Below are 104,217 nucleotides of genomic sequence, written 5' to 3'. Positions count from 1 at the left end.
CCCCCCCCCCACCCCCGGGAAGCCCAGGGCCTCAGTGAGTAATTAGCTTCCTAATTAGAACGTACAGAGGAACTAGACCCGGTTTGCCTCTTTTCTTCCCTAAAAACACTGAACTGGGCCACCTCCGGTGCCCACCTGGCCTGTTCCTGCCGCCCCACGCACACCCTGGAAATTGAGACACCAGCCTCCCCCCGCATCTGACCCAGCGGCTGTAAACCAGGCCGACCTCTGGCCGCGGGCTCCCACCCGAGATCCCCGCGTGCGTGCTGAGAGCAGAGGCCGACGCCCTGAGGAGCACGAAGGGGCGGAGGCGAGCGACTCCCGCCTTTCCCCAGGCCCGAGCACACGTGACGTCAGAGACCCCCCGGTCCAGCGGCGGGCGCTTCCGACCTTGGTTTTCGACCTCCCAGCCTTGCTGCAGAATCGCGAGCCTCCTGCTGCCACGGGTCGGCCCGGCGTGTGGCCGTTCACCCGTCCGAAGCCGCCCGTCCCACCCCGGGCCGGGGGCGTCTGGACGGGCTGGGCGCGGCGAGCAGTGCCCCGCCCGCAGCCCCGGCCCCGCGCTGACCGATCGCGCGATGCTGCAGAAGGCCGCCAGGCGGCGACACCTGTCATTCCCGCAGCGGGCGGGGTGTCCTGGTTAACGAGGAGACTGGAGTTAACGAGGAGACTGGAAGCCCAGCGTGCGGGCGCGTCCGGGCAGCGCACGCAGCCGGACCCCGGGAGCCGGCGCGGCGAGCCCTCCCATCTCTGCAGCCCCCGGCTCGTTAAAATCCCTGCGCTTTCTCACAGGAGCCTCGCGGTGCGGCGGCAAAGCCCCGCAGGGCGCCTTCTCTTTATGGATCACACTGCACAAAGTCCGCGCCGTTTTATTTTTGGCGCGCGGATGAAAAGCCCAGTGGTTCTCCGGCCATTTGAAGGCGCTGAGAGTTGCAGACACGTCCTCGGGCTGCGTGGGGCCCTCTCCCAGGAAGCTGGCCCCGGAAGGCCTTTGAGGGCCAGTCTGCAAGCCGGTCAGCTGTCGGGGGCCTTTGAGATCTGATCTCATGGCTGTAAGTGGACGGGCAAGGGAGGAGGGAGGCCGGCCTGGGTGCAGCCTGTCCCGAACAGCCGGATGAGATTGAGGGGTCCTTGTCCCCACCCAGGGCCTCCGGGTGCCTTGGCTGGCTCCTCTGACCTGCCCTGGCTCTCGGAGGCCAGCGGGGGAAAGGGACAGGTCCGCCAGGGAACCACGAGCTACACCTGCGGCACTACGGGGAGGAGGCTTGTGGACACAACACCCTGTCAGCCTGACCAGTGGCGGACGGGGGCTCCAGGTGGCCTGGGGGCCTCAGACTTGACCCTCCCTCTCTGCACCATTGCTGCTGGCTGCCCTTCACCTCCTCACCTCCGACAGCCCCAGGGCTCAGGGACAGGGACAGGGAGCTGGACCCCAGGTTTGCCCGGAGGTGCGGCCCTGGGGGCTGGTCAGCCAGCTGCATCCTCACGTCCCCACAGGTGGGCAGGGGAGCCGGCCCCGGGCACCGTGCCCACCCAGTCTCACTCTGATCCCAGCACGTCCTTGGAGGGACCCTCCCGCCAGGCCGGCCTCTGTCTGAGGAGCTTGCAAAGCCCCCGATGCCAAGTGCACCTGCGGTCACTGAGGTTGGGGTCGTGGGGGCTCTGGGGTCATATGTCAGGGGTGGAGCCAGCACCTCATGGGAGGGGAACGGCTACCTGATGGTCCCGTCACAGTCCCTTCAACTGACTCTTCTTGGTTTGATTTCCAGTAACATTGCGTACATTTGTTAAAATACCATGTGTATGCTATGCCAATTCTCAGAAATGACTTCTCCCTTTCTAGCTGGAGCTATGTGCGAAGGGGTATGAGTGCTGAGCGGTCGGAGTTTGGAAAAGACTTCTGCTCTCTTGGTGGTTGTCTGTATAGCGGGAATCTTTCTGGACAAGAGGCATGCATCGCATCTCACAAAATCAGTGAAGCCTTTTCTGTTGAAAGAAAAACACCACGGAGCAAGCCGGCCAAGTGATAGCCGAGGGAATGGTCCGCAGTGAATCCCGGGCTGCAGGTGACGCCGGGGTGGGGAGGTGAGGCCTTGGAGAGCGCGCCCCTTCCTCCCGCCGCCTCAAGGCCACTGGGGGCCCCTGGGAGCCCCTGTCCTCAGCCTGCCCTGCCCAGGGGTTTTTTCCCACTCAAATGGGAGGGCGTGCGTAGACCCGCAGACCAGCCGTTCTTGTGGCTGTGCAGCGGCCGCTCCACAGGAGGGAAACTGATACGTTCCTCCAACAAGCCCTGAGGTGGAAGGAGGTGTTTAGAGTTCGTTAGGACATACATTTTTAAGAGACTAAACATTTTTGTTTTGTAGAGAAAACTTATTATTTGAAGAAACACATTAATGTTTAAAACATATGTACAAGAGGAGGGAGAATCTTTCACCCGAGCTAAGAGAGAGAGAAAATATGAGTTTCAAGTAAAAGCTAATAAATTTTTAATCAACTTAGTCTCAAGTAAATGCAGTTTCAGAGTATTTTAGGAAAATCTTTTTAAAAAAAAAAGATTTTATTTATCTATTTTTGGAGAGAGGAGGAGGGAGGGAGAAAGAGAGAGAGAAACATCAATGTGTGGTTGCCTCTCACACACACCCCACTGGGGACCCAGCCCGCAAGCCAGGCACGTGCCCCAGCTGGGAATCGAACCAACGACTCCCTGGTTCACAGGCCGGCACTCAATCCACAGAGCCACACCAGCCAGGGCAGGAAAATCTTTTATAATAAACTTACCCTTTAGAGTTATATTTAGTTTAGAAAGATGTCACATTGCAGGATTTAATCTGTACAGCCAAACCCAAAATTGGGAAAGTTGGTAGGAAAATCCTGAAGTTGAACTAAGAAGTAGCATTATCTTTACCCAAGAAAAATCGGAACTCCTCATGTTCAAATTAAATTCCAAATGAATCGTGAAGACATGACCGAGTGGATTATGCCGGAAACATTGAACCCAGACATTGTGGGGGCAGAACAGGGGCCCTGGGGGTTCCCGCCTGTCAGTGATGAGGAGCGTGGGTCCCCTGGTTCCCACAGACAGATCCCACTGTAGGACAGGGCTCTGTGGTGTCGGTGATATTGGGGGGCCTGGGCCTGGAGCGCCGGGTGGAGCCCCTCTCAGCCAAGGCCACTGTCACCCCAGTTTCCACATCGACCCTTAGACCAAGGGTCCCTGAGGAAGTTCTGGTCCACGAGAACCGTCTTGGGGGCAGGAGGGAGGAGCCCGTGATGGGGGGGGCGTCCCAAGTCCCAGGGGCTGGGCACTGTGGAGTCCTGGGGACGCTCTACACGGCCTGGGCAGGCAGGGCAGAGCGTCCCTCCCGGCAGCCCTCCCGGTTCCTGCAGTGACAGGGGCCCTGAGGCAGGGGCACCGGAGGGCGAGGACGGAGTCGAGCCCCTCAGGGCCACCCTGAGGGTGAGCTCTTCAGCTGGAGCTCAGCGGCTCCCTCCCTGCACGGTGGACCATGCCTCACAGAGGAGGACATGCCTCCTCTGAGGTGCACACACACCCGGGAGCATGGTGAGGCTGCCGTGTCCCCGGAGCAGGGATCTCAGTTGAATTGTCAGCGTTCGTCACGACGACAGCGTGACGTCAAACTTAAGAGAAAACGAGCGGCAGGGCATCAGAGGCTGAGGATACGCAGGGCGAGTGTCCCCCGGCCTGACTTCAGGGAGCCCTGGTGAGGAAGGAGACCCTGCTGTGTTGCTGCTGGGGAGCCCAGGCTGGCGGGGTCTGCAGTGAGCCGGTCACGGCTGTGGTCTGCGCCCACAGACCGGGCGGCGCGGCCCCGCTCCCCTGAGACCCAGAAGGCTGACCCAGGACACACAGTCCCCACGAAGATCCAGTGACCTCATGTGTCAAAAGCACAGATGTGGTTTCTCCTTTGAATGTCAATTTGGGGGACCTGACCAGAGCCCCTGGCAGAGATAGGCACCCCTGGGAGCTCCCCTCCAAGCGTCTCTCTCCAGGGGTCCCTCGTCCAGAAGCTCTGTTCTCACCTGTACCCCATTTCACGTTTGCTCCTCCCGTGGGTTCCCCTGGCTGGCGGCCACCAGCATCTCGGGGTCTCCGCTCAGTGGTGCCTTCCTGCCTTCCATGGGCCCCAGCCAGGCGCTGTCTGGTCAGCCTCTGCCGGCCACCGCGGGTCACACGGCACTTCCTTCACAGGCAGAGCCAGCCTGGTGGACTCTGCTCTGGGGCCACCCCCACTGTCTGCTGTGGGTGGTGGGCACACCCCTGGCCCACCCAGAGCTCCAGGCTGGACTCCCTGGAGCCCCACACAGAGGAGAGCAGGGGCCCACAGTGGCACTTTCACTTAATTTCATGCTTATGCACCACTGACAAATTGCCTCTAAGTGTCCCTCACCACTCCCTTCACATGCAAACCGACTGTCCCTTCCCGCCAGCTGCCCGTGACCTCGCGGGACTGTCCCTGCACCGTCCTTGGTCACACGTCACATTGCTCCATTGTCGGTGGGTGCTCTCCTCTGCTGCCTGTTCCCTGATGCTGGGGCCGTGCTGGCAACATTTGCCGACAGAGCCGTTTGGCATCCGAGGTGTGTTCCCAGGTCACCTGTGGTTGGCGCCTGTCCTGCGGCGGAAGAATGGGCTGCAGGTCAGAGCCTGGGATTCCCGCCCCTGAACTCTGTGACCCCTGCAGGACAGTGGCTCAGCCTCCTGAGAGACCGGCCGGTGGGGGCAGCAGGAAGGGGAGCCGGGCGATGCCTGAGGGGTGACGTGGGCAGGGGGCCGGCAAGTGCAGGCCTTCAAGGCGGGTCTGTCATCCGTGTGGGTGGTTCCAACTCTTGGCCCTGGACGCTCAGCACCCGTCGGCCCCACTGGACTGACTCAGCACCGTTTTGATGGGCCAGCTAGGGCTCCATACCAGCCCGCGGCTGTGAGTCATGGATGGACGCAGACGAGGGTGCTCTGTCTAGATTTGGCCTTCGTCCCTGAAGGACAGAACTGGTGAACTGAATATGTGGGGACAGTCCCCTGTGGGGTGGAGCTGCAGTGCTGGGTGGGGGTGGGGGGGACTGCTCGGGTTCCTTGAGGACCTGCAGCCCTGGGGAGGGGGCAGTGAGGCCCCACAGACTCCCCTGGACTGCCCCCGGCGTGGGTCCCGTGGCTCCGTGGCCATGGTGGGGAGCAAGCTCACCCTTTCTGGGTGCACAGGACACCACGTCCTCTGGCACCTCCCTGGGAAGGACATGCCCTGGGTCCGGCGCCGCCAGCCATACCCTCGGGCCTCTGACCACAGTGCGGAGGGCAAACTGAGTCACATCTTCCCGGAGATGCGATGGGAACCGAATCATTTTCCTCCTGAGGTGCTACCAGTGTAGGAGCCGTGCTGTGTCGCAGCGAGGCTGCTCCCAGTCGTCTGAAATCACTGTCTCCACCACCGTTTGTGTCCATCGGTCCCGGGGGAGATGCCCAGGCAGCTGTCCTTGCAGCCCCTCTGTGCACCCGCTGGCCCTGAGCCTGGGGCCATTTCCTGTTTTCAGAGGCTCCGGGTTTCCAGGCGATTTATCCTTTTAATTAACTCATGTGACCATAACCTTCCTGGCACTGCTCTGCAGCCGGGCGGGGCTCCGTGGCCCCCCCAGCGGAGCCGCCTCACACTCGGCTGCGGCCAGCACGGCTGGTTTTTAATTATCACAGAGCCCTCGGTGCCTCTCATCTGTTTCAAACCAAAACCAATAAACATGTTGGCTCGTGCGGGAATGACGCCAGTGCCCACGCTGAGAAGGCAAGGCCGCCCGAGCTCCTGCCCGGGACCCGCTCCAGCTCCTGCCCCTGCGCCTGGTCCATCCCTTGGCCCTGGGACCCGAAGCCGGAAGCGGGGCCGTGAGGCCGGCCAGAGGGCAGCCCGGGAGGTCTGAATGGGGACTAGCCCACTGCCTGCCACATGTGCCCTCAACAGTTTGCTGGACCAGGAATAGAGAGAAATGTATTTGGTTAAAGTGCGTTTGCCAGAGGACGTGGAAACCACCCGGGGCAGTGAGCCCTGGTCACTTGCAGGATCCCGATTAAAGGGCCAGCAGCTGTGGGCGTCCTGAAGCACAGACAGGAAGCTCACGCCCTAGACACCCTGCCGCCTCCACCCCCACCCCCAGCCCCTGCCCTCACTAGCCGAGGAGCCTGGGCCCCTCACTCACCAGGGAACAGGGAGGGGCCGACGGACCCCACAGGGCACACCCCTCAGAAAGGGCCAACAGTCAGCACCCCAGCGTTGTGGGACTCAAAGCCTGGATGGTATCTGCGGCCAGTCGGGGTGCGTCTGGGCTGGGCTCAGCCACCGTTGGGGCTCCCGGAGGCCAGGGCTGCGGGTGGGTGGACATCCAGCCACCTAGGCTCCCCCTGGGCCCCACAACTCACCATGACCACCCAGCAACCCCGCAGCCTCCATCCCTCCCAGCCGCTCCTCTGCCCTAGCCTGGGGGTGGCTCCCGTGGCACCTGAGGATGTTCCCACCACTGACCTTTGAGGGGTCCAGCGAGCTGGCCTGAGTCCCGCTGCAGACACACCAGCCCTGCCCACCCAAGCCCATCCTCCACAGTCTCTCCTCCTTGTCCTTCAAGGCACAGCTCAAAGGCAGCCTCCCCCAGGAAGCCCTGCTGGCCTGCGCCCTCCCCACTTTGCAAGTCCCAGAAGGTGCGGGATGAGCCTCAGCTCCCCTCACACACAAGGACGGCGCTGGCCCTCTGAGCAGTTTTGGAGAATGGCACCTCCGTCCGCACGGTGCGCTCGAGGCCCAAGCAGAGACCTCCCCGCCACCCAGTCTGTCAGGGAGGCTCAGCCCTCTGACGAGGGGGAGCTGCCTGCTGGGGGGGCTGGGGGGGGGGGGGTGAGTCTGTCACCATGGAAACCACTGACAGTGAAACCCAGATGTGTGTTTGGGTGGCATCCATCGCCGCTAAGCAGACAAATCACAGTGAGATCCTGTCACCAAGAACATGGGACCTGACAGCCGCAAGGACGGCTGGGGTCGGCAGGGACGGGCGGGTGGACCGCACCTGCTGGGGGCCACTCAGCCAAGGGCAGCGAGGTCAGCTCCCCCAGATCCCAGCCCAAGGGCCCCTCTCTCTTTCCTTCCCTCCTCCTGTCCTGCTGCTCCCTGTGAGGGTGCCCTGGCCTGGCCCAGGCGCAACATTGGGAGTCACAGGGCAGGAATGCTGTCTGAGCCACAGCATGAATGGAGGAGGGCGGCCCAGGGGCTGACCCCGAGGCCCCATGGCATTTGAGGGGTCTGAGAAGTGGGGGGCCTGTGGGTCGGTGGAAACCGGGTTGGTGTGAGAATCCAAACCAGCCCCATGGCGGGGTGTGCCCCAGAGCTCGGCACTCCGCTGAGGCCCCGTGAGAGAGGGTGGCCCGAGGGGCTGGTCAGGGCAGTGGGAGTGGGCCCAGGGGAGAGCCCACCGGGCAACTGTCCTGAGAAGTGGTGTGCTCCCAGGGGCTGGGGTCCTCCCCAGTTTCCCAGCTGGATGAGTTCCTGCCTCAGAGACACCTGGGCCAGTTTCCTCTGAGAGGACACCTGCCGGAGGTGAGGTTGTCCAGGTGAGGTGGGGCAGGCCTCAGGTGGGACGTCTGGGGGAGGCGGGTCAGGACTCAGGAGGGACAAGTTTGAGACCTGCTGATGAGGCCTTTCTGAGGGAGGCTGGGGACAAATTCTAGGTGAGTAACGGAGAGAGGGGTCACAGAATGTCCCTTGCTGATGAGCATTGTCACATCCAATGACCTCGTGGCAGAGGACACACGTGAGTCTCCTGGCTGGAGGGAAGCTGGTCTCCGTGAGTCCATTTGGGGCTAGGGGCCCGCAGGGGCTGGGCGTCATCCGGGATGAACAGTGCCCCCGGAGCCGGCAGCCAGGCCCCGGGCTGCCCAGGGCGTGTGAACAGCGGCCAGGAGCCCACGTCGGTGATGCTGACGGCCAAGGACGTGGGGGGCGGGGGGCCCATCACAGGAGCCTCGTCGTGGTCTTCAGTGCCAAGGGTCTCATTCAGGAACGTTTGTTATACCTCGTTGAGAAGTTCAGAACCATAAGGGTCTCATTTACAGAATCCACACGTCTAGCGTTTCCAATTCATTTCCAGTTTAGCGTCGTCTGTCTAAAGCACATCTGTTCAAACACAGTCTTCAAAGGCAGTCAGCAGGTTCCGGGGACCCCCGGGGGGCCCATTCTGGTCTCGGGACGGGGGCTTGCTGGCCCACGGGCAGCGGTGCAGCTCGCCAGAAGCAGGCGCCTGTGCTCCTGACCTTTCCAGGCCGGTGCCTCTCCGGGGGCTGGTTCTTCGGACGATGTCATTGTCACCTGTGTGTGTCACATCCTCTGGCACATGGTCCAGCTGCGGACTGCTGGGCCAGGGGCTTTGCCCAGTGCATGTGAGGGGGCGGGGGTGGACAATCCCTAAGTCTCAGCAGGTGGCTTCAAGCCACACCCTCTATCTCTCGCACTCTGACCCCACAGCAGGTGGCCCAGCGAGGCCCAGCTGAGTGGGGACGGTGCTGCCAGGTGGCGGGGGGCTCTGCTGCACAAGGACCACGTGCCCCTCCCCCACGCCCCACATGTGCAGGGGGCTCTCTCTGGTGTGGACCACCCGCTTCCTGGGAGAAGGTAGGCCGAGTGGAGCGGGCAGCAGCCTGGTTGCCAGGGCAGCTCTGAGGAGGCTGGGTTGGGGGGGTGTGAGCCCCTTGGGACACCCCAGGGGCTTCTGGGGCTGGAGCAGGTTGAGGCCTCTTGTCAAGGGCAGGGAAACCCCAGTCAGCATGGGAGGGGGAAGGGGGAAGCAGAAGAGGAGGAGGCACAGACGGGATCTTCAGGCCTCGTCTGGGGAGTCAGAGGGCAGGAGGTCATTACTGGCTGGGTCTGACATCAGTGTCCCCAAGAGGGAAGTGTGAGCTCAGCACCCAAGGCAGCTCAGGAAGGCGTGAGCGTGTCTGGGGCCACAGGTGACAAGCTGGGCATCAGCTGAGGTGCTGAGGGCTCCTGGGGGGGGAAGGCAGGGTCCTCCAGCTGAAGACATGGGCGGGGCTCCGGGCTCCAGGGCAGGGGGATCTGTGTCCCAACCACTTGCACCCCAAGCACTGGTCAAATATTTGGAGTTTGCAAACCACGTGGTGCAATCGAAGAGGCCCTCGGCTCTCAGACACTTCGAAAGTAGATCAACACCCCTGGGGAGAAAAGGACCCGAAGTTCCCCGTGAAACCTACTGCCCTTCTTTCTCCCAGTCGTCACAGCCGTGGGGACACCTGGCACTCGGGTCTGGGTGTCTGTTCTGTGTCCTCGGAGAGGCCTCCTGGGACTGTGCCCGGCCCTGCCGCTGTCCCCACGGCACTGTCCCCGCAGGCTGTTCACCTGCTCATCACAGACGACTCTGAGGCCAGGCTTGTCATCACCTCGTCCCCAGCCGGGACACGCACCTCCCACGCTCGGGCCCCCGGCGCCGGCACCCCAGGGACGCCCACACACTGTCGTTGTGGGGCTGAGTCTGGGTAAAGTGGGGTTTGGAAAATGGTTACAAGTTATGATCCTTTCTCAGAATTCAAAACGTTTCCTCTTTTGGTTTCTGTTTTGCAAAATGTTTTGCTTTTTCCTTGTTCCTTGATTGTTTTTTGGTTTGTAATTAATATTGGTGATTTTTCCTGCCCTTAAATTCAACGTAGGCTAATAGTGCCACGAACCAAATAACCACCACCGATCAAAAACACCTAACGTCACAACGATAAAGCTTCCATGCTGTTTAAACTGATTTTGTTGGGGTTTGTCTTCACGGGAAGATATTACATGGCTGTGGAAGTGAGGTCTGAAATAGGGATACGAAAAGCAGGCGCCCAAAACCCACCCTCCTTCTGAGGCCCGGCACCAGCCCACCTCCCCATCCTCCCGGGGGTCTCAGGTGCCAGGTGTGCGCACACACAACCACACACGTGTGTGTGAGACATGTGTGTGAACCCACACGTGTGCATGCATGTGTTGTGTGCACACGTGTGTTCATATGTACTCATGTGCGATCACACGTGTGGGGTGCACACCTAGTTGTGAATGAACACAGCCACACACAACCACACATATATACACACGTGTGCACATGCTCCACTGCCCGCTGTCACACACTCTCACTCACACTCGTGTGCACTGGTGAAGGGCTTGCACGAGCATCTGCTGGCTCCTTGCTGTGAGTGTGGACCGGGTGCCAGTTGACGTGGGAGCCACACTGGCGTAGACCCCCTACCCCCCGCCCGGAGTCAGAAGTTCGCAGCGTCACAAACCTCAGCCTTGCAGCAGCTCAGAGCCTGGCTCACGGGGCCGTGACTGGAACTCCCACATAGAGGTGTTTCCGGACGAAGGACGTTTGGAAAGGGGAGGAAGCGCCTCGCCGGGTGCGCTGGGCTCTGCCAGAGTAGCGGAACCAGCGACTCGGGGACACGAATTCTCAAGCCAACCGCTATGTTAGCGGAGCTGCCAGGTGCGTCCCCTTGCTTCGGATCACCTCTTGCTCGGTCGCATGGCTTTGGCCCGAACTCCAGGAGCCTTGGCAGCAACCAGGCAGGAGGCTACTGACAGGCAGTGGCGAGGCCAGCCCAGGCAGGGCCACATGGGTCCCACGCGTCAGACGGGGTCAGACGGTGGAGCCGGAGGCCCCAGCTGGGTGGAGGGTATGTCCAGCAGTGGGGGCAGGCAGCACCAAGGACAGCTCCTGACAGCCAGCCTCCTGCAGTCCCTACTTGCCAGGGCTGCACACCACTCTGCAGCCACACCCTTGGGTGGTGGAATTGGGGCCCCAGCCCATCCTGCACCCCTCGGGGCCTTTCTCAGAGGACGCTCAGCAAGGAGGCAGGTGGCCCAAGATCCCTCCTCCACCCCACAGGCTGAGCCCCTCGCACACCCAGCACCAGTCACCGGCCCTGCTTGGTCACTCGCTGCCTCTCCTCAGCCCCTGACACTCCCTCAGCGCCTTCACTGTGGGACAGAGGGCTGAGGGCCTGGGGTCCGGCAAGTTCTGAGGACCAAGAAGGGGAAGAGATAATGTGGTTTGTGGGAGAAAGGGAATGAAAGTGGAGCAACCACGTGGGAAAGGCCAGAAAGAACAAAGTGGGGACATTCTCAGCATTCAGGGTATCTCGTGTGTCCCCTCTGGTCCCCTCCCTACAAGCGTCTTCTCACAGTGGCCCTTCTGATGGACCCTGAAGGTCACAGAGGGGCCAGGCCTCCGGCACCCGGGAGGGTGGAGGTCTGGGGCAAGCACTGGTCATTCAGAGACAGAGATGGGTCCCCGGGGACTACACTGGCCAAGCAGTCACTGCTCTGCCCATGCCCAGCCAGACCCTGTGGCCCTCACAGGCCCGACCCAGAGGACCCCCAGCCCTGAGCCTGGGCGTGCACACAGGCCCCGGGCAAAGCCTTCCAGACGAGACCCACCTGAGACCCTCCTTCTGCACGGGGCTCAAAAGCACCCTAACGCTGCCTATTTATTGCCAATGGTCAGCAAGAAGCTGCACGAAATACCCCCCTGACCTCCCCATGACCTTGGACAGCAGCCTGGCTTCTCCTGGGGTGGGGACAAAGGAGCACTTTACAAGCGGAAGGGCCTCGGTGGAACGTTGTAAGTTTGTTAATTTTATTATTTGGTTCCAAACTAGGCTTTCACCTCAGGGCTGAGTGGGTCCGTTGGCATAAATCTTTGTTGGAAACGGTCTGTGCAAATTCAAACTGACGCCTCAGGGCGGCAGGGAGGGAGGGAGAGAGAGGCACAGGCTGGTTGCCACGGCAACCAGAGACCCGGCTTCAGTTCCACTCCCTGAGCCTTGGAGCCGAGCAAATGCGGAGGCAGAGGCCAGCCCCGCATCCCCTGCCCTCAGGGCCAGGCTGCACACGCGAGGGAGGGCCACCTCCAGGTCACCGGGCTTCTCCTGATTCAGGTCCTCAGCTCCCCACTCAGGGGCTGGAAATGAGGCAACTCCAAAGCTCTCTGAAACATTCAGAGAAGAGGCCAGTCCAGCCTGAGATGTCCCCAGCCGAGCGGAGGTCATTCTCGTTCCAAAGACGGTGCATTTTCAGCAAACTCCATGCGGGCACCCGCTGGGGGCCACACGCACCCTGGGAGACAGGGCGGAAGGCACTCCAGCTTCCCCGAGCTGTGCTGTGACAGCGGACAGCTCCGCCACGGTGCTGAGCACCCCCAGACCGGGGTCTGACCTTTGGTTCCATCCACCGAGAGGCCGGCACCCTACCTCGGACGTCCCTGGTTCTCCCACAAACAGGCTGAGCCTCAGCAGGGCCCAGCCGCCCCGGGGCAGGGTGGCCTCCTGCAGAGAGACAAACCTTGGCCACTGGGCGGAGTTCCGGGCCCCGAGCTCCTGCAGGTCGCCACAGACCTGCGCCACAGTGTCGAGGCTTCGGTGGGGAGTCCTGGACGCAGGATGTGCCCCAAAGCTGGCCTTGCTGAGGGGGAGCGGAGACCCAGGGCCCCCGCAGAGACAAAGGGGCCGGAGGCGGCAGCAAGTACTGTTTTCCTGGGATGAAGCGAGTCTTTTCTTCGGGTCCCACTGTGGGCTTGTCACACACGGGCCATCGGCAGCCAGTGTCCCACACACCGTCTTCCCTTCGAAGAGGACTCTGCGTCAGAAGGGCGGGGAGGATGCCGGTGCCCCTGTGGCCGACTCCAAGCTCAAGAAAGCAGAGGCTTCTCTGACCAGCTAGAGGGAGCAGAGGCTCAGGGGCTGTGTGCCCGCAATTCCTACAGCGGTGCCGCAGCTGGGGCACCTGGCCAAGGGCATGTTCCCATCACAAAACACGGCACCCGTGACTCCCCAGACTTGTCACACCAAATGGGGTCCCTCTGAGTTCTCTGAGCCGGATGAAGATCTGAGGCTGACTGTCCTGGCAGCCCCGGCGCCCCAGACCTGCTGTCCCCAGACAGGACGCACCAACAGGACCAGGGGGCTTCACAGAGCAGCAGCAGAGGGCAAGATGGGCCCGTCCGATGGGGACACTCTAACCAGGCAGCCAGCAGGATGGCCGACTGCTCTGTGCCTCGGTTTCCCCACACCGCAGGGGTGCTGCCCACTATCGAGTACAGAGCCCCACCTGCCCCATGAGGTTGTGCAAGAAGATGAAGTGCCTGGGCCCCCGCCAGCCCCAGAGACCGGGGTTAGAGCAGACACCCCTCCGTGGCAGCTCCCAGGCCTGGGGACCCGGGAGCCGAGACCCAGAAGGGGTTGGGGGGACGGCTGCAAGTGACAGGGGCTGCGGGCCGGTACGCCAGCCCCTCCCAGAGTCGGAGGCCGCGGACACGGTTCCTCGGACAGAGGTTTCTCGACAGGCCACAGCACAGCCGGCTCTTCCCACGGGACACTCCCACTTTCACCCAGGTTGCCCCTGGAATTCAGGGTGCCGGCCTCCCCTTGGTCCAGCCCACATACTGCAAGGCCAGGATGTGAGCAGCCAGCCAGGCTTGTCTGCCTGTAGGGGCCCCCATCAGACCCCAGAAGGCTCCCCAAGCACCCAAGCCTCTGTGCCCCCCACCAGGGCCCAAGGGAATCCAGAACTCAGCCTTTGCATTCAAGCGCACCAGGCAAGACCCACACACCTCCCCTCCCCCAGCCCCTTCCGCTGTCCTGGGGATCGGGGCCCCTGGCGGGACTCTTCACCCCATCTTCCTGCATCTCTGGGCTGGGAGACCTGCAGGCAGCGAGGGGTTGACCCAACTCCACCTCGACCCCATGACCCCATGCCCCGACGGTCTGATGGAGGGGCTGCAGGGCGAAGGGCGTCAGGGCACAAGCACCATGGGGCCCACCCACCCCAGCTGGGGGGAGTCTGGGCAGAAACTCCTGGCTCATGGTGGGTCCCGCCTCCCTCCTGCCCCTCTTGTCCGCTGGCCCTGGGCCCTCAGAAGCCCACCGCAGCCCACAGGCCTGGCAAGCAAGTCCAGGAGGCAGGTGGGTCTCTGACCCCCACTCAGACTCCCACTGCCTGGCACCTGGAAGCCACTTCCCCCCAGGGTCCATGCCTCCTACCTGAGGCTCAGGACTCCAGGCAGAGCTTGCCAAGGAGCCCTGGAGGCCTTTCATCACTTTACCCTCAATGACACCCTTAAAATACGGCCCCTCCAAACCCGGGGCCGCAGTGACCTGGGGACTGCTGAGCAGCGTCACAGCCCAGGAGACTCAAGGGAAGAGGGACAGGCCCCCCAGACCAAGTTCCCAGGAGCCGAGCCCAGACCCCTGGGAGCGCAGGCGGGGTCCACTTCCCAGCAGCCGCCTGTCCAGCACCGCCCCCACCCTGGCTGGCTGGGGTCTGGGGTCTGGCTGGGGCTGGGGCCGCTGGCCTTTCCTGCCGGGTGCCTGCAGGGCCACCCTGCTGACTCACGCAGGGACGGGCTCCTGGCGGGTTCGCCTCTGTCTGCACATGTTTGGGTCCGTGATGCTTTAACACACGGGCTGTGAGAACCCCTCTCAGAGCAGCTTTCTGCCCACATTTCTGTTTGGGGGCCCGCACACACCACGCTGCACTTTGAAGACACACCCGCCCGTCCTCCTGCCTCCGCGCAGGGGGACGTTTTCACGTGAGCTGTCCGACCGCGGGGAGCGAGGCCGAGCCTGGCCGGTTGTCTCTTTAAATCGGCTCTGCAGCCTGTGATGGGCGCGGGAAGAACCATTCCCAGCCTGCGGCAGGGAGCCGGCCACAGCGCCGCCATCCACCTCCCCCATCCCCATGGTTACGGCTCCTGCTTCCCGCCAGTCCCGGTCCCTGGCTGTCGCCCTCGGAAGCAGGCGCGGCGGCGGCTGGCATCCCTGGCCTGCGTTCTGGAAGCTGCGTGCTGAGAATCTCACTCGCTGCAGGTCTGCCCGTCCTGGCTCTGACTCACGTCTCCCGGCCGCAGCCCTGCAATCTGTTGATCCCCCTCGAGCCTGGCACTCGGGCCCGGGAATGGAGACCTGCTCCCCAGCACGGCGCGCTCGCCCCGGCTCCCCTGCAACAGGCGCAAAGCCGCTGCCGCTCCAGCTGTTTTTGCCAAAATAGGTGAGAAGTCGGGCTTCCTGTCTCGGGGTCTGAGCGGCGGGTGGGCCAGGGCCCGGAAGCGGCGGGAGGTGGGGGGAGGCAAGGCAAGGTCCTTGCTCCGGCGTCAGTGCCAACCCAGTGAGGCGATTCCTGCTCTTGGAAATTCAGGTTCCGAGTAACTTTGGGTGAAGCTGAGGGCTCGGAACCACAGCCAGAATCTGGGTCTGTGGGGGTGGCGGGTCGCCAGCCCCTGCGCCTGGCCGTGTCCTCTGCCCAGGCCCGGCTGTTCTTTGGGAGATTAATTCAAGGTTTATGGATCCTCTTGACTGAGGCAGACAGGCACAGCGCTGTAGTTCAGTGTCCTGGGCTGGGCGGCGAGCAGAGGCTGATCTTTAAACGTGGCAAAGGAAGTGCTCCCCGGAGGGCAGTCTGGCTGCGGTGCACTCGGCCGAGGCTCCCGCGGCTCCCCTGCCCGGGTCGTCCCACAGCCTCTGCGTGACCCTCACAGGTGGAGTCCCGAGTCAGCGAGTCCACAGACAGGCTGGGCTGAGAGCAGCCGAGACAGGGCAACTCCAGGAGGTGCGGGGCCCTGCCGTGGGGTGGGGGCAGCAGGAAGACCCTCTCCTGCCCTGACCAAGCCCTGTCTTTGCAGGTGGGTCCACTCTCACCCCCCCACACCAAAGTTGCCCTGAGGCCCGTGGCCTGGGGCTCACCTTCGTGGCCGCTGCTTGGGACCTTGACCTTCTGGATGGCCATGGAGGCTGGCAGGGAGAAAGGCGCAACATAGTCGGCTGGTGGCGACACCCTCTGCCTCCACGGCGCCCGCCCTTCAGTAACTTCACGTGCCCATGGTGAGTCCACGCGCTCAGGGGCCAGGCCAGGGCCCCGCTGAGGGCGGCACCCTGCGCACGGAGGCCGGGTCAGGACCAGTGAGTGGTCAGGTGGTCAGCCAGCAGGCAGCTGGGCACAGGCCAGTCCTGTCCCCAGAGGTCCTGGGGGGTGGGGCAGCACTTGTCTCCCTCGCCCGCCTGGCTGCTCTGTGGGGGTCATGCTAACTAGTGGGTGGTGTGCTGCAATGTTGAATCGCGTCATCAGCAGAGGAGACGTCCGCCCCGCGCCCCCATCCCGTTCGGCCCGTGAGCACCTTCCTGGCCCCGGGCCCGGGCCCTTCCCACTGCAGCCTTGCCCACTCCTTCCCTGCAGAAAGTTGGCAGGACCCCAGGCGGACGTGGGTGGGCTTCAGCGGCACGTACAGCAAACACGGGGGTGTTTCTCTCACCAGCAAAGGGGGGCCGGCTGCCGTGAGTGGCGCGGGCCTGGGAGGGGCTTGTCCCGTGGACTCATGTGCGGCTGGCTGTGGGGCTGCCGGTTCGGACTCCGGAAGGTTGAGGGCCGAGTGAATAATGCATTGTGTGTGTGTGAGGGACAGCCAGCAGAGCGCGTGCAGGGAATGCTGATGGCCGGAGGACAGTGTGGCCGGCAGTGGCCACGGCCCCTGGCAGTGAGTCCCAGCCGGACCTGGTGGTCCGCTTCGTAAGGAGCGGTCGGTCTGAGTCACTTGCTCATCTTCTCTTGATTGGAAATGTCCAAACGAGAGCGATGCTTTCTGCCAGAACCCAGCGTCACTCACAGGCCGCCCCACGCTTCAGGGGCTGGAAGGACGCCAGGCCCTCGCCTTTCTGACGGCGGAGAGGCTGTGTGTTCTGGGCACAGGCCGCTCCTCACAGAGGCCGGCAGGCAGCCCGCCCGCCCACCCCCGGCTCCCTATCGCACACTTGTTGCCCGAGGGTGCCACGCCCGAAGTGGCTATGGCCTCCCTGCAGCAGAATTCCAAGCTCTCCCTCCTTGGTTGTGGGTCCCGTGGGCAAAATGGAGCTGTGGCTGGTGGAGGAGAGGTGACCTGGCAGGAGCTCCAGGGACCGCTGCCCGCGCCCGCCAGCCTGCCCCCACACTCGTCTCGGTTTCCGGGACAGGACTGCACGCGGCGTCCTGGCCCGAGCCGACCCCGAGCATTGCCCACGCAGCCGGACCCACAGGGACAGGATTGCAGCACTTCGCTGGGGGCTGCCCTAACAAACAACAGTTGCCCCAGAGGGAGCTCCTGAGCAAAATGGAGAATGCCCGGCACCCCGTGCGGGACTCGAGCCCTTCCCCATGTGCATCTGAGTCCTCAGGGCATCAGAGGGAAGCCCGAGGGCCCAGGTGGCAGGGGGGCCTACCCCTGCCTGCCCCAGGCCGCCGCCCTCCTGACCCCCGCGGTTGGCAAGCTGCCTCCTGGACCCCGCATCTCCACAGCCACCCACTGGAGCCCAGCTGCGCTGACCTCCAAGCATCCCCGGGCAGGCTCGCTGGGCCTGCGCTTCCTTTCAGGATGTGCTACCGTCTGTCTGGACCTCAGACAAGGTCTGGACACCCAGGTGCTGCCCGGAGGAGGCCTGTATCTGGCACCTGAAGCTCAGGCCACCACCACTCCATCTTTATCCCAGCCGTTAGGAAACGGAGCGGCCGTGGGCCAGCCTGTCCCTGCCTGCTACAGTTGGGGTTGAAATGCGGGCAGGCTCCAGGCGTGTGTTCCTCTGTGGCCCTCAGGGACCACCCACCCTCTGGCGAAAGACTGTCTGGACCCTTGCACTTTCTCTGCCTCCTTCCAGAGCCGAGTCGGTGGCCCAGCCCCCACACTGTGGGCCAGGAGGGGGCTGCATGGAGAGGCCTGGCACAGGTGGTGCAGCCACCTGCTCTCACCTCCAGTCACGGTTGCATCGGGTCACACTGAGGGCAAGCTCCCCGGCCCTGAGCTGCTGGCTCCAATGGCACAAAGGCCACTCGGCCCATCCGGGGTGGTCCTGGCTCAGGAGGCATCGCAGCAGCAGGGCTGGGCTCCCCTTCAACCCCAGCAGAGCCCCCGGGTGCTGCGACTTTGGGGCTGGGCTCAGGATCAGAACCCCAAAGCCAGGACAGGGCGGAGGCCAGCTCCTGCCCAGCCAGGCTTGGAGTGCAGACACACAGCAGGCTCCCAACGCCCCTTTCCCCCACAGAAGTGCCCCCCATTCAAAAAGAGACTTAAAACCCTCAAAGAGACCGGGGTCGAAGCCGGACAGGGCGCCCGTGAGGCCAGCTGAGGGAGCTGTGGGTCATCCGAGCCATTCAGGCCCTGGGCCTAGCACTGCCCAGGACACTCCAGCCCTGAGTCGGCCAGAGTCCATCCGTGTGTGCCTGCATGGCTCCCACCCCACACCCGTCCACTGGCCGGCACCTCCAGCCTCACCGGAAAGGCCGTCCTGCCTGCTGGGAATGCGCCAGCACCCCCTCGAGGGCTTCCCGGTGGCTGCTTCCAATTGCGTCCAGTTACTACCCTTTTAGATGCTCGTAAAACCACCCTTGTCCCAGCTGGGGAGGGTCACCCACGACACGTCCCCTTCACGTGACCAACTTTAAGCAAATGGCACCCAGCCCAGCAGGAAGGTCAGGTGACGCTGCTCAGGGACCCATCCCAGCTCTTAGCAGTCGACCAGCCCACCTGCCCCTCAAAAGGAAACCACAGCAAACTCTCAACGTCCAATTAGGGTAATTTGTGCTCCGAACGCATAAATTACTGATCTTTTTCCTCTGCTTTTCCCTGGGGAACACTTGATGAACGGTTGACAGGTCAATAAGACGCAATTATCATTAAAAAGGCGACCGGGGGCACCAGGCTCCAGTGAAATCAGACTAAGGAAGGACACCCGCGCACCCCCCGCCGCCACGACCAGCTCTTGGACCCTCGCTGTGCCGGACGGCGCACCCACAGCCCGCGTCCCCTGGCTGTTCTTAACGTCCTGATTTATTTGATTTGCAGAAAAATACCAAGAAATACGTGCGAGGAAAATAATACTATATAAAAGGAAGTTACACCCTGACGTGGGAAATGCAGACAAACCCACCTCCAGGCCCTCCGTGGGGCCAGAGGGTGGGGCCCCTCACCCCCGCCCCCGCCCCGGGGCTCTCAGCCCTTCAGCTGTGAGGTCGGGGCTCCACCCAGGCTTGCTGCTCCAAAGGGCCCAGCGCTGCCGACCACACACGACAATCGTCAGATTTGCTCGTGGGACGCTGGCAAAGTAGGTGCTTCCAAGACAAACTTGCACATGTGTGAACTTGGAAATACAAAGCACGTCCTGTTTTGCATTTTAAATGTCACCTCTAAAAATGTAGAAAGGCACTCCGAGTCGGAGAGAGAAGAGAGCCGGGGCCAAAGGGAGCTGACTGTGTCTTGTCGAATGCCCACTGTGGAAGCAGCTGCTCCGGTCAGGGGCCGCGTGCTGCCCAGACCGGGGCCCGAGGAGGAAGAGGAGGTGTCTGCCGTGGGGGGACTGCCTGGCCTGCGACCTGGCCTGGGTGCATCCTCCCGAAACGCCCCTGTGTCTGGAACTGAGGCTCTGAGTGTTTGCCCATCACGGGAAGCCTCCTCCTGGTTTCTTATTTGGCTTAGGGGGGAATGGGGGGATGGGGACTTGCGTGTGAATCCTGGGCGCGACCACTGCACCTGGGCCTCGCTGAGCACGCCGCTGCCTCACCGTGAGCTGGCCTGCTCTGTGCAGCTGTCCTCCCCACCGCCACCCGGCGCCCAGTCCCCGGGTCTGACATCAGCACGAAGCCACAGGCCTTTAGGGGAGCCGTGTGGATCCCCAGGCATCACCACCCAGTGGCAGCGCCCTGAGAAAGCCCACGACGGGGAGCGAGCCACAGAGGGGTGGACGCTGGCCATTCAGCTCGAGGATGCGAGTGCTCTGGGCCGGGGGGAGCCAATGGGCCACAGGCCTGCCCTCCTGGCCGGCTGGCAGTGGTCACGGGAGGTAGGACCGTGGACTCCCACAAGGAGGATGAAGGCACAGGAGTTGCTTGGAGACATCACCACGCCCGGCCAGACCTGATTCCTAAGCCTGCCAGGAAGAAGCCGCGAGGGAAAGGCGAGGTAGCTCCATGGCAGGGTTCGAGCTACCGCTCAAAGAGTGAGCGGCCGCTGCAATGCTTTGCCCCCTGCGGGAAGCTGCCCGCTACTGAACCGTGACAAACACAGGGCGGCCTTAGAACTCCTGGGCCACCTGGCTCCCGCCCTCGAGGGGTGACAGGCGCATGGAAGTCCAGGTGCTGAGCCCGGGTGGGTGGGTCCGGCAGGCGCTGGGACCCTGCTGCGCAGCAACGCCCCACGCAGCTCCCTCAGGCCTATGAAGCTGCTCCTCTTCACCAGCAGGCAGTCCTGCCCCCATCACAGAAGCCGAACTCACGCTGGCGAAGGGTCCCCAGGGTGGGATGGCAGGCCCCGCAGGTGTGAGGCCATGTGGCCAGGGCCAGGCCTGTGGGCACGTGATCATGGACCTGTCTTTGGGCCCAGCATGGACGGCCCTACCAGTCAGCTGCTGCCGCAGTGACCATCCCCTTGGGGCCGTCTCTCCCCCAAGCTCACAATTCGGTGGGGCCCTGGGCTGGCGCTCAGCGTGCATGGCTCGAGCCCCACGCCGCCCTGACGGGGGCCCGCGCTGCTCTGTGCGCGCACACCAGCCCTTCCCATGTCCTCCTCCGCGACAGTCTGGATGGAGCACGGTGACAGCGTGGCGTCTGGCCTGTGCTCCACAAAGTGTCCCAGCACCCTCCCATGGCCACGTCGGGTCATTGCTGAGTCTGGGCCAGGACGCTCTTTCTGGCCTCAGTGGTGGACCAGGTCCCTCGGTCGTCCGACCCTGCGGAAGCCCCTTGGCATCCAGGGGCACTTACATGAGGCCTCTCTGCTGTCATGGGGGCGGTCAATGACACTCAGTCACCAGGGGAATCCCCTGAGGGCTGTGGGAGCCCCATGAAGACGGCCACAGAGACGACCCAGAGGGCGACGCCCCATGCAGGCCCAAGAGGCTGTGGCCCCTGCCCCCTCACATGAGTGCTCCCCTGAGCAGGGTCTTGCAGGCCCTGGCAGGGTGGCCGCCTCTGCTGAGACCCAGCCAAGGTCCCCTGATTCAGAAAATGCCTCGGGTGACTTGCAGGGCAGGGTAGGGTGAGGCCTCAGGGAGAACCCTGTGGCTGGGCCATGCATGCAGCTTCCTGGCCACGCCGCTCACGTGGGCCTGCTCTGCGTTCCTTCCAGGATCTGAAGACGGTGCTCTCCCTGCCCCAGCACCCAGGGGAGTTCCTGCACCCCGTGGTGTACGCCTGCACAGCCGTCATGCTGCTCTGCCTCCTCGCCTCTGCCATCACCTACCTCGTGCACCGCAGGTGAGGCCCCCCATCGCCCCCAGAGGCAGACCCCAAATGAGACCTCCCACCCTCACGCAGCCGGCCATCCCTGTAAAGCACGTCACAGGTCGCCGGCCAGCCTGAGCCTGCCAGGCCCTGGGGGCCCTTCAGACGGCAAGGGTGGCTGAGCATCAGGGACAGCCACGCCCGTCCATTCCGGGCGTCCACGTGCCCATCGCAGTGGGGGAAGTGAGTTCTTCCTCCTGCGGCACAGCCTCCGCTCAGGCGCGTGGGAGCCATGTCCGTGGGAAGTTGGAGCGGCCAGCAGACCCTAGGGCACTTCGGCATTGTGCCTGTTATTCTGGAACAGGGAGACCAGTCAGGTCTCTGCTGGGCGGGTGTCCTGGCCACCTCTGCCTCGGAGCAGGGAGATGACCCGCGTGTCCCCCTCACTCCACAGCGCCCTGGGAAGTGCAAGGAGGGGCTCCTGCTGTGTCAGGGTCTAGCCCACAACATGAGTCATGGGCAAAGCCTGGGCCGTGGCACAACCACACAGGCACGGCCACGGGAAGAGGCTGTGGCCACAGGGACGGCTGTGAGCACGGGCCTGGCGATCTCAGGCACGGCCACAGCCAGGGCAGTGCCGGAGCCCAGGCACAGGTGTGCCATAGGGGTCAGCGTGCAGTCAGCACCCGTCACGGCCTCCTCTCGAGGGACCAGACATCTGCTCAGAGGGGGAACAGGAGACCAGGGGTGCCTGTGGCACCCCACCCCCACCGCCATCTTCGTGATGGGACAGGTGTCCTCACCTGTCAATGGCCGATGGTGAGAGATTTCCCCAAAACCCGCCCAGTCCTCGTGTTCTGGGGGGATTTAACATCAAACCCCAGCAGCCACACATGAGGGGTAGATTCCGCACGGCCCGCCCGTCCTTCCCTCGATCCCGTCCTTGGGGTGTGCCTCTCTGCCCGGTTCCCACGGGAACAGACTGAGCGGGGGAAGGGCTGGGGCACCCCGCCAAGGGGCGGGGTCCTGACCCCACGCCCGCGTCTCCGCAGCGCCATCCGGATCAGCCGCAAGGGCCGGCACACGCTCCTGAACTTCTGCCTGCACGCGGCCCTGACCTTCACCGTGTTCGCCGGTGGCATCAACCGCACCGCCTACCCCGTCCTGTGCCAGGCGGTGAGTGCTGCCCACACCTTGCTTCCACTGCAGGTTGGAGAGGCCTCCTCGCCCCTCCTGCCGGAGGGGAGACGTGCGATAATGGTCTCATTCGTGAGGTCGTGTTGGGGCTCCTGCACAGGCGTTTCTTGGGCAGGGACGGTTAGGTGGCCAGTGTGCCCCTGGTACAGAGCCAGGTGAGTCTGGTGACTTTGCTCAGCATTTGATCACGTAAATAGTTTATTTCTCGCTTGGACCAGCCTGCGCCGGGCCTAGGGTGACAGGCTGACCAGACGGGGCTGCCCCACAAACGGTGCTCGTCCGGGAGTTGGGACGCACCCTGCAGGGCCTTGGGGGGGCCACCTGCTCCCCCATCCAGGTAAGACTCCAGGAGGCCGACGCCGAGACTCGTCACCAGGCAGCAGACACTGCCACCAGCAGCTGCCACGGAGTCCAGGTCATGGCGACGTGTATGGAGGCCACAGAGGGGTCTGCCCGGCCCGTCACGGGTGACAGGGAGACACTTAAACTGCCCTTCAGCTCCTGGCCGGCTCAGAAGAGGCCCCTCCACCATTTGGATGTCAGGGAGGAGGCCCGGCCTCCCAGCTCCTTGCCCAGCCCACCTGCTCACGTCACCCCCTCACTCCAGGTGGACAGTGACCCCAGGTGGACAGTCACGCCAGCGCCCAGGCAGGGCCCGGTGCGAGCTGCCCCACAGACCCTCTCCCCAAGGGCTCCCCTCCGGTTTTGGTCACATGTGGGCGCGTCCGCCTGGGCTGCGTGCAGGGAGCTCTTACACCCACGAGGATGTCCTGCCGCCTCCTTATAGCTTTGACCACCGTGGATTCGTTACTCGATGCGGCGGGGCGGCTGCAGCCTCCTCACCTGGGACCGTGTGTGTTGGCACTGACCCGGGCCGCCATCTGTCCACAGGAGGTGACTTGTCCACCTCACCCTGGGGACCGGTGGGCGAAATGCTGCTCCCGCAGGGGAGCCTCGGGGAAGAGACGGGATGTGAGCTCTGGCTCCCCGTACCCCCCCGTCCGCCCACAAGTACAGCCCCCGGCCGGTGGGATGGTGGCCTGTCCCAAGCGTGGGGCCCAGGAGGAGACGCCACTTCTCCGTGAATCCATGTCAGGACCAGCCGTCCAGCACAAACATGAGAACCAGGATGAGGGCGGCCGGCCTCCCCACACCTTTCCAGAGGGGGGCACCGCGGAGGCAGAAGCCCAGGGTCCGACCCACGCTGCACCAGCAATGCTGCTGCGGCGTGTCCGCATCTGTGACCTGATGCGCCGGGGGTGGGGGGTCCAGTGGGAGGAGCCACCTCCCCAAAGAGATCCCTTCCTCACGGCCCAGGGAGCCCATGCCCCCGAAAACCTGGGAGCTCTCTGTGTCCGCCACGTGTCCTTGTGGTCCCCAAGGCCTGGCTGGTTCAGCAGGGGGCATGGCCAGGTGTGCGGCAGGTTAGGGTGGCGTGGCCTGGAGGCGTCCAGAGAGGTGACAGCAGTAGAGGTCACGCTGGTGTGAGAAACGCTCGGTCCCCTCACAGTGACGTCCTCTGGACCCCGCGGAGCAGCCAGCCTTGACCGCCCCGTGATCTTCGCATCCGTCCACAGAAACGCACTGGGGGACCCTGGGTGCTAGGGGCACAGCCGAGAGCAAGCCCTCCAGCCCCGCCACGGTGGGGACGCGCAAGCAGCAGCCACCTACCAGCTTGTCACACACACAGAACCAGCCAGGCTCGGGCCCCTCACCACGGAGGGAGTCAGGGGGCACAGGACAGGGCGCTGGCTACTTCATGTGTGCCTTTGACGGGGTCATGGGGCACCCAGACATGTCAACCGTGACTCTGGGCGTGTCCATGGCGTGTTTGAGGTGAGTGGGCCACTGGCCCTCCCCGGTGTGGTGGCCCCGTCCCGTCTGCTGGGGCCTGAACAAAATGAAATTCTGAGTGAGAAGCGAATCTGTCCCCAGCCTCAGCATCTGTCTCCTGCCTTTGGACACAGACATGACGGACGAATCATGCCGCGCTCTCCGGAGTCGCCAGCACGCTGACTGCAGGCCGGCCCCGCCCCAACCGGGGGCACCGCACTGCCTGGGACCTGGCCCCCTCCCCGTCCAGTGCCGCCCGGGCCACAGTGAGTGATGCTCGAGAAGTGGTCCCAGCTCCGGATGGCAGAGAGAACAGATGGTTGTTATGGCAACGAAAATGACCATGCACCTCATTACAGCGCGAAGTGACATCATGCACACAGACAGGCAGCAGCTTCGTCCTCACAGGACACGTGTGCGTCCGCGCTGCCTGGGCCAGAAGCGTGGGGCGGTGTGGAGTGCTGCCTGACATCCAGGGCAGGGTCACTGCGGCCCTGCCGTGTGTCCAGCCTGAGTCCCGGTTCGGGAGGCGGGGCTCTGCTGCTCACCGGCCCTCGAGATCCCCACACGTGCGACCAGGACGCAGCTTGGCCCCACGCCCGCCTCGCCCGGTCCTCCCCATCGGCTCTGCATGCTCTCTACCCTCCTGGTCTCCTCCGCTGCATCTGACTGCTTGTACTTGCCACACTGCTGTCCCCTGAAAAGAAAGTCAGGCCATCCCTCACCTGAGAGCCAGGCAACAGGCCCCCCTCCCTGATGCTTCTCCTGGTGCCAAGCATGTCCCTGGATTCCAGCACCGCCCCCGCCAGCCAGGTGGGATGAGGCCGTGTGCGTGGGAAGAGCTCAAGGCCGAGGAAAAGGCTGGACTCCCCCATGGACAGGAGCCTATCCAAAACCCTAAATACAATTCAGGGATCCCCCCAGGTTCTCATCAATTATTGTGGGGTTTTCTCATAAGCAGACACCGAACTTTGCATCTGATAAATCACCATGCCGGGCAATGCTGGCTCTTTCAGGGAACCTGTGCTCCTTACACATTGATGTCCTTCCAGTTCTAGCCGCATTTCACTCGCCACCGGGCGATATCAGGTCACACTTCAGAGGTAACCTGGTTCTCTAGAGCCGCACGAGGCAGAGCCAGGAGTGTGTGACTAGCTAATGCAGTAAGTGCTGGCGATGGGATGCACCCAGCGCTGTTTCCATAGTAACGAGCACCTCTGGTTTGCAGGGAGCGACCTGCCCAATTATCCAGAGGACGCTGGTCCCACCAGCGGTGCCAAAACAAAATGCTGTCACCTGGGAGACCACCGCTGCACAGTACACTGGCTCCACGGGGAGCGGGGGGCAGCGGGCACCTGCTCCCTGGGGCTGTCAGGGCCACACCCACCACAGGGACACATGTGCATGGGCCCCACGTCCCTCAGGGTTCCCCACGTAGCCGGCCCACGTGGACCGCACCCGGGGCACCAGGCACACGGGCCTCTGCTGACAGGCTCCGCTGCTCTGACTTGAGGCTTCCCTGCAGCCTGGGCGTCCCCCCTGCACTCAGAGGCCCCTGGGAAGTGCGGTGTCTCCTGGTGCCCCCTGTCACCGCGCAGCTGCCCGCTGAGGAGGCGGGGGGACGGGAGGCTGGACGGCTCGGCCAGCTGCCGGAGGTCAGCGTGCTGGCGGGCAGCGGCTGACCAGTCCCCCCCACCAGGTGGGCATCGTGCTGCACTACTGCACGCTCTGTGCCATGCTGTGGATCGCCGTGACCGCCAGGAACATCTACAAGCAGGTGACCAAGGAGGCCCCGCCGTGCCCGGGCGCAGACCAGCCGCCCTACTCCCGGCAGCCCCTGCTCAGGTACCCCGGCGCGTGCGTGCCCCCAGGGCCCCGGGCTCCAGGAGCCCCAGCCCTGCCCCTGTGGTGCAGGTGTTGGCCGAGTGGCTCACAGGAAAACTGAGGCCCGAGGACCGGGTAGCCCAGGGGGGTGAGGGGTTCCAGAAGGTGGAGGGGCGGGCAGTGAGCTGGGGACGGGGGCCAGGCCCCCAGGTCTCGGGGCCAGTGTTTGTGTGCAGTGCTGCTGAGCCCCGAGCCCTGGGGAGTCTGTGACGCAGACGGCTCTGGGGAGTGGGATAGGGCGGGGAGGGTCTGTAAGTGGCCTCGGTTATGCACGGGTCCCTGAGTTAGGACACCTGCTCATTAGCTGGGGAAACCGAGGCAGCGAAGTGGCTGGAGTTGCTGTTTCAAGGAGACGGCCCCTGGGTCCTTCGTGTGGGGCTCACGGCAGCTTTGGAAAGGGGCTCAGCTCCAGCCAGGCGCCCAGTTACCTTCTCAGGTCAGGAGGCTCCGAGGTGCCCAGGTGGCCCCGCGAGGGCAAGCTGCTGCCACAGTGGGGGGGGGGGGCACCGCGCCCCCTGGGGCTGAGCTCCGTCTGGCTCTGAACTTGAAGGGCTCTATTCCCCCACCCCTGGGTGCCTGACAGACCCTGTTTGGGGGCAGATAACACAGGGCCCCATACTATCTGCAGCACCAAGGTGACCCCCACCAGAGGGACCCCCACCGTGCTTGGCTTTCAGACACGTTGCCTCCGGGGCCTGTCGTGCATGTGCGGGAGGCAGGGTTCCCTTACCTTGTTGCCCCTGGAGGCCCCAGTCCCCTGGATTTAAACACCATCTCAGCACCCATCCCGGTCTGCAGCCGGTGACCGAAGGGTCACCTGGCTTTTTGATGAATGAGATGGAGCACAGGGAGCATTGGGGTGCTTTCCTGTGTGATAGCTTCACCATGCCCCTAGCCAGCCACGTGTCGGGGCTGCTGGGCCTGGGGTCCTCTGTGTCTCACCGGCAGATAGTTCTGGGACTTAGAGCTGCTCCGGCGCTGCCTCTGTGTCCCGAAGGCCCTGACGTGGGCTGGGCGTGTGGCACGTGGCTGAGACCCCAGCAGCACATCCACTGTGCACCCCGACCACAGGCGCAGACCAGCGGGGCGTGGGGCAGGGATGCCAGCTCAGGGCTGCACTGCGGCCTCCCCTCCGTTGCTCTCTGCCCAGCCTGGGGCTGGAGGCCAATGTGCTGGGCCTGGGTTTTCCCCAAGGAGACCAGAGGCTGGCGGCAGGGCAGACAGGGGCCGGAGACTTTCCTCCCAGGCCCTCCCGGCCCAGTGGCTGCTCCTCCAGCTTGACCTAGAGGCATCCTTATTCGGGGTGGCTCTTCCCACCACCTGCTACAGCCCCCTAACTAGGCGCCCCCTCCACCCCGGACCTGCATCACACATACTATTAAAATGTCCGGGAATGGGTATCTTCTGCGCCAGACCTGGGCGGGGTGTGGGCGGAAAGTGTCAGGTTGAACTCTGTGTTCTGAGCAGATCTGGCCGCTGCTGTGGGGGGGTCGCAGGAGGATCCAACCTGGGTCCTGGGGCCGTGACGTGGAGGGAGGTGGGGCAAAGCCCTGAGGCCACAGAGGAGCCAAGATTGGGGGTTATTTTACTCACGGGGAGGGGGTCCCCGTGTGCCACGCAAGGCGCCTCCGGGGCATCGGCACGAGGGAACGTCGCTGGACTTTCGGAAGCTAACTAGGCAGCAGGAACAAGGGAGAGGCCAGAGGCTGGGCCTGCCTCGGGTCTCTGTGGGATGGGATGGCAAGGGTCCTTGGGTCCACGGGGGACCTTTCCCACGGGAGAGACCACACAGAGCCTGCCCTGCCCCCCAGTAGGAAAACCACACTGATATCTGACCAGGGGGCAGCAGGGTCGTGGGCAGGGGCTGGGACTGGCCACGGGGGCGTCCCTGCCAGCTTGGCCACCACGGCAGCTGGTGCTGCCCCTTCAGAACACTGCTTGGCCAGGACCCCGGGGCCATGCCTCCCACCCTTGCCCCAAAGGCAGAGCTATCCTTGGGGGCCCTGCTGGGTTCGAGGGACAGTGAGCAGTCTCCTGCTCCCCGCAGGCTCTACCTCATCAGTGGCGGAGTTCCTTTCGTCATCTGCGGAGTCACAGCTGCCACCAACATCAAGAATTATGGCCCGGAGGACGAGGATGCAGCGTAGTGAGTACTAGCCCTAGGGGGGGTGGGGGACCCCAGGAGCACCTCCCAGGTCCAGTCGCCTAGGCTGCGGAGTGCCCAGCAGTCATGGCCACTCGGGGACGACAGACTGAAACAGCCCAGAAATGAGGTGCAGCCTTGCTGAGGCCACGCAGGGTGGGGCCCGGGGCCGCCCTGTGTCTGTCCCCGGGAGCCCCTGTGCTCACAGCGCGAGGCCTGGGTGTCCACAGCTGTCCCCTCCCTGGCGGACTCTGTTCCCCCAGCCTCTTTCCCTGGGCACTGGGCACTGGTTTTGTGGGGGTGGGGGCCCGGGCACCAGCGACACCTGGCAGGGGGCCGAGGAGCTGTAAGACCCCACAGGACGCCCACCCCCAGCTGCAAGGCCGGACACTTCCCAGCACCCTCCCTCCCTCAGGCCCAAGGAGCACAGATGGCCCTGGTGGGCGGGGCCCCTTGCTCGTCACTTTACCCTGAGGCCACATGTTGGCCACACCCCACAGTGACTTCCAAGGGCACCTCGGGGTGCAGGCTGCACAGTCAGCACTGGGCGCCCTCCCCACAGCCGGCCTCCCGCCCCCGGGAAGGCCAGTCTCGCCCCCACGTATGCAGCAGCACCCTCCCCAGACCCTCGGGGCCCTCGAGCTGGGCCCCCACAGCCCCCCACCATCACTGGCTCCTTCCCCTCCCTCCCCCTCCCCCCAGGACACAGCTCACCCCTCCCAGGGCCCAGCAGGGGAGAGGCAAAGGGGCAGGAGAAAAGCAGCGGCACAGAGAGAGGCCAGCACAGGACAGGGCAGCGCCTGCCTGTGTGCTCCACACTCCACGCCCCTGTTTGCTCTGACCAGTAACTCGATGCCAGTGTCACTACTGCAGGGCCGTGCTGTTGATGTCCTTGTCACACCCGCACTCACTGTACAGTACGTCCTCGGCCCCCGAGCTCAGGGACAGGGGCCCTCGTCCACCGGGCGCCCTCCAGGGAGTGCCTGGAGCTGACCCACTCTCCTCCCGCAGCTGCTGGATGGCCTGGGAGCCCAGCCTGGGCGCGTTCTACGGGCCTGCAGCCTTCATCACCCTCGTCACCTGCGCGCACTTCCTGGGCGCCCACGTGCAGCTGCGGCGCCACCCGGAACGCAGGCAGGAGCGCAGGGAGCGGGCGGAGGCGCAGCACCGGCCGGCAGGGCCAGAGGCCGGCCACAGCCCCAGGGCGCCCCCAGGGAGGCTGCCCACCGATGCCGGCGCGGCCCTGGCCGCCTCACTGCTGCAGAACGAGCACTCCCTGGAGGCCCAGCTGCGGGCCGCGGCCTTCACGCTGTTCCTGTTCGCAGCCACGTGGGCCTTCGGGGCGCTGGCCGTGTCCCAGGGCCCCTTCCTGGACATGGTCTTCAGCTGCCTGTATGGCGCCTTCTGTGTGACGCTGGGGCTCTTCGTGCTCATCCACCACTGCGCCAAGCGGGACGACGTGTGGCACTGCTGGTGGTCCTGCTGCCCCTCCCGCCAGGGCGCCCACCCCGCCCTCGACGCCAACGGGGACGCCCTGGGGCGCGCCGCCTGCCTGCAGGACCTGCCCTGCCCCGGCAAGCTGCGGGGCTTTGGGCACCCACCGACCGGTCACTGCAAGATGACCAACCTGCAGGCGGCCCAGAGCCACGTCAGCTGCCTGTCACCGGCCACACCCTGCTGTGCCAAAATGCACTGTGAGCAGCTGCTGGAGGACGTGGTCCACGCACATGAGGAGGACGCCTGCGGGCACGACCCCCACCTGCACAGGTGTCTCCAGGGCAGGACGAAGCCGCACTACTTCAGCCGGCACCGGGCAGCCGCGGCTGAGCAGGAGTATGCCTACCACATCCCGTCCAGCCTGGACGGCAGCCCCCACAGCTCAGGCACAGACAGCCCCCCTAGCTCGCTCGAGGGCCCGGTGGGGACACACAGCCTGGCCTGCTGCGCCCAGGGCGACCCCTTCCCCTTGGTCAGCCAGCCCGAGGGTGGCCACGTCAGCCCCACACTCTACGGCTGCGCCCCACGGCCCGGCAGGGAGGGAGCCCGCGGCCCGACCCACTTCGAGATGCTCCGGAGGACACAGTCCCTGCCCTTCGGGGGCCCCGGCCCGAACGGGATGCTCAAGGGCAACCCATGCCAGGTGGGGCCCTACGGCGCCGACAGCACTGGCAACATCCGGACGGGGCCCTGGAAGAACGAGACAACTGTGTAGGGGCGCACCAGTCGCCGCGACAGGTGTCAGGGCAGATCGGGGACCCTCTGCCTCTTGGGGCCCAGGGTGGGGGAGTTGCCACATGACAGAGCCTCTCAGGAGCGGCTGCTGGCGCCCCCCGCTGACCCCTCGCTGTGAAGGACTCCAGTGGGAACACACTTTGGGGGGTGCTGCCTCCCCAACCCTGAGGCCGGACAAGCCGTCCATGCCCACAGCCACCGCTTTCTGACCACAGCCCCCGGCCCCGGGCCGCCTGGCCACACGGCCCTGGCACCACGGCTGTGTTCTAGTGTTCAACGTGTGTGTTAAATTGTGTTCCGGGGCGGGCAGCCTGCTGGTCAGTCTGGTGTGCTCGGGACCTGGGGACCCGTGTCCGAGCCTCTGCTGGCGCCACGCCCACCTGCAGCCCCTGTCCTGGGTGCAGCCCCAGCCCCGCCGGCCAGGGAGCCAGCGGTGTTCTGGGAGCAGGTCGCCATCAGAGGGGTCAGGGGTCCACGCTCTGTAAATGCCCCAAAGCTCCTTAACAAAAATGAACTTCCAAAGCCAGCCCTGGTCTGGACTGGGTCCCTCTCCAAGAGGGACACTTGGGAAAAATAAAGTCCCCTGCCCCAAACAGGAGGGGCTGGCCTTCCCGTGAACACCTGGGCACAAGGCCTGACTCAGAGGACGGAAGGGCCCGTCCCATGGCGGGGTCCACGGGTCGCACTGGGGCAGCAGGCTGGACGTCCGGACGGACGCAACTCTGCACAGCCACCCTCCCCCCTCCTCCCCCTGGAACTGACGCGTGCAGACACACACAACACGCCCGTACCCGCACCACGTGTGTGCATCACATGTCCACCCCTCCTGCGCACACGTCACCACCACACTCGCACACGGCACCTCGCGCACAGGCAGAGCAGCCGGGTGTTCCGGGCTCCGCACGGCCGCCATCGCTGCGACCTGCTAACGCGCTCTGCCTGCCGTCCAAGTGGCTGACGTCATGGGAGAAGCACCTCCCTTCGCACAGGCGGGGGTGGGGGGGTGGGCACAGAGCAAGCCTGTCAGGGGCCCCGGCTCCCACACTCAGCCTCTGAGCGCGAGGAGCCTCACTTCCCGGGATCCCGCAAACTGGACAGTGAAGTTGTGACCAAGCGCAGCGTCGGCGCCTGCTGAGGACCCCGCGTGTCCTCCCAGGTCAGCCCGACGGGCGGCCAGGCGACTGCTGGGCGGTTCCTGCCTCTCACCGTCCAGCCTGCTCACCCGCTTCCGTGGCTGACGCGCCCGAGACCTGAGCTGTGCCGTGTCCACGCTGTAGACGCAGAGCCGTCAGGCGAAATACAGTGTTTGCGTCGTTCGCCCGCGTGCGGCTGGTTAATGGCACCCGTGCGTGTCTGTGACCCTCGGGGCGGCCATGTCCGGGTGAGGCCTGCCCTGTGCCCTGGTGCTGGGGAGGGCTGCTCCCCACCAGCACCCTCCCACCCGCAGCGGTCCCGGCAGAATGGAGGGTGCACCTCGTTATTCCAACCAGAGCCGCTCAGCACCGAGAAAGCGACCTCGAAAGTGTCGGTCTGGGCTCAGCCTCCGGAGCCCGGGGGAGCGGCGCTGTGACACGCCCCACGGGTGGTGAGGCTTCCAGAGCTCAAAGATGCGCGGCGGCACCACGTGGGCGCTCCACGGGGAAGGCGCTTCCGGAAGGGAGGGGCAAAGGACAGAGCCCAGGCTCCCCGCCCTGCTCCCTGCGTGCATCTGCTCGTGCGCACGGGCATGGGTGGGGCGGCGTGTGAGCTGTGTGAGTGCGTGCGTGTGCGACCAGAGCGAGGACACAGAGAGGAGTGTGTGTGCTTGTGTGGGGCCGCACTGCTGTGCACGTTCCAGCCCCTGAACGCATGTGCACTAGGGTGTGAGTGGGGTGTGCGTGTGTGTGCACAGAAGTGTGGTGTGTGCACGTTCACCTGTGCAGCTGCACACATTTGCATAAACCGTGTGTGCATGTGTGTGTCATGGTTTGTGTGTGTTTGAATCTGCACATGAGTGTGTCTGTGTGTGCTCTTCAGAGGGTTGGACGGTCAAAGCTGAGAGCTCTGGCCATTCGGGGGCGGGCAGAGCAGGGAGGGGCGTGAGTGAGAGGCGCATCCCTCGGACACGCCGAGAGGCCACCGCGAGAACCTCACAGCGGCAGGCTGCAGGGACTGAGTGACGGGACGAGCCCCACCCCAAGCTCCACTGTGCTGGCTCCCGTGGGCCAGCAGGGAGGGGGTGCTGGATGGAGCTGGGATAGGCAGACATGTGTGACAGAGACAGGCCACCTGAGGGACAGTCCTCCAAGGGCGCCAGGCAGCAACCCCTCCAGGCTGTGGATCCAAAAGCCGTGGCCTGACATCACAGAGGTCACCACGTCAGTCTGAGGACCAGAAGGCCCCATGCCCGGGCAGGACGGCTGACCAGGAGGGTGCACTGAGGGGCCTCTCCAGAGCCCCTCTGGGTAACAGCACCCACCGTCCTCCTCCTCCCTGCTGCCCTCATGCCTGCCAGCTGGCATGTGTCAGCCCTGTGGGGGCCCTGGGCATGGCCAGCCATGCTATGTCTCCCACCCTGCCCAGGGTGGGTCATACCCAGAGTGACATCAGGAACTCACTCATCTCCAACTGCATCATGTCAAGACTTCCTCTCTCTCAGGTGGCAGATTCCTCCATACCCACAGCTCTGGCCACGCCCACAGCTCTGGCCACACCCACAGGTGCTTTTGAGGGACAGCCTGGCTGCCAGAGGAGCCCAGCTACTGTGGTCTACAGTCCTGGCATCAGAACCAGTGGTGGGGCGGTAGGGATGCAGCCTCCCGATCCACCCCGAGCTGGGCTCAGCAGTGCCCTCAGGTCAGGGCGATGGGGTCAGCAGTCCCCTCCCCCACTCTGCCCAGGCTGCTGCTCTCGGACAGATTCTCGTAGAGTGGGGGCCCCATCTTCCTCAAGCTCCCCAAGAGCAGAAGGTCAAATTTGGGGTCTTCAGTGTTCCTAGCTCAGGTGTATTACGGAGTGGGACAGCTGGCCCTGTAAAGAAGCACCGTGAGTCCCCAGGAGGGCAGTGGGGCCCATGCAAGGGGCTCGGGCCCACCATCGCAGAGCAGGTGGCATGGGGCAGTGTGGGATGAGACGCAAGCCCCTGGTCCCTGCGTGTCCCCTCCTGGGAGCTGTGGCTCGGCTGCACGTCCGTGTGATTGCAACAGCAAGGAGGTGGCAGGCCCACAGGACACTCTGAAATGAAAAGAACGGCTCGGTCTGGGCCAGCAGGAAAGCGGGAGCCACACAGAGAGTCCCGCAGAGTGGACGGCTGTGCCAGAGACCTGGGTGCTCAGGTGCCGCAGGCTCCCGGGAGGGTGAAGACGGACAGCGTGAGGCCCCTGGGGACCACAGGAGAGGCGTGGGGCTGTTAGAACTGGGGGCCCAGACCCCTGAGGGTGGGGGGCTGGCCCCATAGGTGCCGCATCCCTGATGGGGGAGGCGATGAGGCTGGTTCTGGGAAGGGCTTCTCCTCCCCACAGAGACAGCGGGCAGGACAGGGACAGCCAGGGTGCAGAAACGGGGACAACCACAGAGCGTGCGGCAGCCAGGCTCCCCCGCAGCAGCCGGTCAGGGTCTTCCGTCCTGGGTCACTCCCGTCTCCACCAGGAGCAGCGCCACTTGCTTTACCCAAGGAGCGCGAAGGCGTCACAGGGGTCTCTTGGCCTCTGGGAACAAGTTTTAATAGTTTATGTGGTAAATGTTCCATTTATTAAAACTTACATGAGTGCTTGTGGCCGAAGGTTTCGATAGGGGGTGTGTAGAAACTTCCCAGCATAAACCCGCCAGAACAGAATCAAATTCTGGGCGAAACTGGATGGCCGCCAGCAGTCCAATGAGCCGCGTCCTGAGGAGGGTCTCCGGCTGGCGGAGAAGACCCTGTTTCTGCGTTTTCTGTGAGGGGCCAGCAGCGGGCGGCAAAACCACTCCGGTGTTTAGCCTCTGGGTTTGGTTACCAGAGTGACTAACAGCGTCACTTCAAAGTGTCCATGTTTCCGCCACACCAGGTATGACATTCATCACGATTATTTACGTTTTATGCTTTTTTTTTTTAATTTGGATGTCGGCTTCAAAATGTGCCAAGGGTTTGACGGCTCTTCAAGTCGTTCTAGGGAAAGTGAGCACCCAGGCTCCGTGGGCCTCAGGACGGCCTCGCCAAGCTGAGGGGGACCCCTGCGGAGAGACGGGGCTCGGGGAACAAGACCAGGTCCTGACAGTGACCGAATGTGACAAGGGCCAGAGACCCGCATGGAGCAGGCGTGGCAGGAGGCCCCATCCGTGGGGCGCTCCTGTCCGGGGCCCTGGCCAGGGGAGAGGTCAACAGGCAGGCCAGGCCCAAACTGCAGCACCCTGTCCTGTGGAGGAGAGTGGCCGTGTACAGGGAGGGCCCTGCAGGCAGGGGGTGGGGCAGAGTGTGAGTGACAGGTCAGCGAGACTGGTGAGAAGACCACCTGCCAGGGCCTCTGACGCCACTGCAGGATTCAGACAGCACCTGAGAGAGGCCTCGGGAAGGAGGGCCACCGCAGACGTGACCTGGACACGCAGGGACCGTGCGGAGGCAGGCGCAGAGGCTGGCCCTGGGGCCGTGCCAGTGAGGATTCAGCACTGTTTGGAACTGAGCTGGGATTCCCTTCCAGTGGACACCAGGGCTGCACGGCTGTCTCCGCACACGTCTGGCTGTCCCGTGGGCTCCGGTGTGGAGTGCCCGGTCCACGGGGCCCTGACGTCAGGAGCCAGGCCCTCACCCAACAACTTTAACCCGGCACCCACTGCGTTGGAGGCCCAAACCACCGGCTCCTTGGAGTGCAGCAGGCCGGTGTGCGGACACGTGGCAAGACACACAAACTGACGGCGAAAGTCTCAAGTCTCCGCCAACAGGAAGACCGTGACCACCAACTCTGCCCCGAAAGCAGGTGGGTAGGAGGAGCTGCAGGACACCTGTCCCCGTCCTCGTCCCCGTCCCCGAGGAACGGTCCTGCTTGCAGTGGAGACGGGCCCTGCGTTCAGGCTGCCGTGGCCAAGGCTGACTCGGCAGATGGCGGCAGCCCATGCGTTCTGCACTTTATCCAAACTGGAGGCACTTTCTCCTGGAAGAGGCGCTGTGTCATCGTGCCCCGGGGCACACGTAATGTCACTCCTCCCTCAGTTACAATGGGGCCTTTGCCCCATCCCGGTCAGTCCTCACCCTAAACCCGGGGCCCTCGGCAGGCTGCACAGTGGCCCGAGAACCAGAGGGAGAGGCCTCATGCCCTTCCCTGTGGGGCCCTGCAGCAAGCACACCGCTGGCACCCGGCACTCCCCCAGCCCTGCAGCAGAGGGTGCTCAGCACTGTGGACCCAGGGCCTGAGGATGGGCTGCAGCTGGAGCCCCAGAGTCTGGGAGCAGGGCCCCCCGGGGCTGTCAGCTGCCTTCGGGCCCGACCCTGACAGCCCAAGTCACACATCTTCGAGGTGTCTTTTCTCCGGTTCTGTGTCTCTACCCCACTCCACCCACCCTGGTGCTGCTCCCAGCTTCGAAATGCCCCAGGGTGGGGGGAGGCTGCATCCGACTTCTGCTTTGGTTGAGCTGGGGGGCAGGGTCAGCAATGCACACAAAGTAAAGCTGCCCAGCCCCCACTGCCCATCTGCTTCTCTGGTGACTTCGGGGCCCCCACATCCTCAGGTGTCACATCCCAGGGCCCTGGGCCACAGCGGCCTGACCCAAGGACAGGATGCTAGGAATTAGTGTCCCTGCCCACTGCCCCCTGGACCCAGAAGAGCCGGCCACAGCCCTGCCTCCTCCACACAAGGAGCATTCATTCATGGAGTGCCCGCTGCAGGCCTGGCCAGGCTGCGCTGTGGGGACAGGGCTGGCCCCTGGGGGAGACCTCACCCACAGTGCTGCTCTCAGAGGGGCTGGGGGGGCGTTCCAGTGTCGACCCAGGGTGATGAGATCACCACCCACCCTTCTGTGGAAAGGTGGGTGGTGGACACCCAGACTCTTTGTCAGGCTGTGGGTGGGGGGTGGGTCCTGGCTCCTTGCCCAACCGCAGGCCCAGCTTGCAGCAAGGCTCGCTGCGGTGCTGAGCACCGCCTGCCCCGCGGACCCTGATGAGCAGTGAAGGCTGAACTTCGAGCTGGCAGGACGGCTAAAGCGCGCGGGGAGTCTGGTCTTTGGGCTCCTGTCCCACACCCAGCGGCTGGCTGGCCAGCTCTGGCTAAAGCTGTAAATGTTGGTCCCCACATGGCGTCCGTGGGACCCTAACTCGAGCGAGCGGGCTGACCACCCTCCAGTCACTCGGCCAGGTCCCTGCCTGCCTCTCCAGCCGGCCCGGGCACCTCGGCTGCCACTACCCTCGCGGGCACTGCGGCCGCCCCGCCCCGGGGGTCCACGCCCCGCCCATCGCTGCCCTCGGGGTGCGCCATAGCCCTCGGCCCCCCGCGCGCCCGACCGAGCGCGGCCCCCGGCGGCGCCTCTGGGAACAGCACCCAGGCCGCACTCCTGGCCCCGCCCCCACAGGCCGCCCCCTGCGCTGCGCATCCCCCGCCCCGCCCCGAAAGCGGCCAAGGTCCCCAAGGGAATCTAGCGCCCGCAAGAGTGGGCGCGGCCTGGCGAGCGTCGGGCCCCCCAGTGCGGCCGCAGGAGTCCTCGCTACCTGCTCGGGCGACACTGCGGCAGACTCGCGGGCGGGGCGCACCAAGGGTGCAGCGGGCGGGGGCAGCGGGGGGGGCGGCGCGGGGCGCGTTGCCATGGCGCCGTGGCGCGCGTAGCCAGACCCGAGCAGAGCCAGCCTGGCAGACCGGAGAGCAGAGGCCGCGGGAAGGCCGGGCGAGCCGGGCAGGGGCGCGCGCCAGGCGCGGAGCGCGGAGCCAGAGCGGGCCGAGGCCGGGCGCCGCCGGCGCTCTCGCTCGCAGGATGCAGGCCATGGACCCCGCAGCGGCGGATTTTTACGAGGAGGACGGCAAAGAGCTCGACTTCTACGACTTCGAGCCGCTCCCCACTCTGCCCGAGGACGAGGTGAGTCCCCGGCCCCACGGTGGGCCCCCCACCTTCCCTGGAGGAGGGTTCCACAGAGAGTCCCCGGGGAGGGTGCCTCCCGACCCCCAAACTCCTGCCCTGGGGCCAGGTCTTGGCGGTAGGAGGACCCCCAGCTGGTCTCACCGCACCTCCCACCCCTGCTGCGGGCCTTAAACGTTTTCTCCCAGAGGGGGCAGGGCTCCGGAATGCCTCCTGGGACAGCCGTGTGGGCCCCGTCACTGAAGTTGAGGCTCTGTGAGGAGGGGGCTCCCCTCATCGGTGCTGGGCAGTGGCGTGTGGGGCGCACCTGGGGGCATGAGCCCTGTTTCCTCTCTGCAGCCCCGGAGGTGATCAGTGAGAGGTGCCCGCGGAGCCCCGTTGGTCGGGCTGGACTGTGGAGGAACTGGGGGGAGGTGTAAGGACAGGGGCTGCATCCTGCTAGGGGCGGGGTCCTCACTCAGATCCTGAGTGAGTCCCCCCTCCCCACAAGATGCACAGGGGTCTGTCACGTGGGGTTTCTGGCTATTAACCTAGTCAGATGCCTGCGAGCGAGGCGGACAAGCCGGCCCCCACTTGGTCTGGGTAGATCCCTGTAGCTCTGGCTTCCCTGTAGTGCCCCCAGGCTCTGTGTCAAAGGAATAAACTCCATGGCTGTGAGCAAACCAGGCCCCTGTGCATGAGAGGTGACCTCCGAGGCTGCAGCCACTCCCAGGAAGGCTCTCTCCTCTCCTGAGGCTGCTGGTCCTGGGCAGAGGACCCTCCAAGCCTCCTGCAGGCAAATGACTGGGCCCTGGGCTTCCCTGCTTACTGTTGAGGGCCAGTGCCAGGCGGCCAGTTGGACGCCTTCCCTCTGCATGGCTGGTGCTGGTGGAGACCCTCCACATGCGTGTCCGAGTGAGCCAGACTGGTCAGGGCCTCCTGGATGGAGAAGGGGCTTGTGGCCAGCAAGGATGTAGTGCCCAGGGCCTTTGGTTCCCTGCCTGACCCCCAGCCTGCCCCCCTGGAGCTCAGGCCAAAGAAGCTCAGTCCTTCCTTCTGGGCAGCAGAGTCTGTCTCTGGAAGCCCCTGCTGGCTGGAGGGACTGCTGAGCCAGTGCCGGGGGCTGGCGCTGCCCCTCCTTTCCCCACGGTGACCTGGATTTGATGAGAGAAGCTGCAGAGAAGAGAGGCAAGGGAACACATAAACCTCGGCCTATCTCCGTGGCTTTGATGGGGCCTGCACGGCCCCCCGGGGATGCCTTCCAGGGCATCGGCAAGATGACTCGCATCCCAAACCAGCACAGCAGATGCAGGGCCAGCCGCCCACACTGACCGCCTCCTCTGTGCCCAGCGCGCTGAGCAGGACCGGGGCCAAGGACACGGGGTAGGAGCCAGGACCAGACCCAAAGCTGCCACCCGGCCACAGCCTGCCTTCCCCCCGCATCCTGGCTCCTTCCCGTGGGAGGTGTCTGTGGCACCCCTCTGTGCACAGTGCACTGGGTCGGGGGTGCCCACTGTCCTGTGACCGCGGCTTCCAGGTGACGTGGGACGTTCCCGTGGTCCCACTGCTAAGCATCCAGCAGGAAGGTCCAAGGGGCCCTTCCACCTTCTCACCACTCCTGAGAGACAGGTGCTGCTCTCCTACGACAGGAGGCTGGTCCCCGGGGCCCAGGCCCTGGAGCAGGTGTGGCCTGTTCCTGAGAGCCCACCACCTGCACCCCCACACTCGGCTGGGTCGGCATGACGGTTTTCAGTCTGCATCAGGGACACGTGACTGCCTGCTCCAGCAACACGTAGTCAGGTGGCATCCGGAAAGCTGTGCTGTGCAAGGTGAGGGAGGAGCCAGCCGCGTGCCACCTGGGCAGGCTTGCTGACGGAGCCTCGGGAGCTGGGACGGTAGACACAGCAGCCCCAGGGAGGGACGGCGGGCACCAGACGCAGGACACGTACAAGCCTCAGGGGACACAGGAGCCCACCCGCCACTTACAACGGACTGTACAGTGAGGTCAAGAAATAGGATCCTGTGGACCCCCAGCTGCTCCTGGAATGTCCCTCCCCAGGGTCCCCTGAGAAAACCCAGGTGGTGTGTGAGCTCATGAAAAGGTGTCGGACTTCAGTGGAACGGGGCACGGAAAGCGCACCACTGCGGATGCCTGTCCACGGCACCAGGTCGGGGAGACCTTCCCCGAGGGGGGCACCAGGGGGGACGGTCTGTGGAAAGCAGCTGGGCGTTCCTTTCGCGTGAAGTGGAGGCGCCATGGCCGGCGTCCCAGCACCGTCACGCTGGTGGGCTCTGCTGGGAGTCCCCGGGGCACATGGTGAGGGGCTGGCACCACCCAGCATGGCCCTGGAGGTGCAGCCTGGCTGGCCCCTGGTCACCTGCAGGCAGCAAAGGAGGGGCTGTCAGGGTCAGGCAGGACAGTGGCCGCAGGCGAGGCAGGCCCTAGCCATCAAGAGCCCGCTGGGCGGCAGGCGTGGACAGGAAGGTGGCTCGTGGTGTGGGCCGGGGAGACGGGGCAGGGCGTCTCCTGGCCCCCAGCCTCCCCTGAGGGGTAAGAGTCGTTCTTATCCTTCCCCAGTTGAGCGAGATCCCCCAGCACTGTGGGCCGCTGAGCAGTGGGCTGGGCTTGGGGAGCCCACAGTGGTCGGGGGAGCGCATGACCAGGAGCCCCAAGAAGGAGGGGCGTTTCCACTGGGCCCTGAAGGGTTATGATGCCCAGAAATGAGCTCAGAGCAACCAGCAGCTGGAGAATCAAGGAGAGTGCTCCATGGTGGGGGGCGGGGGGCATTGTTACAAGTTGGGGGCTCTTTGGGGCAAGCAGGAAGACACCCAGTGGGGGTGCAGCACTCCCCAGGCCTGGGGAATCTGGCAGCTGGAGGGACTTTTCCAAAGACCAGGGGGGTGGGGGGGGCTGTTGACGGAGCTCGGCAGCGACTGGGTTTTGTGTTGGGGGCCCCATGCCAGCCCCTGGGTCCCGCAGAGCCCTGGCTCAGAGTCCGTCCTTGTTGCAACCATACCCAGCCCTGGGCGGGAAGCCAGCCCTGCCCAGGGTCCTGGTGACTGGGCAGCAGGGGGCGGCCCTGGGGAGCAGCGCCCCCTACATCTGCCTCCCAGCCAGGAAGGGCCAACTCTGGTGGCTGCAGGGTGGACACCACCCTTTCCCACCGTGCAAGGAACAGGACTTGCGGGTTCCCTCCCTCATGCCTATCCCGCAGCCCACCCAGGTACTGCCTCAATGAGTGATGGCAAGGAGTGGGGTGTGAGTCCCCATGGGGCCCAGGGATCGGGAGCCCTGCTCTCGGGGAGCCAGCAGCGCCTTGGGCTCTGTTTGGGCCTGTGCAGCGGCTGAACCCCGCCTTCCTGTTACGGCCACTGGATCTCAGGGGCTCAGCCACACAGAAGCAGTGACCTGGGACCCCCAGGACATCACCCCATAAAATCACACAGAGAAGCCCCTGATTAGCGACCCCCACCGTGAACAGGGGCCAAAGGGCAGGGCGGGCAGGGCCTGGGCCGGAGCAGGAAGTGAGCGGTGGGCCCGGAGTTGCCCCGTGGGCACCAGTGGCCTGCATTCCCAGCTCGGCTGTGGGTCTGTCAGCAGCTGTGTGAGCAGTGGGCTGCCGGCTGCAGGGGGCTGACCCACTCGCGCCGCCTTGGACCAGCTTCTCCCGAAGCACAAACCCACGTGGCCTTTGCACTGTGTGTTCATGTGTGCCACACATGTGCACACTTGTGTGGTGTGTGCTCCATGCATTTGTGTGTGCGCATATGTCGTGGGTGTCATGTGCTGGCATATGTTTTGTGTGTGTCATGTGGCATGTGTAAGCTAGGTGTGCACATGTGTACGTGTAGGTGGGCAGTGTGCAGGCATGTGCACACGCTTCCTCACAGGGATCCGTTGCTGAGCCCGACCAGGGGCTCTCGGCTCTGGAGCTGTGGTACCCTGTGGCCACATGTTGAACCAGCTCCCACCAGCCCCCCTTCCCTCCTGGCCCTGCCTGCCCCCACCCCGCAGACAGAGCTGGAAGGGCCGGGGCAAGGGCATCGCTGAGCCCAGAGCCTGGCCCTGCTCCCCACTCCCACCACCCCCTCGGCCGGCTCCAGAGGCTTAGCCAACATGCAACATGTGCACTGTTCTCTCCACCTTTCTGGGCTTGAGCCCCTTGGCCCCTGTCCCTGGAACAGGGTCCCTGCCACGCAGGGGGACATTCAGGGACGGGGTGGGAGGAGCTATTTAGGACCCGACAGCTTGTCTGCTGGGAGAGCCACCCTAGGAGCTCTGGGGGGGCCGGGGAGCACCGAATCTGCAGGGGGCTCAGCCCCTCTCCCGCGCTGACCCCCAGCCCGTCCCCCTCTCCGTCCTGCTCAGAGGCCACGTGCCCCGGCTCCCTCAGGCCCCACTGCGCAGTTCCTCCGGCCCAGCTCCCACCCTCCCTTCTGAGGACCAGGCCCAGGGACACATGAATGAGCGGGGGAGGGCTGAGGTCCAAGGTATCTGGTGTGTGTGAGACACCGTGTCGGCATGCATGTGCGCACACACATGCCGGGCTGTGTGAGCCCCTGTTGGTGTGTCTGTGCGTGCACGTGATGGACCGTGGGCCCGTGTGCGGGCACATGCCTGTCGGTGACCGTCACAGCTGGGCTCTCGCAGGGGCAGGGCCCTGATCCCGGGGGTGGCCTGCACAGGGGAGGCCTGGGGTCTGGCTGTGGCCCCTGTGTGAACTGCCCGGAGTGCACTCCAGCCACTCTGCAGCCAGCAGGCTGCGTGCGTCCGATCGTGCTGTGGGATTACACCCGTGTCAGCCTGCTACTGACTCCCTGTGCACAGCTGCGTCTTCCTGGCGTGACTCCAACCCCCGTGTGATGTCTCGCTCCTCAGCTCGCAGCCCGGGGGGTGCGCCACATCCCAGGCCGTGTGTGGTCGGTGATGTCACAGCAAGTGGCGGCCCCTCGAGGGGCTGCAGGGGCGCTGGCCCAGGTCACAGAGCAGGTGTGAACACCTGTGCCCAGCCGCACCTCCTCTCGCTAAACGCCCTGGGGCTGCTGGCTTCCAGACCCAGTGGGGGACTTCCTGCTGTTGTTTCTCTGCAAAGACCCCCCCTAAACCCGGCCCTGACATAGAAGGAGGTGGCCGCGGCCCTCGGCTTCCCCAAAATCAGCCTCGACGCTGGGGCCCAGGGCTCCCTGGGGTGGAGGGCCCGTCCCCGCGCCGTCAACCAGGCCTGTGTTGGCAGGAGAACGTGACCCTGGCCGACATCCTCTCCCTGCGGGACAGCGGCCTCAGCGAGCAGGAGGCCTGGGCCGTGTGCCTGGAGTGCAGCCTGGCCATGCGCAGCGTTGCCCACGCGGCCATCTTCCAGACACTCTGCATCACGCCCGACACCCTGGCCTTCAACACCAGCGGCAACGTGTGCTTCATGGAGCAGCTCAGCGGTGAGGCCTGGGCGCCGGCCCGCAGCCCGGGTTTCTGGGGTGGTGGCCAGGCGGGATCCGCAGCAAGTGGGGGTGGGGGGCTGCCCCCCACCCCCAGGAGGGCTCTGATGCTTCAGCTCCCTCCTCGGGGAAGACGGCACCCCATTCTTCCTCTTCGGACCCACCTTCCCACACTTGCCAGGAAGGCGGCGGTTTCATTCCTCCAGGGACCAGGACAGGGAAGGGGCAGGAGGCAGAGTCAAGCTCCTGAGAGCTCAGGGCTGGGGTCTGTCCCCATGCCCCCGGCACTGCTTCCCTACCCCCCGCCCCCCCACCCCGCAGGCCTGGCAGGCATCTGATCTCAGCATCTTCTCTTCCTTCCCCAGATGACCCCGAGGGTGCCTTTGTGCCCCCAGAGTTCGATGTGACTGGGAACACCTTTGAGGTAAGTGGCAGCAGGCAAGCTTTGGTGGGAGGGTGGGCGGCCGGCGTGGGGTGAACTGGCAAGGGCTGCGTTGGGGGTGTCTCTGCATGGCTGCCCGTGGGCACCCCGCCCTGTCACTCCCGCAGGCAGCCCGGGCTCCCGTCACAGTGTGGCGTGTGGAGTCTTCACAATCATGCGTGTGTTTCCTAAGTGTGAGTTTTCTACATTCAACCTGTTAAAAGTGTTTGAAATTGGCCGCGGTGGCTGGCGGGGACTGTTGTGTCTCCGAGGACTAGCGGGTGGGTGGCAGCCTGTAGGTGACACTCCACGAGTGACCAGCAGCCGCCCCGACTCACTCTGCAGGTCGCACATGGGCTGCAGCCACCAAGGCCTCGGGAGGCCACTGCTCAGCTGAGGGGACCCTGGGCCCTCATTTGAGTGACACCTCATTGTGGGCTGGTCTGCATCCCCCTGACGATGAGTGACGTTGAGCATCTTTTCACGTGCCTGTTGGCTGTCTGTAGGGTTTTTTGGAAAAGTGTTTATTCGGATCAGATTGTTGTATTGCTGTTGAGTTGGAAGAGCTCCCTACAGCTCGTGGATCTTAACCGCCCAGGACAGACACGGTTTGCGAGCATTTGCTTCCATTCTGTAGGCTCCTTCCGTCTCGTTCTTTCTCCTTGTGGCGTTTTAGTTTGATGTGGTTGCACTTGCTGGTTTTTTCCTTTGTTGCTCGTTACTGTTTTTGATGCTATTGTGAACGGGATTGTTTCTTTTCTTTTTCGGGTGTTGCGTTGTCTGCTGAGGTTGTGTTCTGAAGTTTTACTGAGTACACCGGCAAGTTCTAACGGGTCGGGGTGGCGGGCGTTCGGGGTTCTCTGTATGCATGGTCGCACCATCTTCGCACAGAGACGGTTTCTCGTCTTCCTTTCTCAGGAGGACTTGCTCCTTCTCGCCTGACTCCTCTGGCGGGGACTTCCCGTGGGGGGGGCGGCGAGCATGGCGCCTGCCCCCGCTGGTCTCGGAGGAGAGGCTGCCAGCCTTTTGCCGAGGAGCACACCGTCTGCCTCGGGCTCTGTGTGATGTTGACTTCACCCCATCTAGTGCCCGTTTGTGAAAAGCTTTGTCACAAAAGGGTGTTGGACACTCTGATGCTTTTCCGCATCTTCTGAGATGACCACGTGACTTTCATCTTCTCCACGGGACGTGTCAAATTGGCGGATGGGCGGGTGCGGCCCAGCCTGGTGTCCCAGAACCAACCCCACTTGACCTTGTAGGAGCTTTCTAATGTACACTTGACTCTGGTGTGCTGGCATTTCGCTGAGAATTTGCACACTTACAACCATCGGGGAGATCAGTCTTTTTTCGGTTGCAGCGGCTCAGTCTGGCTTGGGCACCGAGGTAGAAATGCTGGCCTCATACAAGGAGAGTGGAAGTGCTCCTCCCTCTTCAAGTTTCTGGAAGAATTGAAGAAGGATTGCTGTTTGGTCTTCTTTGAGTAATCGGCAGAATGCACCAGGGAAGCCGTCTGGCCTTGGGCTGCCCTGGGTGGGGAGGCTTTTGGTCAGTGACTCGGGCCCCTGCCACGGGGTGGTCTGTCGGGTGACCCATGCCCTCGCAGTCCGGTCGCGCTGGGTTGTGTGTTTCTAGGAATCTGCCTGTTTTTCCTGGGTTTTCCGGTTTGCCTGTGTGTAGTTGTCTCCCACGGCCCTCTGTTCTCTGCAGGGTTAGTTGTAACGCCTCTTCTTTCGTTTCTGATTGTATATGTTTGTCCTCTGCTTTCCCAAGTTAGTGTAACACAAAGAGCCCACAGCCAGGACCCGGGTCTGTCTGCCTGCTGCCTGCCGCCCGGGTGGGCGCCACCGCCACCAGGTGGCTCCTGTGTGGCGCTGGGTCCCACAGCCGCCACCGCGGCGCTCTGTCCGCAGCAGACGCCACACTGTGGTCCGGGGGGCTCCTCCCCAGTGACACCCGATTTGACCATCTTGCGACGTCCTCAGTATTTACTTTATTTGTGAGATGGCGGCTCCGCAGATTCTGCAGCATTAGTGCAACCAGAATAAAATTCCAGCCGTTTCCGGTTTGCTGTTTGGATGGGAATGGGGGGAGTTGTATTTGTTCACATTTTGATCCGACAAGTGTGAAAATAAACTGTTTTGGAAAAATAAACAGATGAAGGCTGACTTGTCTGCCCAACATCCTCTGAAGCCACTGCAGCAGCTGAGTCTGGACAGAGGGGGAGACACCAGTGTGGCAGGAGGCGGGGCCGGCGGGTGCCTGGGCCAGGGTCTGGGCCGAGAACAACGCGGGGTTCGGGACGCGGGGGCCGGGGTCACTTTCCAGATGCCACGGTGTCGAGGGTGCACACTGATTTCTAGTGGATTCAAACTCTAGAATCACAAACTTCAAAAATATCAGAAGCAGAAGAAAGCTGTTTTATGGTTGTGGGGTGGGGAAGGGCATCCTAAGAAGATACTGAAGAAAATTATCAGATTTCCCAAATTAAACATTGAAATCTCTGAATGTCAAAAGACACATGAACAAAGTTAAACGACAGGGAACAGGCGGAGAGACCTGGGCCAGCCCCCGCTGCGCCCAGAGCCCGCAAACAGGCGAAGTCCGTGGATGTACGTAAAGGGAGATCAGGCGGCGAGCACGTGTCCAGTCCCGCTCGTGACGACACGCCAGCAGCCCAAGACCACAAGGCGCACACGCCCGGCCGCAGGTCTGCACCACTGGTTGGGCCAGAGGAGCGTATCAGCATCCGTCCAGGTCGTCAAGGATGGACCCAGACCCGGCGACCGTCCACCAGGACGGGGCCCCGGGCAGCATGGCACCTACGGACTTCACCGAGGACCCACAGGCACACCGGTCACAATGGCAAATGTGGGGACGCCCTGAGCAGGGAGGGCCAGCACACAGGCGATGGACCTCACAGGCCCCACTGCTGAGACAGAGCAACAGGTCTGGAGAAGGGGTCTCAGGCAGGTGACCAGCGCAAACCAGTCAGTCCTGCAGAGAGCTGATTGTCCCAGACCGGACAACAGATGCAGAGGTGGGCCCGGATGGTCCTCTGACAAGGCCGCCCAGGGAGAGCGCCAGCCACCAGGACCTCACCACACAGTCATGCTGGGCCTGGCCCTGGAGGGCGTGCGACTATGGGCCGGAGTGGGCCCTGAGGGTCGGGAGTGGGGGACTAAGCCAGGGAAGGGAGCACCGGGCAGGGTGGCGGGGAGCCCAGCCCTGGGTCGGGGCCCAGGCCTCCACTGTGTGTGGTGTGACCTGCCCTCCTGCAGCCACGCAGCCCAGGGCCCTCGCCCACGCCTCCCAGCCAGGAAGTGTGACCCCAGGCAGGTGCCTGAACCTCTCTGGGCTCAGCTTCCTGTTGATACAGTGGGAAGATGGGGTCCCACCCCTCCCCCACATGGCCTATCCAGCGTGCTCAGCCTGAAGAGCCCACACTCGCATGTACCCCAACGTTCAAACTAAGAGACCCCATCTTTCCTCTGGCTCATACCTGGATTTAGAGACTAAAGCACAGAAAGAAATGCAGTCCCGCCTTCAGAGACACAGCACCATCAGGGCAGAGCACCCAGGGGCCTGTACCTGGGAGGGTCAGGGGCTGCTGGCTGGCGCAGCAGGGCCAGCACAGCCCCGAGACCCTGGGCGTGGCTCACTGCCAGGACAGTCACCTCAGGGGGTCAGGCGTGGTCCCCAAACACGTGCTCCCAGCCTGGGGCCAGCGGCTGTGGGGGGCAGGAGCACACACCCGTGGCCTCACGGGCTCTCTGGTGCCGCAGGCACACATCTACTCCCTGGGGGCCACGCTGAAGGCCGCCCTCGAGTACGTGGCGGATCCAGGGCCCAGGCTGAGCCGCGACCTGGAGGCGCTGCTGGACCAGATGCAGGCGGAGGACCCCCGGGACCGTCCAGACCTCGAGGTAACTCACCAGCCGTGCCCTCGTCTCAGCCCAGGGGCTGGGCGCCAACGCTGCCTCGGGGCCACCTGCACGCACACTCGCCCACACACGCTGCACACAATCACTGCGCATGCACGGGCCCCCTCTGCCCTGCTGCCCGCCATCGCTCGGGGATTTGGTGGCACCGCTTCTTGTTTCAGTGATGACTTGGTTTTTTACACGTTTTGTGGAGAAGCAGTCTGGCTGGTAACTCTCTCAGACTCAGCAGTCCCAATTTTCTGTCGTCCCAAACGCGCTGCTTTGTATACGGGAGAAAGGGCATGTGGTGGGGGGGGGCGGCGAGTGACACGCCCACCCGTGTGTGCAGAGCGTGGTTGCGCTGTGTGAGGAGAAGATGCAGCTCTCGTCCTCCTGCCGCCTGTGCCGCAGCCTCTCGGCCGTCGGGAGGAGGGTGCTCTCCATTGAGTCCTTCGGAGCATTCCAAGGTGAGCACACCACACTCGCTCCCAGGCGTGTATCACACACCCACTCATGCATGCACATGAATGTGCACAATCTGGGTCACACACGTGTGTGCAAGCTGTACACACCGGTTTGTACTACACCCTCATGCACAAGCACTGCACGCCCACCACACACACACACCACACACCATGCAGGAGACTCATGCCCTCCGGACGCCGTGCTGGCAGAGGTAAGAACCAAGGTCGTGTTGAGAAGCAGCCGAGCTTGGGGCTGGGTGGCTCGGTCCCCTGGGCATCTTGGCCCAGGGACAGGCTGAGACTGTTCCCACTGTGTCAGGTGGCACGTCACTTCCCCGCCGCACAGGCTGTCACTGTGGCGTCTGGGTTTCCACGGCTCTTGTGGGACTCGGCTCAGATCGCATTCCGAACAAACACCAGCGTCTGCTCTGCCGGTGCCTGCGGGGGAGGGGCGCGTGGGGTCCGCCTGGCGAGGGCTGTTTGGATGCTGCAGCGCCGGCTATGCCGTGGGGCTCTAGCAGTGGGGGAAAGGGTGCCTGCGGCAGGGCTGAGCGTCTGGCGCTCCGCAGGGAGACAGCGTTTGTGGAGGCTGCTGCCAGGGTGGGTGGGGCCGCGGCGACATTACATTGCTCCCTGTGGGGAATCACTGGAATCCTCGAAATAAAATGCGATGTGCTTTTTGGACGAGATAATTAGATGGGGCTTAGCTGCCCCTGCAGGGAGCTGGCCTGGCCCAGGGGACGGGGCTGTCTGTTAATTAGCTGGGATTATGTGATTAACGAGGCAGCAAGATGTCTGTCCGCTGGCGTGTGACTGGTGGGGGCCCAGGTCTTGCATGAGCCCCTTAAGAAGTGGCCATGGTGGGGAGGAGGCAGCTGGTGACCGGTCCTGCTTCTGTCCAGATGTCAGCGAGAGCACCTGGAGGGGAAGACCTGCTCCAAGAAGTGTGGGGCCCAAGAGGCAGCCTGGGGACCACAGCGCTGGACTGGAGGCCCCCCTCACCCCTCAGGGCCAGTCTCAGACCCCCACCTGCGACTCCAGGGCCCTGCCCTCCAAGCCTCCGCTGTCGCCCCCCGTGAAAAACGGAGAGAGCCACAGCCAGGAGGCGCTGGCCAGCCTCCTCCTGGACACCCAGTGCCCCACAGAGAGGGGCCGCCTGAGGAAAGTGCAGACAGTCCCCCAGCTCCTGCCCGAGGGCCCCGAGGCCAGCACCCTCTGCCTGCCACTGACCAGCCTGAAAAACCAGCTGCCTACATCTGAATTCTTCCCATCAGACCCCCAGAAAGCCTTTCCTAAGGGGAAAAATGGCCTTTCCAGCCTCCAGGCCCAGCCCAAGCCCAGGCTGTGGTCAGAGCAGGAGCCTGAACACCAGCGGGAGGGGGCTCCAGGCATGGGGCACGGTGGGGGCGGGGTGGCCGGTGTGCCTGGCCAGGGCCCTGTGGAGGAAGGCCGCCCGCCCCACGCTGAGGACCCCGAAGATGCAGGCCCAGACCTGGGGGCGCTGGGGGCCAATGAGCAGATTCCAGAGGGAGCCAAGGAGCCAGCAGGTGCAGCCACGGAGCAGGTGGGTGACAGTGTACTCCGCGTGGCCTGTGGCCGGGGAGGGCCCCCCAGGCGTGGTGCTGCCCCCTCATCAACAGTGAGGGACAGGGGGCTCTGTTAGAAGCTCGCTCTGGGAGTTAGGGGTGTGCTTAGAGTCCCTGCAGGCACTCGGAGTGGCCCTTTGTGGCCAAGGACACTGGGCAGAGCCCAGCCAAACAGGCTTTCCTGCTTGGCTCCCAACAGGTGGCTCCCTGAAGCTCTGTGTCCCCATGAGCTCCTGGGACAGAGTCTCCTGGGAGCCAGTGGCCCAGGGACAGCACCAGGCCAGGCACCACGGGTGGCACAGAAACCCTCATTCCCACCAGGCTTTGTCGACCCAGGGGCTGGGGGGCGGAGCCTGTGGTTTACATTTTTATTTGTGACCTGACAGGCACTCGAGGGTGATTCCTGTAGAAAGCATGGTGACCGTAAAACAGTCCACCCTGGCAGCCCCGTGCCGGCTGTGCCTCCCATTGTGGCTGCCGCACTGAGCCCAGCGTCCTCCATCACGGTTTCCATGGCCGTCAGCCACCCACGGATGCTGTTGCCCCCACCCCTACCTGTCCTGGACAGTGCTGCCTGAGCGGGCACTCAGGGCGGCCGCCTGGAGAAGGGCTGCCGGGTCACATGCCTGCTGTTTTTAACGCACCCACCCCAGACACAGGGTCCCGTCTCCTTGTCCTCCCGGCACCTGCTGATTTGAAGTGGGGACATTGGTCCCCAGCAGGTCTGCAGGGGCGGGGGGTCACGTGGGAGGCACTCCCCCCATGTCTGAATCGGTTCTTGCCTGTCCCTCCCCTAGGGCGTCCCCCTGCAGGACCTCCTGTCCCAGCTGGGCCGGCCCTTCAAGGAGTATGAGCTGTGGGCGCTGGCCCACGCCTGCCTCGGCGCTCTGCGCACCCACCACCGGCACCCAGGTGATGTTCGCTGTGCGGTTCCTCATCCTGCTCTGTGGGCCGTGTGGTCCCCATGTCCACACCAGGGGCCGGGGGTCCCTGCTCTGGACTCAGGACAGAGGGACCACATGCCCAAACTGTGGACCTTGAAGCCGGCGGCCCAGCTGGCCCACACCCTCTGAACAGGGAGACACTGTCCCAAGCAGGGGATGTGGCCTTGGGGGATCCTAGATGTTACACTGCTCTGTGGCCCCCAAGTTCAGCCCTGTGGACCAGTGGACCGGGTCCGTGGCCCATCTGCGGTGTCCGCACGTTGTGGGGAAGGGTGAAAGGACACACACTGCCCTCTGGCCACTTGAGTCCCGTGGTCCCAGGCCTTCAGGGTGCAGTCAGGCCGGGCCTCAGCCTCCCACAGGACCCCTTCCGGGGGCGCAGCCTGTGGGCCATGTCCCTCATCAGCCGCCTCTTCCCTCAGATGCACTTCATTTCCTGCTTCTTGTGCCCCAGCAGCCAGCTCCGGGCGGGGGCCGGTGGACGCCTCATGGTCCCCAGGTCCTGTCCCCCTGGCCATCTGCCCGGTGACCCTGGGGAGCAGAGGAGGCAGAGCCAGTGCCCCTTCGCTGCATCCAGCAAGGGACTCAGTGTCATTGCATCCACTGGAATGACCCAGGGGCCCTTGGGGTGGCACGGGGGCCACCCCCCCTACCGCGTCCCTGCAGGCCTCCGGGGAGCAAGTCCCTGAAGCAAGCCCGCCACCCTGACCTTGCCTTCCACTGCAGCCTGCCTGTGTCCAGACTCTGTGCTGGTGGCCGAGGACGGGGCTGTGCTCTTCCGGCCACCCCCTGCCGACGGTGGGTCCGCAGGCATGGGCTCACCCTCAGCTATGTCCCCACGTCAGCTGCCAAGTGCAAAGGGGAGCTCAGCGGGGTTTGGGGTTTTCTCTCCCGTAGGCGCTTCCAACTCCTTCTTTCTGGCCCCCGAGGTCGCAGAGCAGAAGCTGGTGACTGAAAAGGTGCCTGACACCCCCCACCCCATCCCTTCCTGTGGCCTCCTCCCTACCCCTCCCCACCATACCCCACCCCACCTCGGAGATGCCACCCCCTCTGTCCAGAGAGCCTGAGGGGAGGAAGGGACAGCCTCGGGCTCAGAGGGGTCCTGGTGGCCCCAGTGCAGCACAGGCGTCCATACCCCAGCTTGGCCCGGCCTAGCTCTGGCTGCTTCATCCCGAGAGGACAGCTCCAGGCAGTGGGTCCTGGCCTGTCAGAACCCACCACTGAAATCTCAGGAATAGCTGCGCTTGGGTTTTTTTTCTGTTTTTGTTTTTAAGATTTAATTTACTTATAGAGAGAGGGGAAAGGAGGGAGAAAGGAAGGGAGAGAAACATCAATGTGTGGTTGCCTCTTGCACGCCTCCTACTGGGGACCTGGCCTGCAACCCAGGCGTGTGCTCTGACTGGGAATCGAACCGGCAACCCTTCAGTTTGTAGGCCAGCACTCAATCCACTGAGGCGCACCAGCCAGGGCTGCACTTGTTAAATGGTACAACTGACAATCAAATGAACTATATTCAAAACCGAGGAGGAACTCCCACTTCCACGACAGTGGAGGAGACATCACCCCTGCCCCCCCCAATAGTACACCTAGAGCCCCCACTGGTTCCTAAAACAAGCAGGAGAGGATTGGGGGGGGGGGCAGGTGGAGAGCAGCACCTGCCGGGGAGGGACACAGCAGAGAGTGTCCTGGTTCTCTTCACCTCACAGCGGAGACGGAAAAGCCTCAATGGGGACGCCCGCGGAATCACCAACAGGAGCCCAGCTCCCAGCTGGAGGAAGGGCCCAGGCCCCCTCCCCCAGACCCCTGCCGTCAGTAACGAGGCCCCCTCCCCATGAGGTGTGACCACAGCAGCTGGGAGCTGGTACTCCCCCATCCGCACTGTCCAGCAGTGAGGAGGAACCCCCTCCTTGGGAGTCGGTGGGGAGCCTGGGCCTCTGCCCCCACTGGGCAATCACAAGGTGGTGCCCCCTCTTCCTGCCAGAGTAGAGCTGGAGAAAGCCAGCTAAACCAGTCAAATAAGATCCAGTCGTAATGTGAAAATGCCCAGATTTCTATTGAGGATCAGCCGCCTTACCAAGAACCCGGAGGGTCTCACACCAAATGTAAACTGCACTCGGTAGGTGCTGACCCTGATGCTGGTTCACAGCGAACACAGGGCCGAGGGACACGGTGGCACTGGATGCCCAGGCGAGAAAAGGTGTGAAGTCCCCACTGCGTTGCCTGAGCTCCCACCTAAGGACCTAGGTGAAGAGCAAAGTGACCCAGAGCAGAGGCAGGAAAAGATGAAGATGAGAGCAGAAACCGGGGATGTGGACCAGACAGAGAGGACGCCGGTGAAAGGGCTGGCAGAGCTGGTTCTTGGGAAGAAGCGAGGAAGGTAAGAGACTTCTAGCAACACCAGCAGAGCTGAAGGGCCGCAGTGGCCGGCTCCAGGAGTGGCAGCGGCCCTTGGCTGCGGCAGGAAGCACACGCGACCTCTGTCTGTCCGACGGAAGGACTGATTCTTCCAAAAACAAACCACTGCAACTCATCCACTGTGAAACGGCCCTGAAACTACTAAGGAAATTGAGCTTTTCATTGTAAAACTCCTGGGAAACGATCCCTCGTCCCAGATGGTTTGACTGGGGAGTCCTTCCCCACGCTGCGCACTCCCTCCCAGAGAGCGAGAGAACACAGCCCACTCCGTTGTTTGAGGCTGATGCCACCTGACACCAAACCAGAGAAGCACGGGACAAAGCCCTTCACACAGGCCGACATCCCCCCTGAATCCGAAGGCAGCAGTGCTTAACAAAACCCACGCAAGCAGAACTCAGCCGCGCACGGCACCGGCCACCCGCCGTCCCGAAGCAGGGCTGCCGGGATGCGAGGCTGGGCCGGCAGCTGGACCCGGGCCGTGTCGGCTCACGTCTGCCCAGTGAGAGGGGAGCCCGTGACCACGTTAACGGATGCAGACAAAGCACTTGGCAAAATTCAGCCCCAATTCCTGACTTTGAAAAACTCAGAAAAGTAGAAATAGAAGAAACTTCCACAATAAAAGAGCATCTAAAACATGCCCAACATCTACCCTTGTGCCTCAGGCTCAGGGAGGGCCCGAGTGCCTGTCCCCTGAGCCTGGGAACAGGCCACCGCCACACCGTTGCTCACCTGGTGCCACTCAGCAGTCACGCAGGAAGGGCAGGCGAAGGGCACCAGGGCCAGGGAGGAAGAAACAGTGCTGTTGGCAGAGGACGGTTTTCTCCGTAGAAAACTGCAGGGTATCCCAAAGAATCTACAAAAAACTCTTAGAACTTAGAGTGAGTTCTGGACGCCGAGAAGCCACAGATGGGAGGAAGACATTCGCAAACCCCCCTCTGACCAAGTGCTCACGTCCCGAACCTGCAGAGAACCCGTGGAAGTCAACACTGAGGAAACAAACGACCCAGTTAAAAGGGAGCAAAAGCTCCAAACAGACGCCTCGCCCAAGAAGACACGTGGCAAACAAGGACGGAGATGCCCAGCTCTGCGTGGCCCCCGGGAAGGGTGAGCCACCACAGGGAGGTGTCACGGCCGCGATGTCAGAGCGACTAAAATCCAGACCCTCGCAGCACAGGGCGCCAGATGCCAGTGAGGATGCCGAGCGGCCGGACCCTCCTGCTCCGCGCTGCTTGGAACACAGCGGCCCCGTTGAAGACAGCGGGCGGCCTCTCATGAAACCGAGCAGGCCACGACCACCTGAGCCAGAAATTGCACTCCCCAGCCTTTATGCTCGAGAAGCGTTCACGCAGCATCCTGCACGTGAGTGTCTGCAGCAGCTTCATCTGTGACAACCAACCCCGGCCTGGAAACAACCCTGGGGGCGAGCGGTCGGCTGCGGCGGATGGCCACGCCTCGGTCACTCAGCGGAATGGAGGGAATTGACAGCCCGGACGCCACCAAGAGGGACCAGACCCCAAAGGTTGCATGTTGTACCATATGACTCACGGTGTCCTGTACGAAATGACAGAATCCCAGAAATGGCCACCGAGGAGTAGCTGCCAGGGACTGAGGTGGGGACAGGGGCGGAAGCAAAGTGCTGGCTCTGGGCCGCGTCGGTGAAACGTCCTGGTAGCAATCTTGTGTGACCTTTCCAAGATGTTACCATGGTGACACACGGGGAAAGACGGGCGGGCGCCTGCTGTTTCCTACAGCCGCGTGAGCATCCACAGTGGTGTCTGCATGGGGCTCGGATTCCCTGAGAGGTTACTAAGTAAATACCCAGCGAGTCATTTCCTGTTTCCCTGTGCTCTGAGCTGCAGGAGGTGGCAGCCCTGTATCCAGATGCTGTCTTGCCCCCCCGCAACTGCTGCAACCACTCAGGGCCGCTCAAGCGACTGTCTTGTTGACTCCCGGGCAAACAACGTGACCGAGGAAGTTAACGCACTTAAACCTGCAAGGGAGCCCTAGGTTCACTTAGCCTGAAGCCTGAGGAATATTCTAGTTCACCAGCTGCTCTGGTTCGGAGCTGCCACTCAGGCGTCTGCCTCACAGCCACCTTCCTCATGGGGATGGACAGAAATACCGCCCCCGCGTGTCAGAACCCCCTGCTCATCACCGGCGGGGTGCACACAGAGCCGGGTGAACATCCACCAAAATTCAGGGAGAATCGATTGCTCTGTGGAACTTACAAAAAAAGAGAACGATGCCTTTCATTAATTTTAAACCATGTGCTCCACACCCGTTTGCCCGTGTCGGGGGCGGGGGGGGGGGGGGGGGTGGTGAATCAGATCACGTGGGTTTCAGGTGTACAGTTCTGAGAGGCATCATCTAACGTCGCAGTCTGTGCTGCCACCCAGTCAGACCACCCGCCGTCCCCACGTCGTTGCCCGTTCCTGCCCCTCCTGCCCCTCCCCCCCCCCCCCCCCCCCCGTCTCCACCACACTGTCCGTGTCTGTGAGTTTCCGTTTTACGTCCCACAGGTGAGTGGAATCACACGGTGCTTGGCTTTTCCTGCTGACGGACTTCGCCCAGGTGGTGTCCTCCAGGTGCACCCACGTGGCGGCACAGGGCAGCATGTGGCCCTCCCTTCCGGCTGAGTGGTGTCCCTAGCACGCCCGCACCGCATCGACCTCGTCCAGCCCTCCATCCAGGCGTCCCCGTGTCGGGCCCCGTGCACACTGCCGCACTGAACATCGGCGTGCGCGTCTTTGCGAACACACCGCGTGCCACACGTGCTTCATGTCAGTGAACGCGGAACAGACTCACGCGTGCGTGTTTGCGTTCAGAGAGCCTGTTGGCCGCTCAGCAGTGCTGCCTGGTTCAGGGGACTCGTGGCCTCAGACAACGAGTTGCCGGCTCTGCCCAGAGTGTTTAGGGCCCGTGGCCACTCGTTAAACACGCACCTGGGGGCCAGGGGGCTCCAGGCTCCGAGGAGGTGCCCGTGGGGTCCCAGCAGGGGGTGGCTCTGTTGGGACCAGGACCCGTCTGCTGAGCATGGCTGGTTTCTCCCCTCCCCAGGCCTCGGTGTACTGTGTGGCCGCGGTGCTGTGGACAGCGGCCAAGTTCGGCGTCCCCCGAGACCACAAGCTGGCCCTGCCACGCAGGCTCAAGACCCTTCTGCTGGAAATGGCCAGATGTAGCGCCCAGGAGCGGCCGTCAGTGGCTGAGGCCAGCAAGGTAACCCCAGCATCCCCTCAGAACAGCGGGCCAGCCCAGACCCTGCCCTGAGGCCCTGCCAGGGAGGAGCAGATTCCCCCCCCAACCTGACTTCCCCACCCTCCTCTGGGTCATCCTGCCTCCTCACCCTGTGCAGGCCAGGAGGAGTGGGGGGATCCTCCTTACAACTGACAAGCGCAGGGGGAGTCCTGCTGTTGTTTCCCTGACCTGGGGCTACAGGACCTTCAGAAGGAGAAGCCGAGTGCAGATGGGGAGATGGCTTTGGGGCTGCAGCCTGGGTGTGAGGGCCTGTCTGCCCCCCGGAAACGAAAGTGTTGGAGCTTGTGGGGCACGTAGCTTCACTGACAGGGGACACGTTTCTTCCTGCAGAGTCTCAGAATAAGGGACAGACGCCTGCTTAGTCTCCAGGGGGTCTCGGGAGCCTTGTCTGCCTTGTCCTGGCCCCACGGACTCAGGCTCGCCTGGGTCAGCTCCCTTCGCTGTCGTTGTTGGGGAATCACTGTTCTGGGCCGAGGTTTTGGGGGTGCCTCTGGGCATGCGCAAGCTGGTAGCTTCTGCCCCTGCTGGCCGTGATTCTGAGAGTTCACCCTTCCTCACAGTTTCTAGAGGGACAGCCCAGAAGGCCATGCATCCTCGAGCCTCTGTCTCAGCACTGGGCCACCGGCAGCTGCCCCTGTGTGCGAGTGGCTGTCAGCAGGACAGAGAGGCCATGGCCCCTTCCGTCCGGTTTTTATCCCTGCTGAGGACATGCCGGGAGGAGAGCGCTTGGTGTGTGGGCACCCATGCTCACCATGGGTTGCCGGCCTGGCTATCCCTGGTCTTCCTGTAAAGGAGCCCCAGGGGCCCCACAGCGCTCGCTGACAGGCTCCTGTCCAGTCTGGTGTGACATGGGGCTGGTGGCCGAGCCGCCCACATCTCTGCATGCCAGACATGTGGCCTGTGTCCTTGGTTTCAGGTCTGTGGCAGCTACCTCCTCCAGCGAGGCATGGACAGCAGGGAGATTTTAGCCCACCTGAGGGCATCTACCTGTAAGGTACGGGGGCCACTTCCAAGGCTCAGGTGCAAACCCCTGAGCCAGCCCTGGGGCCCCAGGAGGCGAGGGTCTCATCGTTTACTGGCGAGGAGTCCACCGTTTACTGTAGAGTGCAGGGAGGGGAACTCCGACGTGATGTTCTTCTCAGCCTTCCCACCGTCGTGAGCGGCAGCTGCATGCCCTGGCCCTGCTGACCCAGGGCAGGGGCACACCCAGGTGTCCCACCCACAGACCCTTGGGTAGCCACATCATTTACACGCTCCTGTGGGCTGCCTCAGGCAGCAGACGGGCAGGCTGCACCCCCGGGGCCTCGGACGGAGCACAGTCCCGTGCCCTGGAGACCCACCAAACCCTGTTGGGTCAGGACGCAAGTTCCGCCAAGGCTCCCACCCCAGAGAGAAGCAGGCCCAGCTCTGTGAGTCAGCCACAGCTGGAGCACAGTGCTCACCGAGCACCCTGGGCCCATGGCGTCACCGCCACGGGGCCGTGTCCTTCTGCCCCAGGTCGACCAGGAGGAAGAGACCATCAGTCTCCAGAATGCATTCTCGATGCTCGAGCTGACCCCTGGCACAGAGCCCGATCCCAGGCGCAGCTCAGGTGGGTCCCCTGGGGCTAGGCTGCCCTGCCCCATGGCCCTGCTGCCCACCAGAGTGAGGCGCTGCACCTGCACCCTGCTGGGACCCCTGACCAGCCTGGTCCCCCTCTCTGCCTCAGTTTCTTCTAAACGCCCGGCCCCCAGTTCTCTCCCATGTCACCAACCACCATGCAGCAGCTCTGACCCACACCCTCACACATCCTCACTGCCAACCCCCCAGTTCTGGTCCCACCCCGTGCCCCTTCCACAGGGCCCACTGTGTCCTGCCTCTGTGGCGCCTGCCCCATCTCGTTTGTGGGGCTTTTCATTGCTTCCGCCCCCTCCCAGCACCAGCCGCCCTGGGCTGGGCCTCTCTTGGTGAAGTCTTCTTTCCCCAAGGGGCTGGGAAGTCCAGTGCATCTGGGGACTGTGGACAGGGTCACAGCACCCCCTGGTGGCTAGAGGAACCACCTCAGCCTAGCATGGCGTGGAGCCACCCCCACCCACACTCACCCCAATTTTGTCCCAGGCTTCACGAAGGTCGGCAGCGACGCCAGGCTCATGGCCATGCAGGGGCTCATGCCTGCTCAACCCTCCTGCTCCGTAGGGGCCTCCCAGCTGCCCCTGGCTTCCACCTCTGCAGCCACGCACTTCAAGCCCATAGTCCTCCCACCAGAAGCGAATGCAGCCAGGTGAGTGGCAGGTGTGGCCAGGAGTTGGCTGCGTCCTGGAGCCCCTCCTGAGCACTCTCTCTGCTCACAGGGACACACCTGCCGGGTCCTTGGGGACGGCAGAGGAGCCGGAGGAGAGGAAAGGCAGGCTGGACAAGGACATGGATGGGAAGAAGGATCCTGAGGGCCAGGCCACGGCCACCAGCTCAGAGATGCCTGACCAGCTGGCTCCTGGGCCTGGCTCAGGACACCCAGCCTCAGGACCCCTCAGAGAACTAGTGCCAAGCAGGGCAGCCCAGGGCAGCCCCTGCCCCCCAGCTCCCACCTCATCGGCAACACCTCAGTCTTCTGCCCCAGCCCCACCCCCAAAGGCACAGAAGCCGGTCCCCCCCGGAGACACTTCTGGTGGCCTCAGGCCCCGCATCCCAGGGCCTCCCACAGCCCACCAGGGCCTGCACCGCCCGGCCAAGCCACCCAGGAGCAAGGCCCCCAAGGGCCCTGGCCAGGAGCCCCAGAGTCCCCTATCAGCCCCCCTCAGTCCCTCCCTGGCCAAGGCAAGTCCAGACAGCCCCAGTGGTACCACAGACAGTCACCCCGAGAGACCCCGGCCAGCAGACCGCAAGCCGTGTCCGTCTGGCATGGACATGTCGCCTGCCCCCAGGAGCACGGCCTGCCCATCGCTGCAGGAGGCCACACGCCTCATCCGGGAGGAGTTCGCCTTCGACGGCTACCTGGACCACGGGCTGGAGGCGCTGATCATGGGTATGGAGGCCACAGGGGGCAGGTCAGCGTGAGGGACTTTGGTCGCCACAGAGGGGGTCCCACTCCCCTGCAGCAGAGGACAGAACTGGGGCCCCCAGGGGTCATCTGGCAGCAAAGAGGGTCGCAGAGCCCAGCTGCCTGCCCACCCCAGCCTGAGACCAGCCTCGTTCCTGAGGAAAGTAGGGGACCCCCAACACAGCTCACCCGCATTTAAATTTACCCCACGCCCCTCGCACCACCAGGGGAATACATTTATGCCTTGAAAGACCTCACCTACGCCACCTTCTGTGGGGCCATCGCCGAGAAGTTCTGTGACCTCTACTGGGGGGAGAAGCTGCTGCAGAACCTTTTCCAAGTGGTGAACGGCAGGACGTCGCCCCCCACGAGGTGAGTGCCCTTGCTGGGTCCCCAAGGCAGCTCCCCAGGCGCACCGGCCACGCTCGCTCCATGCCCCCCTGAGGACCCCTCCCACAGCCTGAAGCCCACCTGCCCCTAGTTTTCCATTCTGGTACCTGCCCCTTTAGAGCAGAAAAGTGGGGCTGTGGGGCCCCAGGGGACCAGGAGGAGCATCTCCCTGCTCAGGGACTGGCTGGAGGAGGCAGATGACTGGGGCCCCCAGAGGGAGGTCCCTGCAGGAAACCATGTCTGCCCCTGCTCCACCCCCCCTTCACAGACTGCCCCCTGGTGCTCCGGGATGCCAGTGCCCGGCCCACCACCCCCAGGGCTACAGATGGCAAGGGAGGTGACCCACAGAGCAGCCTGGATCAGCCCAGCACACTGATCCCAGGCCAGCCCTGCACCCCGCTGCAGCCCTGCCTGCCCAGGTGACCACACAGCAGGCCACAGGGCATGCAGGAGCTCAGCTTCTGCTGTGGGAGCCATGAGGCCACACGGCGGTCCTCACAGCCCTTCAACCCCAGGGTCATAGCACAGTGCACGCCCCGTGAACCCACCTCAGGGCAGACCACAGCCGTCCTAGCCCTAGGACAGGCGTCCATGGACCCAAAATGGACACACAAGGAATCTGTGCCACAGGGCTCCGTGTGCCCTGGGAGGGGGGCGCCCGTGACAGTCAGTCAGGCCGGGCCTGGAAGCGCGGATGTGGGCACAGGTGGGGTTGCCCACTGCAGAGCTGTTAAGTGGGCGAGCATCGGCCCCTGTGCTCACCCAGCTCAGTCACTGTGCAGGGGGAGGATTGGGGGGCCTCTGGTGCAAGGGGTTTCCCTTGCAACACGGTGCTGAGGGGACCTGCGGAGTGGGGCGGGGGCGGGGAGACGGTCCCGGAGCCTGCATGTCCTCCACTCTGGTGGCAGCGCTTCGGAGGAGGCGGGGTCACAGCCCGAGGGGGGCGGCCCAGCCAGCACACCCAGCGGTTGCTCCCCTTCCAGCACACGGCCCTCGCTGCACGGAGCAGGTAAGGTGTGGGGTTGGGTAAGCCTGTCCACGGCAGACTCCTCCAAGCCCTCTGCATGTGGCTCTCCTGTCCTTCTCAGGTGCCCACACTCTGAATGGCCATCCTCCCCACCCAGCAGCCCCCTGGTGGCCTTGGGGCCCTCATCCCCCCTCACCTGCTCTGACCTGCCATCCACAGGACAGACTATTGTGTGCATCTGTCTGCACGCAGGCCAGGGCTCCCTCAAATCTCCATGGTCACCTTTGTCCCCACATGACAGTGGGGTTTTTGGGACCCCACCGCAGACCCCAAGGGCCCCCCTACAGCAGATGTGGGGCCGCCTGGTGGTCCCAAAGGGCCTCGTGTCCCCAGCAGGGTGCCTGCAGCCTCTCTGTAAACAGGTCACAGCGGACTCTCCCAGTGACCTGCAGCTGCTTCCCCCACTCCTCTGTCCTCTGTCCTCTGTCCAGGGAAGGACACGCTGGCCACTCACAGCAGCAGAGCCCCATGCCCATCCCCCTCGCTGTCTGATGTGGACTCAGACGAGTTGTCCCGGGGCAACTTGGAGGTGGGGTTTCGGCCTCAGAAGCCAGTAAAAGCCGAGAGGGAGCAGCTGCCTGAGGCCACAGAGGACCGGCGGCAGGCAGGGGACCCAGAGCCGGCTGAAGGGGCCTTGGACTTGGAGGCTGTGGTGCGGCCGGCCCGGCCCAAGAAGGGTGGCCCAGCCGTGAACCTGGGCCCTGCTGAGTTCCAGAGCTGCAGCCCTGGCTGGAGCAGCGCCTTCTACGAGGCTGACTGCTTCGGGGCCGACATCCACAGCTACGTGCGGGAGCTGGGGGTGCGGAAGGCCGGTGGGGCCCCTGACACCTCGAGCCCGGTGAGTGCTGGGCCTCTGCCCACAGCAGGGGGCGGGAGGCCCGTGTCCAAGCAGGGTTCCAGTCTCACAGGGGACAGCGGCCCCTCCCTGTGTCCCTCACTCCTGGTGCCCACTCGCCCCAGTGACTCCCACGCCAGCCAGGGCACCCTCCCCGTGCTCATTGGCATGTGGCCTCCACATTCCGGGGGAGACATTGGCTTTTCTGTCCTTGTCAGTGGAGCGTGTGGCTGCCAGGTGACAGCGGGCAGGAAGCCACCCGATCCTGGTGAGCTCGGTCACATCTGGCTGTGGCTCTGGCAGGTGCAGCTCCCTCGGCCCGACCGGCCCTCCAGGCTCCAGCCCCTGGGCAGCGTGCCTTTGAAAAGCACCTGCTGTGGCGGTCAGCTCAGTCTGGGCCCAAGCCCGCCTGGCAGGGCTCCTGTGGTCTCCAGGTGGCAGACGGGAGGGGACCTGTCAACGGTCTGGCCTCCGAGCCACAAGCCACACAAGCACGTCTCCCGGCCTTCGGCACCCTCTGAGTGTCCCCGGTGTTTCCCCTGTCCACCTCCGGCCACTGTCTGGGCTTCGCTTTATCACTCGGTCCCAGCCAGACAGCCCCCCCACCCCCTGCCCCTGAGCGGTCCTGGCACACGCTCTCCTGGGGTCAGGGCTCCAGGCTGCATCCTCGGGCACCCAGACCACTGGGCCCAGCACTGTGCACCAGGGAGGGCTAGGACTTCCCACGGACCCTGGAGGGGAAGGCAGCCTGGCCTTTGCGCCAGGAGCCCAGGGCGGGGCGCACAGTGCTCCTGAGGCCACACAGAAGCCCGATGTCACTGTGCTGGAGCCAGGAGCTCAGCCCAGGGAAGGGTGGCTTCCAGCTGGGGGATGGTCTGCTTCCCTCCCCTTCCTTCCACTTCCTGTCCTTACTCTGCATGTGCACTGTAAGGCCCGCTCAGAGCTGCTGAATGTCCCCAACCAGCAGTGGCCTTTCCCAGGAGTGGAAAACCGCTGACGCTGAGCAGCAGTGGCCAGCACGGCCGGTGCCCTGCCTCCTCCCGCCGAGGGGTAGCTGAGACTCAGGAGGGTAAGGGGCAAAGTGGGCACTGGTGACAACCCAGGGCGAGAAGGCCTGGTAACGGACGTGGGTCAGACCCTCCCCCAGCAGGGCTGTCCTGATGTTGGAGGATCACAAGGGCTAGTGGACAGCGAGCATTTGCCGCAAGAGAGCGACAAGAGGGGCTGGAAGCCAAGCAGTTCGCCTGACCTCACAGCACGAGTCCTGGTCTGGTCGGCCCACCACACACTCGGCTCCCTGAAGAGTGGTGGTCCTGGGCCTGCCGTGGGAGAAACACAAGATGAGCCGGCGCATGAAAAACACAGTGACGGGCATGCGAGAGGTCACAGGGGCCCCCGAGGAGCCCCGGAGGCCACAGCTGGAGTGTGTGACCGGCAAAGGAAGTGACACAGCATTGGAGTCGAATCCAGAGTACGAAACAGGTGTGCAGACGTCCACACGGACACAGGCAGTTGAGGTGAAACGGGACAGACGCCCGGTGACGACTTTCACAGAAAGATGAGCCCTGGCTGGTGTGGCTCAGTGGACTGAGTGCTGGCCTGTGAACCAAAGGGTCGCCGGTTCAATTCCCACTCAGGGCACAGGCCTGGATGGGGAGCCAAGTCAGGGCTTCAGCAGGGGTTGGGCAAGAGGCAACCACACATTGATGTTTCTCTCCCTCTTTCTTCCTCCCTCCCCCCCTCTAAAAAAATTAATGTATACATAAAATCTTTTAAAAAAACAAAAAAAGAAAAAACCCATCCCCAGAACTCACATGAATCTCAAGGAACCCCGAGTGACCCAAGCAGCCGTGGGGAAGCACAGGGCTGGCGCAAGCCAGCTCCTGACATCAGCGTTCACCACGGAGCCGCAGTAACCAGGCCAATTCAGTGCTGGCCTGGGGCAGACATGGCCGAGGGACAGTACAGAAAGCCCGGAAATGAGCCTGCACAGCTGTGGTTGGATGGGGGGCTGAGACCACCAATGCGAGGGGACAGTGCTCCCAACAGATACAGCCAGGAACAGTGGACGCCCCCGCGCAGAAGAATGAAGCCACCCGCCCCTGCCGCCGTGCTCAGAAACCAAACAAAATGTCGAACACCTGCACTGGGGAGGGGGGACTTTAAAACTCCCAGAAGAAAATGGGGAAGTTCCCCGCACTGGGCTGGTGCTGATTCCTGTGTGTGACAGCAGGCACACAGGCAGTCACAGTGAAAATGAGCACAGGGGACGTCACCGACACGCCACGCATCCGTGCGTCCAAGGACAGGCGGATGGAAGCGCTTGCAGGTCGTGAGTCTGATCTGAGTTGGATGCAGAATCCACCCCAAACTCAGCAACAGCGTGGCCGGCAGCCCCGCCACACACACAAGGAAGGGACTTCAGCAGACAGACAGTCCTCCAAAGAAAATGTAAAAATGGCTAAAAAGTAGGTGAAAACATGGTCAACATTATTCATTGTCAGGGAAAAGCAAATTAAAACCACGAGATGCTGCTTCACACCCCCTCTGACGACTTTTATAAAAATTAAGATTCTTAAGAAGAGAAAAACGGAATCAGACTTCCGGCCAAGATGGAGGTACAGGTAGATACACTGTGCCTCCTCATACAACCAAAAGAAGGACAACAACAAAATTAAAAACAAGAAACAACCATAACTGAGGGAAAATCGAACCGTATGGAAGTCTGACAACCAAGGAGATAAAGAAGAAACACTCACCCAGACCAGTAGGAGAAGCAGAGACGGGCAGCCCGGCGGAGAGGACTCGGGGCAAGGCAGCCGCTGGAGGACCCGGCGAGGCAGTGGACTGCGGACTGGTCGGTCCCACATTCACGTGAAGATAAACGGGGAGGAACAACTGGGGAGCAAGACAGACCTACATCCCAGGGTTGCAGTGGGGAAATAAAGCTTCAAAGCCTCTGACTGAAAACACCTGTGGGGGTTGTGGCAGCAGGAGAAACTCCCAGCCTCCAAGGGGAGTTCGTTGGAGAGACCCACAGGGGCCTAGAACGTACACAAGCTCCCCCACCCATGCAGGAATCAGCACCAGAAGGGCCCACTTTGCTTGTGGGTAGTGGGGGACGTGACTGAGAGCCGACAGAGACAGGAGCAAACGCCACTGCTCCTTCTCAGACCCTCCCCCACGTACAGCGTCACAGCACAGCCACGTGGGCAGCCCCACTCAGGGGAACACCCAAGGCTCCGCCCCTTTACTTAATAGGCGTGCCAAGACAAAAAAAAAAAAAAATGGCCCAAATGAAAGAACAGATCAAAGCTCTAGAAAAAATACAACTAAGCAACGAAGAGATAGCCAACCTATCAGATACACAGTTCAAAACACTGGTAATCAGGATGCTCACAGAATTGGTTGAGTATGGTCGCAAATTAGATGAAAAAATGAAGGCTATGACAAGTGAAATAAAAGAAAATGCACAGGGAACCAACAATGATGGGAAGGAAACCAGGACTCAAATCAATAGTGTGGACCAGAAGGAAGAAAGAAACATCCAACCAGAACAGAATAAAGAAACAAGAATTCAAAAAAAAACCAGGAAGCTTAGGAACCTCCAGGACATCTTTAAACGTTCCAATTCTGAATTATAGGGGTGCCAGAAGGAGAAGAGGAGGAGCAAGAATTGAAAACTTATTTGAACAAATAATGAAGGAGAACTTCCCTAATCTGGCAAAGGAAATAGACTTCCAGGAAGTCCAGGAAGCTCAGAGAGTCCCAAAGAAGTTGGACCCAAGGAGGAACACACCAAGACACATCATAATTACATTAGCCAAGATTAACAATAAGGAGAGAATCTTAAAAACAGCAAGAGAAAAGGACACAGTTCACTACAAAGGAGTTCCCATAAGACTGTCAGCTGATTTCTCAACAGAAACCTTATAGGCAAGAGGGGGCTGGAAAGAAGTATTCCAAGTCATGAAAGGCAAGGACCTACATCCAAGATGACTCTCTCCAGCAAAGCTATCATTTAGAATGGAAGGGCAGATAAAGTGCTTCTCAGATAAGGTCAAGTTAAAGGAGTTCATCATCACCAAGCCCTTATTCTATGAAATGTTAAAGGGACTTATCTAAGAAAAAGAAGATAAAAAAAATATGAACAGTAAAATGACAACAAACTCACAGCTACTAACAACCGAACCTAAAATAAAACAAAAAGTAAGCAAACAACTAGAGCAGGAACAGAACCACAGAAATGGAGATCACATGGAGGGTTATCAACAGGGGAGCGGGAGGAGGAGACGGGGGGAGGGGGGGAAGGTACAGAGAATAAGTAGCATAAATGGCAAGTAGAAGATAGATGGGGGGGGGTAAGAATAGTATGGGAAATGGAGAAGCCATAAAACATGTATGACCCATGGACATGAACTAAAAAGAGGAAATGCGGGTGGGAGGGGGTGTGCAGGGCAGAGGGGAATAAAGGTGGGAAATGGGACAACTAATAGCATAATCAATAAAACATATTTTTTTAAAAAAGAAGAGGAAACAGTGAGTGTTGGTGAGGACGTGGAGGGATCAGAACCCCTGCGCGCTGTGGGTAGGAAGGTAAACCGAGGCAGCAGCCGGGGAAGACAGCAAGGTCACCTCTGGGCAGAGACCCACAGGACTGGCTGCAGGGACGCACACACGTGCACGCCCGTGTTCATAGCAGCGCCGGTCACCTTGCCGAGAGGTGGAAGCAGCCCGGGTGTCCCTCGAGGGTAAACAGACAAGCACAGTGTGGCCACCCCATCCACAGTGGAATATCGTTCAGCCTTCGGACAAAATGGACGGAAACCCTGACCCCTGCTGCCGCCAGAGGGGCTGGGAGGGCCTGGGCTCAGGGAGCTGAGCTGACACAGGGCACACGCTGGGTGCATCCACTCCCACGAGGCCCCTGGGGAGGCAGAGCCACAGGATGGGGGCGGGGGCGCAGGAAGTGAGAGATGGGGACAGAGTGTCATTCTGGGGGGTGAGGAAATTCTGGGGGTGGGGGCGCCAGCCGCGCATCACGTGTACCTAACGCCCCTGGACTGCGTGACGGGAAACGGTTAAACAGTAACTTTCACGCTCGGCGTATTTTGTCACTGTACAAAAATTTCAAAGTAAAAAATTTTTCAGTGAGTGGAGGAACAACAAAGGGGGGGCCTGGAGAGGGGAACGAGGCTGGCAGGGGCGTGCTGGTGGAATCCATGTACAGAGACGGGCTGCTGGGCCTCGTCCCGGAGTCTCCCCGCAGCCCCGAGCCCAGGTGGCCGAGGTCCCCCCAGCATCACTGCGCGGTCACACGGGCCTCAGCAGCCGCAGGAGGAGGGAACCCTGCTGACCTGGGGCCGAGAGTTGGGGGCAGGGACGCCCGCCTCCCTCAGAGATGACAGCCATGGCAGGGTGGGATGCTGAGAGTCTGGGTGTGGCCCACTGTGTCACAGGTCACCCTCGCCAGGGACAGTCACGCCCACAGGAACAGTGATGAGCGGGCGAGGAGGGTGGTGCCTGTGGGTTCCCTGCTAGGTGCCTGGTCCGGGCCAATGAGGCCCTTGCCCTCCACGGTGGCAGCCCCCTTGCAGGAAGACACGCCCACCAGTGAGCCTGGCACCCTGCTGGCCACTTGGATTGTTCTTGAACCTGGACTGAGGCCAGCTCAGGTCAAAGACTCAGCTGGGGCAGGTCTGTTCCCACTGGGCGTGAGCCTATGGCCAGGACGTCTGGCCTTCCGTCTCTGAAATGCCACCCAGACAAGCCAGCCCTGGGAGGGGTGCTGGGCTGGCCGTCACTCTGCGGGAGGCTCCCGTGGGGACAGCGGGCAGGAGGCGGGGGTTTGGGGGCCGACAACCCGCAGTGACCTCGTTCTCCCCTCTTTCCTGCTCACCTGGGAAGGCATCTCTCCTGGAACCTGAGTGCAGGCAGGTGAGTTTCCTGGGCCCCCTCCGCCTCACGGGTGGGCTGGGGCCATGGTTTCCCGTTTCTCCTTGAGAACCTGCCCTGTGGGCTTCATAGCAGGAGCCTTGGAGAAACACAAGACATAAAACCTGAGTGGACACATTTCACATCTGTGACCAAAAACAGAGCAAGTGGGAAACTGGCCTGGGCGCCGAGGGCACGAGCTGCTGAGGCCGCAGCCCCTTGTGCCCAGCGGTGCGGACGCCTCCCCTCCAGGCGCCCGGTTTCCTTTGCCGGCTGCCAGGCTGTGCTCTCAGTACGCGGGTGAACGGGCCCGGCTTCTGCCCGCCGCTCTCTCCTCTCTCTCTGCTTCCTGGTTTGGCCGACTTCCTTCTGCCCCGTCTTCCTTGCGCCCCAGTATCCAGCCACTTTCAGGTCCTCGTGATGCCAGCAGCCGCTGTGCAGATTGTGCCTCAGACCCTTCGCACATATTTCTCCAACAAAGTGATGCCCCTTTACTTCTAATAAAAAGTTCTGGTCGGGTCAGGCCAGGGAAAGGCCTTGACTCAGGGGACCGTAGGCATCACATCGGGACCCAGGCGGACCGAGTCTCTGTGGTCAAGCTTCTCGTGCTTCTGCTGCCCTGTGGCCGCTGGGGCGACGCCCAGCTTGAAGATTTTCTTCTCTGTCATCCCAGGAGTTGTGTGAGTTTTAACCCACGTAGGCTTATCTTTCGAACCCGTGAAAACAGCCCTTTTCAAGGGCTCGGCCTGCAGTTCGGTCACATGCAAAGTGTTGCAGACAAACTTCACACCTGACTTTACAAACCAAGGTCCCTGAGACGCGGAGAACAAGTCTAGACAGACCCACAGACCCACTCCTGGGGGGGTCACCCCCAGCACCTGGACAGAGGATGAGGGGACGATAGGCTGGACACGGTCTCACACAGAGTGGCCTCCCGAGCCGCCCAGGAAGGAGGCGCGTCCTGGAACACGGGGCTCCCGCCACCCTGCCCTCGGGTTGGGGGAGCGTCAGCTGGGGTCACCACCACCGTCCTCAAGGCTAGGACCGCAGCCGAGCGTACGTGGAGGGGCTATCGGACCCCCAGGCTTCGCTCAAACCTGACACACCGACAGCAGAGGACGAGTCCCACTGTGAACACAGCTCCTCCGGCCACTGGCATCCACAGCCATGTCTCGGCCCAGGCCACCGGACAGGACTTTCCCCAACGGGATGTTCCAGGCCTGCCCAGCCCACGGGTGGCCCCACAGCAGAGGCGCTGACCTTTTGTGCAACACGAGACGCCACCCGTGGCCAGTGGCTGCCGTGTGGGTGCAAAGGCCTGGGGCACAAAGCCCTTGGCACTGACCCCACGACAGGGGCCTGGAGTCGCTAGCTGTCAAGTAGGGGAGGCGGATGGGGGCCCAGGGTGAGCGGCGTCCAAGCCCTCGCTCTCCTCCGAAACACTGTCCCAGGAAAGAGAAGCCCACAGCTCCAGAGCACCCGCTGCCCGTGGACGTCTCCCTGGGGGCTCAGTCCACTTCCTCCACGTGCATTTCCGTGGACATGGCATTCCCCTGAGGCACCTTCCCCTGCAGTTGGCACTTGACTGAGCGAGAGGAGGATCCGGAGTGTGGGGACCTGCTCTGCCAACGAGAGGGGCAGAGGGACGTGTACTATGCCCCAGCCAGCGGCGCTCACCGGTGGTCCCATGGGGGGCTCCATCATTAGAACAGCTGAGAGTGGAAAGGGGCGGCCCTGGGCGGGAGCCCGCAGTCAGAGGTACAGCTGGAGGGCACTCACACATTTCAATAAAAACAGCACCTGCACCTCCCAGCGTGCAGAACTGTTCGGCCTAAGTCCCACCGACAGAGCCGAGTTGTGGTGGCAGGCTGAGGAGGCTGGGAGCTGGTTTGGACTTGCACTCCTTACCTTTCCCACGGTGACCTCCCAGCCACATCAGTTCTCAGGCGAACACACCTGTGTGCAGTGCACTCGGGGCCTGGGCCAGCGCCTCCAGGTCCCTCTGCCCCTCACCGCGGGCCCCCACCCTGCCCTTGCCCTGCAGGAAGAGCCAGCCTCACAGTCCCAGCCAAAGACGCCCCACAGCTCTGGGGCTGCTCAGTCGGCTGAGTCCTCCCTCCTCTGGCTCCTTGGAGCCAGAGGCTGCCGGGTAGACAGGCGCTGACCCCACCCCTCCTCTGCCTGCCAGCTCCTCCTGGGGGCCTGTAGTTATTGGGGTACAGTTAACAGAGGGTGACAGCCCACCAGCCGCCCCCCTTCTCCAGCCTCCTCCTGGGTCAGTGGAATCTACTTTTTCACAAAGAACAATTTCCAGAAATGGTCCCTCATCCCTGTGTGTCTCGGCTCGGCTCGGCGTCTCCTGGGGCCCCAGCACGGCTCCGACCCCACTTCCACACACGAGTCTCGCTGCAGGAGCACCCTCGGGGGCTTTGCCGTGAGCGACATGTGCCTGAGGGCAGTGTGGCTTCCACTCCGTGGGGTCCCGCTGATGTGGGAATTGTGGGACCGCAGAGAGGGGCATCCAAGGGGAGCTGAGGCTGCACGGCCCAGCCCTGCCCACCGACTCTGTCCTCTCCAGGAGCTCGAGCAGCAGCTCATGATGGAGCAGAGAACCTACCGGAAGACCCTCAAGTTCTACCAGAAGCTCTTACAGAAGGAGAAGCGGAGTAAAGGTAGGGCCCTGTGAGCTCAGGGTCACCCAGGGGCCCACGGGGCCAGATCCTCAGGGTGCTGACGGTGCCCCGCCCCCAGGGTCCGAGGTGAAGACCATGCTGTCCAAACTGAAGGGGCAGCTGGAAGAAATGAAGTCCAAGGTGCAGCTCCTCGGACTGGTCAAGAAGTACCTACAGGCGAGTCGTCCTGCCTTCCCAGCCCCACCCCGTGGGTTTCCCACAGTTACAACCTTCGGAACCTATCGTGCCACCAACCCCTGACTTCTGCGGGGCTGCATGCTATGCCACTGCCCGGGGGGGGGGGGGGGGGGGCAACCAGCCGGTGTCCCGCACCCCCTGGTGGCTGCAGGTCAGCCAGAAGCACAGACTCCCTGGCCCGCAGGTCCTGTACGCTGAGCAGTGGGGCCTGGAGCCGGGCGCCCTGCCCCTGCTGGTGAACGTGGCCGCCGCCCACTGCAGCACGCCCGACTTCAGCCCTCTGGACGAGTCCTCCTCCCTCATCTTCTACAACGTCAGCAAGCACCCGCGTGGCGGCCGGCAGCGCAAGGCCCGCGTCCTGCAGGCGGGCACGCCGCTGGGGCTCATGGCCTACCTCTACTCCAGGTGCACACCGTGCCGGGGCTGGAGGGGCTCCTGGGGGCGCCCCGGTCACCCCTAGGCCTTTGAGAGGGAAAGGGAGACAGAAAAAGAAACAGGCCCAGAGGAGGGGAAGAGCAGGCTGTGTCTCGCTCCCTCCCGGAGCCAGGTTTGATTTGCAAGACTGGGGGAGGCCGCCACACGCCTCCTTGGCTGGGCTCCTGGTTTGCGTGGCCTCAGAGCCGCCCCCCCCCCCCCACCGGGGGCAAATCTGAGGACCCAGGCGTCCGGGTCTCAGGAGCCCCAGCAGGGGCTTTGGAGGAAAGTAGGTGAGGAACTGCCCAGCGGGCCGCTCAGACCGCTCGCACATGGAGCCCCCAAGGCAGGCCCGGGCCCACCCACCTCACTGAGTCAAAACGCCACAGTGAACCGTCCGGCTCCCAGGGCACGTTGCGGGGGCTGGGCACGCTCACTGGAGCGAGTGTGGTGTGGTCGTCACGCGTGGGTGCGACAACCCAACGGCACAGAGCTTTGGGGACCACTTGCTGGTCTGTCCCAACACTGGGGCTTCCACCCTGGGGCTGGTGCCTGTGAGCACAGCTGCGTGAAGTCGCAGGTTCTAGGAGACCGGCGGGGGCCTTCCAAAGTGATGTGCCCCCCCACTCGGAACTCACGTTCACCCTCCCATGTGGCACCCACGCTCACACAGAACTTACACACACGTTTACACTTCCTACGAGGAGCTCTCACACTCACACACACTCACTCAAGAGCCACTAGCGCAGGTGTGGGGAGAGCAGGGCGCCCCGCCCACTGGACGTGCGGGTGGGGCGGGGCCGGTCTGACGGGCCCCTCTGCGCAGCGACGCCTTCCTGGAGGGCTACGTGCAGCAGTTCCTGTACACCTTCCGCTACTTCTGCACGCCCCAGGACTTCCTGCACTTCCTGCTCGACCGCATCAGCAGCACCCTGTGCAGGTACGCCTGGTGTCCGGGTGCTGGCTGCAGGGGTAGCAGGTGCCCCGGGACAGGCGCCGAGCCCTAGGCCCTGCGGCTTGACGGCTGCTGCCTCTCTCCTGACCCCGCGGGTGGGGTAAGCGCCGAGATCCCCCTTGAAGGCAGAGCTGCCCCCACAGCCCACAAGCATCCCGTGTCTTGGCCATCTGTCCCCAGGGCCCACCAGGACCCCAGCTCGACCTTCACCAAGATCTACAGGCGCAGCCTGTGCCTGCTGCAGGCCTGGGTGGAGGACTGCTACACGGTGGACTTCACCCGCAACGCTGGGCTGCTGGGGAGGCTCGCCGACTTCGTCTCCTCCAAGGTGGCCCGGGGGGCAGCACCGGGGAGGGGCAGCCACTGCCCCGCCCAGGACGCAGCCGTGACCTTCCACTCCTGTCCAGATCCTGCCCCTGGATGGCTCCGCGGAGCACCTGCTGGGCCTCCTGGAGGTGGGCACTGACCGGCGGTCCGAGAGCGGCCTGCGCGGCCCAGAGCTGGAGGACCCCAAGGAGGCGGAGGAGGATGCCAGGCCCCTCAACGCCCTCTGTAAGAGGCTCTCGGAAGATGGCATCGCCCGCAAGGTGGGGGCCTCTCCACGGGGAGGGCCTCCTGGGACAGCACTGCTCCAGACCCCTGAGGACCAGCGTGCATGGGCACGCACCCACACACACGTGCAGGCACACAGAGATGCCCCGTTCGCACACGCACACGTATACACACGTGTGCTCACAGGCACAGACACCTGCGTTTTGTGAGCAGGTACACGTGTGTGCACACACAGGCTCACATACAGGCATGGGTGCACGCGTGCTCCGGGCTGCCCATCCTGAGACCAGCCCTGTGGGGCTGGCACTTCCTGTCCCCCACGCCCTGGGCAAGGACAGCAGAAGGCCCCACACTACAGTGGCCTTTCCTTCCTGACCCTGGGGCCGAGACCCAGGCGGGAGGAAGCGCCCAGGAGGCGAGCGGGATGAGCGCGGGCGCTGAGGGAGCCCCAAACCGCGGTGGCTCTGTGCACAGGGGGCCCACTGAAGTGGCCAGGCCAGATGTCCTTGAGCCCACACGGCTGCAGGCGGGAGGGACTTGCTGTCTGGCTCTAGCTGAGCCAGGCTGAAGGGGCGTGGGCCCGGGTCCTCTCCCCCAACCCCCCATGCAGAGCTTCCCCTGGAGGCTGTCCCGGGGCAACGGGCTGGTGCCACCGCACCACAAGCATCGCCAGTACACCATCGCGTCCGCCCTGCCCAAGCCCTGCTTCCTCGAGGACGTCTGCGGCCCCTACGCCAAGGCCAGCGAGAAGGGGCCATGCTTCCTGACCGAGTACAGCACCCACCAGCTCTTCACCCAGCTGACACTACTGCAGCAGGTGAGGGGCCGGCCGGCCGCCTTGGGGGCCATGGGGCTCAAGGGGGGACACAGATGTTTGCTGGAGGCACACACGGACACACAGTGAGCCTGGTGGCCAGCCGTACAGGCAGGGGGTGATGCCGCCAGAAGGTGAGGCGGGGCCTTAGCTCTGGGCCCACAAAGGGCACACAGGGCCCACTGCCCACCCTCCGTCTCCGACACATCACCTCCTAAACACCAGAGGGCGCCCTTCGGACGCCATGGGGACCACCTCCCCTCTGGAGCTGCTCCAGGATCCCAGGCCCCTTTGCTCCCACCCTGGGCCCAGCCTCTTAAGCGTCCCCTTCCTAGCCCCCACCATCATCCCCCAGGTCCTCGGCAGGTGGCTGCAGCGGCAGCCACCCAGCGGGGTCATAGCAAGGGAGACTGCGCCCTGCAGCAGAGGGCAGGGGGGCACCCGTGTGAGGGGGCGTTCCCCTCCCCTGAGCCTTGAGCACAGGTCCCTGGGGAAGGGGCCTGACCGTCTGGGTCCTTGTCCCCGCAGGACCTGTTTCAAAGGTGCCATCCCGTCCACTTCTTAAACTCGCGGGCCCTGGGCGTCATGGACAGGAGTGTGGCCATCCCGAAGTGAGTGTCCACCCGCAGGGGTCCACCTGGGGTCCGGGGCTGGTGGGAAGGGCTTCACCGAAGTGTCTTGTGGACAATCTTGGCTGAAGGGAGGTGCTGGTGTCAGAAGCCACCTCGGAGCCGGACCCTCCGGGTCGCGCCTGTTCTCAGCGACACCCGCCCGTGTCTCTTCCAGAGCCAGCTCCTCCGAGTCTCTGTCGGCCAAGACTTGCAGCCTCTTTCTGCCCGATTACATCCAGGACAAGTACCTGCTGCAGCTCTTACGGAGCGCGGACGACGTCAGCACCTGGGTGGCTGCGGAGATCGTCACCAGCCACACGGCCAAGGTGGGCACCTCCGCAGCTTGGAGCTTGGGGCAGGGCCTGGGGTCTGACCGCTAGGGCCCCGCTGTCCGGCCTCCAGGGAAGGGGCATCACAGGCCTCCAGCCGCCGTGGAACTGCACAGGTGTTGCCCAGCCACACACATCTCACACGTGCACACAGGCTGTCCCACACGCAGTCTGCACACGGTTTGACACACACACACACACACACTCAGAGTATGTCCGCCAGCCCCTCCACACCCCTGCCTCAGCCGTGTCCCAGCTGTGAGTAGGGACTCCCAACTGTCCCACAAACCTGAGCTCTGCAAGGGTGGGGATTGACTGGGTTGCTGCCACATCTTTGCAGGTGGCACCTCCTGTGCCCTCAGCCAGGTGGTGGAATAAAACACACTCAGGTCAGTGGTCCAGTCGAAGTCAACCACCCACTTCCAGGGGCCAGCCCAGCTGTGTCTGGTCCCTGGGACTCAGCTGGACCAAAGTATCTCCGCCTCAACTGGCCCACCTGCATCAGGCAGGGCACAAGGTGGGCCGAGAGGAACAGTCACCTGTGTCAGGGCCCCACAAGCTGCCCTAGAGGCCACTACCTCCCCATCAGATGGCAAAGCCAAGATGTCTGCTCCTGGGATTAACAGCCTCTGCGGTTTCTTTCCTTTTCCAATGCCCCTGTGTCCCTCTCCCCGAGCCTCATGGGGGAACCCCAAGTCCCACTGATAAATGCAGTTTGCTACATCTTTCCCCTTTGGGGAGAATTTTCAAGCTTGGGGATTTACGAGTGGACAGATGGGCCCACCCTCACTTCTGCCAGGGAGTGGGAGCAGGGAGCCTGGCTCCCCGGACCATCCTGATCCACAGCGTTATAAACACCAGTCACAACATTACCGTGACACCGGCCACAGCCTCCCCACGTCAGGGTCTTCGCCCGTGACCTCCGCAGGGACATGAACAAGGGCAGTCCCTCCACGGACCTCGGCCTCCCGGGAGCTTTCCTGAACCCAGGCCCCTGAGAAGGCGGAGAGAGGGGCTCCCGTCCTGAGTCCGCGGCTGCCCCCCAACAGGTTGATGCCACCCCCCCCCAGTGGGTTCTGTCCTGTGCAGTTGGCAATGACGCAGCCCAGACTCACACCCCACCCACGGGGCGGGTGCAGTGGAAATGGGCCCCACGTCCCTGTCAGCAGAAGGTTCCGGCGAGCAGCACTCACCACGAACAGCCCATGGCATCTGGGCAGGGGACACATTTCTGAGAAACCCAGACGTGGGCCTTCAGCCACAGCGCCCATCCCTTCTGAAAGACCTGCCGTCACGTCAGAACAATCCAGAGACTGACGTCACATCTGAAAACCAGAGTCACAGAATAGCGTTGGCATTAAACCTCTGAGCCGCAGGATGCAATGGCGTGATCGGTGAAGCCCTCGGGGACAATACATTCTGTTCAGATGGGGACACGGTCAAGAGAAAGCAGCAGTATAAAGTTCCTCGCCTTGGAGAAAAGTGTGTCTTTTCTAGATGAAAAATGGTGAGTTTGAAAGCCAAACAGGGTTCTTATTTCATAAGTTTAAAGTTTTGGAACACTGTAGCCAAGAGGAAAAGCCAGCCCGGCCCATCCGCACAGTGAAGTACTGTGCCGCCTTCAACAGGAGTAAAACCGGGGGTGAGCCCTGGGGACACCGCTCAGCACGGAACAGCCATCACGGAAGGGAGGGATCATTTCCATGGACCCCAGCATCTGAGTCGTGACTGCTGGCGCAGGCGCTCGAGCCAGGCTGCTGGGAGGTCACGATGGTGAATGACCTCCAGGGACCATCCAGTTGACCCCTGACCTCTGTGCATCGAAACCATGGGAGACGAGGGTCAAGCCTAATGGAAGGGAGTCTGGTCAGACGCTGTGTCCACCTGAAGAAGGGCCTCGGCTGTGGGGACAGGGTGCAGGGTGAGGCCGCGCTGAACGAGGGGGCCTGATGATTTCTCCAGAACCTTCTAGAGGTCTCTGGAATTGTGAAATCCAAGCGCTGTCCGTGGGCCTGTAACCTCAGCTTCTCAAGTCTGCTGTCAAACGGGGAGGCCTCAGGAGTAACCTGCCTTTGGGGCTGCCCAGGGGTCTTCCCATCAAGCCCGCGACCTTGACCCCAATGGCCAACAAACTACAGGACACAGAGGGGCCGCACGGGACAGCCCCCGGTCAGGCGCTGAGACACATCCTGCAGTGGACACCGACCCAGTGGGCGATGCGAGGAGCTCCAGTTTGTGGCCGCAGGGGCTCGGTCTTCCCGGGGCAGCCGCCCTTCCTGGTCTTGAAGCTGCATCCCTCCCCGTTTGTCCCTGCCCCTCACCCAAGTTTGCCCCGGAGCCACAGCGCCCCGCGGGGGCCTGAGGCTGACTTCATCGTCCATCCTGGTGCTTATGGGACACTGGCCTTTCTGTCTGTCTTCCAGTAACACCAGCCCCTGCCCAGCTCCCCTCCCACCACTGAGACCTGGGCCCCCCACCGGCCCCTGGCACACGGGGCCCAACGCCAGCTTCCTCTCTCAGGGCCAGTGATGGGCCCTGCGCACGCCGCAACTGCAGACGCTGAGCACGCCGCCCCCCTGTAGTTGCAGGTGAACCTGCTGTCCAAGTTCCTGCTGGTCGCGAAGCTGTGCTACGAGCAGAGGAACTTCGCGACCGCCATGCAGATCCTGGACGGCCTGGAGCACCTCGCCGTGCGGCAGTCCCCGGTGAGTCAATACAGGCGGCAGGCTGGGGGCGCTGGCCACGATGCTCGGGCCAGGCTCACCTGTGCTCTCCTTCTAGGCCTGGAGGATTTTACCCGCAAAGATAGCTGAGGTCATGGAGGAGCTGAAAGCCGTGGAGGTACCCCTGCTTTGCGTGAGCTTCGGGTAGCTGCGTCCTCTGGGCCCCTGCCCGTAGTGACGCGACCTGTACCGCCCGGGGTGGCACCTGACAGAGCACGGTGCTCCTTGGAGTGGTGCACCGAGCTGCCCAGCCTGGGCAAAGGTGGCCAGGAGCTCAGGGGCCCCGGAAGCCACCTGCTGGGCCAGTGGCACAGGGCGCAGGTGACCCGAGGACCTGAGCTGGCCAGCCGGCCTCCTCGCCACCTGCAGCATGCAGAGATGGCCCCATGAGACACTGAGGGAGGCGGCAGTGTTTGCAGCGATGGGGCATCTCCCCCAAACAAAGCTGCAGGGCAGGCCCGGCCCAGACACTCGCATAGGGCCCCGCCACCGGCCAGCCCCGGTCTCGTCTGGGCACCCAGGCACCCGGCTCTCGTCGGGAGCCCGTGGGAGGGTGGGTGAGGGGAGGCATTTGCCATTTGAGCAGTGGGAGGTGAGAAGCTTTCTGAGGGGCGTCAGGGTGCCTCGGACACCTGGTCTTTTGGCCCCCAACCCAATAATCCAAGGTGCGTTTGGACGGGTTGGAAGTCCGAAGGCTGTGGTGCCATTCTGCAGGAACACGGGTGCCAACCGGGCTGGTCTGCGCTGCGCCAGCCCCTGGCTGAGTGCCCAGGGCTGAACTCTGGCCTGTGTCCCCCACCCATGCCCTGGCTGGGCCACCAGGTGTTCCTGAAGAGCGACAGCCTGTGTCTGATGGAAGGGCGACGCTTCCGGGCCCAGCCCACCCTGCCCTCAGCCCGCCTCCTGGCCATGCACATCCAGCAGCTGGAGACGGGGGGCTTCACCATGACCAACGGGGCCCACAGGTGGAGCAAGCTCAGGTGAGGGCCTCCCCCACCCCTCCTGCTCTTCTGAGGCCTGGTCCTCCCACCCTCACTCAACCCTCAGCCCCTCCCCAGCCCCCACCCCCGTGACCTGCAACCACCTCCTCCTCCACAAATAGGGCCAGCGAGCCCCACACCTTAGGCACCCGTGGTCTCAGTGTTGCCCCCAGGTCACATGACCTTCCTATTGGGAGATCCAGGCTCACCATGAACCTCACCACACCTCAGCTGGCGTGTGACTGCCCTCCCTGACCCCCAGGTGCCCCATCCCCCCTCTCTCCCTGCCCCCACTGCCCCCTTGGTCCCCCTCCCTGGAGCTGCTGTCTCACTCGCCTGGGAGGCGCAGTGCAGGGCCCGTTGTAAAAAACCACCACCGCACCCCCAGCCCTGCCTGTCCTCGGAGCTCCAAAGGGGCCCTCACCCCACAGCCGGCAGCGCACCCGGCCCTCTCCCTGACCACACAGGCAGGCGGGGCGGGGGTGGGGGGCCCGCCGGTCAGACTCTGCCCAGCCCCACGACCCCAGGGTCCAGGACCTGGGGCCCGAGGTTCCAACCCCCTCCGCGCAAGCCCCGCCCCATCGCTGCCCTTAGGGTGGCGTTTAGGAGAGCCCGCAGTGCACACTCAGCGAGCGAGTCACCAGACCCTGAAGCACAGCGGGGAAGAAACAGCAGCAGCAACGCCCCAGAGCAGAGCGAGGGCCGAGGCCAGTCTTCCAGGCCAGGCCGAGAGCACACGGCAGCCCCTGGCCCTCTTCTCCTTCCCGAGGATGAGACAACCCATTCGGGGTGCACCTCCACTCCCTCCAGACTCAGGGTGGAATGTCTCTCAGAGCCCCCGCCCGCAGGCAGAGTGACGGGCTCCGCCTCTGAGTCCCGTTTTCTCGGTGACACGCTGGGGTTGCAGGTCACTGTTTCACTCACAGTTCTCCGGGGACGAGCCCTGGTTCCCAGCGCTGGCCACTTCCCGGGCGGTAAGACACTCTCAGGGTGGTGGCTCAAGCTGCCGTCCCACCATCCCTGAACCCAGCGCATGCCGCTGACGCCCCCTGCACAACCCACGTCCACAGCAGCCACGTCCTCCGCGTCCCCTGCCACTGCTGTGGGTTTCATTCACACTGGGATCCTTAGCACCAATCCGGGCAACGTAGATTCTCAGTAAATGTGAAATGAAAAGTGGATGGACGGACAACAGGCCTGGGCAACGAATGAGGTTTGGCCTCATGAATGGAGACAACTCAGAGTTTGTCCTCTGAAGAGCTTAGGTTCCCACCGTCAGGCGCACGCCCGGAGTTCCCGAGCCGTGGGCTCACCTCTCATTTCTCCGCCCAACACAGAAACATCGCCAAGGTGGTGAGCCAGGTGCACGCCTTCCAGGAGAACCCCTACACCTTCGCCCCCGACCCCAAGCTGCAGTCCTGCCTCAAGCAGAGGATCGCGCGGTTCAGCGGGGCCGACGTGTCCCTCTTAGCCACAGACAGCAGGGCCAGCTGCCACCAGGTTGCCAGCGAGAAGCATTCTCGGAAGATTCAGGACAAGTTACGGCGAATGAAAGCCACACTCCAGTGACAGAGGACAGTGGGTCTGGACACGAGACTCCACACCGCCGAGGACAGCGCTGGGAGGAAGGAGCCCGCTGGCTCCCGGCCCCGCCGCACTGCGGGCGCAGCGTCCACCACCTTAGACTAGGGACCCCCAACACAGGCCCAGCTGGGGCCTCTGGGCACTAGGACGGGGCGGCGCAGAGCTCAGGCTGAGACCCAGAGAGGTCCGGGGTTTCTGCGAGAAAATTTAACAGTTCAATCTTAAAATTTTAAATGAAGACAGAGTAAGTAAATGCCCCAGGATCAAAGAAAGGGCTCTCGCCATTCTCCAGTGGTCCAGCCCACCCCAGCCCCACGCCCACCCGCCCACTGCTCGCCCACACGCAGGTTTAACCCCGTTTCAGTGGGTCTGGCCTCCCAGAGCCCAGCAACAAAGGACCAAGACTGACCTCTGACCCCCGCACCATCCTCAGGTCCCAAGGGCTTCTGAACCCTTCCTTTGGAGCACCAGAAGCTTCCTCGTAGCCCAAGCCCCAACCTGGCTCATATTCCCACCCCCCACCCCCGAGCCCCCAGCCCCACTCCCCACCCACCACCCTGCTCACCCTGGCCTAGCCAAGGGGGGGCCCCCGCCAGGCCTCCTGCTGCTGGCAGGCACCTCGCAGCCCCCCCCCAGTGCCCCATGTGCCTGCTGCCCACTGCCCACCCCGCCCTGCCACGAAGAGCAGCTCCTGGTGGGACAGCTGCACCCCAGCCGCGGCTCTGTTTCCCAGCAAAGCACGCAGGACACAGCAGCTCCAACGCGGAGGCAGCCTCAGGGGCCAAGAGGCCCCTGCCAGTCTGGTGGCCCGGAGCCACTGCGCACCCGCCTTCCGCAGCCATGCATGGCACGCACACACCCACACCTGGGCTCCCCCAGTTTGCCGCCTCTCGTGCTTTGTCAGAGCCGACCACCTCGCTGGCAGAGCTCTCCCCCAGGGCTGGTGCTGAGGCTGCCCAGTGGGTGGGCCACAGCCCCCCAGGGCCTCTTCCCCACCGGGAGGCCGGACCCCCTGGCACCGTCCTAGGCTCCCCTGTTCTTGTGTTGCAAATTACCGCAAGACCCACGATCACTCTTCTGAGTTTTAGAATTAGTGATTCTCTAGAGCGAGCGGCTAGTGGTATTTCCGGGAGAGCTGTGCCTGAGACGAGACGCACTCCTCCCACCTTGGGACAGGCGTCCTCACACGCGCTCACTCCAGACACCAGGTCCCGCTTCAGAGGAATCGGGGGCCGGCACTCCTGGTCCTGCAAAGGTGGTTTTATTTTTATTTTTTTCAGGCTTTTATGGGAGGATTATGTTCTGCCAATCAACTCTTCCGCTTTTAGGTTTTGAGTTTAACAAGACAGTGCCGCAAAGCCTGAGGCCACATTAGTGCCCAGCACAAATGCACATTCCGATCGCAACAATTTACGGGGGGAACGGATGGGGCTTTCCGCTTTAGCACGAGGTTTGCATGGCGCCTTCCTGTCACGTCGCACAGGTTTCTAAATAAAGTCATTTCTACCAAGACGGCTTCCCTGTGGCTCGTCCCGTTCCTCCTGATGGTCACAGTGGGGGCCCCGGCACGACCGGACAGAGACAGTTGGTGCCCGTGAAGGTGCTCGGGTTGAGGGGCGCCCGGGCCGCAGCCAGGACCTCGGGTGGCGGGGTCTGCGCGGAAGGGGTCCAGATCGGCAGGCACCACGTGAGCAGGGGTGGACAGCCAAGGGCTCGCAGCACTTGCAGCAGGCGGTACCACGGGTGTGGTCTGCGAGGAGCCCACCGACCCCTCCGCGCTCCTGTGTGAATGGGGACGAGCTCGCCTGCAGGCAAGTTTGGAAAAGTCCAGTCTTTCCGAAACACAGGGAAGCAGGCAAGTCCCCCGGCTGCGGCCAGCAGCTGCCACGTGGCCAGGCAGCTCCAGTGCCCCCGTCACAGGGGCAGGTGGTTTGGGCCCTCACCTACCTCAAAGTCGCTGAGCCCTGGCACCTCTTCCCTCCTAAGACCCAAGTAAGGTGCCATGGAGGCAGGCCTCCCTTCACTGCACTTATCTAACCGAATCCACAGGAACCGAAAGCCAACGACCCCCCCAAGTCCCCCAGTGAGCCCCAATCCCTGGCCACCCGGATGGTCCCCTTCGACGCTGGGAGGAGCCCAGCATGAGGCACTGAGACTCTGGGAAGAGTCCCAACCGCACAGGCAGTCCGCGTGCCCGGAGAGGGACCGGTGGGCAGGGGGCAGCCCAGGGCGGGCTGCGTGGAGGCGCACAGATGCCCAGCCGTCCAGCCAGCCCAGGAGCCACAGGGACACCAGCACATGCCACGTGGAGCAGACCTGTGGGACCACCAACAGCCAGGCCACAGCCTGGAAAACAGTGCCCAGCCCTGGGGCAGAGGCCACCCCGCCTGCCCAGTCACAAGGGAATGAATGAGGCAGGGCCCACCTGGTCCTCACCCCAGCTCTAACCACAAAGTCACCAGCAGTCACCTGGTGTGGCCCTCACCACTGTGTGGAGTGGTCTGCCACACCCAGGAAGCGACTGAAGTTCGAGTTCGAGGAGCCCACGGGGCCCTAGGACAGTGGTGCCGCTGGAAAGGCAGGGCCCCAGCCGGGGGCCTGCCTGCTTCCCCTGCAGACTGGGGCGTCTCCTGCAGTGTCCTGTTGCTGCTGCGGCTATTGGAAGCCGGCTGCACAGACAGTGGGAGTCTTCGCGGGGCGTGGGACGCTGGGCTGGGAGCTGCCACGTTCCCCCGACCCCAGCTCCATCTGCCTCTCTCACCCTCCAGGGGCTGAGCTAAAGAACGGCATTTTTCAAGGGAAACGGTCAGGCTGAAGCCAAAGGAGCTGCACGTGAAGACCACTCAGCCTGTGGGCAGCTGCTTGCAGGGGCCGAGCTCCGCGACCCTGAAGCTGCTTTCCACACACAGCAGGGCTGGCCATAACCAGCTGCGGACGAGGGAGCCAGGCCTCTGGCTGGCAGAGGAAGAGGCCACAGGAAAGCCTGTGGGGATGTGAGAACGAGCACTGCCGTGCGGGTGGGGATGAGGGGGCACAGAAACACTCCACGGAGGCGTGGACACGGGCCAGTGGACATTGCTGGGCCGCTGCGGGGCTTCTCCATCACCGAGTATCGACGTTGGGTGGATCACTGTGTTGGGGGCCGCCCTGCACCCTGCAAGAGGGTTCACAGCATCTTTGGTCTCTACCCACCACATGCCAGCCACTCCCCCCACAAGTTGTGACAACCAGCAGCGCCTCCACACACCGCCAAACATCCCCTGGGGGACGATACCCCCAGGACCAAGGGCTTGGCGGTAGCGACAACCCCGTTCCCAGACTTTGGCATCCAGATCCCACGCCAGACCGCAGCCTGGGGCAGGAGGAGTGTGCGCCAGCCCGCACTGACCCAACCTGTCCAGTGCGTGGGCTGGTCACAGGAGACCCCATCGACACATGCAGACGCCCCGGGTGCAGCCTGGTTCCTGCCGAGTGTGGTGGGCGTGGCGACCGCCCCGCTGCAGGCCAGAGATGGGGACACGGCGCCCTGGCGGTGAACGGACAAAGGCACCAGCCTTGGGGAACTCAGGCAGGCACCGTGGTCCTGCCGCTGCCCTCACCCGACGTGACACGAAAGGCGAGCGTGGAACTTCTATGGTCGTCTTTCCCGAAACCTCGGAAAAGCACCAAACACAGAGGGACAGTCCACAGAACACTGGACCAGAGTCCTCAAACTGGCAGGGACACAGAAACGAGGCGGAGGACAGCCACAGCACTGAACGCAGGTCCCAGGATGGGGCCCTGGGACAGAGAAGGGACGTGGGTGAAAACCTGGTCCCTGATCACGTCTCCAGTGTAGTCCGTCAGACGGTACCAATGTTAACTCCTTAGCTCTGACCAGTGCACCACGGCCGGTGCCACGTTTGGGCAGGGGGTTAGGGGGAGCACAGGGGCTTCGGGTGGCTGCGACCTGCCTGCCAATCTACAGTTTTCCTAAACTAAGAAGCTGTGAAAACCATTACAGCTGGTCTACAGTCTTTCACTGAAGGACCTAACGTCCACCGGTTAACCCCAGTGATGCAGTTGTAGGTTACTTTGTATCTCTCATGTATACAATCAGGCAATCTGCAAGTAAAGCCGGTTGTACTTCGTCCTCCCCAATCTGTACCCACCTCATTCGCTTTTCCTGTCTTATTGCTCTGGCTAGAACTTCTACAACAGTGTAGGACAGAAACGGTGATGCTGGGCCTCCTGGTTTTACTCCTTGTCTCAGAGAGTAATGTTCAACTCTCTACCTTGACCATAACGTTGGCCCGAAGTTTCTTTCTGGCAACCGTGTGAATTTTGACCCTAATTCTGACCGCTGGTCACACCCTTTAACAAATGAAACCCGAAGCCACCTGCATACAGTGACGCACAGCCGCCCATGCACATTCCAAACCAAAGTGGACAGCGGGGAGCAGAGCAAGACGCATCTGCAAACGACACCCGGGCCCACTAGGCAGCGGGGAGGGGCCCCGCGGGAGCCTTCCGGCTGGAAGGTTCCAGAGCAGCTCTGCGCAGCGGTGAGAGGGCTCGGCACATGCGTGAACACGAGCTGAACTCTGCGCCTAACGCACGCCACCGGGTCAGTTTGCACCTCAATCTAACCGTCTGAAGAGTCCAACCACTGCAGCGTGGCAGGTTCCTCCCCGTCGGGCGGGGGCGGAGCCTCGCCCTCCGCACCTGCGGCCTAGGGGCCCGGAAGGCTTGCCGGGAAACCGAGGCGCAGGAACAGCCCGAGTTGAACTTGGAGCGCGGAGGGGGCGGGCCTGGGCGGGGCGGGGGGAGGGCCGCGTAGACCCGGCTCCGGCTCGCACGGAGGGCGGAAGCGCGCAGAGCGCGTGTGGGCGGCCGTGCGGGCTGCCGCCCGGATCCTAGCACGTGCCCCCCTTCCCCCCTGACCCCAAGATGTTGCTCCGGCCCCGGCGGCCACCCCCGCCCGCACCCCCCGCATCGCTGGCACACGACAGCCCAGACCTCGAGTCACGGGCGGCTGGGGAGGTCCCAGGGACTCCGCCTGGACGGCCCGCCTCGCCAGGCGCATCGGGGGCCCCCGAGCCCCCCGGATCCCCAGTGTCCCCAGGCTCAGCGCAGCGTACGCCCTGGAGCGCCCACGAGACGGAGCTGCTGCTGGGCACGCTGCTGCAACCGGCTGTGTGGCGCGCGCTCCTACTGGACCGCCGCCGGGCGCTGCCCACCTACCGGCGCGTGTCCGCCGAGCTGGCCCGCCAGCAGGTGCGGCGAACGCCCGCGCAGTGCCGCCGCCGCTACAAGTTCCTCAAGGACAAGCTCCGAGACGCGCAGGATCAGCCACCCGGACCCTTTGACGCCCAGATCCGCGAGCTCATGGGGCTGCTTGGCGACACCGGACGCAGGCGCGGCCGTCGCCGCTCTCCCGGGCCCGGACGACCCCCTCGCGGCCGCCGCCCGGCCCCTGGCGCGCCCTCCGAGCAGGGTAGGTAGGGTGGGGATGGGGCAGGCGCGCTGGGCGGTAGAAGCGGGTGGGCAGGGAGGGGACTGGCGGCAGGGGGGCGGCGATGGTCTGGGCACCCAACCCCACACCCGCCCCGCATTGCAGACGTACCGTCGCTATCCGCTTCCCGCGACACGGATGTGGACCCCGCCTGGGCGCTCCGATTCAACTCTTCCCCTCCCAAGTCCTCCGAGGCCCCCCGCCCCACCAGCTCCCCGACGGCGCTCCCCACCTTAACCCCCGGGCCGGGCCGCCCGGAAGACCACGCGTCCGTCCACGCCCCCGACTCCCCGCCGCCCCTCGACCCGGCCTGGGAAGAGCCCGAATCGCCTCCCGGCCGCCCCGAGAACCCCTCGCCCCCGCAGCCCGCGCCCCCGTCGCTGAACGCCGCCCTCCTGCAGACCCTGGGCCACCTGGGCGACATCGTGGCGGTGCTGGGCCCCCTGCGAGACCAGCTTCTAACCCTGAACCAGCACGTGGAGCAGCTGCGCGGCTCCTTCGACCAGACCGTGTCCCTGGCCGTGGGCTTCATCCTGGGCAGCGCTGCCGCCGAGCGGGGCGTCCTGGGGGACCCGCGCCCGTGAGGCCGAGCCTGCGCCCGCCCCTTCCGTCGCCACGACGCCCTCTGCCCTGACCCCATCCTGTTGCCCTCCCCCCACTTCTAGGTATGTTCAATAAAAGAGGTTGCTTTTTCGATTAAACTGTCTGAATGTGTGCAGGTCTCGCCTAGGTAGGAACGGTCCCCTGCCCTTAGGGCGAGACTAAGATGGCTTTTGGGTCCTAGGGAAGGAAGGGCAAGAGGACCTACAGGGGCCAGTGCCGGGTGGCTGCCCTGGGGCTCGCGGGGATCCCAGCCAGGGCCTTACCTGGGGGGCCCGCCTGCGGGGGGAGGGGTTGTGGAACCTGAGGTCGGGGTCCTCAGACTGCCCGGCAGAACTTACCGCCGGCGCAGACTGGCTGTGGGGGGCGAGCAGCGCGTCCGCCCGCCCAGGGAGCCCTGCTGAGCAGAATTCGAAGGCTGGACCCTACCCAGGGAATCCGAGGGCAACGGCCGCCCAGCTCTGCCTGAGCTGTGGGGGATGGTGAGCGGGCTGTGCCTCCCCCCTGCCCCCCCGCGCAGCCTCGCAGACCCCAGGTCGGCCTGGAAACGGCCGGGAACACTGGCCAGGGGAGGGGTGGTGTTGTCCCCGGGGAAGGGAGGGGCCTGGCCCCGGTGGGCCCAGGTGCATGGGCTAAGGTCTGAGGCTTTAGACTTTGGTGGAGACCAGGGTCCCTGCAACGTTGAGAGGATTTTCGTCGAAATCCTTGGGAGTGTTTTCCGAACAGTAATTGAGCCCCACCCTGGACCGGCGGTTCCGGCGGAGAGGAGAGGGCTGGGTGGGGCCGGGATGGGGCCTGCCGCGGTGGAGATAGGAAGTGTCCCGAGGCGCTGCGCCAGCATAACAATGCGCCCTGGAGGAGAATGCGGGGGTGGGGGGCGTCGGCCAACTAGGGGCTCATTCAGACCTCAGCAGTCGCCTGGGGCTGCAAGGCCACGTGAGGGCGGGCGGTTCTGACTGGTGGGGTTGCAGCCCCTCCCCCAGGCGTTTTCTGCAGGCCTTGTGGAGTCCGCAGGGGACCCTCCGCCTGCAGGATCCCCGATGAGCCCAGCGGGGCTGCGTGTTGAGGGCTCTGGGAGAAACCAAGCGCACGGGGACCGACTCCAAGGGTCACCTCGTGTAAGACTCGCTGCCTCAGCCCCAGGGCAGCCCTGCTGCAGCCCCCAAGACCCCAAGCTGCCGGAAGGAAGCCTGTTCTGCTGGGAGTCGAGTTGCAAAGGCTCCCCGCCCCCACTCCCGGGCCGAGTCCAAGTAAACCAGGCCGGTGTCTCCCTCAGGCGAGTCGCTGGGGACCCTCGGGCCTGGAGACGAGCTGTTTTAGGACTGAAAAACATCCATTGAGTCTCGAGTTTGAGCCATTTCAGGACGCCGGGAAACCCGCGGGCCTTCCTGCCACCTTGACTGGGGGGTCACGCTGGGGCTTCCTCCCAGGCGCCCTTCGAGGTCGTGACCTGCAGTGCGCGGCCAGCCTGCAGCGAGGTCCTGCAGCCCGAAGGAGAGGGACACCAGTGGCTGGCAGTCTGCGGCCCACCCCAGCTCCCGCTCACGCCTCTTCCATCTCCGCCCAGGTCTCCTCCCCACAGCCCTGCCCGTGACTCCCTGCACCTGCGGCTCTCTCAGGTAAGCCACGTCTGGTGTTGCAGGGTGTCTTCTGCACGCGCCCTGGGTTTGGCTGTGGTCACTCGAAGCAAACCCACCCGGCTGGGACCCGACCACCAGGCCTCCTGGACCACTCATCAGACTAGTGCCCCTTCGTCTAGGGCTTCCTGGCCGCTGTTGCGTTCAGACACACGCCTCTCACCCCGTTACCCGTTTCCAGCCTGCGGTCCAGTGGCGACCGGTGCATCCGCCAGCACCGCCCTGAACGCCTCATCTCCCCAAACTGAGACTGTGTCCCCGTGAGACACTGGCATCCCACCCCCCACCTCCCGTCTTGGACATGACTCCGCTAGGGCTTCGCCGAAGTGGGATCACGCTGCACTTGGCCTTGTGTGAGGGGCTGGTCAGTGTCCTCCAGCCCTTCGTGCAGTTTCCTTCCGTTTTCAGGCTGAATACTAGTCCATCGTACAGGCGGACGCATTTGCTTTCTCCACGCAGGACACCTGGGTTCCTCCTACCTCTTGGCAGCTGTGAGTAAAGGCGCTGTGCACACGGTGTGCACATATCTGCCCAGACCCTGCTTTCACATCTGTGCAGATGCGCGGGAGTGGGGCCTTGCGTGTGGAATGTTTCCAGGAAAACCCATTGTCCCCACCAGCAGTACAAAGGGTTCCCATCGTCCACGTCCTCACCAACGTGCCCTCGGTGACTCACAGCAGGTGCGGCCACCACAGCGCAGCACTTGACAGCTCAGCACCTGCCCGCTTTACAGTTGCCCAGCGGGCCCATCTGGCTGGCCGTCCTACCGGGTGGTGTGCGCCCCTGGTGCTCTGCCTGCGTCTCCCTCTTTCAGTCCACGCTGCTGCTGACCGACCGCGGAGTGACTCAGCCCTGTCCTCACTCACACAGCCATGTGAGCCTGTCCTGTGTCCCCCGCCCCACCGACCTCTTCCCACGGCTGTTGCGATCCGCACCAGCTGTGCCGCCAGAATCCCCCGGAATCCGGGTCCCTTTCTGAAGACCCAGGGGTCACTGTCCTAATCGTTTTATCCAGAGGCAGCACGCCGCTCCCGCGGTTGGAGCTGCCTGGGTCACGGCTGGTTCCTGTGTCCCCAGAGCAGCGGCGCGCGGGAGGAGTCTCAGGCGGGGGAACATTCCAGAAGTGCATCGTCCATCCCATCACCAAGCCCTCGAAACACGGCTGATGAGACTGATAAACTAAATCTTTAAATCTAAATTAAGTTAAATCCCCACATACGCCTCAGATTCCACAGTCAGTCCTTCCATAAAACCCTCTTGTACTTTACTGTTCTCTCTCCTTTGTTAAAGGTCGTGTCTTCAGAACCTTGCTTTTAAGTTTACATTTAATTGCCAAATCCCCTTCCTTTCACCAAAGTCAGAGGCCTGGAGCCGGAGGCCTTCCAGCTGGGGTTTCCCCATGGGTTGTACAGTTCACTAGGGTTTCCTCTGTCTCTTTACCCTTTTTAAAACCCCACGTTCTGCTGTGGCTGCTGTGGCTCTGTGGACTAAGTACCCAGCCACGAACCAAAAGGTGTCTGGTTGATTCCTAGTCAGGGCTCATAACTGGGTTATGCGCCAGGCTCCCAGTAGGGGGCGTGCAAGAGATAACCACACACTGATGTTTCTCTCCCTTCTCTAAAAATAAAAGATCTCACGTTCTTTTATTGTGTCTTTAATCTGCCTCGCACAGAGCACTAGCTGCTCCCCAGGGTCTGGGTTTTGGGCCTTGCGGACTCCCCCCGCACCCCCACCGGGTGCTCTCTCCCTAGACTCCCACCCAGCGGGGACGAGGGTCCTGCCCACCTCTCCACCCACTTCTTGGTTCTTTGCGTAAACTTGGGAACCGCGAGGTGGAGGGATCCAAGGAGAGTATGAAGGGGAGGGGGGATGGGGGGTGTCGCACGTGGCGGTGACGGAGGGGGCGGAGCGACCCCGAGAATATGCGGGCTGCGGGGCGGTGTGGCGAGCGCGCAGCTGAGACCCTGTCAGGCCTGAGGCCGCAGGATGCCCGAGGGGCCGGGGCTGCCAGGCCCCGACAGGTGGGAGGTGACGCCGCAGGCGCAGGCGCGGAATTGGGGGGGCGTCGCCGGGAGGTCACGCCCGCCGCCGAGAGTGCTCGGCAGGGTCCCGGCAGCCCCCAAAGCTCCGCAAACGCCCAGGCGAGGGCGGCGCGGCTGTGCGGGCTGGAGCCTCCAGGTTAGCGAGAAGGGAGGAGAGGCCCCAGTGGCCGGGAGCCGGCCGTGTGTGGGGCGGGGGCCAGGGCCCGCGATGCTGGGAACGCTGGCAGGGCGGGGAGCGGGGGTGGGCCTGAGGCGGATCACGTGGCCTCTGCCCGGGGGTTCCGGGAGCGGAGGGTGTGGGCGGGGGTGGGCGCCTCGGAGGGTCTGGATTGGAGAGGGTGCCGCCCAGCAGAGGCGGGGTTGCAGAGGAAGGTGCGGGTGTGGGTTTGGGAGGCCCTGAGGGGCCGGAAGTGACGGGGAGCCAACAGCGACTTTGGAAATCGGGGTGCACGTCTGCGGCGGCTGCTTCGAACGTCAGAGCTTCGAGCCCCTCCGCTCAGGCCTCTGTACGCGCGGAGCCGTCGGGGCTCAGGCGCTGCCCTCGGCTGCCCCCCACATCGTCCCGGAGGAGCTCTGCGCGGCCCCGCCTGCGAGGGGCTCAGATGCCCGGCCTCACCCCGGGGGCTCGCAGGGACTAGAGGAAGACCCGGGTCAGCGCCCGGCTCCCACATCCCGGGCCCTTCGCTGCCGGTGGGGCTGGGTGTTAATCCCGGGACGAGGTCCCGCGAGCTCTGATGCCACCGGCGGACTGGCCGTCGTTGCCCCAGGAGCCTGGGCCGCGGACCTCACGGTCGACACGGAAGCCCCGCCGCTGCTTGGCGGCCGGACCACGGCCCGCGCGAGTGGTGGAGATGGGCGCGGGGCCGGGTGGTGGGTTTCCACCCTGGACGCAGCATGCATGCGTCAGCCGGGTGGTGTCCGGGACACACGTAGTCTCGCCAAGGTCCGGGGAGAGGCGCCCTGGACCCGGCCTTGGGCACTGGGTGCCCGTCCCTAGGGCACCCCCCTGAGGCTCGGGCTCAAAGGGGACAGCCGCCGATTCACGGGCCTGGGGGCAGAGGAGGGAAGTGCCCAGCCCGGAGCCGGCAGACCCCTCCTCCTCGGTCCCGGGAGTCCGGAGGCAGCTCCTAGGGCCGCGTCAAGGACCCTAGCGAGGGGGTGGGAAGGTGGAGACGGAAGGACCCAGGGACCGGCGCTCTCCTTGGGCAGCCTGCATGCATAGACCCATCACTGGCTGGCGCCCCCTCTCTCTGTTGCACACCTGACACCGCAGACCCATGGGGCAGGTGGGAGAACAGACCAGGGGAGAGGAGATAGCCCAGGACCCCAGCTTGGGTGCTGAGGTTGGAGCGGGCTGTCCTCACCTTCCCGCCTCCGCCGCTGGGTGGGGGTGGGGAGATGAAGGGATGAGAGCAGTCCCCAGCCGCACAGCCCAGCCCCTCCCCCAGACGTCTTGGAGCCCGGAGAGGTGTCAATGGCCTCCTTTGTGCCTCTGAATTGGAGGCAATTAGACCTACTTATCTGGGGGGAGGAGGGGCGTTGAGCCATTCGTGCAAATGGATTCCCACTCCCCCTCCTGAGCTGAAGTGCAGCCCAGCCCCACTAAACCCGAGGCAGACCCGGTGCTCCCCGCCGCCACCATCTGTCCTTTCAGGGGACCTGAGCTGCCCACACGGTTCAGGCATGCCTCCGTCCTCCGACCTGCCCAGTGGCCAAAAGCGGGCCTCCACCTTTGGACTGGCTCTCCCGGAGCAGCCGCGCGGTGCCGTCGCTCGCCTCCGGAGTGGGTGCTGAAGTCTGAGGGAGCCTCCGCCCCAGCCAGGGTGTCCAGCGGTGGGGGGCCCCCTCAGACCGCGGGCACGGAAGAGGTGAAGTCTGCGGCGGGTAAGTCTAGGGTGGAGGAGGGGTCCTTCCCAGGCTGGGGTGGGGGGAGGCGGAGCTCACCCTGACACCTCCTGTGTGCTTGGTGGGAGGAGGGGCACTATTGTAAGGGCCGGGGGCTGGGGTGTCCCCTGACCCCTCTGGCGAGTGAACGCTGCCCTGTCACTCAGGCCTGGCTTCCCCGGGCGGGTCCTCCCTGTGCGCGGTCTCCCCGGCGGTGGCACCTTTGTGTACACGCCTTCCTAGTCGTACTGAGTTCGTGTCTACCAGAGTCACGGGGTCGCAGGTGACATTGTCTTGAAGCTTTTGGCACCTACGTAGGCCTAGTTTGGCATCTAGACTGTCACAGCAGCCCCGGAACCCGCAGGCCTGGTGTAGGGGCAGCCACGCCCCGCCACCGCCCATGGCCCCTCCCCGCACGTGCGAGTCAGCCCCCGGAGGCCTCCGCTGGCCCCTTCCTGGTTGGTGGGAGACACTTCCTGCGTTTGTGTTTTACTCCCTGTGATCCGGCCATTGCTTCGAGGTCAGAGTCCTGTGTGGCTGAAAGTGGGGGTTGCTGTCTGGAAGTTTTCTTTTTTAAAAAATAGGAGTCATCTTTATGCGTAATTTTACACTTAGATGAGGTGAAGTTTTAAGTTTATTCTCTGTGATTACTAGCCCACCCTCCCCCAAAATAAAAACCGCAGCCAATCACCCTGCATCAGAATCCTTCCTGCTGGCTGGTCACACCCGCCACTGTGCCCCCGAGTGAGCGTGTGCTCCGGCGCACACTTCAGGCAAGCGTGAAAACTCACTGTGTACAACCCGCTTCTCCCAGAACGGCCAATGGGCGCGTGTTCAGAGAAGGCAGTGTCCACGCTGGCTGACTGGGCCTCGTGGGCGTGTGGAGTGCCACTCCCGCCCCCGAATTTAGAAACTAGGAGACAGACTCCAGTCCCGCAGCTGATGGGACTGCCTTTCCTAGAGTGGGCTCCACCCACCCCGCGCCACCTGCCCCTCCCACCTGGTGCAAGGGGGATCCTTGTCTGCTGGCAAAAGAAACTGCGTTCTGGAAGGAACTGAGTGCCCTGGGGTGGGGGCCAAGGGCCACCTAGGACCACAGCTCGTCCTGCAAGGCCCTCGCCCCATGCCGCCTGGAGCCACCCTTGGGTCCCATCGCACACTCGGCTAGGCAGACAGGCTGGCCCAGAACTCGGCTGCTAACAAAAACTGGGGCAAGGGAATGTGGTCAGCCCTTCTTCAGCCACAGAGCTTGTGGCACCTGCAGAGCGACAAGGAGTGAGTCCCTTCTGAGCCCATGTCCCTTGTGGCCAAATGGATTCCTGGCACTTCCTCCCCCAGGGCTGAGCAAGGAGGCAGACAGCACAAGGCAGCCGTGCGCCTGCACTGCCTCCACCGAGGAGCAGGTCAGCACCTTGGAGAGCTGCTTCCTGCACCGCCATTACCTGGGCCCCCGGGAGCGCAGGAGGCTGGCCTGGAAGATGGGGGAGGTGCAGGTGAGGCCCCTGGGCCCAGCCAGCCAAGTGGAGCTGGGTGGCCTGTTCACCCGATCTCATCTTCTTTCCCCCACAGATTAAAACCTGGTTCCAGAATCGCCGAATGAAGCACAAACGGCGGTTGCAGGACTCACAGCTGAGCACCCCATTCTCTGGAGCTGCCTACGCACCCCTGGCTTTCTGCCCACTGCCCTCACAGCCTCTGCACCCTTGGGCATTCCTGCCTGGGCCCGAGGCTCCTTCCGGGGCCCCTGCCCAGTGGAACAAGTGTCCCTGGCCTCGATGTGGGCCACGAGCCGAGGACAGCCTCTGATGTGCTGTCTCCCAGCCACTGGGAGGCGGGTGCACACACTGGGTCCGGCCTTGTCCAGCGGAACCTGGGGCGTGTGTGTTCTGCCAGAGACCAGGGACACCTTTTGAGGGAGCACAGCCACCCAGAAGGCCTTAGCGGGGGCGTGACACACGCCAAGCCCTCCCACACACACTGGGTGTGTGCTCAGTGTGCCTGGCATCCTCCTGCAGAGACGGCCCCGTCTGTTTAAGTCACGCTGGTGCCCACACTGTGTGGGCCTTGTGCTGAGGCCCGGTGGGGGACCCTGACCCACCAGACAAGCCTGAAGGGTTTACCGCAGAAGACGTCATAAAGCCGCCCCGTCACTGAGAGGTGCTGAAGGGGGCTTGTTCTGGGCTGGGCTGTTAGTCTGATAAAAGGTGATCTAGTCAACCAAAAGTGTTGAGAAAAATGAAGGTGGGCCTTTCTCTCCTGGGGCCAGGCACAGCCCCCAATGTTTGTACACATGCTCTGATCTTGGGGGGGTGGGGGGCAGGGAAAGCTGCACAGGCAGTATCCACCCCTCCGGGCCCCCCACAAACCTCACGAGGAAGTGGACGTGGTGGGCTTGCTGAACAGATGCAGTCCCTTATGGCACTTGGGGTGACACCACCTTTCACAGCAATATTTTTAATGATTGGGCTCTCCAGGACAACAGACTGCTCTGCCTGACCTGGTTGGGATTCCCATTTTCTCCCTGCCCAGGAAGCTGTCGCAAGGGACCCCCCACCCCCACCCCCGCTACAGTGCAGCGTGTGACCCTCGGGAGTGCAGTCTTTCCATGGGCCCGGGAGCTGTGCTGCCTGCTACCCCTAGCTGCCCCCATCACGGGCATCTGGGCCACGCAGCTGATGCATTGGGGTGCTGTGCCCCCTCCCTTGTTACCCAGGACCCCACTAGAGCCTCCTGGAGGAGGGGTGGAATGTGAGGGGGCTGGGTTCTCCAGTGTGCCAGCCCCTCCCCCCAAAGGCTGTGGTCCTTTGAGGGAGGAGCCACCTGGGCAGGTCACTGGCTGATAAAAGCTAATTGCTCCATTTGCCCGGCAGATGACCGATAGAGGCTGGCAATTGTTTAAATTCAATTCACAGAGGTCCTCCCCTTTTCCTCACTAGGAAGTTGGGGGTGGGGGACAGCACCGCTCCACGGCCCCACGGTCCTGGCCTGCACATCACCGCCCAGTGCACCCTAGGAGTGTCCCACCTCTGGGGACCCTCCCCACTGCATGTGTGGGAGTCATGGCTTCCCCTCCTGTGTGTGGTTTATTCTTTCCCATTGGGGCCCCCCCAGCACTGACGAGAGAAACCAGTGAAGCTTTATTTTAACACTGCAGCCGGCACCACAAGACCTCCCACGGAACTGGCTTTATTGACACTTGCCGTCAGAACTCCCACTCCAAGTTACTACAAAAGCACAAGGAAAGGGTCAGAAGCAGAAATGTCCCGCGACCCAGTGACAGTCACACCACACCCTTGCCTCCACAGGAGGCCCGAACCTGAGTGCCCCACCCTGCTCCTGGGGGCAAAGGTCAGGTATTTCCTGATTTTTTTTTTTTTTTTTTTTTAATTTTAGCTTTAGCTGGGAAGAGGGAGAGAGACTTCGATGTGTGGTTGCCTCATGCACCCTCTACTGGGGACCTGGCCCGCAACTCAGGCATGTTCCCTGACTGGGAATCGAACTGCCTACCCTGTGGTTCGAGGGCGAGCGCTCAGTCCACCAGCCACACCAGCCAGGGCCCTTGCCTGATCTCTCATCCTGGGATAATGGACCCATCAACGCGGAGGCTGCACCTGGGAGGCAGTGGAGGCACATCAGGCTGCTGCACCGCGGAAGAACCTCGTCACCCCATTTTCCCATGCTTTACACCTCTTTAAGCCAGATCTTCAAAGAAGTATATGCATAGGAAAAAGGAACCACGAGAGGATCCGGCGGCTGCTGGCGCAGGCGGGGTCCTGCGGGGTCCTGCGGAGTCAGCTGGAGGAGCCACAGGAACTTTGCGAGTCCGGTGGTCGTGACCTCTGCCGGGCAGGGAGGCCGCGAGCTGCGCCTTACCTGGTGCAGCCGTGATCCAGGTCGTGGGAGCCCGGGAGTGCGTGTCGGGTTCGCGGGGAACTGTCTGCGGAGCTCTGCAGCGGCCGGCGCGCGCCCCATTTATGCGCAGGGACGACCTTGGTGGCCGGGCACGCAGGGCAGTGGCCGTCACACGTGGTTGTAGGCCGCGCCCACCAAGGACCTGGCCACCCCCGCACCTGCGAGGCCGGGACACAAAGCCCTGCTCTGAGCCGATCGCTGAATTGCGTCCCACGGGCGGGTGAGCGGGACCTGGGACGGAGCCAGCCCAGCCGCCCTCCTCCGGCAGTTATCTCGTGCGTCAGGGCCGGAAAACGCACGTGGGTGTCTCTCCCCTCCCCGCTCCCATCTCGGGGACAGCCGCACCCCGCCCCCTGCCCCTGGCCTGGGGCGCTGAGTCCCTGGACCACCCCTCCCCCCAGTTTGCCGAGAGGATCCATTGCGGGGGGGGGGGGGGCGGGATGCCACGCACACCTGCAGGGTGGTCCCAGAGCCTCTGGGGGTGTCTGGAGAGGGGCAGCGGCTCTGCAGTCTTGGGGGCAAGAATGAAGAGACAGGCTGGGGAGACAGCATCTTGGGGACAGCTGATTCAAGGCCCAAGGCTGCCCCCAGGGAGAGACCCTACAGACACATACCCACCCCTCTCCGAGGCAGGTGCCCCAGCCCGGCTTCAGGCTGGCAGCTCAGCTCCTGCTGCACGAGGGCCTGTGTGCTGTGTGCTCGGCGGCCCCTTAGCGGAGCTGTGGGCTCCTGGGTGGACAAAGCAGGCCCCTGGGGTGGGGGTGCAGGTGGGCAGGTGAGGGGAGTCAGGGAGTGAGTGTTAGTATCCACTTCCGGGGGGTACACCCAGGCCCCCGTGACTGGGACTCCACGACAGCCTGGCTCCCTGCTGAGAAGCTGCAGGTGCTGGCCTGCGTGGGACCGTGGGCGACCAGCCGGCCCTCACGGGGGGCTTGTGTGCAGACCACATCCACGGGGAGGATCGGCCTCCCTCAAACACTGGCGGGGACTGCGGGCTACTGAGCTGTGGGTGATGGCAGCAAGGCGGGGCCTCCGTGGAAGGGGACACTCTCCCAGAACTCACACGCTCGCACACTCACTTCCGTACATTCACAGACACTCTCACCCGCACTGAGGCCCTAGAGGAGGAACAGATGGGTCTCAGGCTGATTGTGAAGCCCCCCCAAGGGCTGGGGGTGCTGCAGGGAGATGTGGAGACGGAGGCAGTCAGAGGCCCTGGCTGTCCGGAGCTGAGTGCTTCATTTTTGCTAATCCTCACCTGAGGATGAGCTTACTGATTTTAGAGACAGGAGAAGGGGGGAGAGACATTGATGACTGCCTCCTGTTCACGCCCAACCGGGAGCTGAACGCACGGCCTCTTAGAGCACCGGCCAGGGCTTCACTCTCTCTTCTTAAACCTCTCCTGGCTGAAATCCGTGCGGATGGCGACGAAGAGCCTTTCAAATCAGAGGGGAGTGAAGACAAGCATGGGGGCCCGGCCCCGACCTGCCCTCTGGGGTGTCGCTGCCTCGCTCATCATACCCTCCTTGTCCCCTGCCACCCCTTTCCCTTTGAAGTTGAGGAGCTAAAGGGCTTGTCCGGGTGTGGGGTGGCCGGTCCCCACCAGCCAGGGGAGGGGACTGGCCCCTGTCTTGCTCCAAAGGCCAGGCCTGCCCTTAGGCTGCTCGCGGAGCTGGTCAGAGGGGGGAGGTGGCTGGGTGCACTGAGTGAGGGGCTCCAATCCCAGCCAGCCACCTGGCTGTGGCCCCCCAGGGAGCCCTACCCCTCAGGGTCTGAGCCCTGTCTCATGCCTGCTCTGTGGATCTGGGACATGGAGGGTGGACCCAGGGAGAGCTCCGGCCCCACAGTGCCGGGACTAGGAGGCCCCCACAGGTGGACGCTGGGGCCACTCCTTGCCACACGGCTCCCCTGCACACCCACCTGCCCTCAAGCTCAGTGCAGTGAGTGAAACCCAGCCCAGGGCACATAGCCCAGCTTTGCCTGTCAGGGACCAGGCTGGACTCCCCAGGGGCAGTGAGAGGCAGGAAGGCTGGCTAGGAACAACGGTGACCCTGCTAGGCCGGACTCCAGCAGGCCAGTGAGGGACAGGACTCCAGCCCATGTGGGGTCCTGCCCGTCACTCCGGGGTCTCCAGACAGGCCCCGCATCCGGGAAGCTTGCGTGGCCTCTGTGTCCCTGTCCCAGTCACCCGGGGCAGGGCTCCCCGCTGGGTCCACCCCAACCCTGGGCACCGAACACTCCGAGTGGCCCCTGCAACGCCAGGCACACCCAGCCTGGGCCCCCCATGCCTGGCAGACAGAGCGCCTTTGTGGGCCCTGGGAGTGTGCTTGGCATGGAGCTGCTGGGGATGGGTGATAAGGGTGGCCTTCAGGGCTCCGCACTCCCTCCCTGCTCCATTCCAGGCTGGGGGGCTCCCACAGCTGTCTGCTAGTTCAGGCCGCAGTTGCCAGCACCCCCCACAGACACACACAAGGGGAGGTAGCCTGCCACTAACCCTTGGTGGTCGCTCCAGGCCAGTGCCCAGAGGGTCCCCACTAGTGTACGGCCTGCGCACTGGCTCCCAGGCTGCCCTGCACCCCGTTGCCCTGCACCGCACCTGGGTGCTCTCCACACGGAGGGGCCAGCCAGGCAGAGTCACAGGCCCTCCACAGAGCAGCCGCTGAGGCCTGGACCAGGGTTCGCCAGGGCAGTGCTGTAGGGACCTCCTCTCCTGGCCTCAGTTTCCCCACCTGTCAAAGCAGGCTCTGGCAACAGCCCACCCCTTTGGAGCCATGAGATTAAGTGTGTGTCTGCCCCATGACCGGTAGATCCACTCGCAGGAGTCTCCCCAAGAGGAGCAGAGGCACTGGCCCCAGACAGACGGCCAGGAGCGTCCTCAGACCGGCAGCTCCCCAAGGCCCACTCTCAGAGGAGCAGCTGTCAGCCCAGCTGGCCAGCCGGTCCCACCAAGGAGCATGGTTCAGTGACAAGAACAGCAGAGTCACAATAAATGCTGTTTCCCTGAAATTGGAACTTAACTGGGTATCCTGGATTTTTGTTTGCTAAGTCTGGAGAGGACGTGGGCTCGAAGAGGTGAAGGGACAGGAAACCAGGTCTGGGCCTCCGGCCTCACATGTGAAAGGGAGCCTGTGAGCTGGGAGCGGGGGGAGGTGGCAGCCAGAGACCCCTGCAGCTCCTGGGACTGCCTGGACACAGGGCTTCCGGAGCAGGGGGCAGGGGCCTGAGCGAGCTGGGGGGACAGGGGTCTGAGCTGGGGTTGGGAAAGGGGCCTGAGAGCCAGGGCTACCTCAGGAGAGCAGTACAGGCAGCATGACAGGGTCAGAGGCGCCTGTGGCCCGGGGTACCCTTGGGAGCCCCTGTGGGTGCCGGGTCCCCAAGATCTGAGCAGAATACAGGGTGGTACAGGGTGTCGGGCTGGGGGAGAGGTGGGAGGGGAGACAAGGGTTAAACCTGAGCCCTGGGAGGCCCTGCCCCTGTGTCAGGGCTTCAAGGCTGGCCAGTGTGACTCCCTGAGGGAGATAATCTAGCTTCTTGATATTTTCTTTCTCTCTCTCAGCTGTATCAGGAGCATTAACCGGCCCTGGGAACTTTCCTCTGCCCTCCAAGGCCACCGTGTGGGCGGCCCTTCCCAGGGCCCCCTTGGCCTTTCCAGCCACCACCCCGCCCCCCCCCCCCCCCCCCCCCGCCCCGCAGAAGGACTGCAGCGACTTCGTCTGGACTGTGGGCCAGGCAGCCTGGTCCTGGCCATCGGGGGCCTCTCTGAGATCCTTGTCACACAGGCGTGCACACACTAACACGTGTACACTCCTGCTCAGCCTGCCCCTCTCCTACTCACTCCCCCTGGGGTCCAGCACCAGGCTTAGGTAGCAGGGGCCAGGGGTCCCTTTCCCACTTAGGAAGATGTGGGCCCCCAGGTTTGGGGAGGGACGTGTCACCTTCAGGCCTCCCCCAGTAGAGGCTGCTGCTGACACAGCCGGGCTCACAGCCTCCTTTGGGGCCTCATCGGGGTGACCCACAGGGGTCTCTCCCTTGGCCCACCAGAGTCTCCACTGCTGCTGCAGGCCCACCCCGTTCCAGGCAGGGGCCTGAGGAGTCAGTTAGGGATCGGGAATGCTTGAGGGGGCTCAGTCTGAGACCAGCCGACCCCTGTGTCCAACCCCGCTCACCGGGCCTGGGGCCCCGGTCCTGACTCCCCCGCTTTGCTGGAGAGGAAGCCAGGACCTGGTCAGAAGGGTGACCTTGATTCTCAGGAACAAGGGCCAGCCAGGGTCAGAACCAACATCCTCCTGGCCCAAGGCCCCTCCAAGGACACCCCACCCCACTATCCTAGTGGATGGAGACGCTGCCTGGCTTGGCCCCAGCTGGGAGGCCACGTGGGCTCACTGCACCTAAGCGGGGTGGCAGCTGGACAGCTCAGGGGACTCAGGGTCCGGGGAAGGGGCTGGGCTGGGCCTCCCATCCCAGCGGCCAGGGCTGAGGACAGTGCTGGGTCACAGAGAAGAGCACAGGCAGGCCCCCGCACCGTGTCCAGCCTGGAGGGTCCGAGCGGGCCCTTGGGGATGAGAGTGAGCGTGCCTGTGTGTGAGGGACCCTGGGGTGTGGCAGGTGCACTTGGCTAGGCCCTGAGGGGGGTGGGCTGGCGGAGGGCGCAGGGCCCTGAGGAGTAGGCTCCTCCCTCCCGCCACCACAGGAAATGGTGGGTCCTGCAGGGGTCCGACACTTCCCGGGTCAGGAGAGGGGGCTCGGGAGCAGACAGCGGGCCTGGCCTGGGCTGGCCTGGGGATAGGGGCAGAGGGCAGGGTGTGGGCAGGGTCAGACCCTCCCTGAAAGGCTGGTCTTTCCTTTTGGAGCCCAGAAAGGGCACAGCACCCACTGGCCATGTGCCTGGCATGGGCTGCACGAAGGGGCAGGGGCAAGGGGGGGCAGGGGGCACCGCAGCCACAAGGCTGGGGCTCCAGAGTGAGGTGCCTGCCACTGCCCACCATCCTTAACCTCTGGGCCTGCCTTCTGCCTGGGCAGCCACGTAGCCGGCTTGAAGGATGGTGTGGGGTCATCGGGAGAGGTATCTCGTTATCCTGCCCTGTGGCCTGTGACACTATGTTGGGGGGGAGACAAAGACCCCTGAGAACATGGTGGGGTGGGGCAGGAGGTCTAGACCAGGGTCCCTAGTCTCCCTGGGGTGAGGCCCGGGTCAGGGTTCTGGGGCCAGGGGTTCTGTTTTCCCTGGAGTGTGAAGAGGCCCTGACGGGTCCACCCTTGGCCTCCTGGTCTGATGGTTCTCTGGGTGAGGAGCTTCTCTCTCCCAGGAGGGTGTGCTCCCAGCGCTCAAGAGGCAGGCGCACACAGCTGAAGCGGCCCAAGGTCGGTGGGGAGGCCGCAGGGCCCCCGCCCCCCGCAGGCTGGGAGGGACGCGGTGCCCACTTTCCCAGCGGCAGAACAACGAGCTGCTATTGTGGGAATCACAACACCGGGAAGAAATGACCATTTTGCCACCCGAGGGCACCGTTAACCGTTGGTGTTTCCGTCCGCCTCTTTCCCGGCGTCCTTCCCCCGACTGTGTGCGCCGGCGTGTACTCGGCGGGGCGGCCCACGGGGCTGTGCAAAGGCCGCTGCTCTTCTGGGCGCCCACGGTGCGGGCGCTCTCGGCAGCGGGCGGTCCTCAGGCCGGCGGGTGGTCAAAGCGCCAGGTGGAGCCCATTTTTACAGAAGGCGCGGTTTACACGCCGGCCACGTGGGGGCGCCCTTGGGCCAGCCTGTGGGGGCTCTGCGGGCTGCGGTCGGGCCCCCAGGCCCCGCAGCCAGGCGCCCCCAGCCCGGCCTTCGCGGCCGCCCTGTGAGCACTTTCCTTCCCCATTTCTCAAATGAGGAAGTGGGTCCCGGAAGCCCCGGCTCGCTCCAGACCCTGGGTCAGCTCGGGGGCGGGGGCGGGCGTGGGGGGCGGGAGGCTGCTGGGCTGTGGGGAGAGTGCGTTTCTGCTCGCTGTTCGCGGCCACACCGGGGTGCATCCTAATGCAAAAGTTGCTCAGTTGTGAAATATCTGACGCGCGCAGAAAGACCCGCCTCCCCGCTGGGGGAACGCCTGCCCCACCCGCTGTCCGGACTGCGGGCGCGGGAGCGCGCCTTCCCTCCTCCGCTTCAGTCCCTCCGCCGCTGGGCCCGGTGGTCGCGGCCCCTCTCGGCGGGGTGGCGCGCGCAGGGGCAAGTGCATCACCGGGTGGGCGAGACAGCGAGGAAGGAGGCCGAGGGGGGGTGGGGCTTCTTCGTTCTCCTGGGACTATGTTAGCTCGGGTTTGGGACCAACCGGACGCCTTTTCAAAAAGCCAATTAACTCCCAAACAGTCGCGGGCTTTTGATAGGTTTACTCCCTAGTTAGACTGACAGGCGCCGTGGCCCGGCACCTCCCCCTCTGCCCACCCCGCCCCCCACAGCCCAGCCCCAGAGCGGGAAAGAGGTCCCCTGAGTGTGAAGCTCTAACTCCCTGGTGGAGCAAACACACTTGTGCTTCCCGGTTTATTAAACTCAAGGACCAATTCCCTTTGTTACGCCTTTTAATTAATAATTAGCTTTTATTAATAATTACCTTTGGTAACACAGGCACCTCATGCTCAGCACCTGCTCCCAGGTCCCTGCCAGGGCCACACCGTCACCCCAGGCTGATTCCCCAAACTGCATCCTCTGTCCCCACCCCGAAGCCGAGCCTTCAGGGGCCTGGCAGGCAGGTGCTGGGTGGAGGAGAGGCATGTGAGTCCTTCAGCACCCTGCTCCTCGCCCTCCCCACCTCCTCCCTGCGGCCCCCGGGCCCTCCCTGCCCTGCCTCAACCCACCCCTGAGGGCAGTCAGACACACCTGTGCACACGCAGCAGCCTCCGCTCAGCCACAGGCTCCATGTGGACACTCCTGCTTCCACACATATGTGCACGTGTGTCCATGTGTCTGGGCCCTGGAGGTACCGGGGAGGCTGCCGTGAGGGTACAAGCCACCCCCAGCACAGCCTGGCTCCCGGCCCCTCCCAGACAGGCAGCTGGGCCTGCCCTGACTCAGGCTCTGGGCCCCGCCCGCCCCAGCTATTTCCTGCCCCAGCCCCAGCCCCCCAGGAGTGTGAGCTTTGAGCTGTGGGTCCCCCCTCCCAAGTCTGGGGTGGGTCTTCCTGCTCCTGACAGGGTCCAGTGGGTGCTGCCGGCAGCCCCACTGCCACCGGCAGTGGGCTCTGGACCCCTGCCGAGGCCACCCCCGGAGGGTACTCAGGCACGCCTGCACCCTCCCGCCCCCTGCGCACAGGGAGCCTTCCTGACCCTTGAGGCTCAAGGCTGGGAGGACAGATCATCCACCTCCTGTCCTCTTAGCAAGGGCCTGGGGCCCAGTCCTGGGCGCCAGGAAGCTCTGGCCTGTGCTGTGGGGGCAGGGGCTGCTCCTCCGGGACAAGCCAGCTGACTCAGGGGGCACGTGGGCCGCGTGACTCAGGCTGAAACCCTGACAGGAGGCCTGCGGTTCTCATCCCGACCTGCTTCCCAGGGCAGCAGCGGCTCTCAGCCCGGAAGCATGGGCTCAGGGATGAGGTAGTGAAAGACGAGAACAGACCAAGGCAGGGGTGGCCCCCAGCCCCCAACTTTGTGTGGGAGTGGTGGGGAAGCCTAGTGCCAGGACCAAAAAGCCCCTACCTGTCGCCCAGCCAACCTTGGTATCTGGAGCATCCTGGCCACACCCATTCCCCCCTAATGGAGCCCCCCCTCCCACAGCCCCCATCTCAGGGCCAGGGGCTGCTTGCTGGGCACTGCCCTGCCCACCCTCTGGGCAGGGTCCAAGGCAAGCTCCTCCCCAGGGGCCAGGGACCCCATGTAGACTCTGAGGGGCCCATTCTGCAGGCCCAGCTCTACCCTGACCCCCAAAACCAGAGAGCAAAACTGGGTGAGCTGCCCATCTCAAGTGAGGCACCGGGGACCACCCAGTGAGGGTGGCCAGCACGGCCCAAGGACGTCTCGTCCCCATCCTCCTGGCCCCTCAGGCAGAGGGGCCCACCCAGGGGACACAGCCTCTCTCAAGCAGGCTCTCCCATGGGACTTCAGGTCGGGGGACACATGGTGCTGCCAGCCAGGGGTGGGGACAACTCCGGGCTCACAGACACAGTGGGGACAAGAGCCCTCAAGGCTCTCAGCAGCCAGACCCAAGTCTTCGCCTCCACACGGGTCGGGGCCTCAGGTGACACCAGCCAGGAGCCGACACGCAGCACCGAGTCCCTGGCCTCCAGACTGTCCATCTCTGCTCACTGATGCCCCCCACCCTCTGCACAAGGTGTCCCTCAGCCCACTGGACAGTGTGTGGCCACACGCAGAAGAACCCTGGCCTGGGGGAAGTCCACGTGGGTCCACATTCAGCGTCCAGTTGACTTGGGAGCCTTTCTCTTCGGCCTCTTGCTCCCTGGGGCTCGTCCTCACATCAGGTCGGCTCCCTGGCTGGTCCTTCAGCTCCACTGGGGGCTCTGCCTGACCACCTTCATGTGCAAAACCTTCAGGAAAACACACGCCTCTGCATGACCGACACCCTGAGTGGGCAGTTTCCAGCCCCAGGGCTGAGTGTCCAGTCAGCCCTATTGCAAGGCCACACGGTGGTGGGTAAGCTGGCTGCTCCGAAGGGAGGTGGACTCGGCTGCCACAGGCAGGGACCTGTGGGAAGTGGGCCTGGGGACTTGGGGCGACAGCCGTGTGGGCGCAGGTCACGGGAGGGGCTGGCTGTCCCACCTCCAGCCGCCTGTCCCTCTGCAGCCCTGGGCAGAGCTGGCCGGCGGGTTTGTGCTGACTTTGGGATAGCGGGCGCCTCAGGGTCACTTCTGAGAGCTAACAGTCAAGGAAGCGTTAATGTGCAGGTGGTATGTGGTAGAGCTGGACACTCGAAACCTATGGAATTTTATTGACCGCTGTAACCCCAGTAAAGCCAATCTAAAGAAAAGACGGCCCAGCCGGGCTGCTCGGTCGGGCGGGGCATCATCCCGATGCGCCCAGGTGGCCGGTTCGACTCTGCAACAGGAATCGTGTGCGAGGTGAGGGGACAGCAAGTTGGTGTTTCTTTCTCTCTCTCTCCCCCGCCCTCCTCTCTCTAAAATCAATAAATGGATTTAAAGGAATAAAATAAATCTATTTTCTCAGAAAAAAGCAAACAAAACGTTTTCCTTCAGAACGAGGATGGCCCGGGCTCCTCCCCAGGGCGGCACACGAGCCCTGCCTTCCTGGAAGCACAAGCCCGACCAGCGCCTGAGGGCAAGAGAAGTAGCCAAGGGGGGTTGGGAAGGCTCCTCTGCCCCCAGCACCGTGTCCAAAATGAGGTCAACAGCGTGCTGGCCCACGCTCGGGCTGAGGACACTCCGCTGCAGCTGGCCGACAACGGGAGTCGGTGTCTCAGCGCACAGCCCCCTCCGTGAGCCCTGGAGGGTGTAAGTGGCCGTCACCCCCACCCATCCTGGGCTCGCCCCTCCCGGGGCCCACCCCCCAGCAACGAGTCTCGAAGGGCTGCCCACTGTGTGGACTTCCTCCTGGGCGACTCAGGAGCCACCTGCCAGCCCTGCCCGCCCCGCTGCCCTCAGCTGCTGCCCCCACAGCCCCTGAGTGTTTGTCATCCCACCTGACACACCCACACAGTGACAATCACT

General features: G+C 63.6%; 3 protein-coding genes across 6 annotated transcripts; all 3 read left to right on the top strand.

The window, feature by feature from the left end:
* Nucleotides 1-15,852: 15,852 nt before the first annotated feature.
* On the top strand, nt 15,853-30,608 carry ADGRA1 (adhesion G protein-coupled receptor A1). Its single transcript, XM_024555343.3, has 6 exons — nt 15,853-15,898; nt 21,160-21,287; nt 22,307-22,430; nt 25,984-26,129; nt 28,216-28,314; nt 29,323-30,608. The coding sequence occupies exons 1-6, from the start codon at nt 15,896-15,898 to the stop codon at nt 30,521-30,523; spliced, it is 1,701 nt and encodes a 566-aa protein (XP_024411111.2). The 5' UTR covers nt 15,853-15,895; the 3' UTR covers nt 30,524-30,608.
* Nucleotides 30,609-37,370: 6,762 nt separating this feature from the next.
* KNDC1 (kinase non-catalytic C-lobe domain containing 1) lies at nt 37,371-80,509 on the top strand. 4 transcript variants are annotated; one of them, XM_045191653.2, is made up of 31 exons: nt 37,371-37,557; nt 42,771-42,969; nt 43,335-43,393; nt 47,173-47,313; nt 47,660-47,777; nt 48,677-49,338; nt 50,158-50,272; nt 51,031-51,102; nt 51,202-51,263; nt 55,777-55,935; nt 56,891-56,968; nt 57,472-57,565; nt 58,072-58,234; nt 58,305-58,975; nt 59,218-59,362; nt 60,289-60,389; nt 60,839-61,245; nt 67,150-67,179; nt 69,755-69,848; nt 69,928-70,025; nt 70,231-70,451; nt 71,287-71,400; nt 71,596-71,743; nt 71,823-72,002; nt 72,578-72,784; nt 73,310-73,392; nt 73,568-73,718; nt 76,304-76,426; nt 76,503-76,562; nt 77,267-77,424; nt 78,762-80,509. In XM_045191653.2, exons 1-31 carry the CDS (start codon nt 37,456-37,458, stop codon nt 78,991-78,993), a joined length of 5,247 nt encoding a protein of 1,748 aa, XP_045047588.2. In that variant the 5' UTR covers nt 37,371-37,455; the 3' UTR covers nt 78,994-80,509. The 4 variants fall into 4 exon arrangements, 3 of the variants coding, with proteins under 3 accessions (XP_045047588.2, XP_045047589.2, XP_045047590.2); XM_045191654.2 differs by lacking the exons at nt 60,289-60,389; nt 67,150-67,179; nt 69,755-69,848; ... (10 more) ...; nt 77,267-77,424; nt 78,762-80,509 and having other exon boundaries at nt 60,839-60,994; XR_006654866.2 differs by lacking the exons at nt 56,891-56,968; nt 57,472-57,565; nt 58,072-58,234; ... (16 more) ...; nt 77,267-77,424; nt 78,762-80,509 and adding an exon at nt 55,410-55,526 and having other exon boundaries at nt 55,777-55,809.
* A 3,428-nt stretch (nt 80,510-83,937) lies between these two features.
* UTF1 (undifferentiated embryonic cell transcription factor 1) lies at nt 83,938-86,987 on the top strand. The gene is made up of 4 exons (XM_053922618.1): nt 83,938-84,484; nt 84,608-85,082; nt 86,670-86,721; nt 86,862-86,987. The coding sequence occupies exons 1-4, from the start codon at nt 83,938-83,940 to the stop codon at nt 86,985-86,987; spliced, it is 1,200 nt and encodes a 399-aa protein (XP_053778593.1).
* The last annotated feature ends 17,230 nt before the right edge of the window (nt 86,988-104,217 follow it).

Source organism: Desmodus rotundus, chromosome 4 (genome assembly GCF_022682495.2).
Source record: "Desmodus rotundus isolate HL8 chromosome 4, HLdesRot8A.1, whole genome shotgun sequence".
Taxonomy (NCBI): Eukaryota; Metazoa; Chordata; class Mammalia; order Chiroptera; family Phyllostomidae; genus Desmodus; species Desmodus rotundus.
Note: the sequence above shows the minus strand (reverse complement) of the source record. Positions and strands in the feature narration are given on the sequence as shown.

Bases quoted from the DNA above. Each gene is read 5' to 3' on its own strand.
- ADGRA1 (XM_024555343.3), top strand. The intron at 21,288-22,306 runs GTGAGGCCCCCC...GCGTCTCCGCAG, and splicing joins ACCTACCTCGTGCACCGCAG to CGCCATCCGGATCAGCCGCA. The intron at 26,130-28,215 runs GTACCCCGGCGC...TGCTCCCCGCAG, and splicing joins TCCCGGCAGCCCCTGCTCAG to GCTCTACCTCATCAGTGGCG.
- KNDC1 (XM_045191653.2), top strand. From the start codon at position 37,456: ATGCAGGCCATGGACCCCGCAGCGGCGGATTTTTACGAGGAGGACGGC. The intron at 51,103-51,201 runs GTGGGTCCGCAG...TCTCTCCCGTAG, and splicing joins CCGGCCACCCCCTGCCGACG to GCGCTTCCAACTCCTTCTTT. The intron at 77,425-78,761 runs GTGAGGGCCTCC...CGCCCAACACAG, and splicing joins CACAGGTGGAGCAAGCTCAG to AAACATCGCCAAGGTGGTGA.
- UTF1 (XM_053922618.1), top strand. From the start codon at position 83,938: ATGTTGCTCCGGCCCCGGCGGCCACCCCCGCCCGCACCCCCCGCATCG. The intron at 84,485-84,607 runs GTAGGTAGGGTG...CCCGCATTGCAG, and splicing joins TGGCGCGCCCTCCGAGCAGG to ACGTACCGTCGCTATCCGCT. The intron at 86,722-86,861 runs GTAAGCCACGTC...CCCTTCGTCTAG, and splicing joins TGCACCTGCGGCTCTCTCAG to GGCTTCCTGGCCGCTGTTGC.